The sequence below is a fragment of the Trichomycterus rosablanca genome (genome assembly GCF_030014385.1).
Source record: "Trichomycterus rosablanca isolate fTriRos1 chromosome 5 unlocalized genomic scaffold, fTriRos1.hap1 SUPER_5_unloc_2, whole genome shotgun sequence".
NCBI classification, from domain to species: Eukaryota; Metazoa; Chordata; class Actinopteri; order Siluriformes; family Trichomycteridae; genus Trichomycterus; species Trichomycterus rosablanca.
Window position 1 is genome coordinate 136,458 of NW_026946944.1, and position 141,623 is coordinate 278,080.

The 141,623-nt window shown below is 46.4% G+C and overlaps 1 pseudogene; it reads left to right on the forward strand.

The window, feature by feature from the left end:
• Positions 1–6,863: 6,863 nt before the first annotated feature.
• LOC134304404 (uncharacterized) lies at positions 6,864–8,907 on the forward strand (annotated as a pseudogene).
• Positions 8,908–141,623: the final 132,716 nt, after the last annotated feature.

A 141,623-nucleotide genomic window follows, 5' to 3' on the forward strand; every position in this document is an offset into this window, starting at 1 on the left:
GAGACTCATCTCTGTTCTTACTTCCCACTGGAGCACAATTTATTTTTATTTTCTCCTAATTTGATAAGAGAAAGGTTTGATAAGGTGGGGCGGTCCGGGTTCTCCCCGTGTCTGCATGGGTTTACTTCGGTGCTCCGGTTTCCTCCCACAGTCCAAAGACATGCAAGTGAGGTGAATTGGAGACACTGAATTGTCCATGACTGTGTTGGATATAAACTTGTGAACTGATGAGTCTTGTGTAATGAATAACTACCGTTCCTGTCATGAATGTAACCAAAGTGTAAAACATGACGTTATAATCCTAATAAACAAACAGACATTTGATTTGACAGTCAGTTATTGATTACATGCAGATGTTGATACAAACATACTAGGCTACTTATATATAATATATATCAATATATATATTATATGTTATGCAGTGAAAGCTCAGTGGTTAAGGTACTGGACTAATAAACAGAAGGTTGCTGGTTCAAGCCCCACCACCACCAAGTTGCCACTGTTGGGTCCCTGAGTAAGGCCCTTAACCCTCAGTTGCTCATTGTGTAAGTCGCTTTGGATAAAAGTGTCCTAAATATATATATATATATATGTATATACAGTATATATACACTGTATATATAGTTAAACATTCCGGACCTTTGCTTCAAGAAATTTTCTCTAACTGGACTGCTTCAAATTTTAGTTGAATACCCCTGGTATAGACGGTTTATACCCGAATTCTCTAGTAGGGCGGCAGCTCTTACAGAGTTGACAAGGAAGGACCATCCACAGAAGGTGAAATGGACTGCAGAATGTGAACAGGCGTTCCAAGATTTGAAGGCTTGTTTATGCTCAGCTCCGTTGTTGAAAAGTCCAGAGTGGGACAAGCCATTCGTAGTACAGACAGACGCGTCTGGCACAGGACTCGGAGCCACACTTTTACAGGGGGAAGGGATGGAACAACGTCCGATATTGTACATTAGTAGGAAATTATTCCCACGGGAGAAAAACTATTCTACAGTTGAAAAGGAAGCATTGGCTATTAAATGGGCCCTTGACTCCCTAAAATATTATCTGCTGGGACATGAGTTCACCTTAGAAACCGACCATCGTGCTCTTCAGTGGATGAGGAGGATGAAGAATACCAACGCGAGAATCACGAGGTGGTACTTATCTCTGCAGCCCTTTAGATTTGAGGTACGGTACCGAAAAGGGGCTCAGAATATCACAGCGGACTTTCTTTCAAGGGATTCAGAGGAACTCTGAACTTGAGGTGGGGGGTGTGTGATGATGCTAGCTGGACTAGCATATCACTAGCACTAAGGTAGACTGTAACTTTTATACCATAATATATAAAAATACATACACTTACCTGTTCTTGGGGGGAATGGCGGCGCGGGTCATTCTGTCCTCTTCGGGGGGAACACAGGAGCAGAGGGTACAGATCGACCTGGAAAAACAAAAACTGTTAAAAGCTTAACTTTGTTATAACATATTTAACATGCATGTGAATTAATTAATCTAAGTAAAGATTGTACTACAGTTAATTATTTATTGCTTTATTTATGATGAGGAGATGATGGTTTGCCTTGAATACAGTACACTGGGGTGTAATATTGGTTGAGCCCAGTGGGAGGGGCTATAACTATTTAAGGTAATTGAATTACTGTTTAAAGGGGGGATTGTCATGAACTGGTGTTTTCTTTTTTGCCTATACAATGAATAAAAAGAAGAAAGAGAAGTAAAACTTGCGACTTCCAGCTTCAATCCTTTGAGTTTGAATACGGTAACCTCCAGGCCATTTTGCCAGGTTACCACAGTCCTCCATTTTATCATTCATTTCACAATACATATATATTCCTTCTACCACTTGTTCCATTTCATATTTAAAAATTTTCCATATATCAAGTTTTCTTTTTTCATACCTTGCAGTATTTCTTCGTATCCAAGTGACATATTTAGCTACTATCACACATAAGTTAACCATGTAGTTATTAGATTTTTTTCCCTTTAAAACCAAATATAATTAACATCTCCAACTCTTCTGGTTTCATTTTTTCATTATATTCTTTCATTAAAATCCCTTTCATCATACTTTTAAGTTTATCCATAAAATATTTTAGATCTTTATAATAAAATAATAAGTGTTTTAATCCCTCCTCCTCTTGCATGCACACTTTGCACAATGCGTTCTGTTCTATTCCTATTTTATGTAGTCTCATTTCTGTTAAAATACAATTGTGCCTCAATAAGAAATGAAAATTCTCCACCACTGGTTCAATGTTCATAGATTATTTTCTTCAATCTTTTCATATTTTTCTTTCCAATATCTATTTGCAGCTGGTTTAGTAAAAGCCTTGTCTCTGAACTTTTTTGTTGTTCCTGTCTCAAATTTGTTTAAACTCTTTTTTCCTTTTACATAAACTTCAGGGATCATGTTTTCATGGACCTCTTTTTTATTTATTGCTTGTATCCATTCCTTTGGTACAGCTTGTTTAAGGTTTTCATATTGTTTCTGTATTGTTTCTGTTGGGTTAATTGGATAAAATAATTATCGATTAATTAATTAATTATATAATTAATTAATTATCAAATTAATAGCCTTTAAAACGGAGCACCACCAGCGATTTTGGGTTAAAAGGTTGATCACTGGGACTGGGATCAACCTCAGTTTAAACAAATCAGTCTTGTCTCTGATTGTGAGTTCGTAAAATGGAATATTTTTCTCATCTAAGTAATTAAAAACACCATGCCAAGTTGCATACCATTATAAGGTTTATTAAACCAACAATAACATAACAAATACAATGCTTATTAATTAAATGGCCTAAGATTTATGCATACATTGTTAGATGGACTATTACGTGAAATTAGGTTGAGATTAATGATTGAATGATGGAAGGAAACCCTTCTAAGATCTAATTAATTCTAATTAAAGAATATACGAAAATAGTGAAACAAATAAAATATTTGTGGTGAAACCAACCTTTTAACAAGAGCACATAAACAGTGTTACCTGGAGACATCGGCAGTAGGAGGTAGAAGAGAGAGGCCCAGGTTTGGATCACCTCACGGTTGTCTTTGTTGATTCTATTTCGGGCTTTGGTCCGTAGAACAATTGCTGTTCTCACCGTCTCTTCACCGAAGAATCTCGAACACACACGCATATAAAAGGTGTCCTTTAGGGCCAAATGATGCTCCTTTCTGAGTCTCTGCACAGGTACGAATTTTCCGATCACCACGAGTTGTGCTATTCGCTCAAAAAGGTTGGATTCCTACACGCGGTCGAATAAGGACTTTGTTTGTCCAAACGCGAACTTTTGTTTAACCCGAACTTGCTAACGCTAACAGTTAACATGTTTTTGTTTTAAGGCCTAGTTGACCTCTAGAACTTATTCCAACTTACTCCATCTTACTGGACTGCCTTCTTCTTCTTCTTTCGTATTATGGCGGTTGGCAGACCAACTTCAGGTGCATTACCGCCAACTACTGCACTGGGGTGTGAAGCGAGACTTCAGGATAGTGATCTGTTTAATAACCCTAAATGAATTGGTACATCTCTATGTTCTTTAGAAACAGAATATTTTTTTTATGTATCAGACTCATCCCTGTCCCTTGAGTCAGTAATCCCTTTAAAGAAAATTTCCTGAGACCTTTTATCTTAAGTAAATCAAACAGGTGTTGTCTTTGTATAGCATGTTCCTCACAATGTAGAAGTACACGTTCTGAAGTCTCCCTATTCATGCAATACCTACAAAGCCCTGTGTCGTGTTTCTGAATGAGATGTAGTGATGCATTTAATAAGGTGTGATCTATTCGTAGCCTAGTCAGAACCACTTCTTGTCTCCGCCCGTATCCCTCTATTGTACCTGAACTTATCCTAGGCTGGATATTGTACAGATGTCTGCCCTTTTTTTCTTGTTCCCACTCACTCTGCCATATGTTTTGAACATGCCTCTTAATGAGTACTTTCACCTCTGCCTTACTGAGAGGAATTGCCATTTCACATCTGGATCTTTTTAAACATTGTTTCGCTATCCTATCAGCTGTTTCATTTCCATCTACTCCCACATGTACTGGAACCCAAAGGAATTTCACACTTATGCATTGCATTTGAAGCTTAAACAATGTGTGATATATTTCTAATATTAGATCCAGCCTGCAAGACGACTGCCCAGTTCAGAGACAAACGAGAGCAGCTAACGAGTCTGAACAGATTACTAAGTGCATAGGGCACACATCCTCAGCCCATTGCAATGCCAACAGAATTGCCACAAGTTCAGTGGCAAACACTAAAATATTATTTGATAACCGCCTCCCTATATTGACCTGGAATTCAGGAATAAAAACTGCTGCTGCTGTAGTTCCTGGACTGCCTTCTGAACTGAACTGAGTAACAAAGCCCGCCTTGGTTTTTTAAACTACACGACAAAGGGCGGGGTTATCTAAGTCAAAGCCAATCAGTTTAAACTTCTCTTTGAGATCACGTGACGACAGGTCTCCTCCCACCATGTACTTTTAACTACTGACAACCAGCAGGTGGTGCAAAGATACAACTATACATGAGTTGGTTAAGTTGGTTCACAAATTAAGTTTTGTAGGAGTTAGATCTTTGTGGAAGTTATTCCAAATCAACTCTTAGTATTACCTAAAATTATAACAGAAAATCTAAACAGTCATTAATGGATTACACAAGTACAACATACAGAAATCAATACATATTGAAATTAAAGCATACATTGGTGCTTGAAACCAATCCACAGTCAGACAGATTGTGTACAAATGGGGGAAATTCAAGACCATTGTTACCCTCCCCAGGAGTGGTCGACCAACAAAGATCACTCCAAGAGCAAGGCGTGTAATAGTCGGCGAGGTCACAAAGGACCCCAGGGTAACTTCTAAGCAACTCAAGGCCTCTCTCACATTGGCTAATGTTAATGTTCATGAGTCCACCATCAGGAGAACACTGAACAACAATGGTGTGCATGGCAGGGTTGCAAGGAGAAAGCCACTGCTCTCCAAAAAGAACATTGCTGCTCGTCTGCAGTTTGCTACAGATCACGTGGACAAGCCAGAAGGCTATTGGAAGAATGTTTTGTGGACGGATGAGACCAAAATAGAACTTTTTGGTTTAAATGAAAAGCGTTATGTTTGGAGAAAGGAAAACACTGCATTCCAGCATAAGAACCTTATCCCATCTGTGAAACATGGTGGTGGTAGTATCATGGTTTGGGCCTGTTTTGCTGCATCTGGGCCAGGACGGCTTGCCATCATTGATGGAACAATGAATTCTGAATTATATCAGAGAATTCTTAAGGAAAATGTCAGGACATCTGTCCATGAACTGAATATCAAGAGAAGGTGGGTCATGCAGCAAGACAACGACCCTAAGCACACAAGTCGTTCTACAAAGAATGGTTAAAGAAGAATAAAGTTAATGTTTTGGAATGGCCAAGTCAAAGTCCTGACCTTAATCCAATCGAAATGTTGTGGAAGGACCTGAAGCGAGCAGTTAATGTGAGGAAACCCACCAACATCCCAGAGTTGAAGCTGTTCTGTACGGAGGAATGGGCTAAAATTTCTCCAAGCCGGTGTGCAGGACTGATCAACAGTTATCGGAAACGTTTAGTTGCAGTTATTGCTGCAAAGGGAGTCACACCAGATACTGAAAGCAAAGGTTCACATACTTTTGCCACTCACAAATATGTAATATTTTATCATTTTCCTCAATAAATAAATGACCAAGTACAATATTTTTGTCTCATTTGTTTAACTGGGTTCTCTTTATCTACTTTTAGGTGTGAAAATCTGATGATGTTTTAGGTCATATTTATGCAGAAATATAGAAAATTCTAAAGGGTTCACAAACTTTCAAGCACCACTGTACAGTACAGATGTTCACATATTTGTATACGATAGTAGTTCTTGGCACTTGTATGGGGTCCATGAAGAGTAAATAAAACATAAACGAAATAACCACAGGTCACTTGTATTATAAAACATACAAGTTTGTAAAGGTAATTGTTAAAGGTCCCTTGGTTAGAATCAATTTGGTTTAGTTCATTTTCCATATTGTCCCAGTCCCCGAATTCCAGAGTATGTGTGTGGGTGTGTGTTAGGACACATTGTCTCTGGCCTCTGGAGTCGTAAAAGTGGCTTAGGGGGTTAGCCAGTGTGTTCTGGTCAAGGCAGGCTTCTATTTGGCTGGAGGAATTTTTACGATGCCTGTCCCTAAATGGAATCCACATTTTCCATGTCTTTAGCATCCTTAAGTGTAAACAATTGGAGTTTAAAGGTGACATCTGGCTGGCCTTGCTGGCACCAAAAGCTGAACTTAATGTCCAGATCTGGTTAAACCCACAAATTACCTTGACAACTTTAGAGCTCTGACCAGTCATAAAAGTCCCCTGGGGAGTAGCATGTCTATGCCAAAAGACCTTCTAATGAAGGGTAGGTGTGAGTGTAGGTGTGTCCAGATGAACTGATTCAACTTTGTGGAATTGTGTACCTGGATTATTGAGCATGCATCAACTTCGGTAAGGATTGCCTCAAACTTGTACGAGAGTATGAGAAAACGGCACGTAAGATGGCTGACTTCAGGAACCACCTGTGATTTAACATCAGATGCAGACAGAGCAGGATCACACCTAAGAGCCTGAAACTTAGATCTTCGGTAAAGGGTCACCGAGCTAGCAAGATCATTCAGAAGGCACAGAACCAGCTACTGAATGAACGGGTGAGACAAACTAACTTCACAATTGATGTCTTAAAAACTAGAGAGGAGCAGATCGTACAAAGACTTACATCACGTCTAGATGAACCCACTCTCCAACAGGTGATTAACTTCACGCAGAGGGCTCGTCTAGGACAACTAACAGACCATGGATGGCCGAAAAAGGAATGAAGGGCAAACACACAATGGTGATGTGGACAAGTGGGTGAAGAACTTGTCGGACAGACAACTCACACAACCAGAGAAAGACATCTTGGCTAAGGGGTTGAATTTCGCTGTTACACCAAAGCAAGTCCCACTAGTGGAACTGATCACTGCCACAGAATCAGCAATCCGCAACAACAATATCTCCTATCTGGAAGCGGAACAGTTGCGGATGAAAGTGTCAGCTTGCCTGAGTAATGCAAAGCCAACGCCATCCAACATCAGCAGAGACGAGAGGTATGCACTTACTACACTTAGTAAGGACAATAACATCATCACTTCCTGTTGACAAGGGTAGATGTACTGTTCTGTTAAAGCAGATAGACTATCATTAGAAAGTGATGTTGTTACTTAGTGACACTAACACTTATGAGCTGCTGAAACGAGATCCAGGTAGTAGCTACAAGAAAAAGGTAATAGATTGTCTGAAAGTTTTAGAACAGAACAATGCTATTGACAGGGCTTTGTACTAGAAATTATATCCGGGGGAGACTACACTTAGTCTGTATGGGTTACCTAAGATACACAAACAGGATGAAGTTTCTAGCATCGATTATCAACCCGTTGGTAGGTAGCACGGAACACCACATTCAGAACACCAAGTATTTTGTGGACAAGGTGAAGGGCGTCATCATGGAGACTGAGGAAACTATGGTCTCGTATGATGTTACATCCCTCTTCACGTGCATTCCGGTTGCTGAGGCAGTGGAGGTGGTCCATAGGAAACTACAAGGCGACCTCACCCTGAGCATGAGGACCACCCTAACCACAGATCAGGTGTGCACACTCCTAGAACTGTGTCTTCAGTCCACCCACTTCTCATACAGAGGACAGTTCTACAAACAGAAACATGGGTGTGCTATGGGGTCTCACCTATTGTTGCAAACCTGTACATGGAGGAAGTGGAAAAGAAGGCACTAAGGTCCTACTCAGGGACACCACGAGTCATTGGTTCAGATATGTGGACGACACCTGGGTTAAAATAAAATCCGAGGAAGTACCACATTTCACGGACCACATCAACTCGGTGGACAAACACATCAAGTTCACAAGGGAGGTTGCAAGCAACAACAGTTTAGCCTTCTTAGACTGTGAAATTGCTAGTAAAGATGGGGGACGTTTGAAAGTAAATGTGTACCGTAAACCAACACACACAGTACTTAAGGTTTGACTCCCATCATGCATTGGAGCACAAACTAGGAGTCATCAGGATGCTGCACCACCAGGCGAACAGCATCCTCACAGACACTACGGCCAAGGATAGAGAGAAATCTCATGTCAAGAAGGCCCTGGGTGAATGTGGTTATCCCAACTGGGCATTCGTAAAAACGGGAAAAATGCCCAAACACAGCTCCAGTGGATCGAAGGGAGGAGAAGAACAACCGCGGTCTAAGCGCAAACCAGTGGTGATTCCGTATGTGGCAGGAGTATCGCAACAATTAAGACGGATATTCTCCAAACACCGTGTTTCAGTTGCTTTCAAATCCCAGAACACGCTACGCCAGAAATCAGTTCACCCTAAGGACCGGGTTCCTCGACACAAACAGAGTAACATAGTGTATGCTGTTAGGTGCCGGGAGGATTGTCGGGAACTGTACATCGGGGAAACTAAACAGCCACTGGCGAAACGGATGGCCCAACATCAACCTCTTCTGGCCAGGACTCTGCGGTTTACACCCACCTGCAAGCCAGCGGCCACTCATTTAATGATGAAGATGTGCAGGTCCTTGACAAGGAGGAACGCTGGTTTGAACGGGGAGTCAAAGAGGCCATCTCAGTGAGGAGGGAACGACCATCGCTGAACCGGGGAGGGGGCCTGAGAGTACATCTCTCACCATCTTACAATGCCGTAATAGGAGCTTTACCCAAATCATACAGTGGGGTCAAAAAGTATTTAGTCAGCCACTGATTGTGCAGGTTCTCCTACTTAGAAAGATGAGAGAGGTCTGTAATTTTTATCATAGGTACACTTCAACTATGAGAGACAAAATAAGAAAAATAAATCCAGGAAATCACATTGTAGAATTTTTAAAGAATTTATTTGTAAATTATGGTGGAAAATAAGTATTTGGTCACCCACAAACAAGCAAGATTTCTGGCTCTCACAGACCTGTAACTTCTTCTTTAAGAAGCTCTTCTGTCCTCCACTCGTTACCTGTATTAATGGCACCTGTTTGACCTCGTTATCTGTATAAAAGACACCTGTCCACAGCCTCAAACAGTCAGACTCCAAACTCAACCATGGCCAAGACCAAAGAGCTGTCGAAGGACACCAGGAAGAAAATTGTAGACCTGCACCAGGCTGGGAAGAGTGAATCTACAATAGGCAAGCAGGTTGGTGTGAATAAATCAACTGTGGGAGCAATTGTAAGAAAATGGAAGACATACAAGACCATTGATAATCTCCCTTGTGGTCAAGATCTCATCCCGTGGGGTCAAAATGATCATGAGAACGGTGAGCAAAAATCCCAGAACTACACGGAGGGACCTGATGAATGACCTGCAGAGAGCTGGACCAAAGTAACAAAGGCTACCATCAGTAACACACTACGCCAAGAGGGACTCAAATCCTGCAGTGCCAGGCGTGTCCCCCTGCTTAAGCCAGTACATGTCCAGGCCCATCTGAAGTTTGCCAGAGAGCATATGGATGATCCAGTAGAGGATTGGGAGAATATCATGTGGTCAGATGAAACCAAAATGGAACTTTTTGGTAAAAACTCAACTCGTCGTGTTTGGAGGAAGAAGAAGAACCCAAGAACACCATACCTACTGTGAAGCATGGGGGTGGAAACATCATGCTTTGGGGCTGTTTTTCTGCAAAGGGGACAGGACGACTTATCCGTGTTAAGGGAAGAATGAACGGGGCCATGTATCGTGAGATTTTAAGCCAAAACCTCCTTCCATCAGTGAGAGCATTGAAGATGGAACGTGGCTGGGTCTTCCAGCATGACAATGATCCCAAACACACCGCTCGGGCAACGAAGGAGTGGCTCTGTAAAAAGCATTTCAAGGTCCTGGAGTGGCCTAGCCAGTCTCCAGACCTCAACCCCATAGAAAATTTGTGGAGTCCGTGTTGCCCAGCGACAGCCCCAAAACATCACTGCTCTAGAGGAGATCTGCATGGAGGAATGGGCCAAAATACCAGCTACAGTGTGTGCAAACCTGGAGAAGACTTACAGGAAACCTTTGACCTCTGTCATTGCCAACAAAGGTTATGTTACATAGTATTGAGTTGAACTTTTGTTATTGACCAAATACTTATTTTTCACCATAATTTACAAATAAATTCTTTAAAAATCCTACAATGTGATTTCCTGGATTTTTTTTTTCTCATTTTGTCTCTCATAGTTGAAGTGTACCTATGATGAAAATTACAGACCTCTCTCATCTTTCTAAGTAGGAGAACCTGCACAATCAGTGGCTGACTAAATACTTTTTGGCCCCACTGTATGTGAAATACACACATGACCATTGTAATTAATGGTCATTGTGGATTGCATATGGACCTGATCACCGGTTCCATTGTTATGCAATGGTCGGTGATCGGTCGTTATGCAAATCAACTGCATATAAGGTTGGGGTATTCACCACCAGCTCAGACTGAAGAAGTCATTCGGATTGAGTGACGAAACGTATCTCAACAAACAAACTTGTGTCCAGATGAACTGATTTAACTTTGTGGAATTGTGTACCTGGATTATTGAGCATGCAACAGTGTGAGAAAGACGTTTTAGGGTTCCCTCTGGGGGGTCGTAAACGTCTTTGAAGGTAAACAGACATGGAGATCTCCGGACGCAGAGAAAACTGAAAAGAAGTATCAATGTTTAATCCAGCAATAAGTCTTTCTATCATTTTTCTGCTACATTTCCTTTTTATATTCCTCTCCTATAGATTCTAGGGCATCTATTATTGCTTGTGTTGGTAAAAATCCTTCTTTAACCCTGTACAAAATATCCTTTATTTGTTTAATCCCTCCTTCCCACCATTTTCTGTAAAATTTCTGTTTTGCTCAAAAAGTCTCCCCAAGATTCCAGTACTTCTCTGTAAAAGCATGGGATTAAATCCCTCATGTAGTTTTTAGTTTTCATCCACAAAATATTCAAGCCTAAATTACTGTCTCCACATTTGTTTAGAAAATATTCCATTACCCTTTTCCAAGTAGATTTAATTCCTCCATCCAAAAACTTCTTTACTATTTTAACTCTTCATTTAAGTTATTATTTAAAACTTTTAATTATTATTACAGTATCCTGCAATCCCAGTCCCCCTTCTTCCACTGCTCCAATTAGTGTCTCATATGCTATTTTACATCTTCCTTTTCCCCAAATAAAGCCTATCACAATTTCTTTTATTTTTTTCAATAGCTGATACTGGTATTGAATTGACACTTAATAAATACCATATTTTGGATAACATTAACCAGTACTTTTGCTTTCAATGTCAAGTTCCTTGTTTTCCAAAATTCTAATCTTTGTTCCATTCCTTTTATGGCACTTTCCCACATAATCTACCGCTCCTGTTGCTTTATTTCTTTTTCATCGGCTAATCTCAGCGCCTGTTGGATACTAAAAGACTGTGGTGTGTGTGTTGGATCATTTTAAAAGACGCGGACGCTGGTACGTTTTCTTCACATCCTGAAACGATCTGGATTACAATTTACAGCTACGTGGTGAACGGTGGGTGAGTTTTCCTGCGATCGGCACAATGTTGAACTATTCTGCTGACCAGCTGATGGAGTTCAACAATTACACTACTCCATCGTGTATTCTAGTCATCAAACAGCTTGGACTCCTTCGCCGGCCTCGTTATATTCACAGGGGCTCCCGGAGAAAGCTTGTCCCAGTGAGAGTAAGGAACTGCTCGGATGGTAAAGTGGGGTTTTCTAGGCATGCGCCATATACTCCCAATGGCCAGAACTCCCGAGCAGTATCTCCGTGTAGTCTCGAACCGCGTTACACCTGGCTGGTACCTGTGGTTCCTGATCAGCCCGCTACACACCTCCAGCCACGGCAGAGACTCCGAGTCAGAAACAGAGGAGTTAATACTGTCAATCTCAGAGCACTGGAACACACACCGTTACTGCAGTCTCACTCTGTGTCAGTCCATATGGCACTGATAAATGCGCGCTCTGTCCATAATAAGACGTTTATTTTAAATGACTTTTTCACTTCTCATGGTTTGGACCTGTTGTTTTTAACTGAGACATGGGCTACAGGTGGTGAATCGGCTAGCGACTCCGCCCCCTTCTTGAAACTTTGCCCAGTAGACTGCGGTTTCTTCAGTTTACCTCGGAATACGGGTAGAGGCGGAGGAGTTGCGGTGGTTTTTAAACAGTGTCTGAGATGCCAAATGTTGAATATTGATACTTTTAAAAGTTTTGAAGCACTGGTCTTTAAATCTCACTCTGTTCTTCCATTACTCTGTGCAGTAGTATACAGACCTCCAAAACCAAACAGCGACTTCATCACTGAGTTTGCTGAATTCCTTGCTATGATTGTACCTATGTCTGACAGCATTCTGCTTCTTGGTGATTTTAATATTCATGTCTGCTGCCCTGATAAATATCAGGTGAATGATTTTTATCAGCTACTGGACTCTTTTGGTTTTATTCAACATATTCATAAGCCCACCCATATGCAAGGTCACACACTTGATTTAGTGTTTTCATCTGGTTTTGATATTGACAAACTAGATATTGAGGAGGCTAGTTTCTCTGATCATATGCCAGTAGTCTTTAGCTCAACTTTAACTGCGCATTTCCCTGCTCCTGTTTTAGGGCACTGGTCAAGGATTATCACTTCGTCTACATCTAACGATTTTTCCAGAGCCTTTTCTGACATGTTGAAATTGCCCAACTATGGTCAGACTCATGCTAATGTGGATGAGTTAGTTACTTTTTTTAATTATAACTGTTCAACTGTTCTGGATTCTCTTGCCCCTATGAAATGTAAACGCTTAAAACCAAAAGTTCAGCCCTGGTTAAATGCATCCACACAGGAAATTAGACAGGCTTGTAGAAGAGCGGAACGGAAATGGAGAAAGGACAGATTGCAAGTAAGTTTGGATATTTTTAAAGGTTGTCTGGAAGACTATCAGCTAGCTGTTAAGTCTGCTAGAGAGGCATACTTTTCAAGCATAATTGCCAAAAATTACAACAGACCTAAAGTACTGTTCAGTACAATAAATTATTTACTTAAATCATCACCCGAAGTTGGAAATGTTCCTTCTCCTAGAGTATGTGAAGAGTTTTTAAACTTTTTTGTGGAAAAAACTGAAACAATTAGGTCTGGCATTACTTACTTGGGTATAGATTCTCCACTTCCACCGCCGTGCCCAGGTGTGTTTGAAAAGTTTGAGGCTGTTTCAATCTCCGAATTAACAGATTTGGTGCTGAAAACAAAGCCAACAACCTCCCCACTTGATGTGATGCCCCCAAAGATAGTTAGGGAGACATTTGATATATTAGGACCTTTTGTCCTGGATATCATTAATACTTCCCTTGCCACTGGTACTGTTCCAGCATGCTTTAAACATGCTGTAGTTACACCTCTGCTCAAAAAGCATAATCTTGATGCTACAGTGGTTAGTAACTATAGGCCGATTTCTAAATGACCATTCTTGGCTAAATTGCTGGAAAAGGTTGTATATTCTCAGCTTTTACCATTTTTGAGTAGAGATGGTATTTTTGAGATTTTTCAATCTGGCTTTAAGTCTATGCACAGCACTGAATCTGCTCTTCTGAAGGTGACAAATGACTTGCTACTTACTGTTGATGAGGGAAATTGTGCCATCCTCATTTTATTGGACCTTAGTTCTGCTTTTGATACTGTTGACCATGACATACTTGTTGGTCGCCTGGAAAAGTTGGTGTGGTTACAGGGAGAGGCCCTGAATTGGTTCATATCTTATTTTAAAAATAGAACCTTTTCAGTGAATATTAGCAGCTATTTCTCTTCTTCTGCTGATGTCTCTTGTGGTGTTCCACAAGGGTCCATACTAGGGCCCCTCCTTTTTTCTCTCTATATGCTGCCATTGGGTCAAATAATTAGGAAGCACAATGTCAGCTTTCACCTGTATGCTGATGACATACAGCTTTATCTTTCCATTAGACCGAATGACAATGGCTCGTTAACATCTCTTAGCAGTTGTCTTGAGGACATAAAGAGGTGGATGGCTGACAATTTTCTTCAGCTGAATGAAAGCAAGTCAGAGGTTATCGTTTTTGGGGGTCCTCATCACATCAATAGTGTCTCCAATAACCTTGGTCACTTGTCTACATGTGTCAAAACATCTGTGAGAAATCTTGGTGTTATCTTTGACTCTGACCTCCGATTTGATAAACAAATCAACTCTGTGGTAAGGAATAGCTTCTTCCAGCTCAGAAATATTGCGAAGATTAAGCCTTTTCTCTGCTATTCTGACCTGGAAAAAGTTATTCATGCATTCATTTCTGCAAGAATTGACTACTGTAATTCTCTGTATATTGGGATTGGTCAGTCTCTGTTGCGGCGCTTGCAGGTAGTCCAGAATGCAGCAGCAAGGTTACTGACTAATACCAAGAAAAGAAACCATATTACACCAGTCCTTGCCTCACTACATTGGCTGCCTGTTCAGCACAGGATTCAGTTTAAAGTTCTTTTATTTGTTTTTAAAGCGCTTAATGGTCAAGCCCCGGCTTATCTCAGTGGTATGCTTTCTCCCGCAACCGCACAGCGATCTTTAAGATCAGCCACTCAGAACTTGTTGACTGTTCCTAGGGCTCGTTTGAAGCTAAAAGGTGATCGTGCATTTGCAGTTTATGCTCCGAGGCTATGGAACACTCTACCTCCTAATATTCGACAAGCACCTTCGGCCGCTGTTTTTAAATCACTCCTAAAAACATACCTTTATAAGCTGGCATTTGAACAGTGAGGAGCTGTGTTAATTTTAATTGTTTAGTCTATTTGTATCTGTTTTATTTTGTCTCTTACTCTATATTAAAAAAGTAAGAACCAAATAAAAATACAATGTTGTGTTATGTATGCTTATTCGATGTACAGCACTTTGGTCAACGTAAGTTGTTTTAAGAGTGCTTTATAAATAAAATTTACTTATATACTTACTTACTATAATTTCATTGGTTTTCTTGTGTTTTGACTTATTAAAACTCCTAGCACCTTAACATTTTCTTTTTCTTCTTTGAAGGGTATGTTCTCGGGTATTGTATCTATTTGACCTATTCTCATATACTGACTCTTTCCCATATTTACCTTCGCGCCTGTTCCTCGACAGTACATCTCTAGTATTTCAATTGCCTTTTCTACTCTAGAGATGTCTTGGAGTACCAGTGTAGTATCATCTGCGTATTGGTATATTGGTTCACTATTTTCATTTCCTTCAATTTTAATACCTCTAATTTCTCCATTTTCTTTAATTGCTAGTCCTAATGGTTCAGCTACCATTGTGTATAAGAGTGCAGACAGTGGACATCCTTGTCTTATTGATCTTGTAACTTTAAAATAGTCTGTTGTAAAACCATTGCACTTAACACATGTTAAAACTTCATAATAAATTTTTTTTATCCATTTTATAAGTTTATCCCCAAAACCAAATTTTCTTCATAACATCAAACAAAAACTGGTGCTCCACCCTATCAAAGGCTTTTCAGTATCTATATTTATCAAGTATCCCTTTATGTTTTTCTCCTTCATGTATAATATTATGTCCCTTATGCTACCTACCGTATCAGCAATATCTCTTCCTTCCACCCCATATGCTTGTGTTGTTTTTATAATGGTTGGTATGACCCTTTTCAATCTGTTTGCAATTATTGCAATTATTATTGGTCTATAATTCTTAATTTCAGTAACCTTCCCTCTTTTCTTAAATATTAGTTTTATCATTCCCATTTTCATGCTTTCACTTAATTCTGCTCTGTTAAAAATTTCATTATAAATTTCTTTTAGAATCGGTACTAAAATATCTTTAAAGTTTTTATAAAATTCATTTGTCAACCCATCTATTCCTGGACTTTTCCCTGTCTTCAGTTGTTCAATTGCAGTTAAAATTTCATCTTCTGATATCTCATTATCACACTCCTCGTTGTCTTCCTTGGAGACTTTAGTTTTAATTTGATCCAGTAGTTTCTGTTCTGCTGTTCTATCAATACCTCTTCCTCTAAACAGGTCCTCATAAAAATGTTTAATAGCATTTAAAACTTCTTTTGTTCCTTTTTTAGTTTCCCCTGTAATATTTTGCACTTCCTTGATTGTAGCTGCAGCTTGTCTACTTTTTTCTAATGCATAAAATAATTTAGTACTTCTTTCACCTTCTACTGCATATCTGACTTTACTCCTTATCATTAAACCTCTGCATTTTTCTTCTTTAATGGTTTTCATTTTATCTTGCAATGCTTTTACCTTTTCTACTGTATACTTCCTGTACTTCTATTGTTCTCAAGGTTTCTAAGCTCCTTTTCTAGTTCTCTTCTCACTTCATTTTCCGTATTTTTCTTTATTTTCTGCACTAATTGACAATGTTTAATTGACAACTTTTTAATATCAAACTTTAAATTGTCCCACCAAATTGTTTTATCTACATTATATAAATTGTCATATTATCATGTCTTTTACTAGTCCGTTGTATAATTTATCTTTTAAAAATGCTGAGTTTAAATCCCACACTCCTGGGCCCTTTTCCACCTCTGTAAAGTCTATTTTCCAGATTAAATAGTTGTGATCACTAAAAGTTGTTCTTTTATAGTAGATCTCTCTTATTTTCCCCTCCATCTCTTTAGTACACAAAAGCAAGTCTATTCTACTTTGTTTTATTGTCGCTTGAACATTTTGTTCTCTTGAGTACTCCCTTTTCTGTTCATTTCTTAATCTCCATACTTCTATCAAACCATACTTTTCCATTAGAGTTTTTAATTGTTCCCTTCCTTTATCTGTTCTAAATACCATTTCATTAACATCTAGCTTGCTTAATACTGTGTTGAAATCTCCCAATAAAAACACATTTTCCCATGTAGACAAATTTACCATAATCCTTTTAAAGAAATCAGCTTTTTCTTTTTCCTCATTCGGTGCATGTATATTATACAGTATTAATTTCCTTCCATCTTTTTCCATATGCACAGCTATGCTTTTTCCTTCCCCATCACTGAAAATAACCTTTTCTTTTTCACATGTATTTCTCCGGTTTAGAATTGCACCCCTCTTTGTTTCTTATGTCCATTATTAAAATAAATATTTCCATCCCACTGTGGCTTATATTTTTTAGCACATTCTTCATCCCAACATGTCTCTTGAAAACACATTATTTCAGCATTACTGTTATTGTCTTGAGCCCCTGTGCTCTGAGGAACTGTGTGTGCCACGCCCACCTCCACAAGAGCACGCTCAGTCCTGAGCCAACGCCCCTTTTTTCATTGGTCCTCTGCCACTAATCAGCTCCAGCTCCCCTATTTAAGGGAAGAGCTGGAGAACAGTGTTGGAGATTATTTTCCCAGTAACTCGGTCTGTTTGTCTTAGTTCTGATCTGTTACTAGCTCCCTGATTAGTAGCTCTTCTGTCTGTCTGTCTGTCTGTTTGTTTGTCAGTTTACCTTGTTTTGGTTTGTTTGTTTTGTTAGCCTGTTTAGTAGTGATAGGCGAATGAAGCCCAATTGAAGCTTTAGCTGCTTCTTCCTGATTGTGCTGAAAAAGATTCGACGCATTGGAGCGTTGAAATCCTACATCAAAGAAAAGTGACATCTGGTGGCTAGAAGAAATGATTGCAGCCTGCAGCTGAACACTGTGAAGCGTGTTAACCCTGTGTGTGATTTTACAGTTCAACTACTGTCTGTTCCGATCCGCTGAAAATCATGTTTAATTATTAAAGTGCTGCAACAAATTCTTGAATGTTGTCATTATTGATTATAGAATGTATAAGGCCAACGGAAAATAAATATAAGTCATACATTAGCAACAAAGTAACCACTCATATGTGAATCATGTAACCATGATTATATATGGAATATGAGGGGTATATAAGGAATATGAACATAGTCTACAAAGTTTGAAAATATGATCTGATGAAACATTGTGCTTTGGTATAGTGACTGTGAAATTTAAGGGATTGTGCTTGTGGTTAACTGGGAACAGAACATAAAACAGAAGAGGAGCAAGTAAGCCCAAATGAACAGTTATGCTGACACATTTTTATTTAGGAATAAAAGTTTCTCCACAGTGTTAGGTTTTAGCCTGTTTCTTCTTTGGTTCACTATTTCACCAGCCTTTGAGAAAACTCTCTCACATGGCACAGACGAGGCTGGGGTGCAGAGGTATTGTACAACAACCTGAAAAAGATGTGGATAAACTGGCTTGTGTGCAGCCCAGTATCTCAGAGGGTCTTCTGACCTTGGCAGGTGTGCATCTCTTAAATACCTACATTAAGAGTAGGAAAATACAGTAAATACAGTATTGTATTTCAGCAGCAGATAATCAGCAATACATATACTTTACCTCTGCACCTCTACAATAGCACTTGCAGTTGCACTGGGAGCTCGCTGCTCTGCATCTATATGACTATCAAGCAGGCCCCAAAGATTCCTATCCTGCAGCACGTCTGGGGCGTTTGGTGGTGGCGGCACTGTTGGGACAGATTCCTGTAACATTGCAGGCACAATGTAGCTGGCACATTCTCTGGTTAGCCTTTCCACTGCTGCATGAGCATTGCTTACATGACAGAAACCTAGTTCCTTGTATCTAGGGTCCAGCAATGTGGCTAAAGACAGGGCAGTCATCTTCTCTATGACAGAAAATTTGTCATTTACATTATTTTTAATGTTGTGGGCCAGTTTTGCACCAATGTGATGTTTGATTGCCACACATTGTGTGACACTATGGTGTTTTAGCATCTTCACTAGAGGAATGACTTTTCTCTTCAGATAATTCCACTGTAGCTTGATGCACTGGCCAGAGTACTTGGATACACTGATTGATTGTTTCATACTCCTCTGATGAAAAAGTCACAAGATCAGTATTTAGACTGGTGAGAGCTGCTGCCAGTGGTTCCCGTTGATCATAAAGTCTTTGAAGCATGTTATAAGTACTGTTCCATCGAGTGTCTACCTCCTGAATGAGCTTGAGTTTTGGCCTGCCCATCTGATCCTAAATCTCACACAATTTTTCTTTAGCTGTAGTGCTTGATATAAACTGCCCTACAATTCTCCTTGCTCTATTGCGAATGTCTTCAAGTTCTGGAGTTTGTGCAAGAGACTTCTTTGTGTGGGTTTTGGGAAATTTTGTTACCCCTAAAAGAATAGTTGACAGCTTGGCCTCATCTGTAATGAAGTGACATGTCACAGCAAGGTAAGCATCCATGTTTATGGATGTCCACATGTCAGCTGTTAGACTGACAGCAGACACTGTCCCTATCTCAGCTATTGCATTTTCTTTGGTAATCTTGTATTTTTGATCCAGTTTTTCTTTCAAAGCTTTCCTGCTTGGAATGGTGTATGTGGGGTCCAAAAGCTTGATAAAAGAATTAAAACCATCATTGTCCACATCTAAGCGATGTGCCAAAGCGGTGAATCTAAGCGATGTGCCTAAGCGGTGAATCTAAGCGATGTGCCTAAGCGGTGAATCTAAGCGATGTGCCTAAGCGGTGAATCTGAACAGAAAATCTAAGCGATGTGCCTAAGCGGTGAATCTAAGCGATGTGCCTAAGCGGTGAATCTAAGCGATGTGCCTAAGCGATGAATCTAAGCGATGTGCCTGAGCGGTGAATCTAAGCGATGTGCCTGAGCGGTGAATCTAAGCGATGTGCCTAAGCGGTGAATCTAAGCGATGTGCCAAAGCGGTGAATCTAAGCGGTGTGCCTAAGCGGTGAATCTAAGCGATGTGCCTAAGCGGTGAATCTAAGCGATGTGCCTGAGCGGTGAATCTAAGCGATGTGCCTAAGCGGTGAATCTAAGTGATGTGCCCGAGCGGTGAATCTAAGCGATGTGCCTAAGCGGTGAATCTAAGTGATGTGCCTAAGCAGTGAATCTAAGCGATGAGTCTAGGCAGTGAATCTAAGCGATGTGCCTAAGCGGTGAATCTAAGCGATGTGCCTAAGCGGTGAATCTAAGCGATGAATCTAGGCAAAGAATCTAAGCGATGTGCCTAAGCGGTGAATCTAAGCGAAGAATCTAGGCAGTAAATCTAAGCGGTGTGCCTAAGCAGTGAATCTAAGCGATGAGCCTAAGCGGTGAATCTATGCGGTGTGCCTAAACGGTGGATCTAAGTGATGTGCCTGAGCAGTGAATCTAAGCGATGTGCCGAAGCGGTGAATCTAAGCGATGTGCCGAAGCGGTGAATCTAAGCGGTGTGCCTAAGCGGTGAATCTAAGCGATGTGCCTAAGCGGTGAATCTAAGTGATGTGCCTAAGCAGTGAATCTAAGCGATGAGTCTAGGCAGTGAATCTAAGCGATTAATCTAAGCGGTGAATCTAATCGATGTGCCTAAGCGGTGAATCTAAGCGATGTGCCTAAGCGGTGAATCTAAGCGATGTGCCTAAGCGGTGAATCTAAGCGATTAATCTAAGCGGTGAATCTAAGCGATGTTCCTAAGCGGTGAATCTAAGCGATGTGTCTAAGCAGTGAATCTAAGCGATGTGCCTAAGCGGTGAATCTAAGCGGTGAATCTAAGTGATGTGCCTAAGCGGTGAATCTAAGCGGTGTGCCTAAGCGGTGAATCCAAGCGGTGAATCTAAGCGGTGTGCCTAAGCGGTGAATCTAAGCGGTGAATCTAAGCGATGTGTCTAAGCGGTGAATGTAAGCGATGTGCCTGAGCGGTGAATCTAAGCGATGTGCCTGAGCGGTGAATCTAAGCGATGTGCCTGAGCGGTGAATCTAAGCGATGTGCCTAAGCGGTGAATCTAAGCGGTGTGCCTGAGCGGTGAATGTAAGCGATGTGCCTGAGCGGTGAATCTAAGCGATGTGCCTAAGCGGTGAATCTAAGCGGTGTGCCTGAGCGGTCAATCTAAGCGATGTGCCTGAGCGGTGAATCTAAGCGATGTGCCTGAGCGGTGAATCTAAGCGATGTGTCGCTTGCTCTCTTCGCGATACTGAAAGTGATTTGAATTTTGACAATAAACAGCTCTTATTATGAATGATTAATTCCCTCTACTTATGAAAGCGGAATGGTTGAATTACAGCCGATAAGAACTGCATAGAAATATAAATATTTATTTTAACGGCTCACAGAGACACGACTCTGTTCATTTTGTTCATTTTAAAGAGCCGTTCAATAGAATCGGATCGTTCGCGAACGACTCATCACTATAGGCAACGCATGCAACACGCGTTGACATTGTAGCATGGGGAAAGGGGCATGTGAGACAAATTTTGATGTTTGAGGCGGCTAATGGTCTACATTTTCATGGATAAGTTGACTTTTTTTTGTATTTTAAATGTATTTTACTTTCAATATCAGTAACATCAGAATATTTTTGACGGCACCCTGGTTGAGAAAGGCTGATCTAAGCAATGTGCCTAAGCAGTGAATCTAAGCGATGTGCCTACGCAGTGAATCTAAGCGGTGAATCTAAGTGATGTGCCTAAGCAGTGAATCTAAGCGGTGTGCCTAAGCGGTGAATCTAAGCGGTGAATCTAAGCGATGTGCCTAAGCAGTGAATCTAAGCAATGTGCCTAAGTGGTAAATCTAAGCGGTGAATCTAAGCGATGTGCCTAAGCGGTAAATCTAAGCGGTGAATCTAAGCGATGTGCCTAAGCGGTAAATCTAAGCGGTGAATCTAAGCGATGTGCCTAAGCGGTGAATCTAAGCGGTGAATCTAAGCGATGTGACTAAGCGGTGAATCTAAGCGATGTGCCTAAGCAGTGAATCTAAGCGGTGTGCCTAAGCGATGAATCTAGGCGGTGAATCTAAGCGATGTGCCTAAGCAGTGAATCTAAGCGATGTGCCTAAGCGGTGAATCTAAGCGATGTGCCTAAGCGGTGAATCTAAGCGATGTGCCTAAGCGGTGAATCTAAGCGATGTGCCTAAGCAGTGAATCTAAGCGGTGAATCTAAGCGATGTGCCTAAGCGGTGAATCTAATCGATGTGCCTAAGCGGTGAATCTAAGCGATGTGCCTAAGCGGTGAATCTAAGCGATGTGCCTAAGCGGTGAATCTAAGCGATTAATCTAAGCGGTGAATCTAAGCGATGTTCCTAAGCGGTGAATCTAAGCGATGTGTCTAAGCAGTGAATCTAAGCGATGTGCCTAAGCGGTGAATCTAAGCGGTGAATCTAAGTGATGTGCCTAAGCGGTGAATCTAAGCGGTGTGCCTAAGCGGTGAATCTAAGCGGTGTGCCTAAGCGGTGAATCTAAGCGGTGAATCTAAGCGATGTGCCTAAGCGGTGAATCCAAGCGATGTGCCTAAGCGGTGAATCTAAGCGATGAATCTAGGCGGTGAATCTAAGCGATGTGCCTAAGCGGTGAATCTAAGCGATGTGCCTAAGCGGTGAATCTAAGCGATGTGCCTAAACGGTGAATCTAGGCGATGTGCCTAAACGGTGAATCTAAGCGATGTGCCTAAGCGGTGAATCTAAGCGATGAATCTAGGCGGTGAATCTAAGCGATGAATCTAGGCAGTAAATCTAAGCGGTGTGCCTAAGCAGTGAATCTAAGCGATTAATCTAGGCAGTAAATCTAAGCGGTGAATCTAAGCGATGTGCCTAAGCGGTGAATCTAAGCGGTGAATCTAAGTGATGTGCCTAAGCGGTGAATCTAAGCGGTGAATCTAAGCGGTGTGCCTAAGCGGTGAATCTAAGCGGTGAATCTAAGCGATGTGCCTAAGCGGTGAATCCAAGCGATGTGCCTAAGCGGTGAATCTAAGCGATGAATCTAGGCGGTGAATCTAAGCGATGTGCCTAAGCGGTGAATCTAAGCGATGTGCCTAAGCGGTGAATCTAAGCGATGTGCCTAAACGGTGAATCTAGGCGATGTGCCTAAACGGTAAATCTAAGCGATGTGCCTAAGCGGTGAATCTAAGCGATGAATCTAGGCGGTGAATCTAAGCGATGAATCTAGGCAGTAAATCTAAGCGGTGTGCCTAAGCAGTGAATCTAAGCGATTAATCTAGGCAGTAAATCTAAGCGGTGAATCTAAGCGATGTGCCGAAGCGGTGAATCTAAGCGATGTGCCTGAGCGGTGAATCTAAGCGATGTGCCTGAGCGGTGAATCTAAGCGGTGTGCCTGAGCGGTCAATCTAAGCGATGTGCCTGAGCGGTGAATCTAAGCGATGATTCTAGGCGGTGAATCTAAGCGATGTGCCTAAGCAGTGAATCTAAGCGGTGTGCCTAAGCGATGAATCTAGGCGGTGAATCTAAGCGATGTGCCTAAGCAGTGAATCTAAGCGATGTGCCTAAGCGGTGAATCTAAGCGATGTGCCTAAGCGGTGAATCTAAGCGATGTGCCTAAGCGGTGAATCTAAGCGATGTGCCTAAGCGGTGAATCTAAGCGATGTGCCTAAGCGGTGAATCTAAGCGATGTGCCTAAGCGGTGAATCTAAGCGATGTGCCTAAGCGGTGAATCTAAGCGATGTGCCTAAGCGGTGAATCTAAGCGATGTGCCTAAGCAGTGAATCTAAGCGGTGAATCTAAGCGATGTGCCTAAGCGGTGAATCTAATCGATGTGCCTAAGCGGTGAATCTAAGCGATGTGCCTAAGCGGTGAATCTAAGCGATGTGCCTAAGCGGTGAATCTAAGCGATTAATCTAAGCGGTGAATCTAAGCGATGTTCCTAAGCGGTGAATCTAAGCGATGTGTCTAAGCAGTGAATCTAAGCGATGTGCCTAAGCGGTGAATCTAAGCGGTGAATCTAAGTGATGTGCCTAAGCGGTGAATCTAAGCGGTGTGCCTAAGCGGTGAATCTAAGCGGTGATTCTAGGCGGTGAATCTAAGCGATGAATCTAGGCAGTAAATCTAAGCGGTGCGCCTAAGCTGTGAATCTAAGCGATGAATCTAGGCAGTAAATCTAAGCGGTGAATCTAAGCGATGTGCCTAAGCAGTGAATCTCAGCGATGAGCCTAAGCGGTGAATCTAAGCGATGAGCCTAAGCGGTAAATCTAAGCGATGAGCCTAAGCGGTGAGCCTAAGCGGTGAATCTAAGCGATGTGCCTGAGCGGTCAATCTAAGCGATGTGCCTGAGCGGTGAATGTAAGCTATGTGTCTAAGCGGTGTGTCTAAGCGGTGAATCTAAGCGATGTGCCTAAGCGGTGAATCTAAGCGATGTGACTAAGCGGTGAATCTAAGCGATGTGACTAAGCGGTGAATCTAAGCGCTGTTCCTAAGCGGTGAATCTAAGCGGTGTGCCTAAGCGGTGAATCTAAATGATGTGCCTAAGCGGTGTGCCTAAGCAATGTGTCTAAGCGGCGAATCTCAGCGGTGTGCCTGAGCGGTGAATCTAAGCGGTGTGCATAAGCTGTGAATCTAAGCAATGTGCCTATGCGGCAAATCTAAGCGATGTGCCTAAGCGGTGAATCTAAGCGATGTGTCTACGCGGTGAATCTAAGCGATGTGCCTAAGCAGTGAATCTAAGCGGTGAATCTAAGCGGTGAATCTAAGCGATGTGTCTAAGCGGTGAATCTAAGCGATGTTCCTAAGCGGTGAATCTAAGCGATGTGTCTAAGCAGTGAATCTAAGCGATGTGTCTAAGCGGTGAATCTAAGCGGTGTGCCTAAGCGGTGAATCTAAGCGATGTGCCTAAGCGGTGAATCTAAGCGGTGAATCTAAGCGATGAGCCTAAGCGGTGAATCTAAGCGATGAGCCTAAGCGGTGAATCTAAGCGATGAGCCTGAGCGGTGAATCTAAGCGATGAGCCTGAGCGGTCAATCTAAGCGATGTGCCTGAGCGGTGAATCTAAGCGATGATTCTAGGCGGTGAATCTAAGCGATGAATCTAGGCAGTAAATCTAAGCGGTGCACCTAAGCTGTGAATCTAAGCGATGAATCCAGGCAGTAAATCTAAGCGGTGAATCTAAGCGATGTGCCTAAGCAGTGAATCTCAGCGATGAGCCTAAGCGGTAAATCTAAGCGATGAGCCTAAGCGGTGAATCTAAGCGATGTGCCTAAGCGGTGAATCTAAGCGATGTGCCTGAGCGGTGAATGTAAGCTATGTGTCTAAGCGGTGAATCTAAGCGGTGTGTCTAAGCGGTGAATCTAAGCGATGTGCCTAAGCGGTGAATCTAAGCGATGTGACTAAGCGGTGAATCTAAGCGATGTGACTAAGTGGTGAATCTAAGCGATGTGCCTAAGCGGTGAATCTAAGCGGTGTGCCTAAGCAATGTGCCTAAGCGGTGAATCTAAGCGCTGTTCCTAAGCGGTGAATCTAAGCGGTGTGCCTAAGCGGTGAATCTAAGCGATGATTCTAGGCGGTGAATCTAAGCGATGAATCTAGGCAGTAAATCTAAGCTGTGCGCCTAAGCTGTGAATCTAAGCGATGAATCTAGGCAGTAAATCTAAGCGGTGAATCTAAGCGATGTGCCTAAGCAGTGAATCTCAGCGATGAGCCTAAGCGGTGAATCTAAGCGATGAGCCTAAGCGGTAAATCTAAGCGATGAGCCTAAGCGGTGAATTTAAGCGATGTGCCTGAGCGGTGAATGTAAGCTATGTGTCTAAGCGGTGAATCTAAGCGGTGTGTCTAAGCGGTGAATCTAAGCGATGTGCCTAAGCGGTGAATCTAAGCGATGTGACTAAGCGGTGAATCTAAGCGATGTGCCTAAGCGGTGAATCTAAGCGATGTGCCTAAGCGGTGAATCTAAGCGGTGTGCCTAAGCAATGTGCCTAAGCGGTGAATCTAAGCGCTGTTCCTAAGCGGTGAATCTAAGCGGTGTGCCTAAGCGGTGAATCTAAATGATGTGCCTAAGCGGTGTGCCTAAGCAATGTGTCTAAGCGGCGAATCTCAGCGGTGTGCCTGAGCGGTGAATCTAAGCGGTGTGCCTTAGCGGTGAATCTAAGCGATGTGCCTAAGCGGTGAATCTAAGCGGTGTGCCTAAGCAATGTGCCTAAGCGGTGAATCTGAGCGCTGTTCCTAAGCGGTGAATCTAAGCGGTGTGCCTAAGCGGTGAATCTAAGCGGTGTGCCTAAGCGGTGAATCTAAGCGATGTGCCTAAGCGGTGAATGTAAGCGGTGTGCCTGAGCGGTGAATCTAAGCGATGTGCCTAAGCTGTGAATCTAAGCAATGTGCCTATGCGGCAAATCTAAGCGATGTGCCTAAGCGGTGAATCTAAGCGATGTGTCCACGCGGTGAATCTAAGCGATGTGCCTAAGCAGTGAATCTAAGCGGTGAATCTAAGCGGTGAATCTAAGCGATGTGTCTAAGCGGTGAATCTAAGCGATGTTCCTAAGCGGTGAATCTAAGCGATGTGTCTAAGCAGTGAATCTAAGCGATGTGTCTAAGCGGTGAATCTAAGCGGTGTGCCTAAGCGGTGAATCTAAGCGATGTGTCTAAGCGGTGAATCTAAGTGATGTGTCTAAGCGGTGAATCTAAGCGATGTGTCTAAGCGGTGAATCTAAGCGATGTGTCTAAGCGGTGAATCTAAGCAATGTGCCTAAGCGGTGAATGTAAGCGCTGTTCCTAAGCGGTGAATCTAAGCGGTGTGCCTAAGCGGTGAATCTAAATGATGTGCCTAAGCGGTGTGCCTAAGCAATGTGTCTAAGCGGCGAATCTCAGCGGTGTGCCTGAGCGGTGAATCTAAGCGGTGTGCCTAAGCAATGTGCCTAAGCGGTGAATCTGAGCGCTGTTCCTAAGCGGTGAATCTAAGCGGTGTGCCTAAGCGGTGAATCTAAGCGGTGTGCCTAAGCGGTGAATCTAAGCGATGTGCCTAAGCGGTGAATGTAAGCGGTGTGCCTGAGCGGTGAATGTAAGCGATGTGCCTAAGCTGTGAATCTAAGCAATGTGCCTATGCGGCAAATCTAAGCGATGTGCCTAAGCGGTGAATCTAAGCGATGTGTCTACGCGGTGAATCTAAGCGATGTGCCTAAGCAGTGAATCTAAGCGGTGAATCTAAGCGGTGAATCTAAGCGATGTTCCTAAGCGGTGAATCTAAGCGATGTGTCTAAGCGGTGAATCTAAGCGATGTGTCTAAGCGGTGAATCTAAGCGATGTTCCTAAGCGGTGAATCTAAGCGATGTGTCTAAGCGGTGAATCTAAGCGATGTGTCTAAGCGGTGAATCTAAGCGGTGAATCTAAGCGATGTGTCTAAGCGGTGAATCTAAGCGATGTGTCTAAGCGGTGAATCTAAGCGATGTGTCTACGCGGTGAATCTAAGCGATGTGCCTAAGCAGTGAATCTAAGCGGTGAATCTAAGCGGTGAATCTAAGCGATGTGTCTAAGCGGTGAATCTAAGCGATGTTCGTAAGCGGTGAATCTAAGCGATGTGTCTAAGCAGTGAATCTAAGCGATGTGTCTAAGCGGTGAATCTAAGCGGTGTGCCTAAGCGGTGAATCTAAGCGATGTGTCTAAGCGGTGAATCTAAGCGATGTGTCTAAGCGGTGAATCTAAGCGATGTGTCTAAGCGGTGAATCTAAGCTATGTGTCTAAGCGGTGAATCTAAGCGATGTGTCTAAGCGGTGAATCTAAGCGATGTGTCTGAGCGGTGAATCTAAGCGATGTGCCTGAGCGGTGAATCTAAGCGATGTGCCTAAGCGGTGAATCTAAGCGATGTGCCTAAGCAGTGAATCTAAGCGATGTGCCTAAGCGGTGAATCTAAGCGATGTGCCTAAGCGGTGTGCCTAAGCATTGAATCTAAGCGATGTGTCTAAGCAGTGAATCTAAGCGGTAAATCTAAGCGATGTGCCTAAGCGGTGAATCTAAGCGATGAATCTAGGCGGAGAATCTAAGCAATTAATCTAGGCAGTAAATCTAAGCGGTGAATCTAAGCGATGCGCCTAAGCAGTGAATCTAAGCGATGAATCTAGGCAGTAAATCTAAGCGGTGAATCTAAGCGATGTGCCTAAGCAGTGAATCTAAGCGATGAGCCTAAGCGGTGAATCTAAGCGTTGTGCCTAAACGGTGAATCTAAGTGGTGTGCCTAAGCGGTAAATCTAAGCGATGTGCCTAAGCGGTGAATCTAAGCGATGAATCTAGGCGGTGAATCTAAGCGATGAATCTAGGCAGTAAATCTAAGCGGTGTGCCTAAGCAGTGAATCTAAGCGATGAATCTAGGCAGTAAATATATGCGGTGAATCTAAGCGATGTGCCTAAGCAGTGAATCTAAGCGATGAGCCTAAGCGGTAAATCTTAGTGATGTGACTAAGCGGTGAATCTAAGCGATGAATCTAGGCGGTGAATCTAAGCGATGAATCTAGAGAGTAAATCTAAGTGGTGTGCCTAAGCAGTGAATCTAAGCGATGAATCTAGGCAGTAAATCTAAGCGGTCATTCTAAGCGATGTGCCTAAGCAGTAAATCTAAGCGATGTGCCTAAGCGGTGAATCTAAGCGGTGAATCTAAGCGATGAGCCTAAGCGGTGAATCTAAGCGATGAGCCTGAGCGGTGAATCTAAGCGATGAGCCTGAGCGGTCAATCTAAGCGATGTGCCTGAGTGGTGAATCTAAGCGATGATTCTAGGCGGTGAATCTAAGCGATGAATCTAGGCAGTAAATCTAAGCGGTGCGCCTAAGCTGTGAATCTAAGCGATGAATCTAGGCAGTAAATCTAAGCGGTGAATCTAAGCGATGTGCCTAAGCAGTGAATCTCAGCAATGAGCCTAAGCGGTGAATCTAAGCGATGAGCCTAAGCGGTAAATCTAAGCGATGAGCCTAAGCGGTGAATCTAAGCGATGTGCCTGAGCGGTCAATCTAAGCGATGTGCCTGAGCGGTGAATGTAAGCTATGTGTCTAAGCGGTGAATCTAAGCGGTGTGTCTAAGCGGTGAATCTAAGCGATGTGCCTAAGCGGTGAATCTAAGCGATGTGACTAAGCGGTGAATCTAAGCGATGTGACTAAGTGGTGAATCTAAGCGATGTGCCTAAGCGGTGAATCTAAGCGATGTGCCTAAGCGGTGAATCTAAGCGATGTGTCTAAGCGGTGAATCTAAGCGGTAAATCTAAGCGATGTGCCTAAGCGGTGAATCTAAGCGATGTGTCTAAGCGGTGAATCTAAGCGGTAAATCTAAGCGATGTGACTAAGCGGTGAATCTAAGCGATGTGCCTAAGCGGTGAATCTAAGCGGTGTGCCTAAGCAATGTGCCTAAGCAATGTGTCTAAGCGGCGAATCTCAGCGGTGTGCCTTAGCGGTGAATCTAAGCGATGTGCCTAAGCGGTGAATCTGAGCGCTGTTCCTAAGCGGTGAATCTAAGCGGTGTGCCTAAGCGGTGAATCTAAGCGGTGTGCCTAAGCGGTGAATCTAAGCGATGTGCCTAAGCGGTGAATGTAAGCGGTGTGCCTGAGCGGTCAATCTAAGCGATGTGCCTGAGCGGTGAATCTAAGCGATGTGCCTAAGCTGTGAATCTAAGCAATGTGCCTAAGCAGTGAATCTAAGCGGTTAATCTAAGCGGTGAATCTAAGCGATGTGTCTAAGCGGTGAATCTAAGCGATGTTCCTAAGCGGTGAATCTAAGCGGTGTGCCTAAGCGGTGAATCTAAGCGATGTGCCTAAGCGGTGAATCTAAGCGATGTGTCTACGCGGTGAATCTAAGCGATGTGCCTAAGCAGTGAATCTAAGCGGTGAATCTAAGCGGTGAATCTAAGCAATGTGTCTAAGCGGTGAATCTAAGCGATGTTCCTAAGCGGTGAATCTAAGCGGTGTGCCTAAGCGGTGAATCTAAGCGGTGTGCCTGAGCGGTGAATCTAAGCGATGTGCCTAAGCGGTGAATCTAAGCGGTGTGCCTGAGCGGTCAATCTAAGCGATGTGCCTGAGCGGTGAATCTAAGCGATGTGCCTGAGAGGTGAATCTAAGCGATGTGCCTGAGTGGTGAATCTAAGCGATGTGTCGCTTGCTCTCTTCGCGATACTGAAAGTGATTTGAATTTTGACAATAAACAGCTCTTATTATGAATGATTAATTCCCTCTACTTATGAAAGCGGAATGGTTGAATTACAGCCGATAAGAACTGCATAGAAATATAAATATTTATTTTAACGGCTCACAGAGACACGACTCTGTTCATTTTGTTCATTTTAAAGAGCCGTTCAATAGAATCGGATCGTTCGCGAACGACTCATCACTATAGGCAACGCATGCAACACGCGTTGACATTGTAGCATGGGGAAAGGGGCATGTGAGACAAATTTTGATGTTTGAGGCGGCTAATGGTCTATATTTTCATAGATACGTTGACTTTTTTTTGTATTTTAAATTTATTTTATTTTCAATATCAGTAACATCAGAATATTTTTGACGGCACCCCTGACGAAGCCAGATGGCACCCCAGGGTGTCGCAGCACCCCGGTTGAGAAAGGCTGATCTAAGCAATGTGCCTAAGCAGTGAATCTAAGCGGTGTGCCTAAGCGGTGTGCCTAAGCGGTAAATCTAAGTGATGTGCCTAAGCAGTGAATCTAAGCGATGTGCCTAAACAGTGAATCTAAGCGGTGAATCTAAGCGATGTGCCTAAGCAGTGAATCTAAGCAATGTGCCTAAGCGGTGAATCTAAACCATGTGCCTAAGTGGTGAATCTAAGCGATGTGCCTAAGCGGTGAATCTAAGCAATGTGCCTAAGCAGTGAATCTAAGCGATGTGCCTAAGCGTTGAATCTAAGCGATGTGCCTAAGCGGTGAATCTAAGCGATGTGCCTAAGCAGTGAATCTAAGCGATGTGCCTAAGCGGTGAATCTAAGCGATGTGCCTAAGCGGTGTGCCTAAGCGTTGAATCTAAGCAATGTGTCTAAGCAGTGAATCTAAGCGGTGAATCTAAGCAGTGTGCCTAAGCGGTGAATCTAAGCAATGTGTCTAAGCAGTGAATCTAAGCGGTAAATCTAAGCGATGAATCTAGGTGGTGAATCTAAGCGATGTGCCTAAGCAGTGAATCTAAGCAATGTGCCTAAGCAGTGAATCTAAGCGATAAATCTAGGTGGTGAATCTAAGCGATGTGCCTAAGCAGTGAATCTAAGCGATGTGCCTAAGCAGTGAATCTAAGCGATGAATCTAGGCGGTGAATCTAAGCGATGTGCCTAAGCAGTGAATCTAAGCGATGAGCCTAAGCGGTGAATCTAAGCGATGTGCCTGAGCGGTCAATCTAAGCGATGTGCCTGAGCAGTGAATCTAAGCAATGTGCCTAAGCGGTGAATCTAAGCGATGATTCTAGGCGGTGAATCTAAGCGATGTGCCAAAGCAGTGAATCTAAGCAATGTGCCTAAGCAGTGAATCTAAGCGATGTGCCTAAGCGGTGAATCTAAGCAATGTGCCTAAGCGGTGAATCTAAGCGATGATTCTAGGCGGTGAATCTAAGCGATGTGCCTAAGCGGTGAATCTAAGCAATGTGCCTAAGCGGTGAATCTAAGCGATGATTCTAGGCGGTGAATCTAAGCGATGTGCCTAAGCGGTGAATCTAAGCGATGATTCTAGGCGGTGAATCTAAGCGATGTGCCTAAGCGGTGAATCTAAGCGATGTGCCAAAGCAGTGAATCTAAGCAATGTGCCTAAGCAGTGAATCTAAGCGATGTGCCTAAGCGGTGAATCTAAGCAATGTGCCTAAGCGGTGAATCTAAGCAATGTGCCTAAGCGTTAAATCTAAGCGATGTGCCTAAGCGGTGAATCTAAGAGGTGTGCCTAAGCAGTGAATCTAAGCGATGTGCCTAAGCGGTGAATCTAAGCAATGTGCCTAAGCAGTGAATCTAAGAGGTGTGCCTAAGCAGTGAATCTAAGCGATGTGCCTAAGCGGTGAATCTAAGCAATGTGCCTAAGCAGTGAATCTAAGCGATGTGCCTAAGCGGTGAATCTAAGCGATGTGCCTAAGCAGTGAATCTAAGCGATGTGCCTAAGCGGTGAATCTAAGCGATGTGCCTAAGCGGTGTGCCTAAGCATTGAATCTAAGCGATGTGTCTAAGCAGTGAATCTAAGCGGTGAATCTAAGCGGTGTGCCTAAGCGGTGAATCTAAGCAATGTGTCTAAGCAGTGAATCTAAGCGGTAAATCTAAGCGATGTGCCTAAGCGGTGAATCTAAGCGATGAATCTAGGCGGAGAATCTAAGCAATTAATCTAGGCAGTAAATCTAAGCGGTGAATCTAAGCGATGTGCCTAAGCAGTGAATCTAAGCGATGAATCTAGGCAGTAAATCTAAGCGGTGAATCTAAGCGATGTGTCTAAGCAGTGAATCTAAGCGATGAGCCTAAGCGGTGAATCTAAGCGTTGTGCCTAAACGGTGAATCTAAGTGGTGTGCCTAAGCGGTAAATCTAAGCGATGTGCCTAAGCGGTGAATCTAAGCGATGAATCTAGGCGGTGAATCTAAGCGATGAATCTAGGCAGTAAATCTAAGCGGTGTGCCTAAGCAGTGAATCTAAGCGATGAATCTAGGCAGTAAATCTAAGCGGTGAATCTAAGCGATGTGCCTTAGCGGTGAATCTAAGCGATGTGCCTAAGCAGTGAATCTAAGCGATGAGCCTAAGCGGTGAATCTAAGCGATGAGCCTAAGCGGTGAATCTAAGCGATGTGCCTGAGCGGTCAATCTAAGCGATGTGCCTGAGCGGTGAATCTAAGCGATGTGCCTGAGCGGTGAATCTAAGCGATGATTCTAGGCGGTGAATCTAAGCGGTGTGCCTAAGCAATGAATCTAAGCGATGAATTTAGGCAGTAAATCTATGCGGTGAATCTAAGCGATGTGCCTAAGCAGTGAATCTAAGCGATGAGCCTAAGCGGTAAATCTTAGTGATGTGACTAAGCGGTGAATCTAAGCGATGAATCTAGGCGGTGAATCTAAGCGATGAATCTAGGCAGTAAATCTAAGCGGTGCGCCTAAGCTGTGAATCTAAGCGATGAATCTAGGCAGTAAATCTAAGCGGTGAATCTAAGCGATGTGCCTAAGCAGTGAATCTCAGCAATGAGCCTAAGCGGTGAATCTAAGCGATGAGCCTAAGCGGTAAATCTAAGCGATGAGCCTAAGCGGTGAATCTAAGCGATGTGCCTGAGCGGTCAATCTAAGCGATGTGCCTGAGCGGTGAATGTAAGCTATGTGTCTAAGCGGTGAATCTAAGTGGTGTGTCTAAGCGGTGAATCTAAGCGATGTGCCTAAGCGGTGAATCTAAGCGATGTGACTAAGCGGTGAATCTAAGCGATGTGACTAAGTGGTGAATCTAAGCGATGTGCCTAAGCGGTGAATCTAAGCGATGTGCCTAAGCGGTGAATCTAAGCGATGTGTCTAAGCGGTGAATCTAAGCGGTAAATCTAAGCGATGTGCCTAAGCGGTGAATCTAAGCGATGTGTCTAAGCGGTGAATCTAAGCGGTAAATCTAAGCGATGTGACTAAGCGGTGAATCTAAGCGATGTGCCTAAGCGGTGAATCTAAGCGGTGTGCCTAAGCAATGTGCCTAAGCAATGTGTCTAAGCGGCGAATCTCAGCGGTGTGCCTTAGCGGTGAATCTAAGCGCTGTTCCTAAGCGGTGAATCTAAGCGGTGTGCCTAAGCGGTGAATCTAAGCGGTGTGCCTAAGCGGTGAATCTAAGCGGTGTGCCTAAGCGGTGAATCTAAGCGATGTGCCTAAGCGGTGAATGTAAGCGGTGTGCCTGAGCGGTCAATCTAAGCGATGTGCCTGAGCGGTGAATCTAAGCGATGTGCCTAAGCTGTGAATCTAAGCAATGTGCCTAAGCAGTGAATCTAAGCGGTTAATCTAAGCGGTGAATCTAAGCGATGTGTCTAAGCGGTGAATCTAAGCGATGTTCCTAAGCGGTGAATCTAAGCGGTGTGCCTAAGCGGTGAATCTAAGCGATGTGCCTAAGCGGTGAATCTAAGCGATGTGTCTACGCGGTGAATCTAAGCGATGTGCCTAAGCAGTGAATCTAAGCGGTGAATCTAAGCGGTGAATCTAAGCGATGTGTCTAAGCGGTGAATCTAAGCGATGTTCCTAAGCGGTGAATCTAAGCGGTGTGCCTAAGCGGTGAATCTAAGCGGTGTGCCTGAGCGGTGAATCTAAGCGATGTGCCTAAGCGGTGAATCTAAGCGGTGTGCCTGAGCGGTCAATCTAAGCGATGTGCCTGAGCGGTGAATCTAAGCGATGTGCCTGAGAGGTGAATCTAAGCGATGTGCCTGAGTGGTGAATCTAAGCGATGTGTCGCTTGCTCTCTTCGCGATACTGAAAGTGATTTGAATTTTGACAATAAACAGCTCTTATTATGAATGATTAATTCCCTCTACTTATGAAAGCGGAATGGTTGAATTACAGCCGATAAGAACTGCATAGAAATATAAATATTTATTTTAACGGCTCACAGAGACACGACTCTGTTCATTTTGTTCATTTTAAAGAGCCGTTCAATAGAATCGGATCGTTCGCGAACGACTCATCACTATAGGCAACGCATGCAACACGCGTTGACATTGTAGCATGGGGAAAGGGGCATGTGAGACAAATTTTGATGTTTGAGGCGGCTAATGGTCTATATTTTCATAGATACGTTGACTTTTTTTTGTATTTTAAATTTATTTTATTTTCAATATCAGTAACATCAGAATATTTTTGACGGCACCCCTGACGAAGCCAGATGGCACCCCAGGGTGTCGCAGCACCCCGGTTGAGAAAGGCTGATCTAAGCAATGTGCCTAAGCAGTGAATCTAAGCGGTGTGCCTAAGCGGTGTGCCTAAGCGGTAAATCTAAGTGATGTGCCTAAGCAGTGAATCTAAGCGATGTGCCTAAACAGTGAATCTAAGCGGTGAATCTAAGCGATGTGCCTAAGCAGTGAATCTAAGCGGTGTGCCTAAGCGGTGTGCCTAAGCGGTAAATCTAAGTGATGTGCCTAAGCAGTGAATCTAAGCGATGTGCCTAAACAGTGAATCTAAGCGGTGAATCTAAGCGATGTGCCTAAGCAGTGAATCTAAGCAATGTGCCTAAGCGGTGAATCTAAACCATGTGCCTAAGTGGTGAATCTAAGCGATGTGCCTAAGCGGTGAATCTAAGCAATGTGCCTAAGCAGTGAATCTAAGCGATGTGCCTAAGCGTTGAATCTAAGCGATGTGCCTAAGCGGTGAATCTAAGCGATGTGCCTAAGCAGTGAATCTAAGCGATGTGCCTAAGCGGTGAATCTAAGCGATGTGCCTAAGCGGTGTGCCTAAGCGTTGAATCTAAGCAATGTGTCTAAGCAGTGAATCTAAGCGGTGAATCTAAGCAGTGTGCCTAAGCGGTGAATCTAAGCAATGTGTCTAAGCAGTGAATCTAAGCGGTAAATCTAAGCGATGAATCTAGGTGGTGAATCTAAGCGATGTGCCTAAGCAGTGAATCTAAGCAATGTGCCTAAGCAGTGAATCTAAGCGATAAATCTAGGTGGTGAATCTAAGCGATGTGCCTAAGCAGTGAATCTAAGCGATGTGCCTAAGCAGTGAATCTAAGCGATGAATCTAGGCGGTGAATCTAAGCGATGTGCCTAAGCAGTGAATCTAAGCGATGAGCCTAAGCGGTGAATCTAAGCGATGTGCCTGAGCGGTCAATCTAAGCGATGTGCCTGAGCAGTGAATCTAAGCAATGTGCCTAAGCGGTGAATCTAAGCGATGATTCTAGGCGGTGAATCTAAGCGATGTGCCAAAGCAGTGAATCTAAGCAATGTGCCTAAGCAGTGAATCTAAGCGATGTGCCTAAGCGGTGAATCTAAGCAATGTGCCTAAGCGGTGAATCTAAGCGATGATTCTAGGCGGTGAATCTAAGCGATGTGCCTAAGCGGTGAATCTAAGCAATGTGCCTAAGCGGTGAATCTAAGCGATGATTCTAGGCGGTGAATCTAAGCGATGTGCCTAAGCGGTGAATCTAAGCGATGATTCTAGGCGGTGAATCTAAGCGATGTGCCTAAGCGGTGAATCTAAGCGATGTGCCAAAGCAGTGAATCTAAGCAATGTGCCTAAGCAGTGAATCTAAGCGATGTGCCTAAGCGGTGAATCTAAGCAATGTGCCTAAGCGGTGAATCTAAGCAATGTGCCTAAGCGTTAAATCTAAGCGATGTGCCTAAGCGGTGAATCTAAGAGGTGTGCCTAAGCAGTGAATCTAAGCGATGTGCCTAAGCGGTGAATCTAAGCAATGTGCCTAAGCAGTGAATCTAAGAGGTGTGCCTAAGCAGTGAATCTAAGCGATGTGCCTAAGCGGTGAATCTAAGCAATGTGCCTAAGCAGTGAATCTAAGCGATGTGCCTAAGCGGTGAATCTAAGCGATGTGCCTAAGCAGTGAATCTAAGCGATGTGCCTAAGCGGTGAATCTAAGCGATGTGCCTAAGCGGTGTGCCTAAGCATTGAATCTAAGCGATGTGTCTAAGCAGTGAATCTAAGCGGTGAATCTAAGCGGTGTGCCTAAGCGGTGAATCTAAGCAATGTGTCTAAGCAGTGAATCTAAGCGGTAAATCTAAGCGATGTGCCTAAGCGGTGAATCTAAGCGATGAATCTAGGCGGAGAATCTAAGCAATTAATCTAGGCAGTAAATCTAAGCGGTGAATCTAAGCGATGTGCCTAAGCAGTGAATCTAAGCGATGAATCTAGGCAGTAAATCTAAGCGGTGAATCTAAGCGATGTGTCTAAGCAGTGAATCTAAGCGATGAGCCTAAGCGGTGAATCTAAGCGTTGTGCCTAAACGGTGAATCTAAGTGGTGTGCCTAAGCGGTAAATCTAAGCGATGTGCCTAAGCGGTGAATCTAAGCGATGAATCTAGGCGGTGAATCTAAGCGATGAATCTAGGCAGTAAATCTAAGCGGTGTGCCTAAGCAGTGAATCTAAGCGATGAATCTAGGCAGTAAATCTAAGCGGTGAATCTAAGCGATGTGCCTTAGCGGTGAATCTAAGCGATGTGCCTAAGCAGTGAATCTAAGCGATGAGCCTAAGCGGTGAATCTAAGCGATGAGCCTAAGCGGTGAATCTAAGCGATGTGCCTGAGCGGTCAATCTAAGCGATGTGCCTGAGCGGTGAATCTAAGCGATGTGCCTGAGCGGTGAATCTAAGCGATGATTCTAGGCGGTGAATCTAAGCGGTGTGCCTAAGCAATGAATCTAAGCGATGAATTTAGGCAGTAAATCTATGCGGTGAATCTAAGCGATGTGCCTAAGCAGTGAATCTAAGCGATGAGCCTAAGCGGTAAATCTTAGTGATGTGACTAAGCGGTGAATCTAAGCGATGAATCTAGGCGGTGAATCTAAGCGATGAATCTAGGCAGTAAATCTAAGCGGTGCGCCTAAGCTGTGAATCTAAGCGATGAATCTAGGCAGTAAATCTAAGCGGTGAATCTAAGCGATGTGCCTAAGCAGTGAATCTCAGCAATGAGCCTAAGCGGTGAATCTAAGCGATGAGCCTAAGCGGTAAATCTAAGCGATGAGCCTAAGCGGTGAATCTAAGCGATGTGCCTGAGCGGTCAATCTAAGCGATGTGCCTGAGCGGTGAATGTAAGCTATGTGTCTAAGCGGTGAATCTAAGTGGTGTGTCTAAGCGGTGAATCTAAGCGATGTGCCTAAGCGGTGAATCTAAGCGATGTGACTAAGCGGTGAATCTAAGCGATGTGACTAAGTGGTGAATCTAAGCGATGTGCCTAAGCGGTGAATCTAAGCGATGTGCCTAAGCGGTGAATCTAAGCGATGTGTCTAAGCGGTGAATCTAAGCGGTAAATCTAAGCGATGTGCCTAAGCGGTGAATCTAAGCGATGTGTCTAAGCGGTGAATCTAAGCGGTAAATCTAAGCGATGTGACTAAGCGGTGAATCTAAGCGATGTGCCTAAGCGGTGAATCTAAGCGGTGTGCCTAAGCAATGTGCCTAAGCAATGTGTCTAAGCGGCGAATCTCAGCGGTGTGCCTTAGCGGTGAATCTAAGCGCTGTTCCTAAGCGGTGAATCTAAGCGGTGTGCCTAAGCGGTGAATCTAAGCGGTGTGCCTAAGCGGTGAATCTAAGCGGTGTGCCTAAGCGGTGAATCTAAGCGATGTGCCTAAGCGGTGAATGTAAGCGGTGTGCCTGAGCGGTCAATCTAAGCGATGTGCCTGAGCGGTGAATCTAAGCGATGTGCCTAAGCTGTGAATCTAAGCAATGTGCCTAAGCAGTGAATCTAAGCGGTTAATCTAAGCGGTGAATCTAAGCGATGTGTCTAAGCGGTGAATCTAAGCGATGTTCCTAAGCGGTGAATCTAAGCGGTGTGCCTAAGCGGTGAATCTAAGCGATGTGCCTAAGCGGTGAATCTAAGCGATGTGTCTACGCGGTGAATCTAAGCGATGTGCCTAAGCAGTGAATCTAAGCGGTGAATCTAAGCGGTGAATCTAAGCGATGTGTCTAAGCGGTGAATCTAAGCGATGTTCCTAAGCGGTGAATCTAAGCGGTGTGCCTAAGCGGTGAATCTAAGCGGTGTGCCTGAGCGGTGAATCTAAGCGATGTGCCTAAGCGGTGAATCTAAGCGGTGTGCCTGAGCGGTCAATCTAAGCGATGTGCCTGAGCGGTGAATCTAAGCGATGTGCCTAAGCTGTGAATCTAAGCAATGTGCCTAAGCAGTGAATCTAAGCGGTTAATCTAAGCGGTGAATCTAAGCGATGTGTCTAAGCGGTGAATCTAAGCGATGTTCCTAAGCGGTGAATCTAAGCGGTGTGCCTAAGCGGTGAATCTAAGCGATGTGCCTAAGCGGTGAATCTAAGCGATGTGTCTACGCGGTGAATCTAAGCGATGTGCCTAAGCAGTGAATCTAAGCGGTGAATCTAAGCGGTGAATCTAAGCAATGTGTCTAAGCGGTGAATCTAAGCGATGTTCCTAAGCGGTGAATCTAAGCGGTGTGCCTAAGCGGTGAATCTAAGCGGTGTGCCTGAGCGGTGAATCTAAGCGATGTGCCTAAGCGGTGAATCTAAGCGGTGTGCCTGAGCGGTCAATCTAAGCGATGTGCCTGAGCGGTGAATCTAAGCGATGTGCCTGAGAGGTGAATCTAAGCGATGTGCCTGAGTGGTGAATCTAAGCGATGTGTCGCTTGCTCTCTTCGCGATACTGAAAGTGATTTGAATTTTGACAATAAACAGCTCTTATTATGAATGATTAATTCCCTCTACTTATGAAAGCGGAATGGTTGAATTACAGCCGATAAGAACTGCATAGAAATATAAATATTTATTTTAACGGCTCACAGAGACACGACTCTGTTCATTTTGTTCATTTTAAAGAGCCGTTCAATAGAATCGGATCGTTCGCGAACGACTCATCACTATAGGCAACGCATGCAACACGCGTTGACATTGTAGCATGGGGAAAGGGGCATGTGAGACAAATTTTGATGTTTGAGGCGGCTAATGGTCTATATTTTCATAGATACGTTGACTTTTTTTTGTATTTTAAATTTATTTTATTTTCAATATCAGTAACATCAGAATATTTTTGACGGCACCCCTGACGAAGCCAGATGGCACCCCAGGGTGTCGCAGCACCCCGGTTGAGAAAGGCTGATCTAAGCAATGTGCCTAAGCAGTGAATCTAAGCGGTGTGCCTAAGCGGTGTGCCTAAGCGGTAAATCTAAGTGATGTGCCTAAGCAGTGAATCTAAGCGATGTGCCTAAACAGTGAATCTAAGCGGTGAATCTAAGCGATGTGCCTAAGCAGTGAATCTAAGCAATGTGCCTAAGCGGTGAATCTAAACCATGTGCCTAAGTGGTGAATCTAAGCGATGTGCCTAAGCGGTGAATCTAAGCAATGTGCCTAAGCAGTGAATCTAAGCGATGTGCCTAAGCGGTGAATCTAAGCGATGTGCCTAAGCGGTGAATCTAAGCGATGTGCCTAAGCAGTGAATCTAAGCGATGTGCCTAAGCGGTGAATCTAAGCGATGTGCCTAAGCGGTGTGCCTAAGCGTTGAATCTAAGCAATGTGTCTAAGCAGTGAATCTAAGCGGTGAATCTAAGCAGTGTGCCTAAGCGGTGAATCTAAGCAATGTGTCTAAGCAGTGAATCTAAGCGGTAAATCTAAGCGATGAATCTAGGTGGTGAATCTAAGCGATGTGCCTAAGCAGTGAATCTAAGCAATGTGCCTAAGCAGTGAATCTAAGCGATAAATCTAGGTGGTGAATCTAAGCGATGTGCCTAAGCAGTGAATCTAAGCGATGTGCCTAAGCAGTGAATCTAAGCGATGAATCTAGGCGGTGAATCTAAGCGATGTGCCTAAGCAGTGAATCTAAGCGATGAGCCTAAGCGGTGAATCTAAGCGATGTGCCTGAGCGGTCAATCTAAGCGATGTGCCTGAGCAGTGAATCTAAGCAATGTGCCTAAGCGGTGAATCTAAGCGATGATTCTAGGCGGTGAATCTAAGCGATGTGCCTAAGCGGTGAATCTAAGCGATGTGCCAAAGCAGTGAATCTAAGCAATGTGCCTAAGCAGTGAATCTAAGCGATGTGCCTAAGCGGTGAATCTAAGCAATGTGCCTAAGCGGTGAATCTAAGCAATGTGCCTAAGCGTTAAATCTAAGCGATGTGCCTAAGCGGTGAATCTAAGAGGTGTGCCTAAGCAGTGAATCTAAGCGATGTGCCTAAGCGGTGAATCTAAGCAATGTGCCTAAGCAGTGAATCTAAGAGGTGTGCCTAAGCAGTGAATCTAAGCGATGTGCCTAAGCGGTGAATCTAAGCAATGTGCCTAAGCAGTGAATCTAAGCGATGTGCCTAAGCGGTGAATCTAAGCGATGTGCCTAAGCAGTGAATCTAAGCGATGTGCCTAAGCGGTGAATCTAAGCGATGTGCCTAAGCGGTGTGCCTAAGCATTGAATCTAAGCGATGTGTCTAAGCAGTGAATCTAAGCGGTGAATCTAAGCGGTGTGCCTAAGCGGTGAATCTAAGCAATGTGTCTAAGCAGTGAATCTAAGCGGTAAATCTAAGCGATGTGCCTAAGCGGTGAATCTAAGCGATGAATCTAGGCGGAGAATCTAAGCAATTAATCTAGGCAGTAAATCTAAGCGGTGAATCTAAGCGATGTGCCTAAGCAGTGAATCTAAGCGATGAATCTAGGCAGTAAATCTAAGCGGTGAATCTAAGCGATGTGCCTAAGCAGTGAATCTAAGCGATGAGCCTAAGCGGTGAATCTAAGCGTTGTGCCTAAACGGTGAATCTAAGTGGTGTGCCTAAGCGGTAAATCTAAGCGATGTGCCTAAGCGGTGAATCTAAGCGATGAATCTAGGCGGTGAATCTAAGCGATGAATCTAGGCAGTAAATCTAAGCGGTGTGCCTAAGCAGTGAATCTAAGCGATGAATCTAGGCAGTAAATCTAAGCGGTGAATCTAAGCGATGTGCCTTAGCGGTGAATCTAAGCGATGTGCCTAAGCAGTGAATCTAAGCGATGAGCCTAAGCGGTGAATCTAAGCGATGAGCCTAAGCGGTGAATCTAAGCGATGTGCCTGAGCGGTCAATCTAAGCGATGTGCCTGAGCGGTGAATCTAAGCGATGATTCTAGGCGGTGAATCTAAGCGGTGTGCCTAAGCAATGAATCTAAGCGATGAATTTAGGCAGTAAATCTATGCGGTGAATCTAAGCGATGTGCCTAAGCAGTGAATCTAAGCGATGAGCCTAAGCGGTAAATCTTAGTGATGTGACTAAGCGGTGAATCTAAGCGATGAATCTAGGCGGTGAATCTAAGCGATGAATCTAGGCAGTAAATCTAAGCGGTGTGCCTAAGCAGTGAATCTAAGCGATGAATCTAGGCAGTAAATCTAAGCGGTCATTCTAAGCGATGTGCCTAAGCAGTAAATCTAAGCGATGTGCCTAAGCGGTGAATCTAAGCGATGAGCCTAAGCGGTGAATCTAAGCGATGAGCCTAAGCGGTGAATCTAAGCGATGAGCCTGAGCGGTGAATCTAAGCGATGAGCCTGAGCGGTGAATCTAAGCGATGAGCCTGAGCGGTGAATCTAAGCGATGAGCCTGAGCGGTCAATCTAAGCGATGTGCCTGAGCGGTGAATCTAAGCGATGATTCTAGGCGGTGAATCTAAGCGATAAATCTAGGCAGTAAATCTAAGCGGTGCGCCTAAGCTGTGAATCTAAGCGATGAATCTAGGCAGTAAATCTAAGCGGTGAATCTAAGCGATGTGCCTAAGCAGTGAATCTCAGCGATGAGCCTAAGCGGTGAATCTAAGCGATGAGCCTAAGCGGTAAATCTAAGCGGTGAATCTAAGCGATGTGACTAAGCGGTGAATCTAAGCGATGTGCCTAAGCGGTGAATCTAAGCGGTGTGCCTAAGCGGTGAATCTAAGCGGTGAATCTAAGCGATGTGACTAAGCGGTGAATCTAAGCGGTGAATCTAAGCGATGTGACTAAGCGGTGAATCTAAGCGGTGAATCTAAGCGGTGTGCCTAAGCGGTGAATCTAAGCGATGTGACTAAGTGGTGAATATAAGCGGTGAATCTAAGCGGTGTGCCTAAGCGGTGAATCTAACCGGTGAATCTAAGCGATGTGACTAAGCGGTGAATCTAAGCGATGTGCCTAAGCGGTGATTCTAAGCGGTGTGCCTAAGCAATGTGCCTAAGCGGTGAATCTAAGCGGTGTGCCTTAGCGGTGAATCTAAGCGATATGCCTAAGCGGTGAATCTAAGCGGTGTGCCTAAGCAATGTGCCTAAGCGGTGAATCTGAGCGCTGTTCCTAAGCGGTGAATCTAAGCGGTGTGCCTAAGCGGTGAATCTAAGCGGTGTGTCTAAGCGGTGAATCTAAGCGATGTGCCTAAGCGGTGAATGTAAGCGGTGTGCCTGAGCGGTGAATCTAAGCGATGAGCCTGAGCGGTCAATCTAAGCGATGTGCCTGAGCGGTGAATCTAAGCGATGATTCTAGGCGGTGAATCTAAGCGATGAATCTAGGCAGTAAATCTAAGCGGTGCGCCTAAGCTGTGAATCTAAGCGATGAATCTAGGCAGTAAATCTAAGCGGTGAATCTAAGCGATGTGCCTAAGCAGTGAATCTCAGCGATGAGCCTAAGCGGTGAATCTAAGCGATGAGCCTAAGCGGTAAATCTAAGCGGTGAATCTAAGCGATGTGCCTAAGCGGTGAATCTAAGCGGTGTGCCTAAGCGGTGAATCTAAGCGGTGAATCTAAGCGATGTGACTAAGCGGTGAATCTAAGCGGTGAATCTAAGCGATGTGACTAAGCGGTGAATCTAAGCGGTGAATCTAAGCGGTGTGCCTAAGCGGTGAATCTAAGCGATGTGACTAAGTGGTGAATCTAAGCGGTGAATCTAAGCGGTGTGCCTAAGCGGTGAATCTAAGCGGTGAATCTAAGCGATGTGACTAAGCGGTGAATCTAAGCGATGTGCCTAAGCGGTGAATCTAAGCGGTGTGCCTAAGCAATGTGCCTAAGCGGTGAATCTAAGCGCTGTTCCTAAGCGGTTAATCTAAGCGGTGTGCCTAAGCGGTAAATCTAAATGATGTGCCTAAGCGGTGTGCCTAAGCAATGTGTCTAAGCGGCGAATCTCAGCGGTGTGCCTTAGCGGTGAATCTAAGCGATGTGCCTATGCGGTGAATCTAAGCGGTGTGCCTAAGCAATGTGCCTAAGCGGTGAATCTGAGCGCTGTTCCTAAGCGGTGAATCTAAGCGGTGTGCCTAAGCGGTGAATCTAAGCGGTGTGCCTAAGCGGTGAATCTAAGCGATGTGCCTAAGCGGTGAATGTAAGCGGTGTGCCTGAGCGGTCAATCTAAGCGATGTGCCTGAGCGGTGAATCTAAGCGATGTGCCTAAGCTGTGAATCTAAGCAATGTGCCTATGCGGCAAATCTAAGCGATGTGCCTAAGCGGTGAATCTAAGCGAGGTGTCTACGCGGTGAATCTAAGCGATGTGCCTAAGCAGTGAATCTAAGCGGTGAATCTAAGCGGTGAATCTAAGCGATGTGTCTAAGCGGTGAATCTAAGCGATGTTCCTAAGCGGTGAATCTAAGCGGTGTGCCTAAGCGGTGAATGTAAGCAGTGTGCCTAAGCGGTGAATCTAAGCGATGTGCCTGAGCGGTGAATCTAAGCGATGTGCCTGAGCGGTGAATCTAAGCGATGTGCCTGAGAGGTGAATCTAAGCGATGTGCCTGAGTGGTGAATCTAAGCGATGTGTCGCTTGCTCTCTTCGCGATACTGAAAGTGATTTGAATTTTGACAATAAACAGCTCTTATTATGAATGATTAATTCCCTCTACTTATGAAAGCGGAATGGTTGAATTACAGCCGATAAGAACTGCATAGAAATATAAATATTTATTTTAACGGCTCACAGAGACACGACTCTGTTCATTTTGTTCATTTTAAAGAGCCGTTCAATAGAATCGGATCGTTCGCGAACGACTCATCACTATAGGCAACGCATGCAACACGCGTTGACATTGTAGCATGGGGAAAGGGGCATGTGAGACAAATTTTGATGTTTGAGGCGGCTAATGGTCTACATTTTCATGGATAAGTTGACTTTTTTTTGTATTTTAAATGTATTTTATTTTCAATATCAGTAACATCAGAATATTTTTGACGGCACCCCTGACGAAGCCAGACGGCACCCTGGTTGAGAAAGGCTGATCTAAGCAATGTGCCTAAGCAGTGAATCTAAGCGATGTGCATACGCAGTGAATCTAAGCGGTGAATCTAAGTGATGTGCCTAAGCAGTGAATCTAAGCGGTGTGCCTAAGCGGTGAATCTAAGCGATGTGCCAAAGCGGTGAATCTAAGAGGTGTGCCTAAGCGGTGAATCTAAGCGATGTGCCTAAGCAGTGAATCTAAGCAATGTGCCTAAGTGGTAAATCTAAGCGGTGAATCTAAGCGATGTGCCTAAGCGGTAAATCTAAGCGGTGAATCTAAGCGATGTGCCTAAGCGGTAAATCTAAGCGGTGAATCTAAGCGATGTGCCTAAGCGGTGAATCTAAGCGGTGAATCTAAGCGATGTGACTAAGCGGTGAATCTAAGCGATGTGCCTAAGCAGTGAATCTAAGCGGTGTGCCTAAGCGATGAATCTAGGCGGTGAATCTAAGCGATGTGCCTAAGCAGTGAATCTAAGCGATGTGCCTAAGCGGTGAATCTAAGCGATGTGCCTAAGCGGTGAATCTAAGCGATGTGCCTAAGCAGTGAATCTAAGCGATGTGCCTAAGCGGTGAATCTAAGCGATGTGCCTAAGCGGTGAATCTAAGCGATGTGCCTAAGCAGTGAATCTAAGCGGTGAATCTAAGCGATGTGCCTAAGCGGTGAATCTAATCGATGTGCCTAAGCGGTGAATCTAAGCGATGTGCCTAAGCGGTGAATCTAAGCGATGTGCCTGAGCGGTGAATCTAAGCGATTAATCTAAGCGGTGAATCTAAGCGATGTTCCTAAGCGGTAAATCTAAGCGATGTGTCTAAGCAGTGAATCTAAGCTATGTGCCTAAGCGGTGAATCTAAGCGGTGAATCTAAGTGATGTGCCTAAGCGGTGAATCTAAGCGGTGTGCCTAAGCGGTGAATCTAAGCGGTGAATCTAAGCGGTGTGCCTAAGCGGTGAATCCAAGCGATGTGCCTAAGCGGTGAATCTAAGCGATGAATCTAGGCGGTGAATCTAAGCGATGTGCCTAAGCGGTGAATCTAAGCGATGTGCCTAAGCGGTGAATCTAAGCGATGTGCCTAAACGGTGAATCTAGGCGATGTGCCTAAACGGTGAATCTAAGCGATGTGCCTAAGCGGTAAATCTAAGCGATGTGCCTAAGCGGTGAATCTAAGCGATGAATCTAGGCGGTGAATCTAAGCGGTGTGCCTAAGCAGTGAATCTAAGCGATGAATCTAGGCAGTAAATCTAAGCGGTGAATCTAAGCGATGTGCCTAAGCAGTGAATCTAAGCGATGAGCCTTAGCGGTGAATCTAAGCGATGAGCCTAAGCGGTGAATCTAAGCGATGAGCCTAAGCGGTGAATCTAAGCGATTTGCCTGAGCGGTCAATCTAAGCGATGTGCCTGAGCGGTGAATCTAAGCGATGATTCTAGGCGGTGAATCTAAGCGGTGTGCCTAAGCAATGAATCTAAGCGATGAATTTAGGCAGTAAATCTATGCGGTGAATCTAAGCGATGTGCCTAAGCAGTGAATCTAAGCGATGAGCCTAAGCGGTAAATCTTAGTGATGTGACTAAGCGGTGAATCTAAGCGATGAATCTAGGCGGTGAATCTAAGCGATGAATCTAGGCAGTAAATCTAAGCGGTGTGCCTAAGCAGTGAATCTAAGCGATGAATCTAGGCAGTAAATCTAAGCGGTCATTCTAAGCGATGTGCCTAAGCAGTAAATCTAAGCGATGTGCCTAAGCGGTGAATCTAAGCGGTGAATCTAAGCGATGAGCCTAAGCGGTGAATCTAAGCGATGAGCCTGAGCGGTGAATCTAAGCGATGAGCCTGAGCGGTCAATATAAGCGATGTGCCTGAGCGGTGAATCTAAGCGATGATTCTAGGCGGTGAATCTAAGCGATTAATCTAGGCAGTAAATCTAAGCGGTGCGCCTAAGCTGTGAATCTAAGCGATGAATCTATGCGATGTGCCTAAGCAGTGAATCTCAGCGATGAGCCTAAGCGGTGAATCTAAGCGATGAGCCTAAGCGGTGAATCTAAGCGATGTGCCTAAGTGGTGAATCTAAGCGATGTGTCTAAGCGGTGAATCTAAGCGGTGAATCTAAGCGATGTGACTAAGCGGTGAATCTAAGCGATGTGCCTAAGCGATTAATCTAGGCGGTGAATCTAAGCGATGAATCTAGGCGGTGAATCTAAGCGATGAATCTAGGCAGTAAATCTAAGCGGTGAATCTAAGCGATGAATCTAGGCAGTAAATCTAAGCGGTGAATCTAAGCGATGTGCCTAAGCAGTGAATCTAAGCGATGAGCCTTAGCGGTGAATCTAAGCGATGAGCCTAAGCGGTGAATCTAAGCGATGAGCCTAAGCGGTGAATCTAAGCGATGAGCCTAAGCGGTGAATCTAAGCGATGTGCCTGAGCGGTCAATCTAAGCGATGTGCCTGAGCGGTGAATGTAAGCTATGTGTCTAAGCGGTGAATCTAAGCGGTGTGTCTAAGCGGTGAATCTAAGCGATGTGCCTAAGCGGTGAATCTAAGCGATGTGACTAAGCGGTGAATCTAAGCGATGTGACTAAGCGGTGAATCTAAGCGATGTGACTAAGTGGTGAATCTAAGCGATGTGCCTAAGCGGTGAATCTAAGCGATGTGCCTAAGTGGTGAATCTAAGCGATGTGTCTAAGCGGTGAATCTAAGCGGTGAATCTAAGCGATGTGACTAAGCGGTGAATCTAAGCGATGTGCCTAAGCGATTAATCTAGGCGGTGAATCTAAGCGATGAATCTAGGCGGTGAATCTAAGCGATGAATCTAGGCAGTAAATCTAAGCAGTGAATCTAAGCGATGAATCTAGGCAGTAAATCTAAGCGGTGAATCTAAGCAATGTGCCTAAGCAGTGAATCTAAGCGATGAGCCTTAGCGGTGAATCTAAGCGATGAGCCTAAGCGGTGAATCTAAGCGATGAGCCTAAGCGGTGAATCTAAGCGATGTGCCTGAGCGGTCAATCTAAGCGATGTGCCTGAGCGGTGAATCTAAGCGATGATTCTAGGCGGTGAATCTAAGCGGTGTGCCTAAGCAATGAATCTAAGCGATGAATTTAGGCAGTAAATCTATGCGGTGAATCTAAGCGATGTGCCTAAGCAGTAAATCTAAGCGATGAGCCTAAGCGGTAAATCTTAGTGATGTGACTAAGCGGTGAATCTAAGCGATGAATCTAGGCGGTGAATCTAAGCGATGAATCTAGGCAGTAAATCTAAGCGGTGTGCCTAAGCAGTGAATCTAAGCGATGAATCTAGGCAGTAAATCTAAGCGGTCATTCTAAGCGATGTGCCTAAGCAGTAAATCTAAGCGATGTGCCTAAGCGGTGAATCTAAGCGGTGAATCTAAGCGATGAGCCTAAGCGGTGAATCTAAGCGATGAGCCTAAGCGGTGAATCTAAGCGATGAGCCTGAGCGGTCAATCTAAGCGATGTGCCTGAGCGGTGAATCTAAGCGATGATTCTAGGCGGTGAATCTAAGCGATGAATCTAGGCAGTAAATCTAAGCGGTGCGCCTAAGCTGTGAATCTAAGCGATGAATCTAGGCAGTAAATCTAAGCGGTGAATCTAAGCGATGTGCCTAAGCAGTGAATCTCAGCGATGAGCCTAAGCGGTGAATCTAAGCGATGAGCCTAAGCGGTGAATCTAAGCGATGAGCCTAAGCGGTGAATCTAAGCGATGTGCCTGAGCGGTCAATCTAAGCGATGTGCCTGAGCGGTGAATGTAAGCTATGTGTCTAAGCGGTGAATCTAAGCGGTGTGTCTAAGCGGTGAATCTAAGCGATGTGCCTAAGCGGTGAATCTAAGCGATGTGACTAAGCGGTGAATCTAAGCGATGTGACTAAGCGGTGAATCTAAGCGATGTGACTAAGTGGTGAATCTAAGCGATGTGCCTAAGCGGTGAATCTAAGCGATGTGCCTAAGTGGTGAATCTAAGCGATGTGTCTAAGCGGTGAATCTAAGCGGTGAATCTAAGCGATGTGACTAAGCGGTGAATCTAAGTGATGTGCCTAAGCGGTGATTCTAAGCGGTGTGCCTAAGCAATGTGCCTAAGCGGTGAATCTAAGCGCTGATCCTAAGCGGTGAATCTAAGCGGTGTGCCTAAGCGGTGAATCTAAATGATGTGCCTAAGTGGTGTGCCTAAGCAATGTGTCTAAGCGGCGAATCTCAGCGGTGTGCCTTAGCGGTGAATCTAAGCGATGTGCCTAAGCGGTGAATCTAAGCGGTGTGCCTAAGCAATGTGCCTAAGCGGTGAATCTGAGCGCTGTTCCTAAGCGGTGAATCTAAGCGGTGTGCCTAAGCGGTGAATCTAAGCGGTGTGCCTAAGCGGTGAATCTAAGCGATGTGCCTAAGCGGTGAATGTAAGCGGTGTGCCTGAGCGGTCAATCTAAGCGATGTGCCTGAGCGGTGAATCTAAGCGATGTGCCTATGCGGCAAATCTAAGCGATGTGCCTAAGCGGCAAATCTAAGCAATGAATCTAAGCGGTGAATCTAAGCGATGTGTCTAAGCGGTGAATCTAAGCGATGTTCCTAAGCGGTGAATCTAAGCGGTGTGCCTAAGCGGTGAATCTAAGCGGTGTGCCTAAGCGGTGAATCTAAGCGATGTGCCTAAGCGGTGAATCTAAGCGATGTGCCTAAGCAGTGAATCTAAGCGGTGTGCCTAAGCGGTGAATCTAAGCGATGTTCCTAAGCGGTGAATCTAAGCGGTGTGCCTAAGCGGTGAATCTAAGCGGTGTGCCTAAGCGGTGAATCTAAGCGGTGTGCCTGAGCGGTCAATCTAAGCGATGTGCCTGAGTGGTAAATCTAAGCGATGTGCCTGAGCGGTGAATCTAAGCGATGTGCCTGAGAGGTGAATCTAAGCGATGTGCCTGAGTGGTGAATCTAAGCGATGTGTCGCTTGCTCTCTTCGCGATACTGAAAGTGATTTGAATTTTGACAATAAACAGCTCTTATTATGAATGATTAATTCCCTCTACTTATGAAAGCGGAATGGTTGAATTACAGCCGATAAGAACTGCATAGAAATATAAATATTTATTTTAACGGCTCACAGAGACACGACTCTGTTCATTTTGTTCATTTTAAAGAGCCGTTCAATAGAATCGGATCGTTCGCGAACGACTCATCACTATAGGCAACGCATGCAACACGCGTTGACATTGTAGCATGGGGAAAGGGGCATGTGAGACAAATTTTGATGTTTGAGGCGGCTAATGGTCTACATTTTCATGAATAAGTTGACTTTTTTTTGTATTTAAAATGTATTTTATTTTCAATATCAGTAACATCAGAATATTTTTGACGGCACCCCTGACGAAGCCAGACGGCACCCTGGTTGAGAAAGGCTGACCTAAGCAGTGAATCTAAGCGGTGTGCCTAAGCGGTGAATCTAAGCGATGTGCCAAAGCGGTGAATCTAAGAGGTGTGCCTAAGCGGTGAATCTAAGCGGTGAATATAAGCGATGTGCCTAAGCAGTGAATCTAAGCAATGTGCCTAAGTGGTAAATCTAAGCGGTGAATCTAAGCGATGTGCCTAAGCGGTGAATCTAAGCGGTGAATCTAAGCGATGTGACTAAGCGGTGAATCTAAGCGATGTGCCTAAGCGGTGAATCTAAGCGATGTGCCTAAGCGGTGAATCTAAGCGGTGAATCTAAGCGATGTGACTAAGCGGTGAATCTAAGCGATGTGACTAAGCGGTGAATCTAAGCAATGTGCCTAAGCGGTAAATCTAAGCGGTGAATCTAAGCGATGTGCCTAAGCGGTGAATCTAAGCGGTGAATCTAAGCGATGTGCCTAAGCGGTGAATCTAAGCGATGTGACTAAGCGGTGAATCTAAGCGATGTGCCTAAGCGGTGAATCTAAGCGATGTGCCTAAGCGGTGAATCTAAGCGGTGAATCTAAGCGATGTGACTAAGCGGTGAATCTAAGCGATGTGCCTAAGCAGTGAATCTAAGCAATGTGCCTAAGCGGTAAATCTAAGCGGTGAATCTAAGCGATGTGCCTAAGCGGTGAATCTAAGCGGTGAATCTAAGCGATGTGACTAAGCGGTGAATCTAAGCGATGTGCCTAAGCGGTGAATCTAAGCGATGTGCCTAAGCGGTGAATCTAAGCGGTGAATCTAAGCGATGTGACTAAGCGGTGAATCTAAGCGATGTGACTAAGCGGTGAATCTAAGCGATGTGCCTAAGCGGTGAATCTAAGCGATGTGCCTAAGCAGTGAATCTAAGCGATGTGCCTAAGCGGTGAATCTAAGCGATGTGCCTAAGCGGTGAATCTAAGCGATGTGCCTAAGCGGTGAATCTAAGCGATGTGCCTAAGCGGTGAATCTAAGCGATGTGCCTAAGCGGTGAATCTAAGCGATGTGCCTAAGCAGTGAATCTAAGCGGTGAATCTAAGCGATGTGCCTAAGCGGTGAATCTAATCGATGTGCCTAAGCGGTGAATCTAATCGATGTGCCTAAGCGGTGAATCTAAGCGATGTGCCTAAGCGGTGAATCTAAGCGATTAATCTAAGCGGTGAATCTAAGCGATGTTCCTAAGCGGTGAATCTAAGCGATGTGTCTAAGCAGTGAATCTAAGCGATGTGCCTAAGCGGTGAATCTAAGCGGTGAATCTAAGTGATGTGCCTAAGCGGTGAATCTAAGCGGTGTGCCTAAGCGGTGAATCTAAGCGGTGAATCTAAGCGGTGTGCCTAAGCGGTGAATCCAAGCGATGTGCCTAAGCGGTGAATCTAAGCGATGAATCTAGGTGGTGAATCTAAGCGATGTGCCTAAGCGGTGAATCTAAGCGATGTGCCTAAGCGGTGAATCTAAGCGATGTGCCTAAACGGTGAATCTAGGCGATGTGCCTAAACAGTGAATCTAAGCGATGTGCCTAAGCGGTAAATCTAAGCGATGTGCCTAAGCGGTGAATCTAAGCGATGAATCTAAGCGATGTGCCGAAGCTGTGAATCTAAGCGATGTGCCTGAGCAGTGAATCTAAGCGATGTGCCTGAGCGGTGAATCTAAGCGGTGTGCCTGAGCGGTGAATCTAAGCGATGATTCTAGGCGGTGAATCTAAGCGGTGTGCCTAAGCAATGAATCTAAGCGATAAATTTAGGCAGTAAATCTATGCGGTGAATCTAAGCGATGTGCCTAAGCAGTGAATCTAAGCGATGAGCCTAAGCGGTAAATCTTAGTGATGTGACTAAGCGGTGAATCTAAGCGATGAATCTAGGCGGTGAATCTAAGCGATGAATCTAGGCAGTAAATCTAAGCGGTGTGCGTAAGCAGTGAATCTAAGCGATGAATCTAGGCAGTTAATCTAAGCGGTCATTCTAAGCGATGTGCCTAAGCAGTAAATCTAAGCGATGTGCCTAAGCGGTGAATCTAAGCGGTGAATCTAAGCGATGAGCCTAAGCGGTGAATCTAAGCGATGAGCCTAAGCGGTGAATCTAAGCGATGAGCCTGAGCGGTGAATCTAAGCGGTGTGCCTAAGCGGTGAATCTAAGCGATGTGCCTGAGCGGTGAATCTAAGCGATGATTCTAGGCGGTGAATCTAAGCGATGAATCTAGGCAGTAAATCTAAGCGGTGCGCCTAAGCTGTGAATCTAAGCGATGAATCTAGGCAGTAAATCTAAGCGGTGAATCTAAGCGATGTGCCTAAGCAGTGAATCTAAGCGATGAGCCTAAGCGGTAAATCTAAGCGATGAGCCTAAGCGGTGAATCTAAGCGATGTGCCTGAGCGGTCAATCTAAGCGATGTGCCTGAGCGGTGAATGTAAGCTATGTGTCTAAGCGGTGAATCTAAGCGGTGTGTCTAAGCGGTGAATCTAAGCGATGTGCCTAAGCGGTGAATCTAAGCGATGTGACTAAGCGATGAATCTAAGCGATGTGACTAAGTGGGGAATCTAAGCGATGTGCCTAAGCGGTGAATCTAAGCGGTGTGCCTAAGCAATGTGCCTAAGCGGTGAATCTAAGCGCTGTTCCTAAGCGGTGAATCTAAGCGGTGTGCCTAAGCGGTGAATCTAAATGATGTGCCTAAGCGGTGTGCCTAAGCAATGTGTCTAAGCGGCGAATCTCAGCGGTGTGCCTGAGCGGTGAATCTAAGCGGTGTGCCTTAGCGGTGAATCTAAGCGATGTGCCTAAGCGGTGAATGTAAGCGGTGTGCCTAAGCAATGTGCCTAAGCGGTGAATCTGAGCGCTGTTCCTAAGCGGTGAATCTAAGCGGTGTGCCTAAGCGGTGAATCTAAGCGGTGTGCCTAAGCGGTGAATCTAAGCGATGTGCCTAAGCTGTGAATCTAAGCGATGTGCCTAAGCGGTGAATCTAAGCGATGTGCCTAAGCAGTGAATCTAAGCGGTGAATCTAAGCGATGTGCCTAAGCGGTGAATCTAATCGATGTGCCTAAGCGGTGAATCTAAGCGATGTGCCTAAGCGGTGAATCTAAGCGATGTGCCTAAGCGGTGAATCTAAGCGGTGAATCTAAGCGATGTTCCTAAGCGGTGAATCTAAGCGATGTGTCTAAGCAGTGAATCTAAGCGATGTGCCTAAGCGGTGAATCTAAGCGGTGAATCTAAGTGATGTGCCTAAGCGGTGAATCTAAGCGGTGTGCCTAAGCGGTGAATCTAAGCGGTGAATCTAAGCGGTGTGCCTAAGCGGTGAATCCAAGCGATGTGCCTAAGCGGTGAATCTAAGCGATGAATCTAGGCGGTGAATCTAAGCGATGTGCCTAAGCGGTGAATCTAAGCGATGTGCCTAAGCGGTGAATCTAAGCGATGTGCCTAAACGGTGAATCTAGGCGATGTGCCTAAACAGTGAATCTAAGCGATGTGCCTAAGCGGTAAATCTAAGCGATGTGCCTAAGCGGTGAATCTAAGCGATGAATCTAGGCGGTGAATCTAGGCAGTAAATCTAAGCGGTGTGCCTAAGCAGTGAATCTAAGCGATTAATCTAGGCAGTAAATCTAAGCGGTGAATCTAAGCGATGTGCCGAAGCGGTGAATCTAAGCGATGTGCCTGAGCGGTGAATCTAAGCGATGTGCCTGAGCGGTGAATCTAAGCGGTGTGCCTGAGCGGTGAATCTAAGCGATGATTCTAGGCGGTGAATCTAAGCGATGTGCCTGAGCGGTGAATCTAAGCGATGATTCTAGGCGGTGAATCTAAGCGATGTGCCTAAGCGGTGAATCTAAGCGATGTGCCTGAGCGGTGAATCTAAGCGATGTGCCTGAGCAGTGAATCTAAGCGATGTGTCTAAGCGGTGGATCTAAGCGATGTGCCTGAGCGGTGAATCTAAGCGGTGTGCCTGAGCGGTCAATCTAAGCGATGTGCCTGAGTGGTAAATCTAAGCGATGTGCCTGAGCGGTGAATCTAAGCGATGTGCCTAAGCGGTGAATCTAAGCGATGTGCCTAAGCAGTGAATCTAAGCGATGTGCCTAAGCGGTGAATCTAAGCGATGTGCCTAAGCGGTGTGCCTAAGCGTTGAATCTAAGCAATGTGTCTAAGCAGTGAATCTAAGCGGTGAATCTAAGCAGTGTGCCTAAGCGGTGAATCTAAGCAATGTGTCTAAGCAGTGAATCTAAGCGGTAAATCTAAGCGATGTGCCTAAGCGGTGAATCTAAGCGATGAATCTAGGCGGTGAATCTAAGCGATGTGCCTAAGCAGTGAATCTAAGCAATGTGCCTAAGCAGTGAATCTAAGCAATGTGCCTAAGCAGTGAATCTAAGCGATGAATCTAGGTGGTGAATCTAAGCGATGTGCCTAAGCAGTGAATCTAAGCAATGTGCCTAAGCAGTGAATCTAAGCGATGAATCTAGGTGGTGAATCTAAGCGATGTGCCTAAGCAGTGAATCTAAGCGATGTGCCTAAGCAGTGAATCTAAGCAATGTGCCTAAGCAGTGAATCTAAGCGATGAATCTAGGCGGTGAATCTAAGCGATGTGCCAAAGCAGTGAATCTAAGCAATGTGCCTAAGCAGTGAATCTAAGCGATGTGCCTAAGCGGTGAATCTAAGCAATGTGCCTAAGCGGTGAATCTAAGCGATGTGCCTAAGCGTTAAATCTAAGCGATGTGCCTAAGCGGTAAATCTAAGAGGTGTGCCTAAGCAGTGAATCTAAGCGATGTGCCTAAGCGGTGAATCTAAGCAATGTGCCTAAGCAGTGAATCTAAGCGATGTGCCTAAGCGGTGAATCTAAGCGATGTGCCTAAGCAGTGAATCTAAGCGATGTGCCTAAGCGGTGAATCTAAGCGATGTGCCTAAGCGGTGTGCCTAAGCATTGAATCTAAGCGATGTGTCTAAGCAGTGAATCTAAGCGGTGAATCTAAGCGGTGTGCCTAAGCGGTGAATCTAAGCAATGTGTCTAAGCAGTGAATCTAAGCGGTAAATCTAAGTGATGTGCCTAAGCGGGGAATCTAAGCGATGAATCTAGGCGGAGAATCTAAGCAATTAATCTAGGCAGTAAATCTAAGCGGTGAATCTAAGCAGTGAATCTAAGCGATGAATCTAGGCAGTAAATCTAAGCGTTGAATCTAAGCGATGAGCCTTAGCGGTGAATCTAAGCGATGAGCCTAAGCGGTGAATCTAAGCGATGAGCCTAAGCGGTGAATCTAAGCGATGTGCCTGAGCGGTCAATCTAAGCGATGTGCCTGAGCGGTGAATCTAAGCGATGATTCTAGGCGGTGAATCTAAGCGGTGTGCCTAAGCAATGAATCTAAGCGATAAATTTAGGCAGTAAATCTATGCGGTGAATCTAAGCGATGTGCCTAAGCAGTGAATCTAAGCGATGAGCCTAAGCGGTAAATCTTAGTGATGTGACTAAGCGGTGAATCTAAGCGATGAATCTAGGCGGTGAATCTAAGCGATGAATCTAGGCAGTAAATCTAAGCGGTGTGCCTAAGCAGTGAATCTAAGCGATGAATCTAGGCAGTAAATCTAAGCGGTCATTCTAAGCGATGTGCCTAAGCAGTAAATCTAAGCGATGTGCCTAAGCGGTGAATCTAAGCGGTGAATCTAAGCGATGAGCCTAAGCGGTGAATCTAAGCGATGAGCCTAAGCGGTGAATCTAAGCGATGTGCCTGAGCGGTGAATCTAAGCGATGATTCTAGGCGGTGAATCTAAGCGATGAATCTAGGCAGTAAATCTAAGCGGTGCGCCTAAGCTGTGAATCTAAGCGATGAATCTAGGCAGTAAATCTAAGCGGTGAATCTAAGCGATGTGCCTAAGCAGTGAATCTAAGCGATGTGTCTACGCGGTGAATCTAAGCGATGTGCCTAAGCAGTGAATCTAAGAGGTGAATCTAAGCGGTGAATCTAAGCGATGTGTCTAAGCGGTGAATCTAAGCGATGTTCCTAAGCGGTGAATCTAAGCGATGTGTCTAAGCAGTGAATCTAAGCGATGTGTCTAAGCGGTGAATCTAAACGGTGTGCCTAAGCGGTGAATCTAAGCGATGTGCCTAAGCGGTGAATCTAAGCGGTGAATCTAAGCGATGAGCCTAAGCGGTGAATCTAAGCGATGAGCCTAAGCGGTGAATCTAAGCGATGAGCCTGAGCGGTGAATCTAAGCGATGAGCCTGAGCGGTCAATCTAAGCGATGTGCCTGAGCGGTGAATCTAAGCGATGATTCTAGGCGGTGAATCTAAGCGATGAATCTAGGCAGTAAATCTAAGCGGTGAATCTAAGCGATGTGCCTAAGCAGTGAATCTCAGCGATGAGCCTAAGCGGTGAATCTAAGCGATGAGCCTAAGCGGTAAATCTAAGCGATGAGCCTAAGCGGTGAATCTAAGCGATGTGCCTGAGCGGTCAATCTAAGCGATGTGCCTGAGCGGTGAATGTAAGCTATGTGTCTAAGCGGTGAATCTAAGCGATGTGACTAAGCGGTGAATTTAAGCGATGTGCCTAAGCGGTGAATCTAAGCGGTGTGCCTAAGCGGTGAATCTAAGCAATGTGTCTAAGCAGTGAATCTAAGCGGTAAATCTAAGCGATGTGCCTAAGCGGGGAATCTAAGCGATGAATCTAGGCGGAGAATCTAAGCAATTAATCTAGGCAGTAAATCTAAGCGGTGAATCTAAGCAGTGAATCTAAGCGATGAATCTAGGCAGTAAATCTAAGCGTTGAATCTAAGCGATGAGCCTTAGCGGTGAATCTAAGCGATGAGCCTAAGCGGTGAATCTAAGCGATGAGCCTAAGCGGTGAATCTAAGCGATGTGCCTGAGCGGTCAATCTAAGCGATGTGCCTGAGCGGTGAATCTAAGCGATGATTCTAGGCGGTGAATCTAAGCGGTGTGCCTAAGCAATGAATCTAAGCGATAAATTTAGGCAGTAAATCTATGCGGTGAATCTAAGCGATGTGCCTAAGCAGTGAATCTAAGCGATGAGCCTAAGCGGTAAATCTTAGTGATGTGACTAAGCGGTGAATCTAAGCGATGAATCTAGGCGGTGAATCTAAGCGATGAATCTAGGCAGTAAATCTAAGCGGTGTGCCTAAGCAGTGAATCTAAGCGATGAATCTAGGCAGTAAATCTAAGCGGTCATTCTAAGCGATGTGCCTAAGCAGTAAATCTAAGCGATGTGCCTAAGCGGTGAATCTAAGCGGTGAATCTAAGCGATGAGCCTAAGCGGTGAATCTAAGCGATGAGCCTAAGCGGTGAATCTAAGCGATGTGCCTGAGCGGTGAATCTAAGCGATGATTCTAGGCGGTGAATCTAAGCGATGAATCTAGGCAGTAAATCTAAGCGGTGCGCCTAAGCTGTGAATCTAAGCGATGAATCTAGGCAGTAAATCTAAGCGGTGAATCTAAGCGATGTGCCTAAGCAGTGAATCTAAGCGATGTGTCTACGCGGTGAATCTAAGCGATGTGCCTAAGCAGTGAATCTAAGAGGTGAATCTAAGCGGTGAATCTAAGCGATGTGTCTAAGCGGTGAATCTAAGCGATGTTCCTAAGCGGTGAATCTAAGCGATGTGTCTAAGCAGTGAATCTAAGCGATGTGTCTAAGCGGTGAATCTAAACGGTGTGCCTAAGCGGTGAATCTAAGCGATGTGCCTAAGCGGTGAATCTAAGCGGTGAATCTAAGCGATGAGCCTAAGCGGTGAATCTAAGCGATGAGCCTAAGCGGTGAATCTAAGCGATGAGCCTGAGCGGTGAATCTAAGCGATGAGCCTGAGCGGTCAATCTAAGCGATGTGCCTGAGCGGTGAATCTAAGCGATGATTCTAGGCGGTGAATCTAAGCGATGAATCTAGGCAGTAAATCTAAGCGGTGAATCTAAGCGATGTGCCTAAGCAGTGAATCTCAGCGATGAGCCTAAGCGGTGAATCTAAGCGATGAGCCTAAGCGGTAAATCTAAGCGATGAGCCTAAGCGGTGAATCTAAGCGATGTGCCTGAGCGGTCAATCTAAGCGATGTGCCTGAGCGGTGAATGTAAGCTATGTGTCTAAGCGGTGAATCTAAGCGATGTGACTAAGCGGTGAATTTAAGCGATGTGCCTAAGCGGTGAATCTAAGCGATGTGACTAAGCGGTGAATCTAAGCGATGTGACTAAGTGGTGAATCTAAGCGATGTGCCTAAGCGGTGAATCTAAGCGGTGTGCCTAAGCAATGTGCCTAAGCGGTGAATCTAAGCGCTGTTCCTAAGCGGTGAATCTAAGCGGTGTGCCTAAGCGGTGAATCTAAATGATGTGCCTAAGCGGTGTGCCTAAGCAATGTGTCTAAGCGGCGAATCTCAGCGGTGTGCCTGAGCGGTGAATCTAAGCGGTGTGCCTTAGCGGTGAATCTAAGCGATGTGCCTAAGCGGTGAATCTAAGCGGTGTGCCTAAGCAATGTGTCTAAGCGGCGAATCTCAGCGGTGTGCCTGAGCGGTGAATCTAAGCGGTGTGCCTTAGCGGTGAATCTGAGCGCTCTTCCTAAGCGGTGAATCTAAGCGGTGTGCCTAAGCGGTGAATCTAAGCGGTGTGCCTAAGCGGTGAATCTAAGCGATGTGCCTAAGCGGTGAATGTAAGCGGTGTGCCTAAGCGGTGAATCTAAGCGGTGTGCCTAAGCTGTGAATCTAAGCAATGTGCCTATGCGGCAAATCTAAGCGATGTGCCTAAGCGGTGAATCTAAGCGATGTGTCTACGCGGTGAATCTAAGCGATGTGTCTAAGCGGTGAATCTAAGCGATGTGTCTAAGCGGTGAATCTAAGCGATGTGTCTAAGCGGTAAATCTAAGCGATGTGTCTAAGCGGTAAATCTAAGCGATGTGTCTAAGCGGTGAATCTAAGCGATGTGTCTAAGCGGTGAATCTAAGCGATGTGTCTAAGCGGTGAATCTAAGCGATGTGCCTGAGCGGTGAATCTAAGCGATGTGCCTAAGCGGTGAATCTAAGCGATGTGCCTGAGCGGTGAATCTAAGCGATGTGCCTGAGCGGTGAATCTAAGCGATGTGCCTGAGCGGTCAATCTAAGCGATGTGCCTGAGTGGTAAATCTAAGCGATGTGCCTGAGCGGTGAATCTAAGCGATGTGCCTGAGCGGTGAATCTAAGCGATGTGCCTGAGAGGTGAATCTAAGCGATGTGCCTGAGTGGTGAATCTAAGCGATGTGTCGCTTGCTCTCTTCGCGATACTGAAAGTGATTTGAATTTTGACAATAAACAGCTCTTATTATGAATGATTAATTCCCTCTACTTATGAAAGCGGAATGGTTGAATTACAGCCGATAAGAACTGCATAGAAATATAAATATTTATTTTAACGGCTCACAGAGACACGACTCTGTTCATTTTGTTCATTTTAAAGAGCCGTTCAATAGAATCGGATCGTTCGCGAACGACTCATCACTATAGGCAACGCATGCAACACGCGTTGACATTGTAGCATGGGGAAAGGGGCATGTGAGACAAATTTTGATGTTTGAGGCGGCTAATGGTCTATATTTTCATGGATAAGTTGACTTTTTTTTGTATTTTAAATGTATTTTATTTTCAATATCAGTAACATCAGAATATTTTTGACGGCACCCCTGACGAAGCCAGATGGCACCCCAGGGTGCCGCAGCACCCCGGTTGAGAAAGGCTGATCTAAGCAATGTGCCTCAGCAGTGAATCTAAGCGGTGAATCTAAGTGATGTGCCTAAGCAGTGAATCTAAGCGGTGTGCCTAAGCGGTAAATCTAAGTGATGTGCCTAAGCGGTGAATCTAAGCGGTGAATCTAAGCGATGTGCCTAAGCAGTGAATCTAAGCAATGTGCCTAAGTGGTAAATCTAAGCGGTGAATCTAAGCGATGTGCCTAAGCGGTAAATCTAAGCGGTGAATCTAAGCGATGTGCCTAAGCGGTGAATCTAAGCGGTGAATCTAAGCGATGTGACTAAGCGGTGAATCTAAGCGATGTGCCTAAGCAGTGAATCTAAGCGGTGTGCCTAAGCGATGAATCTAAGCGATGTGCCTAAGCGGTGAATCTAAGCGATGTGCCTAAGCAGTGAATCTAAGCGATGTGCCTAAGCGGTGAATCTAAGCGATGTGCCTAAGCGGTGAATCTAAGCGATGTGCCTAAGCAGTGAATCTAAGCGATGTGCCTAAGCGGTGAATCTAAGCGATGTGCCTAAGCGGTGAATCTAAGCGATGTGCCTAAGCAGTGAATCTAAGCGGTGAATCTAAGCGATGTGCCTAAGCGGTGAATCTAATCGATGTGCCTAAGCGGTGAATCTAAGCGATGTGCCTAAGCGGTGAATCTAAGCGATGTGCCTAAGCGGTGAATCTAAGCGGTGAATCTAAGCGATGTTCCTAAGCGGTGAATCTAAGCGATGTGTCTAAGCAGGGAATCTAAGCGATGTGCCTAAGCGGTGAATCTAAGCGGTGAATCTAAGTGATGTGCCTAAGCGGTGAATCTAAGCGGTGTGCCTAAGCGGTGAATCTAAGCGGTGAATCTAAGCGGTGTGCCTAAGCGGTGAATCTAAGCGATGAATCTAGGCGGTGAATCTAAGCGATGTGCCTAAGCGGTGAATCTAAGCGATGTGCCTAAGCGGTGAATCTAAGCGATGTGCCTAAACGGTGAATCTAGGCGATGTGCCTAAACAGTGAATCTAAGCGATGTGCCTAAGCGGTAAATCTAAGCGATGTGCCTAAGCGGTGAATCTAAGCGATGAATCTAGGCGGTGAATCTAGGCAGTAAATCTAAGCGGTGTGCCTAAGCAGTGAATCTAAGCGATTAATCTAGGCAGTAAATCTAAGCGGTGAATCTAAGCGATGTGCCGAAGCGGTGAATCTAAGCGATGTGCCTGAGCGGTGAATCTAAGCGATGTGCCTGAGCGGTGAATCTAAGCGGTGTGCCTGAGCGGTGAATCTAAGCGATGATTCTAGGCGGTGAATCTAAGCGATGTGCCTGAGCGGTGAATCTAAGCGATGATTCTAGGCGGTGAATCTAAGCGATGTGCCTAAGCGGTGAATCTAAGCGATGTGCCTGAGCGGTGAATCTAAGCGATGTGCCTGAGCAGTGAATCTAAGCGATGTGTCTAAGCGGTGGATCTAAGCGATGTGCCTGAGCGGTGAATCTAAGCGGTGTGCCTGAGCGGTCAATCTAAGCGATGTGCCTGAGTGGTAAATCTAAGCGATGTGCAAGAGCGGTGAATCTAAGCGATGTGCCTAAGCGGTGAATCTAAGCGATGTGCCTAAGCAGTGAATCTAAGCGATGTGCCTAAGCGGTGAATCTAAGCGATGTGCCTAAGCGGTGTGCCTAAGCGTTGAATCTAAGCAATGTGTCTAAGCAGTGAATCTAAGCGGTGAATCTAAGCAGTGTGCCTAAGCGGTGAATCTAAGCGATGAATCTAGGCGGTGAATCTAAGCGATGAATCTAGGTGGTGAATCTAAGCGATGTGCCTAAGCAGTGAATCTAAGCGATGAATCTAAGCAATGTGTCTAAGCAGTGAATCTAAGCGGTAAATCTAAGCGATGTGCCTAAGCGGTGAATCTAAGCGATGAATCTAGGCGGTGAATCTAAGCGATGAATCTAGGTGGTGAATCTAAGCGATGTGCCTAAGCAGTGAATCTAAGCGATGAATCTAGGCGGTGAATCTAAGCGATGTGCCTAAGCAGTGAATCTAAGCGATGAGCCTAAGCGGTGAATCTAAGCGATGTGCCTGAGCGGTCAATCTAAGCGATGTGCCTGAGCGGTGAATCTAAGCGATGTGCCAAAGCAGTGAATCTAAGCAATGTGCCTAAGCAGTGAATCTAAGCGATGTGCCTAAGCGGTGAATCTAAGCAATGTGCCTAAGCGGTGAATCTATGCGATGTGCCTAAGCGTTAAATCTAAGCGATGTGCCTAAGCGGTGAATCTAAGAGGTGTGCCTAAGCAGTGAATCTAAGCGATGTGCCTAAGCGGTGAATCTAAGCAATGTGCCTAAGCAGTGAATCTAAGCGATGTGCCTAAGCGGTGAATCTAAGCGATGTGCCTAAGCAGTGAATCTAAGCGATGTGCCTAAGCGGTGAATCTAAGCGATGTGCCTAAGCGGTGTGCCTAAGCATTGAATCTAAGCGATGTGTCTAAGCAGTGAATCTAAGCGGTGAATCTAAGCGGTGTGCCTAAGCGGTGAATCTAAGCAATGTGTCTAAGCAGTGAATCTAAGCGGTAAATCTAAGCGATGTGCCTAAGCGGGGAATCTAAGCGATGAATCTAGGCGGAGAATCTAAGCAATTAATCTAGGCAGTAAATCTAAGCGGTGAATCTAAGCAGTGAATCTAAGCGATGAATCTAGTCAGTAAATCTAAGCGGTGAATCTAAGCGATGTGCCTAAGCAGTGAATCTAAGCGATGAGCCTAAACGGTGAATCTAAGTGGTGTGCCTAAGCGGTAAATCTAAGCGATGTGCCTAAGCGGTGAATCTAAGCGATGAATCTAGGCGGTGAATCTAAGCGATGAATCTAGGCAGTAAATCTAAGCGGTGTGCCTAAGCAGTGAATCTAAGCGATGAGCCTAAGCGGTGAATCTAAGCGATGAGCCTAAGCGGTGAATCTAAGCGATGTGCCTGAGCGGTGAATCTAAGCGATGAGCCTAAGCGGTGAATCTAAGCGATGTGCCTGAGCGGTCAATCTAAGCGATGTGCCTGAGCGGTGAATCTAAGCGATGATTCTAGGCGGTGAATCTAAGCGGTGTGCCTAAGCAATGAATCTAAGCGATAAATTTAGGCAGTAAATCTATGCGGTGAATCTAAGCGATGTGCCTAAGCAGTGAATCTAAGCGATGAGCCTAAGCGGTAAATCTTAGTGATGTGACTAAGCGGTGAATCTAAGCGATGAATCTAGGCGGTGAATCTAAGCGATGAATCTAGGCAGTAAATCTAAGCGGTGTGCCTAAGCAGTGAATCTAAGCGATGAATCTAGGCAGTTAATCTAAGCGGTCATTCTAAGCGATGTGCCTAAGCAGTAAATCTAAGCGATGTGCCTAAGCGGTGAATCTAAGCGGTGAATCTAAGCGATGAGCCTAAGCGGTGAATCTAAGCGATGAGCCTAAGCGGTGAATCTAAGCGATGAGCCTGAGCGGTGAATCTAAGCGGTGTGCCTAAGCGGTGAATCTAAGCGATGTGCCTGAGCGGTGAATCTAAGCGATGATTCTAGGCGGTGAATCTAAGCGATGAATCTAGGCAGTAAATCTAAGCGGTGCGCCTAAGCTGTGAATCTAAGCGATGAATCTAGGCAGTAAATCTAAGCGGTGAATCTAAGCGATGTGCCTAAGCAGTGAATCTAAGCGATGAGCCTAAGCGGTAAATCTAAGCGATGAGCCTAAGCGGTGAATCTAAGCGATGTGCCTGAGCGGTCAATCTAAGCGATGTGCCTGAGCGGTGAATGTAAGCTATGTGTCTAAGCGGTGAATCTAAGCGGTGTGTCTAAGCGGTGAATCTAAGCGATGTGCCTAAGCGGTGAATCTAAGCGATGTGACTAAGCGATGAATCTAAGCGATGTGACTAAGTGGGGAATCTAAGCGATGTGCCTAAGCGGTGAATCTAAGCGGTGTGCCTAAGCAATGTGCCTAAGCGGTGAATCTAAGCGCTGTTCCTAAGCGGTGAATCTAAGCGGTGTGCCTAAGCGGTGAATCTAAATGATGTGCCTAAGCGGTGTGCCTAAGCAATGTGTCTAAGCGGCGAATCTCAGCGGTGTGCCTGAGCGGTGAATCTAAGCGGTGTGCCTTAGCGGTGAATCTAAGCGATGTGCCTAAGCGGTGAATGTAAGCGGTGTGCCTAAGCAATGTGCCTAAGCGGTGAATCTGAGCGCTGTTCCTAAGCGGTGAATCTAAGCGGTGTGCCTAAGCGGTGAATCTAAGCGGTGTGCCTAAGCGGTGAATCTAAGCGATGTGCCTAAGCTGTGAATCTAAGCGATGTGCCTAAGCGGTGAATCTAAGCGATGTGCCTAAGCAGTGAATCTAAGCGGTGAATCTAAGCGATGTGCCTAAGCGGTGAATCTAATCGATGTGCCTAAGCGGTGAATCTAAGCGATGTGCCTAAGCGGTGAATCTAAGCGATGTGCCTAAGCGGTGAATCTAAGCGGTGAATCTAAGCGATGTTCCTAAGCGGTGAATCTAAGCGATGTGTCTAAGCAGTGAATCTAAGCGATGTGCCTAAGCGGTGAATCTAAGCGGTGAATCTAAGTGATGTGCCTAAGCGGTGAATCTAAGCGGTGTGCCTAAGCGGTGAATCTAAGCGGTGAATCTAAGCGGTGTGCCTAAGCGGTGAATCCAAGCGATGTGCCTAAGCGGTGAATCTAAGCGATGAATCTAGGCGGTGAATCTAAGCGATGTGCCTAAGCGGTGAATCTAAGCGATGTGCCTAAGCGGTGAATCTAAGCGATGTGCCTAAACGGTGAATCTAGGCGATGTGCCTAAACAGTGAATCTAAGCGATGTGCCTAAGCGGTAAATCTAAGCGATGTGCCTAAGCGGTGAATCTAAGCGATGAATCTAGGCGGTGAATCTAGGCAGTAAATCTAAGCGGTGTGCCTAAGCAGTGAATCTAAGCGATTAATCTAGGCAGTAAATCTAAGCGGTGAATCTAAGCGATGTGCCGAAGCGGTGAATCTAAGCGATGTGCCTGAGCGGTGAATCTAAGCGATGTGCCTGAGCGGTGAATCTAAGCGGTGTGCCTGAGCGGTGAATCTAAGCGATGATTCTAGGCGGTGAATCTAAGCGATGTGCCTGAGCGGTGAATCTAAGCGATGATTCTAGGCGGTGAATCTAAGCGATGTGCCTAAGCGGTGAATCTAAGCGATGTGCCTGAGCGGTGAATCTAAGCGATGTGCCTGAGCAGTGAATCTAAGCGATGTGTCTAAGCGGTGGATCTAAGCGATGTGCCTGAGCGGTGAATCTAAGCGGTGTGCCTGAGCGGTCAATCTAAGCGATGTGCCTGAGTGGTAAATCTAAGCGATGTGCAAGAGCGGTGAATCTAAGCGATGTGCCTAAGCGGTGAATCTAAGCGATGTGCCTAAGCAGTGAATCTAAGCGATGTGCCTAAGCGGTGAATCTAAGCGATGTGCCTAAGCGGTGTGCCTAAGCGTTGAATCTAAGCAATGTGTCTAAGCAGTGAATCTAAGCGGTGAATCTAAGCAGTGTGCCTAAGCGGTGAATCTAAGCAATGTGTCTAAGCAGTGAATCTAAGCGGTAAATCTAAGCGATGTGCCTAAGCGGTGAATCTAAGCGATGAATCTAGGCTGTGAATCTAAGCGATGTGCCTAAGCAGTGAATCTAAGCGATGAATCTAGGTGGTGAATCTAAGCGATGTGCCTAAGCAGTGAATCTAAGCGATGAATCTAGGCGGTGAATCTAAGCGATGTGCCTAAGCAGTGAATCTAAGCGATGAGCCTAAGCGGTGAATCTAAGCGATGTGCCTGAGCGGTCAATCTAAGCGATGTGCCTGAGCGGTGAATCTAAGCGATGTGCCAAAGCAGTGAATCTAAGCAATGTGCCTAAGCAGTGAATCTAAGCGATGTGCCTAAGCGGTGAATCTAAGCAATGTGCCTAAGCGGTGAATCTAAGCGATGTGCCTAAGCGTTAAATCTAAGCGATGTGCCTAAGCGGTGAATCTAAGAGGTGTGCCTAAGCAGTGAATCTAAGCGATGTGCCTAAGCGGTGAATCTAAGCAATGTGCCTAAGCAGTGAATCTAAGCGATGTGCCTAAGCGGTGAATCTAAGCGATGTGCCTAAGCAGTGAATCTAAGCGATGTGCCTAAGCGGTGAATCTAAGCGATGTGCCTAAGCGGTGTGCCTAAGCATTGAATCTAAGCGATGTGTCTAAGCAGTGAATCTAAGCGGTGAATCTAAGCGGTGTGCCTAAGCGGTGAATCTAAGCAATGTGTCTAAGCAGTGAATCTAAGCGGTAAATCTAAGCGATGTGCCTAAGCGGGGAATCTAAGCGATGAATCTAGGCGGAGAATCTAAGCAATTAATCTAGGCAGTAAATTTAAGCGGTGAATCTAAGCAGTGAATCTAAGCGATGAATCTAGTCAGTAAATCTAAGCGGTGAATCTAAGCGATGTGCCTAAGCAGTGAATCTAAGCGATGAGCCTGAGCGGTGAATCTAAGCGATGAGCCTAAGCGGTAAATCTAAGCGATGTGCCTAAGCGGTGAATCTAAGCGATGAATCTAGGCGGTGAATCTAAGCGATGAATCTAGGCAGTAAATCTAAGCGGTGTGCCTAAGCAGTGAATCTAAGCGATGAATCTAGGCAGTAAATCTAAGCGGTGAATCTAAGCGATGAGCCTTAGCGGTGAATCTAAGCGATGAGCCTAAGCGGTGAATCTAAGCGATGAGCCTAAGCGGTGAATCTAAGCGATGTGCCTGAGCGGTCAATCTAAGCGATGTGCCTGAGCGGTGAATCTAAGCGATGATTCTAGGCGGTGAATCTAAGCGGTGTGCCTAAGCAATGAATCTAAGCGATAAATTTAGGCAGTAAATCTATGCGGTGAATCTAAGCGATGTGCCTAAGCAGTGAATCTAAGCGATAAGCCTAAGCGGTAAATCTTAGTGATGTGACTAAGCGGTGAATCTAAGCGATGAATCTAGGCGGTGAATCTAAGCGATGAATCTAGGCAGTAAATCTAAGCGGTGTGCCTAAGCAGTGAATCTAAGCGATGAATCTAGGCAGTTAATCTAAGCGGTCATTCTAAGCGATGTGCCTAAGCAGTAAATCTAAGCGATGTGCCTAAGCGGTGAATCTAAGCGGTGAATCTAAGCGATGAGCCTAAGCGGTGAATCTAAGCGATGAGCCTAAGCGGTGAATCTAAGCGATGAGCCTGAGCGGTGAATCTAAGCGGTGTGCCTAAGCGGTGAATCTAAGCGATGTGCCTGAGCGGTGAATCTAAGCGATGATTCTAGGCGGTGAATCTAAGCGATGAATCTAGGCAGTAAATCTAAGCGGTGCGCCTAAGCTGTGAATCTAAGCGATGAATCTAGGCAGTAAATCTAAGCGGTGAATCTAAGCGATGTGCCTAAGCAGTGAATCTAAGCGATGAGCCTAAGCGGTAAATCTAAGCGATGAGCCTAAGCGGTGAATCTAAGCGATGTGCCTGAGCGGTCAATCTAAGCGATGTGCCTGAGCGGTGAATGTAAGCTATGTGTCTAAGCGGTGAATCTAAGCGGTGTGTCTAAGCGGTGAATCTAAGCGATGTGCCTAAGCGGTGAATCTAAGCGGTGTGCCTAAGCGGTGAATCTAAGCGGTGTGCCTAAGCGGTGAATCTAAGCAATGTGCCTAAGCGGTGAATCTAAGCGATGTGCCTAAGCGTTAAATCTAAGCGATGTGCCTAAGCGGTGAATCTAAGAGGTGTGCCTAAGCAGTGAATCTAAGCGATGTGCCTAAGCGGTGAATCTAAGCAATGTGCCTAAGCAGTGAATCTAAGCGATGTGCCTAAGCGGTGAATCTAAGCGATGTGCCTAAGCAGTGAATCTAAGCGATGTGCCTAAGCGGTGTGCCTAAGCATTGAATCTAAGCGATGTGTCTAAGCAGTGAATCTAAGCGGTGAATATAAGCGGTGTGCCTAAGCGGTGAATCTAAGCAATGTGTCTAAGCAGTGAATCTAAGCGGTAAATCTAAGCGATGTGCCTAAGCGGTGAATCTAAGCGATGAATCTAGGCGGAGAATCTAAGCAATTAATCTAGGCAGTAAATCTAAGCGGTGAATCTAAGCGATGTGCCTAAGCAGTGAATCTAAGCGATGAATCTAGGCAGTAAATCTAAGCGGTGAATCTAAGCGATGTGCCTAAGCAGTGAATCTAAGCGATGAGCCTAAGCGGTGAATCTAAGCGTTGTGCCTAAACGGTGAATCTAAGTGGTGTGCCTAAGCGGTAAATCTAAGCGATGAATCTAGGCGGTGAATCTAAGCGATGAATCTAGGCAGTAAATCTAAGCGGTGTGCCTAAGCAGTGAATCTAAGCGATGAATCTAGACAGTAAATCTAAGCGGTGAATCTAAGCGATGTGCCTAAGCAGTGAATCTAAGCGATGAGCCTTAGCGGTGAATCTAAGCGATGAGCCTAAGCGGTGAATCTAAGCGATGAGCCTAAGCGGTGAATCTAAGCGATGTGCCTGAGCGGTCAATGTAAGCGATGTGCCTGAGCGGTGAATCTAAGCGATGATTCTAGGCGGTGAATCTAAGCGGTGTGCCTAAGCAATGAATCTAAGCGATGAATTTAGGCAGTAAATCTATGCGGTGAATCTAAGCGATGTGCCTAAGCAGTGAATCTAAGCGATGAGCCTAAGCGGTAAATCTTAGTGATGTGACTAAGCGGTGAATCTAAGCGATGAATCTAGGCGGTGAATCTAAGCGATGAATCTAGAGAGTAAATCTAAGCGGTCATTCTAAGCGATGTGCCTAAGCAGTAAATCTAAGCGATGTGCCTAAGCGGTGAATCTAAGCGGTGAATCTAAGCGATGAGCCTGAGCGGTGAATCTAAGCGATGAGCCTGAGCGGTGAATCTAAGCGATGAGCCTGAGCGGTCAATCTAAGCGATGTGCCTGAGCGGTGAATCTAAGCGATGATTCTAGGCGGTGAATCTAAGCGATGAATCTAGGCAGTAAATCTAAGCGGTGTGCCTAAGCAGTGAATCTAAGCGATGAATCTAGGCAGTAAATCTAAGCGGTGAATCTAAGCGATGAGCCTTAGCGGTGAATCTAAGCGATGAGACTTAGCGGTGAATCTAAGCGATGAGCCTAAGCGGTGAATCTAAGCGATGAGCCTAAGCGGTGAATCTAAGCGATGTGCCTGAGCGGTCAATCTAAGCGATGTGCCTGAGCGGTGAATCTAAGCGATGATTCTAGGCGGTGAATCTAAGCGGTGTGCCTAAGCAATGAATCTAAGCGATAAATTTAGGCAGTAAATCTATGCGGTGAATCTAAGCGATGTGCCTAAGCAGTGAATCTAAGCGATGAGCCTAAGCGGTAAATCTTAGTGATGTGACTAAGCGGTGAATCTAAGTGATGAATCTAGGCGGTGAATCTAAGCGATGAATCTAGGCAGTAAATCTAAGCGGTGTGCCTAAGCAGTGAATCTAAGCGATGAATCTAGGCAGTAAATCTAAGCGGTCATTCTAAGCGATGTGCCTAAGCAGTAAATCTAAGCGATGTGCCTAAGCGGTGAATCTAAGCGGTGAATCTAAGCGATGAGCCTAAGCGGTGAATCTAAGCGATGAGCCTAAGCGGTGAATCTAAGCGATGAGCCTGAGCGGTGAATCTAAGCGATGAGCCTGAGCGGTCAATCTAAGCGATGTGCCTGAGCGGTGAATCTAAGCGATGATTCTAGGCGGTGAATCTAAGCGATGAATCTAGGCAGTAAATCTAAGCGGTGCGCCTAAGCTGTGAATCTAAGCGATGAATCTAGGCAGTAAATCTAAGCGGTGAATCTAAGCGATGTGCCTAAGCAGTGAATCTCAGCGATGAGCCTAAGCGGTGAATCTAAGCGATGAGCCTAAGCGGTAAATCTAAGCGATGAGCCTAAGCGGTAAATCTAAGCGACTAGCCTAAGCGGTGAATCTAAGCGATGTGCCTGAGCGGTCAATCTAAGCGATGTGCCTGAGCGGTGAATGTAAGCTATGTGTCTAAGCGGTGAATCTAAGCGGTGTGTCTAAGCGGTGAATCTAAGCGATGTGCCTAAGCGGTGAATCTAAGCGATGTGACTAAGCGGTGAATCTAAGCGATGTGACTAAGTGGTGAATCTAAGCGATGTGCCTAAGCGGTGAATCTAAGCGGTGTGCCTAAGCAATGTGCCTAAGCGGTGAATCTAAGCGCTGTTCCTAAGCGGTGAATCTAAGCGGTGTGCCTAAGCGGTGAATCTAAATGATGTGCCTAAGCGGTGTGCCTAAGCAATGTGTCTAAGCGGCGAATCTCAGCGGTGTGCCTGAGCGGTGAATCTAAGCGGTGTGCCTTAGCGGTGAATCTAAGCGATGTGCCTGAGCGGTCAATCTAAGCGATGTGCCTGAGTGGTAAATCTAAGCGATGTGCCTGAGCGGTGAATCTAAGCGATGTGCCTGAGCGGTGAATCTAAGCGATGTGCCTGAGAGGTGAATCTAAGCGATGTGCCTGAGTGGTGAATCTAAGCGATGTGTCGCTTGCTCTCTTCGCGATACTGAAAGTGATTTGAATTTTGACAATAAACAGCTCTTATTATGAATGATTAATTCCCTCTACTTATGAAAGCGGAATGGTTGAATTACAGCCGATAAGAACTGCATAGAAATATAAATATTTATTTTAACGGCTCACAGAGACACGACTCTGTTCATTTTGTTCATTTTAAAGAGCCGTTCAATAGAATCGGATCGTTCGCGAACGACTCATCACTATAGGCAACGCATGCAACACGCGTTGACATTGTAGCATGGGGAAAGGGGCATGTGAGACAAATTTTGATGTTTGAGGCGGCTAATGGTCTACATTTTCATGGATAAGTTGACTTTTTTTTGTATTTTACTGCATGTGCCTAAGCGGTGAATCTAAGCGATGTGACTAAGCGGTGAATCTAAGCAATGTGCCTAAGCGGTGAATCTAAGCGCTGTTCCTAAGCGGTGAATCTAAGCGGTGTGCCTAAGCGGTGAATCTAAATGATGTGCCTAAGCGGTGTGCCTAAGCAATGTGTCTAAGCGGCGAATCTCAGCGGTGTGCCTGAGCGGTGAATCTAAGCGGTGTGCCTTAGCGGTGAATCTAAGCGATGTGCCTAAGCGGTGAATCTAAGCGGTGTGCCTAAGCAATGTGCCTAAGCGGTGAATCTGAGCGCTGTTCCTAAGCGGTGAATCTAAGCGGTGTGCCTAAGCGGTGAATCTAAGCGGTGTGCCTAAGCGGTGAATCTAAGCAATGTGCCTATGCGGCAAATCTAAGCGATGTGCCTAAGCGGTGAATCTAAGCGATGTGTCTACGCGGTGAATCTAAGCGATGTGCCTAAGCAGTAAATCTAAGCGGTGAATCTAAGCGTTGAATCTAAGCAATGTGTCTAAGCAGTGAATCTAAGCGGTGAATCTAAGCAGTGTGCCTAAGCGGTGAATCTAAGCGGTGAATCTAAGCAGTGTGCCTAAGCGGTGAATCTAAGCAATGTGTCTAAGCAGTGAATCTAAGCGGTAAATCTAAGCGATGTGCCTAAGCGGTGAATCTAAGCGATGAATCTAGGCGGTGAATCTAAGCGATGTGCCTAAGCAGTGAATCTAAGCAATGTGCCTAAGCAGTGAATCTAAGCGATGTGCCTAAGCAGTGAATCTAAGCGATGAATCTAGGCGGTGAATCTAAGCGATGTGCCTAAGCAGTGAATCTAAGCGATGAGCCTAAGCGGTGAATCTAAGCGATGTGCCTGAGCGGTCAATTTAAGCGATGTGCCTGAGCGGTGAACCTAAGCGATGATTCTAGGCGGTGAATCTAAGCGATGTGCCTAAGCGGTGAATCTAAGCGATGTGCCAAAGCAGTGAATCTAAGCAATGTGCCTAAGCAGTGAATCTAAGCGATGTGCCTAAGCGGTGAATCTAAGCAATGTGCCTAAGCGGTGAATCTAAGCGATGTGCCTAAGCGTTAAATCTAAGCGATGTGCCTAAGCGTTGAATCTAAGAGGTGTGCCTAAGCAGTGAATCTAAGCGATGTGCCTAAGCGGTGAATCTAAGCAATGTGCCTAAGCAGTGAATCTAAGCGATGTGCCTAAGCGGTGAATCTAAGCGATGTGCCTAAGCGGTGAATCTAAGCGATGTGCCTAAGCGGTGTGCCTAAGCATTGAATCTAAGCGATGTGTCTAAGCAGTGAATCTAAGCGGTAAATATAAGCGGTGTGCCTAAGCGGTGAATCTAAGCAATGTGTCTAAGCAGTGAATCTAAGCGGTAAATCTAAGCGATGTGCCTAAGCGGTGAATCTAAGCGATGAATCTAGGCGGAGAATCTAAGCAATTAATCTAGGCAGTAAATCTAAGCGGTGAATCTAAGCGATGTGCCTAAGCAGTGAATCTAAGCGATGAATCTAGGCAGTAAATCTAAGCGGTGAATATAAGCGGTGTGCCTAAGCGGTGAATCTAAGCAATGTGTCTAAGCAGTGAATCTAAGCGGTAAATCTAAGCGATGTGCCTAAGCGGTGAATCTAAGCGATGAATCTACGCGGAGAATCTAAGCAATTAATCTAGGCAGTAAATCTAAGCGGTGAATCTAAGCGATGTGCCTAAGCAGTGAATCTAAGCGATGAATCTAGGCAGTAAATCTAAGCGGTGAATCTAAACGATGTGCCTAAGCAGTGAATCTAAGCGGTGAATCTAAGCGTTGTGCCTAAACGGTGAATCTAAGTGGTGTGCCTAAGCGGTAAATCTAAGCGATGTGCCTAAGCGGTGAATCTAAGCGATGAATCTAGGCGGTGAATCTAAGCGATGAATCTAGGCAGTAAATCTAAGCGGTGTGCCTAAGCAGTGAATCTAAGCGATGAATCTAGACAGTAAATCTAAGCGGTGAATCTAAGCGATGTGCCTAAGCAGTGAATCTAAGCGATGAGCCTTAGCGGTGAATCTAAGCGATGAGCCTAAGCGGTGAATCTAAGCGATGAGCCTAAGCGGTGAATCTAAGCGATGTGCCTGAGCGGTCAATCTAAGCGATGTGCCTGAGCAGTGAATCTTAGCGATGATTCTAGGCGGTGAATCTAAGCGGTGTGCCTAAGCAATGAATCTAAGCGATGAATTTAGGCAGTAAATCTATGCGGTGAATCTAAGCGATGTGCCTAAGCAGTGAATCTAAGCGATGAGCCTAAGCGGTAAATCTTAGTGATGTGACTAAGCGGTGAATCTAAGCGATGAATCTAGGCGGTGAATCTAAGCGATGAATCTAGAGAGTAAATCTAAGCGGTTTGCCTAAGCAGTGAATCTAAGCGATGAATCTAGGCAGTAAATCTAAGCGGTCATTCTAAGCGATGTGCCTAAGCAGTAAATCTAAGCGATGTGCCTAAGCGGTGAATCTAAGCGATGTGCCTAAGCGGTGAATCTAAGCGGTGAATCTAAGCGATGAATCTAAGCAGTGAATCTAAGCGATGAGCCTAAGCGGTGAATCTAAGCGATGAGCCTAAGCGGTGAATCTAAGCGATGAGCCTGAGCGGTGAATCTAAGCGATGAGCCTGAGCGGTCAATCTAAGCGATGTGCCTGAGCGGTGAATCTAAGCGATGATTCTAGGCGGTGAATCTAAGCGATGAATCTAGGCAGTAAATCTAAGCGGTGTGCCTAAGCAGTGAATCTAAGCGATGAATCTAGGCAGTAAATCTAAGCGGTGAATCTAAGCGATGAGCCTTAGCGGTGAATCTAAGCGATGAGCCTAAGCGGTGAATCTAAGCGATGAGCCTAAGCGGTGAATCTAAGCGATGTGCCTGAGCGGTCAATCTAAGCGATGTGCCTGAGCGGTGAATCTAAGCGATGAGCCTAAGCGGTAAATCTTAGTGATGTGACTAAGCGGTGAATCTAAGCGATAAATTTAGGCAGTAAATCTATGCGGTGAATCTAAGCGATGTGCCTAAGCAGTGAATCTAAGCGATGAGCCTAAGCGGTGAATCTAAGCGATGAATCTAGGCGGTGAATCTAAGCGATGAATCTAGGCAGTAAATCTAAGCGGTCATTCTAAGCGATGTGCCTAAGCAGTAAATCTAAGCGATGTGCCTAAGCGGTGAATCTAAGCGGTGAATCTAAGCGATGAGCCTAAGCGGTGAATCTAAGCAATGAGCCTAAGCGGTAAATCTAAGCGATGAGCCTAAGCGGTGAATCTAAGCGATGTGCCTGAGCGGTCAATCTAAGCGATGTGCCTGAGCGGTGAATGTAAGCTATGTGTCTAAGCGGTGAATCTAAGCGGTGTGTCTAAGCGGTGAATCTAAGCGATGTGCCTAAGCGGTGAATCTAAGCGATGTGACTAAGCAGTGAATCTAAGCGATGTGACTAAGTGGTGAATCTAAGCGATGTGCCTAAGCGGTGAATCTAAGCGGTGTGCCTAAGCAATGTGCCTAAGCGGTGAATCTAAGCGGTGTGCCTAAGCGGTGAATCTAAATGATGTGCCTAAGCGGTGTGCCTAAGCAATGTGTCTAAGCGGCGAATCTCAGCGGTGTGCCTGAGCGGTGAATCTAAGCGGTGTGCCTTAGCGGTGAATCTAAGCGATGTGCCTAAGCGGTGAATCTAAGCGGTGTGCCTAAGCAATGTGCCTAAGCGGTGAATCTGAGCGCTGTTCCTAAGCGGTGAATCTAAGCGGTGTGCCTAAGCGGTGAATCTAAGCGGTGTGCCTAAGCGGTGAATCTAAGCGATGTGCCTAAGCGGTGAATGTAAGCGGTGTGCCTGAGCGGTGAATCTAAGCGATGTGCCTAAGCTGTGAATCTAAGCAATGTGCCTAAGCAGTGAATCTAAGCGATGTGTCTACGCGGTGAATCTAAGCGATGTGCCTAAGCAGTAAATCTAAGCGGTGAATCTAAGCGGTGAATCTAAGCGATGTGTCTAAGCGGTGAATCTAAGCGATGTTCCTAAGCGGTGAATCTAAGCGATGTGTCTAAGCAGTGAATCTAAGCGATGTTCCTAAGCGGTGAATCTAAGCGATGTGTCTAAGCAGTGAATCTAAGCGGTGTGTCTAAGCGGTGAATCTAAGCGATGTGTCTAAGCGGTGAATCTAAGCGATGTGTCTAAGCGGTGAATCTAAGCGATGTGTCTAAGCGGTGAATCTAAGCGATGTGCCTGAGCGGTGAATCTAAGCGATGTGCCTAAGCGGTGAATCTAAGCGATGTGCCTGAGCGGTGAATCTAAGCGATGTGCCTGAGCGGTGAATCTAAGCGATGTGCCTAAGCGGTGAATGTAAGCGGTGTGCCTGAGCGGTGAATCTAAGCGATGTGCCTAAGCTGTGAATCTAAGCAATGTGCCTAAGCAGTGAATCTAAGCGATGTGTCTACGCGGTGAATCTAAGCGATGTGCCTAAGCAGTAAATCTAAGCGGTGAATCTAAGTTGTGAATCTAAGCGATGTGTCTAAGCGGTGAATCTAAGCGATGTTCCTAAGCGGTGAATCTAAGCGATGTGTCTAAGCAGTGAATCTAAGCGATGTGTCTAAGCGGTGAATCTAAGCGATGTTCCTAAGCGGTGAATCTAAGCGATGTGTCTAAGCAGTGAATCTAAGCGGTGTGTCTAAGCGGTGAATCTAAGCGATGTGTCTAAGCGGTGAATCTAAGCGATGTGTCTAAGCGGTGAATCTAAGCGGTGAATCTAAGCGGTGAATCTAAGCGATGTGTCTAAGCGGTGAATCTAAGCGATGTTCCTAAGCGGTGAATCTAAGCGATGTGTCTAAGCAGTGAATCTAAGCGATGTTCCTAAGCGGTGAATCTAAGCGATGTGTCTAAGCAGTGAATCTAAGCGGTGTGTCTAAGCGGTGAATCTAAGCGATGTGTCTAAGCGGTGAATCTAAGCGATGTGTCTAAGCGGTGAATCTAAGCGATGTGTCTAAGCGGTGAATCTAAGCGATGTGCCTGAGCGGTGAATCTAAGCGATGTGCCTAAGCGGTGAATCTAAGCGATGTGCCTGAGCGGTGAATCTAAGCGATGTGCCTGAGCGGTGAATCTAAGCGATGTGCCTAAGCGGTGAATGTAAGCGGTGTGCCTGAGCGGTGAATCTAAGCGATGTGCCTAAGCTGTGAATCTAAGCAATGTGCCTAAGCAGTGAATCTAAGCGATGTGTCTACGCGGTGAATCTAAGCGATGTGCCTAAGCAGTAAATCTAAGCGGTGAATCTAAGTTGTGAATCTAAGCGATGTGTCTAAGCGGTGAATCTAAGCGATGTTCCTAAGCGGTGAATCTAAGCGATGTGTCTAAGCAGTGAATCTAAGCGATGTGTCTAAGCGGTGAATCTAAGCGATGTTCCTAAGCGGTGAATCTAAGCGATGTGTCTAAGCAGTGAATCTAAGCGGTGTGTCTAAGCGGTGAATCTAAGCGATGTGTCTAAGCGGTGAATCTAAGCGATGTGTCTAAGCGGTGAATCTAAGCGGTGAATCTAAGTGATGTGCCTAAGCAGTGAATCTAAGCGGTGTGCCTAAGCGGTGAATCTAAGCGGTGTGCCTAAGCGGTGTGCCTAAGCGGTAAATCTAAGCGATGTGCCTAAGCAGTGAATCTAAGCAATGTGCCTAAGTGGTGAATCTAAGCGATGTGCCTAAGCGGTGAATCTAAGCGATGTGCCTGAGCGGTGAATCTAAGCGATGTGTCTAAGCGGTGAATCTAAGCGATGTGTCTAAGCGGTGAATCTAAGCGATGTCCCTGAGCGGTGAATCTAAGCGATGTGCCTAAGCGGTGAATCTAAACGGTGTGCTTAAGCAATGTGCCTAAGCGGTGAATCTGAGCGCTGTTGCTAAGCGGTGAATCTAAGCGGTGTGCCTAAGCGGTGAATCTAAGCGGTGTGCCTGAGCGGTGAATCTAAGCGGTGTGCCTTTGCGGTTAATCTAAGCGGTGTGCCTGAGCGGTGAATCTAAGCGGTGTGCCTTAGCGGTGAATCTAAATGATGTGCCTAAGCGGTGTGCCTAAGCAATGTGTCTAAGCGGTGAATCTAAGCGATGTGCCTGAGCGGTGAATCTAAGCGGTATGCCTAAGCGGTGAATCTAAGCGATGTGCCTAAGCGGTGAATCTAAGCGGTGTGCCTAAGCAATGAATCTAAGCGATGAATTTAGGCAGTAAATCTAAGCGGTGAATCTAAGCGATGTGCCTAAGCGGTGAATCTAAGCGATGTGTCTAAGCGGTGAATCTAAGCGGTGCGTCTAAGCGGTGAATCTAAGCGGTGTGCCTAAGCGGTGAATCTAAGCGATGTGCCTAAGCTGTGAATCTAAGCGATGTGCCTAAGCGGTGAATCTAAGCGATGTGTCTAAGCGGTGAATCTAAGCGGTGTGTCTAAGCGGTGAATCTAAGCGATGTGACTAAGCGGTGAATCTAAGCGATGTGACTAAGCGGTGAATCTAAGCGATGTGCCTAAGCGGTGAATCTAAGCGATGTGCCTAAGCGGTGAATCTAAGCGATGTGTCTAAGCGTTGAATCTAAGCGGTGTGTCTAAGCGGTGAATCTAAGCGATGTGACTAAGCGGTGAATCTAAGCGGTGTGCCTAAGCAATGTGCCTAAGCGGTGAATCTAAGCGCTGTTCCTAAGTGGTGAATCTAAGCGGTGTGCCTAAGCGGTGAATCTAAATGATGTGCCTAAGCAGTATGCCTAAGCAATGTGTCTAAGCGGCGAATCTCAGCGGTGAATCTAAGCGATGTGACTAAGCGGTGAATCTAAGCGATGTGTCTAAGTGGTGAATCTAAGCGCTGTTCCTAAGCGGTGAATCTAAGCGGTGTGCCTAAGCGGTGAATCTAAATGATGTGCCTAAGCAGTTTGCCTAAGCAATGTGTCTAAGCGGCGAATCTCAGCGGTGAATCTAAGCGATGTGACTAAGCGGTGAATCTAAGCGATGTGTCTAAGCGGTGAATCTATGCGATGTGTGTAAGCGGTGAATCTAAACGATGTGTCTAAGCAGTGAATCTATGCGATGTGTCTAAGCGGTGAATCTAAGCGATGTGTCTAAGCGGTGAATCTATGCGATGTGTCTAAGCGGTGAATCTAAGCGATGTGCCTAAGCGGTGAATCTAAGCGATGTGCTTAAGCGGTGAATCTATACGATGTGCCTAAGCGGTGAATCTAAGCGATGTGTCTAAGCGGTGAATCTAAGCGGTGTGCCTAAGCGGTGAATCTAAGCGGTGTGCCTAAGCGATGAATCTAAGCGATGTGCCTAAGCGGTGAATCTAAGCGATGTGTCTAAGCGGTGAATCTAAGCGGTGTGTCTAAGCGGTGAATCTAAGCGGTGTGTCTAAGCAGTGAATCTAAGCGGTGTGCCTAAGAGGTGAATCTAAGCGGTGTGCCTAAGCGGTGAATCTAAGCGATGTGCCTAAGCGGTGAATCTAAGCGATGTGTCTAAGCGGTGAATCTAAGCGGTGTGTCTAAGCGGTGAATCTAAGCGGTGTGTCTAAGCGGTGAATCTAAGCGGTGTGCCTAAGCGGTGAATCTAAGCGATGTGTCTATGCGGTGAATCTAAGTGGTGTGTCTAAGCGGTGAATCTAAGCGATGAGTCTAAGCGATGTGCCTAAGCAGTGAATCTAAGCGATGTGTCTAAGCGGTGAATCTAAGCGATGAGTCTAAGCGGTGAATCTAAGCGATGTGTCTAAGCGGTGAATCTAAGCGCTGTTCCTAAGCGGTGAATCTAAGCGGTGTGCCTAAGCGGTGAATCTAAATGATGTGCCTAAGCAGTATGCCTAAGCAATGTGTCTAAGCGGCGAATCTCAGCGGTGAATCTAAGCGATGTGACTAAGCGGTGAATCTAAGCGATGTGTCTAAGCGGTGAATCTATGCGATGTGTGTAAGCGGTGAATCTAAACGATGTGTCTAAGCAGTGAATCTATGCGATGTGTCTAAGCGGTGAATCTAAGCGATGTGTCTAAGCGGTGAATCTAAGCGATGTGCCTAAGCGGTGAATCTAAGCGATGTGCTTAAGCGGTGAATCTATACGATGTGCCTAAGCGGTGAATCTAAGCGGTGTGCCTAAGCGGTGAATCTAAGCGGTGTGCCTAAGCGATGAATCTAAGCGATGTGCCTAAGCGGTGAATCTAAGCGATGTGACTAAGCGGTGAATCTAAGCGATGTGTCTAAGCGGTGAATCTATGCGATGTGTGTAAGCGGTGAATCTAAACGATGTGTCTAAGCAGTGAATCTATGCGATGTGTCTAAGCGGTGAATCTAAGCGATGTGTCTAAGCGGTGAATCTATGCGATGTGTCTAAGCGGTGAATCTAAGCGATGTGCCTAAGCGGTGAATCTAAGCGATGTGCTTAAGCGGTGAATCTATACGATGTGCCTAAGCGGTGAATCTAAGCGGTGTGCCTAAGCGGTGAATCTAAGCGGTGTGTCTAAGCGGTGAATCTAAGCGGTGTGCCTAAGCGGTGAATCTAAGCGGTGTGCCTAAGCGGTGAATCTAAGCGATGTGCCTAAGCGGTGAATCTAAGCGATGTGTCTAAGCGGTGAATCTAAGCGGTGTGTCTAAGCGGTGAATCTAAGCGGTGAATCTAAGCGGTGTGCCTAAGCGGTGAATCTAAGCGATGTGTCTATGCGGTGAATCTAAGTGGTGTGTCTAAGCGGTGAATCTAAGCGATGAGTCTAAGCGATGTGCCTAAGCAGTGAATCTAAGCGATGTGTCTAAGCGGTGAATCTAAGCGGTGTGTCTAAGCGGTGAATCTAAGCGATGAGTCTAAGCGGTGAATCTAAGCGATGTGTCTAAGCGGTGAATCTAAGCGATGTGTCTAAGCGGTGAATCTAAGCGATGTGCCTAAGCGGTGAATCTAAGCGATGTGCTTAAGCGGTGAATCTATACGATGTGCCTAAGCGGTGAATCTAAGCGATGTGTCTAAGCGGTGAATCTAAGCGGTGTGCCTAAGCGGTGAATCTAAGCGGTGTGCCTAAGCGATGAATCTAAGCGATGTGCCTAAGCGGTGAATCTAAGCGATGTGTCTAAGCGGTGAATCTAAGCGGTGTGTCTAAGTGGTGAATCTAAGCGGTGTGTCTAAGCAGTGAATCTAAGCGGTGTGCCTAAGTGGTGAATCTAAGCGGTGTGCCTAAGCGGTGAATCTAAGCGATGTGCCTAAGCGGTGAATCTAAGCGATGTGTCTAAGCGGTGAATCTAAGCGGTGTGTCTAAGCGGTGAGTCTAAGCGGTGTGTCTAAGCGGTGAATCTAAGCGGTGTGCCTAAGCGGTGAATCTAAGCGATGTGTCTATGCGGTGAATCTAAGTGGTGTGTCTAAGCGGTGAATCTAAGCGATGAGTCTAAGCGATGTGCCTAAGCAGTGAATCTAAGCGATGTGTCTAAGCGGTGAATCTAAGCGATGAGTCTAAGCGGTGAATCTAAGCGATGTGTCTAAGCGGTGAATCTAAGCGCTGTTCCTAAGCGGTGAATCTAAGCGGTGTGCCTAAGCGGTGAATCTAAATGATGTGCCTAAGCAGTATGCCTAAGCAATGTGTCTAAGCGGCGAATCTCAGCGGTGAATCTAAGCGATGTGACTAAGCGGTGAATCTAAGCGATGTGTCTAAGCGGTGAATCTATGCGATGTGTGTAAGCGGTGAATCTAAACGATGTGTCTAAGCGGTGAATCTATGCGATGTGTCTAAGCGGTGAATCTAAGCGATGTGTCTAAGCGGTGAATCTATGCGATGTGTCTAAGCGGTGAATCTAAGCGATGTGCCTAAGCGGTGAATCTAAGCGATGTGCTTAAGCGGTGAATCTATACGATGTGCCTAAGCGGTGAATCTAAGCGGTGTGCCTAAGCGGTGAATCTAAGCGGTGTGCCTAAGCGATGAATCTAAGCGATGTGCCTAAGCGGTGAATCTAAGCGATGTGACTAAGCGGTGAATCTAAGCGATGTGCCTAAGCGGTGAATCTAAGCGATGTGCCTAAGCGGTGAATCTAAGCGATGTGACTAAGCGGTGAATCTAAGCGATGTGTCTAAGCGGTGAATCTATGCGATGTGTGTAAGCGGTGAATCTAAACGATGTGTCTAAGCAGTGAATCTATGCGATGTGTCTAAGCGGTGAATCTAAGCGATGTGTCTAAGCGGTGAATCTATGCGATGTGTCTAAGCGGTGAATCTAAGCGATGTGCCTAAGCGGTGAATCTAAGCGATGTGCTTAAGCGGTGAATCTATACGATGTGCCTAAGCGGTGAATCTAAGCGGTGTGCCTAAGCGGTGAATCTAAGCGGTGTGTCTAAGCGGTGAATCTAAGCGGTGTGCCTAAGCGGTGAATCTAAGCGGTGTGCCTAAGCGGTGAATCTAAGCGATGTGCCTAAGCGGTGAATCTAAGCGATGTGTCTAAGCGGTGAATCTAAGCGGTGTGTCTAAGCGGTGAATCTAAGCGGTGAATCTAAGCGGTGTGCCTAAGCGGTGAATCTAAGCGATGTGTCTATGCGGTGAATCTAAGTGGTGTGTCTAAGCGGTGAATCTAAGCGATGAGTCTAAGCGATGTGCCTAAGCAGTGAATCTAAGCGATGTGTCTAAGCGGTGAATCTAAGCGGTGTGTCTAAGCGGTGAATCTAAGCGATGAGTCTAAGCGGTGAATCTAAGCGATGTGTCTAAGCGGTGAATCTAAGCGATGTGTCTAAGCGGTGAATCTAAGCGATGTGTCTAAGCGGTGTATCTAAGCGATGAGTCTAAGCGGTGAATCTAAACGATGTGCCTAAGCGATCTGCCTGAGCGGTGAATCTAAGCGATGTGCCTGAGCGGTGAATCTAAGCGATGTGCCTCAGCGGTGAATCTAAGCGATGTGACTAAGCGGGGAATCTAAGCGATGTACCTAAGCGGTGAATCTAAGCGGTGTGTCTGAGCGGTGAATCTAAGCGATGTGCCTAAGCGGTGAATCTAAGCGATGTGCCTAAGCGGTGAATCTAAGCGATGTGCCTGAGCGGTGAATCTAAGCGATGTACCTAAGCGGTGAATCTAAGCGGTGTGCCTAAGCAGTGAATCTAAGCGATGTGCCTAAGCGGTGAATCTAAGCGATGTTCCTAAGCGGTGAATCTAAGCGATGTGCCTAAGCGGTGAATCTAAGCGATGTGTCTAAGCGGCGAATCTAAGCGATGTGCCTAAGCGGTGAATCTAAGCGATGTGTCTAAGCGGTGAATCTAAGCGGTGTGTCTAAGCGGTGAATCTAAGCGGTGAATCTAAGCGATGTGTCTAAGCGGTGAATCTAAGCGGTGTGCCTAAGCGGTGAATCTAAGCGATGTGCCTAAGCGGTCTGTCTAAGCGGTGAATCTAAGCGGTGTGCCTAAGCGGTGAATCTAAGCGATGTGCCTAAGCTGTGAATCTAAGCGATGTGCCTAAGCGGTGAATCTAAGCGACGTTTCTAAGCGGTGAATCTAAGCGGTGTGTCTAAGCGGTGAATCTAAGCGGTGAATCTAAGCGGTGTGTCTAAGCGGTGAATCTAAGCGGTGAATCTAAGCGATGTGTCTAAGCGGTGAATCTAAGCGGTGTGCCTAAGCGGTGAATCTAAGCGATGTGCCTAAGCTGTGAATCTAAGCGATGTGCCTAAGCGGTGAATCTAAGCGATGTGTCTAAGCGGTGAATCTAAGCGGTGTGTCTAAGCGGTGAATCTAAGCGGTGAATCTAAGCGATGTGTCTAAGCGGTGAATCTAAGCGGTGTGCCTAAGCGGTGAATCTAAGCGATGTGCCTAAGCGGTGAATCTAAGCGATGTGCCTAAGCTGTGAATCTAAGCGATGTGCCTAAGCGGTGAATCTAAGCGATGTGCCTAAGCTGTGAATCTAAGCGATGTGCCTAAGCGGTGAATCTAAGCGATGTGTCTAAGCGGTGAATCTAAGCGGTGTGGCTAAGAGGTAAATCTAAGCGATGTGCCTAAGCGGTGAATCTAAGCGATGTGACTAAGCGGTGAATCCAAGCGATGTGACTAAGCGGTGAATCTAAGCGATGTGTCTAAGCGGTGAATCTAAGCGGTGAATCTAAGCGATGTGTCTAAGCGGTGAATCTAAGCGGTGTGCCTAAGCGGTGAATCTAAGCGATGTGCCTAAGCGGTGAATCTAAGCAATGTGTCTAAGCGGTGAATCTAAGCGGTGCGTCTAAGCTGTGAATCTAAGCGGTGTGCCTAAGCGGTGAATCTAAGCGATGTGCCTAAGCTGTGAATCTAAGCGATGTGCCTAAGCGGTGAATCTAAGCGATGTGTCTAAGCGGTGAATCTAAGCGGTGTGTCTAAGCGGTGAATCTAAGCGATGTGCCCAAGCGGTGAATCTAAGCGATGTGACTAAGCGGTGAATCTAAGCGATGTGACTAAGCGGTGAATCTAAGCGATGTGCCTAAGCGGTGAATCTAAGCGATGTGCCTAAGCGGTGAATCTAAGCGATGTGTCTAAGCGTTGAATCTAAGCGGTGTGTCTAAGCGGTGAATCTAAGCGATGTGACTAAGCGGTGAATCTAAGCGGTGTGCCTAAGCAATGTGCCTAAGCGGTGAATCTAAGCGCTGTTCCTAAGTGGTGAATCTAAGCGGTGTGCCTAAGCGGTGAATCTAAATGATGTGCCTAAGCAGTATGCCTAAGCAATGTGTCTAAGCGGCGAATCTCAGCGGTGAATCTAAGCGATGTGACTAAGCGGTGAATCTAAGCGATGTGTCTAAGCGGTGAATCTAAGCGCTGTTCCTAAGCGGTGAATCTAAGCGGTGTGCCTAAGCGGTGAATCTAAATGATGTGCCTAAGCAGTATGCCTAAGCAATGTGTCTAAGCGGCGAATCTCAGCGGTGAATCTAAGCGATGTGTCTAAGCGGTGAATCTATGCGATGTGTGTAAGCGGTGAATCTAAACGATGTGTCTAAGCAGTGAATCTATGCGATGTGTCTAAGCGGTGAATCTAAGCGATGTGTCTAAGCGGTGAATCTATGCGATGTGTCTAAGCGGTGAATCTAAGCGATGTGCTTAAGCGGTGAATCTATACGATGTGCCTAAGCGGTGAATCTAAGCGATGTGTCTAAGCGGTGAATCTAAGCGGTGTGCCTAAGCGGTGAATCTAAGCGGTGTGCCTAAGCGATGAATCTAAGCGATGTGCCTAAGCGGTGAATCTAAGCGATGTGCCTAAGCGGTGAATCTAAGCGATGTGTCTAAGCGGTGAATCTAAGCGGTGTGTCTAAGCGGTGAATCTAAGCGGTGTGTCTAAGCGGTGAATCTAAGCGGTGTGCCTAAGCGGTGAATCTAAGCGATGTGCCCAAGCGGTGAATCTAAGCGATGTGACTAAGCGGTGAATCTAAGCGATGTGCCTAAGCGGTGAATCTAAGCGATGTGCCTAAGCGGTGAATCTAAGCGATGTGTCTAAGCGTTGAATCTAAGCGGTGTGTCTAAGCGGTGAATCTAAGCGATGTGACTAAGCGGTGAATCTAAGCGGTGTGCCTAAGCAATGTGCCTAAGCGGTGAATCTAAGCGCTGTTCCTAAGTGGTGAATCTAAGCGGTGTGCCTAAGCGGTGAATCTAAATGATGTGCCTAAGCAGTATGCCTAAGCAATGTGTCTAAGCGGCGAATCTCAGCGGTGAATCTAAGCGATGTGACTAAGCGGTGAATCTAAGCGATGTGTCTAAGCGGTGAATCTAAGCGCTGTTCCTAAGCGGTGAATCTAAGCGGTGTGCCTAAGCGGTGAATCTAAATGATGTGCCTAAGCAGTATGCCTAAGCAATGTGTCTAAGCGGCGAATCTCAGCGGTGAATCTAAGCGATGTGACTAAGCGGTGAATCTAAGCGATGTGTCTAAGCGGTGAATCTATGCGATGTGTGTAAGCGGTGAATCTAAACGATGTGTCTAAGCAGTGAATCTATGCGATGTGTCTAAGCGGTGAATCTAAGCGATGTGTCTAAGCGGTGAATCTATGCGATGTGTCTAAGCGGTGAATCTAAGCGATGTGCCTAAGCGGTGAATCTAAGCGATGTGCTTAAGCGGTGAATCTATACGATGTGCCTAAGCGGTGAATCTAAGCGATGTGTCTAAGCGGTGAATCTAAGCGGTGTGCCTAAGCGGTGAATCTAAGCGGTGTGCCTAAGCGATGAATCTAAGCGATGTGCCTAAGCGGTGAATCTAAGCGATGTGCCTAAGCGGTGAATCTAAGCGATGTGTCTAAGCGGTGAATCTAAGCGGTGTGTCTAAGCGGTGAATCTAAGCGGTGTGTCTAAGCGGTGAATCTAAGCGGTGTGCCTAAGCGGTGAATCTAAGCGATGTGTCTATGCGGTGAATCTAAGTGGTGTGTCTAAGCGGTGAATCTAAGCGATGAGTCTAAGCGATGTGCCTAAGCAGTGAATCTAAGCGATGTGTCTAAGCGGTGAATCTAAGCGGTGTGTCTAAGCGGTGAATCTAAGCGATGAGTCTAAGCGGTGAATCTAAGCGATGTGACTAAGCGGTGAATCTAAGCGATGTGCCTAAGCGGTGAATCTAAGCGATGTGCCTAAGCGGTGAATCTAAGCGATGTGTCTAAGCGTTGAATCTAAGCGGTGTGTCTAAGCGGTGAATCTAAGCGATGTGACTAAGCGGTGAATCTAAGCGGTGTGCCTAAGCAATGTGCCTAAGCGGTGAATCTAAGCGCTGTTCCTAAGTGGTGAATCTAAGCGGTGTGCCTAAGCGGTGAATCTAAATGATGTGCCTAAGCAGTATGCCTAAGCAATGTGTCTAAGCGGCGAATCTCAGCGGTGAATCTAAGCGATGTGACTAAGCGGTGAATCTAAGCGATGTGTCTAAGCGGTGAATCTAAGCGCTGTTCCTAAGCGGTGAATCTAAGCGGTGTGCCTAAGCGGTGAATCTAAATGATGTGCCTAAGCAGTATGCCTAAGCAATGTGTCTAAGCGGCGAATCTCAGCGGTGAATCTAAGCGATGTGACTAAGCGGTGAATCTAAGCGATGTGTCTAAGCGGTGAATCTATGCGATGTGTGTAAGCGGTGAATCTAAACGATGTGTCTAAGCAGTGAATCTATGCGATGTGTCTAAGCGGTGAATCTAAGCGATGTGTCTAAGCGGTGAATCTATGCGATGTGTCTAAGCGGTGAATCTAAGCGATGTGCCTAAGCGGTGAATCTAAGCGATGTGCTTAAGCGGTGAATCTATACGATGTGCCTAAGCGGTGAATCTAAGCGATGTGTCTAAGCGGTGAATCTAAGCGGTGTGCCTAAGCGGTGAATCTAAGCGGTGTGCCTAAGCGATGAATCTAAGCGATGTGCCTAAGCGGTGAATCTAAGCGATGTGCCTAAGCGGTGAATCTAAGCGATGTGTCTAAGCGGTGAATCTAAGCGGTGTGTCTAAGCGGTGAATCTAAGCGGTGTGTCTAAGCGGTGAATCTAAGCGGTGTGCCTAAGCGGTGAATCTAAGCGATGTGTCTATGCGGTGAATCTAAGTGGTGTGTCTAAGCGGTGAATCTAAGCGATGAGTCTAAGCGATGTGCCTAAGCAGTGAATCTAAGCGATGTGTCTAAGCGGTGAATCTAAGCGGTGTGTCTAAGCGGTGAATCTAAGCGATGAGTCTAAGCGGTGAATCTAAGCGATGTGTCTAAGCGGTGAATCTAAGCGCTGTTCCTAAGCGGTGAATCTAAGCGGTGTGCCTAAGCGGTGAATCTAAATGATGTGCCTAAGCAGTATGCCTAAGCAATGTGTCTAAGCGGCGAATCTCAGCGGTGAATCTAAGCGATGTGACTAAGCGGTGAATCTAAGCGATGTGTCTAAGCGGTGAATCTATGCGATGTGTGTAAGCGGTGAATCTAAACGATGTGTCTAAGCAGTGAATCTATGCGATGTGTCTAAGCGGTGAATCTAAGCGATGTGTCTAAGCGGTGAATCTATGCGATGTGTCTAAGCGGTGAATCTAAGCGATGTGCCTAAGCGGTGAATCTAAGCGAGGTGCTTAAGCGGTGAATCTATACGATGTGCCTAAGCGGTGAATCTAAGCGATGTGTCTAAGCGGTGAATCTAAGCGGTGTGCCTAAGCGGTGAATCTAAGCGGTGTGCCTAAGCGATGAATCTAAGCGATGTGCCTAAGCGGTGAATCTAAGCGATGTGTCTAAGCGGTGAATCTAAGCGGTGTGTCTAAGCGGTGAATCTAAGCGGTGTGTCTAAGCGGTGAATCTAAGCGGTGTGCCTAAGCGGTGAATCTAAGCGATGTGTCTATGCGGTGAATCTAAGTGGTGTGTCTAAGCGGTGAATCTAAGCGGTGTGCCTAAGCGGTGAATCTAAGCGATGTGCCTAAGCGGTGAATCTAAGCGATGTGTCTATGCGGTGAATCTAAGCGGTGTGTCTAAGCGGTGAATCTAAGCGGTGTGCCTAAGCGGTGAATCTAAGCGATGTGCCTAAGCGGTGAATCTAAGCGATGTGTCTAAGCGGTGAATCTAAGCGGTGTGTCTAAGCGGTGAATCTAAGCGGTGTGTCTAAGCGGTGAATCTAAGCGGTGTGCCTAAGCGGTGAATCTAAGCGATGTGTCTATGCGGTGAATCTAAGTGGTGTGTCTAAGCGGTGAATCTAAGCGATGAGTCTAAGCGATGTGCCTAAGCAGTGAATCTAAGCGATGTCTCTAAGCGGTGAATCTAAGCGGTGTGTCTAAGCGGTGAATCTAAGCGATGAGTCTAAGCGGTGAATCTAAGCGATGTGTCTAAGCGGTGAATCTAAGCGATGTGTCTAAGCGGTGAATCTAAGCGATGTGTCTAAGCGGTGTATCTAAGCGATGAGTCTAAGCGGTGAATCTAAACGATATGCCTAAGCGATCTGCCTGAGCGGTGAATCTAAGCGATGTGCCTGAGCGGTGAATCTAAGCGATGTGCCTCAGCGGTGAATCTAAGCGATGTGACTAAGCGGGGAATCTAAGCGATGTACCTAAGCGGTGAATCTAAGCGGTGTGTCTGAGCGGTGAATCTAAGCGATGTGCCTAAGCGGTGAATCTAAGCGATGTGCCTAAGCGGTGAATCTAAGCGATGTGCCTGAGCGGTGAATCTAAGCGATGTACCTCAGCGGTGAATCTAAGCGGTGTGCCTAAGCGGTGAATCTAAGCGATGTGCCTAAGCGGTGAATCTAAGCGATGTTCCTAAGCGGTGAATCTAAGCGATGTGCCTAAGAGGTGAATCTAAGCGATGTGTCTAAGCGGCGAATCTAAGCGATGTGCCTAAGCGGTGAATCTAAGCGATGTGTCTAAGCGGTGAATCTAAGCGATGTGTCTAAGCGGTGAATCTAAGCGGTGTGCCTAAGCGGTGAATCTAAGCGATGTGCCTAAGCGGTGAATCTAAGCGATGTGCCTAAGCAATGTTCCTAAGCGGTGAATCTAAGCGGTGAATCTAAGCGATGTGCCTAAGCGATTAATCTAAGCGTTGTGCCTAAGCGGTGAATCTAAGCAATGTGCCTAAGCGATGAATCTAAGCGGTGTGCCTAAGCGGTGAATCTAAGCGATTTGTCTAAGCGGTGAATCTAAGCGATGTGCCTGAGCGGTGAATCTAAGCGGTGTGCCTAAGCGGTGAATCTAAGCGATGTGCCTAAGCGGTGAATCTAAGCGATGTGCCTAAGCAATGTTCCTAAGCGGGGAATCTAAGCGGTGAATCTAAGCGATGTGCCTAAGCGATGAATCTAAGCGTTGTGCCTAAGCGGTGAATCTAAGCAATGTGCCTAAGCGATGAATCTAAGCGGTGTGCCTAAGCGGTGAATCTAAGCGATGTGTCTAAGCGGTGAATCTAAGCGATGTGCCTGAGCGGTGAATCTAAGCGGTGTGCCTAAGCGGTGAATCTAAGCGATGTGCCTAAGCGGTGAATCTAAGCAATGTGCCTACGCGGTGAATATAAGCGGTGAATCTAAGCGATGTGCCTAAGAGGTGAATCTAAGCGATGTGTCTAAGCGGTGAATTTTGTAAGCGGTGTGCCTAAGCGGTGAATCTAAGCGGTGTGCCTAAGCGGTGAATCTAAGCGATGTGCCTAAGCGGTGAATCTAAGCGATGTGACTAAGCGGTGAATCTAAGCGATGTGACTAAGCGGTGAATCTAAGCGATGTGCCTAAGCGGTGAATCTAAGCGATGTGTCTAAGCGTTGAATCTAAGCGGTGTGTCTAAGCGGTGAATCTAAGCGATGTGCCTAAGCAATGTGCCTAAGCGGTGAATCTAAACGGTGTGCCTAAGCAATGTGCCTAAGCGGTGAATCTAAGCGCTGTTCCTAAGCGGTGAATCTAAGCGGTGTGCCTAAGCGGTGAATCTCAGCGGTGTGCCTGAGCGGTGAATCTAAGCGGTGTGCCTGAGCGGTGAATCTAAGCGGTGTGCCTGAGCGGTGAATCTAAGAGATGTGCCTAAGCGGTGAATCTAAGCGCTGTTCCTAAGCGGTGAATCTAAGCGGTATGCCTAAGCGGTGAATCTAAGCGATGAATTTAGGCAGTAAATCTAAGCGGTGAATCTAAGCGATGTGCCTAAGCAGTGAATCTAAGCGAAGAGCCTAAGCGGTAAATCTTAGCGATGTGCCTAAGCGGTGAATCTAAGCGATGAATCTAGGCGGTGAATCTAAGCGATGAATCTAGGCAGTAAATCTAAGCGGTGAATCTAAGCGATGTGCCTAAGCGGTGAATCTAAGCGATGTGTCTAAGCGGTGAATCTAAGCGGTGTGTCTAAGCGGTGAATCTAAGCGATGTGCCTAAGCGGTGAATCTAAGCGATGTGACTAAGCGGTGAATCTAAGCGATGTGACTAAGCGGTGAATCTAAGCGATGTGCCTAAGCGGTGAATCTAAGCGATGAGCCTAAGCGGTGAATCTAAGCGATGTGCCTAAGCGGTGAATCTAAGCGATGTGACTAAGCGGTGAATCTAAGCGGTGTGCCTAAGCAATGTGCCTAAGCGGTGAATCTAAGCGCTGTTCCTAAGTGGTGAATCTAAGCGGTGTGCCTAAGCGGTGAATCTAAATGATGTGCCTAAGCAGTATGCCTAAGCAATGTGTCTAAGCGGCGAATCTCAGCGGTGAATCTAAGCGATGTGACTAAGCGGTGAATCTAAGCGATGTGTCTAAGCGGTGAATCTAAGCGCTGTTCCTAAGCGGTGAATCTAAGCTGTGTGCCTAAGCGGTGAATCTAAATGATGTGCCTAAGCAGTATGCCTAAGCAATGTGTCTAAGCGGCGAATCTCAGCGGTGAATCTAAGCGATGTGACTAAGCGGTGAATCTAAGCGATGTGTCTAAGCGGTGAATCTATGCGATGTGTCTAAGCGGTGAATCTAAGCGATGTGTCTAAGCGGTGAATCTAAGCGATGTGCCTAAGCGGTGAATCTAAGCGATGTGCTTAAGCGGTGAATCTATACGATGTGCCTAAGCGGTGAATCTAAGCGATGTGTCTAAGCGGTGAATCTAAGCGGTGTGCCTAAGCGGTGAATCTAAGCGGTGTGCCTAAGCGGTGAATCTAAGCGATGTGCCTAAGCGGTGAATCTAAGCGATGTGTCTAAGCGGTGAATCTAAGCGGTGTGTCTAAGCGGTGAATCTAAGCGATGTGCCTAAGCGGTGAATCTAAGCGATGTGACTAAGCGGTGAATCTAAGCGATGTGACTAAGCGGTGAATCTAAGCGATGTGCCTAAGCGGTGAATCTAAGCGATGTGTCTAAGCGTTGAATCTAAGCGGTGTGTCTAAGCGGTGAATCTAAGCGATGTGACTAAGCAGTGAATCTAAACGTTGTGCCTAAGCAGTGAATCTAAACGGTGTGCCTAAGCAATGTGCCTAAGCGGTGAATCTAAGCGCTGTTCCTAAGCGGTGAATCTAAGCGGTGTGCCTAAGCGGTGAATCTCAGCGGTGTGCCTGAGCGGTGAATCTAAGCGGTGTGCCTGAGCGGTGAATCTAAGCGGTATGCCTGAGCGGTGAATCTAAGCGATGTGCCTAAGCGGTGAATCTAAGCCCTGTTCCTAAGCGGTGAATCTAAGCGGTATGCCTAAGCGGTGAATCTAAGCGATGAATTTAGGCAGTAAATCTAAGCGGTGAATCTAAGCGATGTTCCTAAGCAGTGAATCTAAGCGAAGAGCCTAAGCGGTAAATCTTAGCGATGTGCCTAAGCGGTGAATCTAAGCGATGAATCTAGGCGGTGAATCTAAGCGATGAATCTAGGCAGTAAATCTAAGCGGTGTGCCTAAGCAGTGATTCTAAGCGATGAATCTAGGCAGTAAATCTAAGCGGTGAATCTAAGCGATTTGCCTAAGCGGTGAATCTAAGCGATGTGTCTAAGCGGTGAATCTAAGCGGTGTGTCTAAGCGGTGAATCTAAGCGATGTGCCTAAGCGGTGAATCTAAGCGATGTGACTAAGCGGTGAATCTAAGCGATGTGACTAAGCGGTGAATCTAAGCGATGTGCCTAAGCGGTGAATCTAAGCGATGTGCCTAAGCGGTGAATCTAAGCGATGTGTCTAAGCGTTGAATCTAAGCGGTGTGTCTAAGCGGTGAATCTAAGCGATGTAACTAAGCGGTGAATCTAAGCGGTGTGCCTAAGCAATGTGCCTAAGCGGTGAATCTAAGCGCTGTTCCTAAGTGGTGAATCTAAGCGGTGTGCCTAAGCGGTAAATCTAAATGATGTGCATAAGCAGTATGCCTAAGCAATGTGTCTAAGCGGCGAATCTCAGCGGTGAATCTAAGCGATGTGACTAAGCGGTGAATCTAAGCGATGTGTCTAAGCGGTGAATCTAAGCGCTGTTCCTAAGCGGTGAATCTAAGCGATGTGCCTGAGCGGTGAATCTAAGCGATGTGCCTGAGCGGTGAATCTAAGCGATGTGCCTGAGCGGTCAATCTAAGCGATGTGCCTGAGTGGTAAATCTAAGCGATGTGCCTGAGCGGTGAATCTAAGCGATGTGCCTGAGCGGTGAATCTAAGCGATGTGCCTGAGAGGTGAATCTAAGCGATGTGCCTGAGTGGTGAATCTAAGCGATGTGTCGCTTGCTCTCTTCGCGATACTGAAAGTGATTTGAATTTTGACAATAAACAAGCGGTGAATCTAAGCGGTGTGCCTAAGCGGTGAATGTAAGCGGTGTTCCTGAGCGGTGAATCTAAGCAATGTGCCTATGCGGCAAATCTAAGCGATGTGCCTAAGCGGTGAATCTAAGCGATGTGTCTACGCGGTGAATCTAAGCGATGTGCCTAAGCAGTGAATCTAAGCGGTGAATCTAAGCGGTGAATCTAAGCGATGTGTCTAAGCGGTGAATCTAAGCGATGTTCCTAAGCGGTGAATCTGAGCGATGTGCCTAAGCGGTGAATCTAAGCGATGTGCCTAAGCGGTGAATCTAAGCGGTGTGCCTGAGCGGTCAATCTAAGCGATGTGCCTGAGTGGTAAATCTAAGCGATGTGCCTGAGCGGTGAATCTAAGCGATGTGCCTGAGTGGTGAATCTAAGCGATGTGTCGCTTGCTCTCTTCGCGATACTGAAAGTGATTTGAATTTTGACAATAAACAGCTCTTATTATGAATGATTAATTCCCTCTACTTATGAAAGCGGAATGGTTGAATTACAGCCGATAAGAACTGCATAGAAATATAAATATTTATTTTAACGGCTCACAGAGACACGACTCTGTTCATTTTGTTCATTTTAAAGAGCCGTTCAATAGAATCGGATCGTTCGCGAACGACTCATCACTATAGGCAACGCATGCAACACGCGTTGACATTGTAGCATGGGGAAAGGGGCATGTGAGACAAATTTTGATGTTTGAGGCGGCTAATGGTCTATATTTTCATGGATACGTTGACTTTTTTTTGTATTTTAAATTTATTTTATTTTCAATATCAGTAACATCAGAATATTTTTGACGGCACCCCTGACGAAGCCAGATGGCACCCCAGGGTGCCGCAGCACCCCGGTTGAGAAAGGCTGATCTAAGCAATGTGCCTAAGCAGTGAATCTAAGCGGTGAATCTAAGCGATGTGCCTAAGCAGTGAATCTAAGCGGTGTGCCTAAGCGGTGAATCTAAGCGGTGTGCCTAAGCGGTGTGCCTAAGCGGTAAATCTAAGCGATGTGCCTAAGCAGTGAATCTAAGCAATGTGCCTAAGTGGTGAATCTAAGCGATGTGCCTAAGCGGTGAATCTAAGCAATGTGTCTAAGCGGTGAATCTAAGCGATGTGTCTAAGCGGTGAATCTAAGCGATGTCCCTGAGCGGTGAATCTAAGCGATGTGCCTAAGCGGTGAATCTAAACGGTGTGCTTAAGCAATGTGCCTAAGCGGTGAATCTGAGCGCTGTTGCTAAGCGGTGAATCTAAGCGGTGTGCCTAAGCGGTGAATCTAAGCGGTGTGCCTGAGCGGTGAATCTAAGCGGTGTGCCTTTGCGGTTAATCTAAGCGGTGTGCCTGAGCGGTGAATCTAAGCGGTGTGCCTTAGCGGTGAATCTAAATGATGTGCCTAAGCGGTGTGCCTAAGCAATGTGTCTAAGCGGTGAATCTAAGCGATGTGCCTGAGCGGTGAATCTAAGCGGTGTGCCTGAGCGGTGAATCTAAGCGGTATGCCTAAGCGGTGAATCTAAGCGATGTGCCTAAGCGGTGAATCTAAGCGGTGTGCCTAAGCAATGAATCTAAGCGATGAATTTAGGCAGTAAATCTAAGCGGTGAATCTAAGCGATGTGCCTAAGCGGTGAATCTAAGCGATGTGTCTAAGCGGTGAATCTAAGCGGTGCGTCTAAGCGGTGAATCTAAGCGGTGTGCCTAAGCGGTGAATCTAAGCGATGTGCCGGTTGAGAAAGGCTGATCTAAGCAATGTGCCTAAGCAGTGAATCTAAGCGGTGAATCTAAGCGATGTGCCTAAGCAGTGAATCTAAGCGGTGTGCCTAAGCGGTGAATCTAAGCGGTGTGCCTAAGCGGTGTGCCTAAGCGGTAAATCTAAGCGATGTGCCTAAGCAGTGAATCTAAGCAATGTGCCTAAGTGGTGAATCTAAGCGATGTGCCTAAGCGGTGAATCTAAGCAATGTGTCTAAGCGGTGAATCTAAGCGATGTGTCTAAGCGGTGAATCTAAGCGATGTCCCTGAGCGGTGAATCTAAGCGATGTGCCTAAGCGGTGAATCTAAACGGTGTGCTTAAGCAATGTGCCTAAGCGGTGAATCTGAGCGCTGTTGCTAAGCGGTGAATCTAAGCGGTGTGCCTAAGCGGTGAATCTAAGCGGTGTGCCTGAGCGGTGAATCTAAGCGGTGTGCCTTTGCGGTTAATCTAAGCGGTGTGCCTGAGCGGTGAATCTAAGCGGTGTGCCTTAGCGGTGAATCTAAATGATGTGCCTAAGCGGTGTGCCTAAGCAATGTGTCTAAGCGGTGAATCTAAGCGATGTGCCTGAGCGGTGAATCTAAGCGGTGTGCCTGAGCGGTGAATCTAAGCGGTATGCCTAAGCGGTGAATCTAAGCGATGTGCCTAAGCGGTGAATCTAAGCGGTGTGCCTAAGCAATGAATCTAAGCGATGAATTTAGGCAGTAAATCTAAGCGGTGAATCTAAGCGATGTGCCTAAGCGGTGAATCTAAGCGATGTGTCTAAGCGGTGAATCTAAGCGGTGCGTCTAAGCGGTGAATCTAAGCGGTGTGCCTAAGCGGTGAATCTAAGCGATGTGCCTAAGCTGTGAATCTAAGCGATGTGCCTAAGCGGTGAATCTAAGCGATGTGTCTAAGCGGTGAATCTAAGCGGTGTGTCTAAGCGGTGAATCTAAGCGATGTGACTAAGCGGTGAATCTAAGCGATGTGACTAAGCGGTGAATCTAAGCGATGTGACTAAGCGGTGAATCTAAGCGATGTGCCTAAGCGGTGAATCTAAGCGATGTGCCTAAGCGGTGAATCTAAGCGATGTGTCTAAGCGTTGAATCTAAGCGGTGTGTCTAAGCGGTGAATCTAAGCGATGTGACTAAGCGGTGAATCTAAGCGGTGTGCCTAAGCAATGTGCCTAAGCGGTGAATCTAAGCGCTGTTCCTAAGTGGTGAATCTAAGCGGTGTGCCTAAGCGGTGAATCAAAATGATGTGCCTAAGCAGTATGCCTAAGCAATGTGTCTAAGCGGCGAATCTCAGCGGTGAATCTAAGCGATGTGACTAAGCGGTGAATCTAAGCGATGTGTCTAAGTGGTGAATCTAAGCGCTGTTCCTAAGCGGTGAATCTAAGCGGTGTGCCTAAGCGGTGAATCTAAATGATGTGCCTAAGCAGTTTGCCTAAGCAATGTGTCTAAGCGGCGAATCTCAGCGGTGAATCTAAGCGATGTGACTAAGCGGTGAATCTAAGCGATGTGTCTAAGCGGTGAATCTATGCGATGTGTGTAAGCGGTGAATCTAAACGATGTGTCTAAGCAGTGAATCTATGCGATGTGTCTAAGCGGTGAATCTAAGCGATGTGTCTAAGCGGTGAATCTATGCGATGTGTCTAAGCGGTGAATCTAAGCGATGTGCCTAAGCGGTGAATCTAAGCGATGTGCTTAAGCGGTGAATCTATACGATGTGCCTAAGCGGTGAATCTAAGCGATGTGTCTAAGCGGTGAATCTAAGCGGTGTGCCTAAGCGGTGAATCTAAGCGGTGTGCCTAAGCGATGAATCTAAGCGATGTGCCTAAGCGGTGAATCTAAGCGATGTGTCTAAGCGGTGAATCTAAGCGGTGTGTCTAAGCGGTGAATCTAAGCGGTGTGTCTAAGCAGTGAATCTAAGCGGTGTGCCTAAGTGGTGAATCTAAGCGGTGTGCCTAAACGGTGAATCTAAGCGATGTGCCTAAGCGGTGAATCTAAGCGATGTGTCTAAGCGGTGAATCTAAGCGGTGTGTCTAAGCGGTGAATCTAAGCGGTGTGTCTAAGCGGTGAATCTAAGCGGTGTGCCTAAGCGGTGAATCTAAGCGATGTGTCTATGCGGTGAATCTAAGTGGTGTGTCTAAGCGGTGAATCTAAGCGATGAGTCTAAGCGATGTGCCTAAGCAGTGAATCTAAGCGATGTGTCTAAGCGGTGAATCTAAGCGATGAGTCTAAGCGGTGAATCTAAGCGATGTGTCTAAGCGGTGAATCTAAGCGCTGTTCCTAAGCGGTGAATCTAAGCGGTGTGCCTAAGCGGTGAATCTAAATGATGTGCCTAAGCAGTATGCCTAAGCAATGTGTCTAAGCGGCGAATCTCAGCGGTGAATCTAAGCGATGTGACTAAGCGGTGAATCTAAGCGATGTGTCTAAGCGGTGAATCTATGCGATGTGTGTAAGCGGTGAATCTAAACGATGTGTCTAAGCAGTGAATCTATGCGATGTGTCTAAGCGGTGAATCTAAGCGATGTGTCTAAGCGGTGAATCTAAGCGATGTGCCTAAGCGGTGAATCTAAGCGATGTGCCTAAGCGGTGAATCTATACGATGTGCCTAAGCGGTGAATCTAAGCGGTGTGCCTAAGCGGTGAATCTAAGCGGTGTGCCTAAGCGATGAATCTAAGCGATGTGCCTAAGCGGTGAATCTAAGCGATGTGACTAAGCGGTGAATCTAAGCGATGTGTCTAAGCGGTGAATCTATGCGATGTGTGTAAGCGGTGAATCTAAACGATGTGTCTAAGCAGTGAATCTATGCGATGTGTCTAAGCGGTGTGTCTAAGCGGTGAATCTAAGCGGTGTGCCTAAGCGGTGAATCTAAGCGATGTGTCTATGCGGTGAATCTAAGTGGTGTGTCTAAGCGGTGAATCTAAGCGATGAGTCTAAGCGATGTGCCTAAGCAGTGAATCTAAGCGATGTGTCTAAGCGGTGAATCTAAGCGATGAGTCTAAGCGGTGAATCTAAGCGATGTGTCTAAGCGGTGAATCTAAGCGCTGTTCCTAAGCGGTGAATCTAAGCGGTGTGCCTAAGCGGTGAATCTAAATGATGTGCCTAAGCAGTATGCCTAAGCAATGTGTCTAAGCGGCGAATCTCAGCGGTGAATCTAAGCGATGTGACTAAGCGGTGAATCTAAGCGATGTGTCTAAGCGGTGAATCTATGCGATGTGTGTAAGCGGTGAATCTAAACGATGTGTCTAAGCAGTGAATCTATGCGATGTGTCTAAGCGGTGAATCTAAGCGATGTGTCTAAGCGGTGAATCTATGCGATGTGTCTAAGCGGTGAATCTAAGCGATGTGCCTAAGCGGTGAATCTAAGCGATGTGCTTAAGCGGTGAATCTATACGATGTGCCTAAGCGGTGAATCTAAGCGGTGTGCCTAAGCGGTGAATCTAAGCGGTGTGCCTAAGCGATGAATCTAAGCGATGTGCCTAAGCGGTGAATCTAAGCGATGTGACTAAGCGGTGAATCTAAGCGATGTGCCTAAGCGGTGAATCTAAGCGATGTGCCTAAGCGGTGAATCTAAGCGATGTGACTAAGCGGTGAATCTAAGCGATGTGTCTAAGCGGTGAATCTATGCGATGTGTGTAAGCGGTGAATCTAAACGATGTGTCTAAGCAGTGAATCTATGCGATGTGTCTAAGCGGTGAATCTAAGCGATGTGTCTAAGCGGTGAATCTATGCGATGTGTCTAAGCGGTGAATCTAAGCGATGTGCCTAAGCGGTGAATCTAAGCGATGTGCCTAAGCGGTGAATCTAAGCGGTGTGCCTAAGCGGTGAATCTAAGCGGTGTGTCTAAGCGGTGAATCTAAGCGGTGTGCCTAAGCGGTGAATCTAAGCGGTGTGCCTAAGCGGTGAATCTAAGCGGTGTGCCTAAGCGGTGAATCTAAGCGATGTGCCTAAGCGCTGAATCTAAGCGATGTGTCTAAGCGGTGAATCTAAGCGGTGTGTCTAAGCGGTGAATCTAAGCGGTGAATCTAAGCGGTGTGCCTAAGCGGTGAATCTAAGCGATGTGTCTATGCGGTGAATCTAAGTGGTGTGTCTAAGCGGTGAATCTAAGCGATGAGTCTAAGCGATGTGCCTAAGCAGTGAATCTAAGCGATGTGTCTAAGCGGTGAATCTAAGCGGTGTGTCTAAGCGGTGAATCTAAGCGATGAGTCTAAGCGGTGAATCTAAGCGATGTGTCTAAGCGGTGAATCTAAGCGATGTGTCTAAGCGGTGAATCTAAGCGATGTGTCTAAGCGGTGTATCTAAGCGATGAGTCTAAGCGGTGAATCTAAACGATGTGCCTAAGCGATCTGCCTGAGCGGTGAATCTAAGCGATGTGCCTGAGCGGTGAATCTAAGCGATGTGCCTCAGCGGTGAATCTAAGCGATGTGACTAAGCGGGGAATCTAAGCGATGTACCTAAGCGGTGAATCTAAGCGGTGTGTCTGAGCGGTGAATCTAAGCGATGTGCCTAAGCGGTGAATCTAAGCGATGTGCCTAAGCGGTGAATCTAAGCGATGTGCCTGAGCGGTGAATCTAAGCGATGTACCTAAGCGGTGAATCTAAGCGGTGTGCCTAAGCAGTGAATCTAAGCGATGTGCCTAAGCGGTGAATCTAAGCGATGTTCCTAAGCGGTGAATCTAAGCGATGTGCCTAAGCGGTGAATCTAAGCGATGTGTCTAAGCGGCGAATCTAAGCGATGTGCCTAAGCGGTGAATCTAAGCGATGTGTCTAAGCGGTGAATCTAAGCGGTGTGTCTAAGCGGTGAATCTAAGCGGTGAATCTAAGCGATGTGTCTAAGCGGTGAATCTAAGCGGTGTGCCTAAGCGGTGAATCTAAGCGATGTGCCTAAGCGGTCTGTCTAAGCGGTGAATCTAAGCGGTGTGCCTAAGCGGTGAATCTAAGCGATGTGCCTAAGCTGTGAATCTAAGCGATGTGCCTAAGCGGTGAATCTAAGCGACGTGTCTAAGCGGTGAATCTAAGCGGTGTGTCTAAGCGGTGAATCTAAGCGGTGAATCTAAGCGGTGTGTCTAAGCGGTGAATCTAAGCGGTGAATCTAAGCGATGTGTCTAAGCGGTGAATCTAAGCGGTGTGCCTAAGCGGTGAATCTAAGCGATGTGCCTAAGCTGTGAATCTAAGCGATGTGCCTAAGCGGTGAATCTAAGCGATGTGTCTAAGCGGTGAATCTAAGCGGTGTGTCTAAGCGGTGAATCTAAGCGGTGAATCTAAGCGATGTGTCTAAGCGGTGAATCTAAGCGGTGTGCCTAAGCGGTGAATCTAAGCGATGTGCCTAAGCGGTGAATCTAAGCGATGTGCCTAAGCTGTGAATCTAAGCGATGTGCCTAAGCGGTGAATCTAAGCGATGTGCCTAAGCTGTGAATCTAAGCGATGTGCCTAAGCGGTGAATCTAAGCGATGTGTCTAAGCGGTGAATCTAAGCGGTGTGGCTAAGAGGTAAATCTAAGCGATGTGCCTAAGCGGTGAATCTAAGCGATGTGACTAAGCGGTGAATCCAAGCGATGTGACTAAGCGGTGAATCTAAGCGATGTGTCTAAGCGGTGAATCTAAGCGGTGAATCTAAGCGATGTGTCTAAGCGGTGAATCTAAGCGGTGTGCCTAAGCGGTGAATCTAAGCGATGTGCCTAAGCGGTGAATCTAAGCGATGTGTCTAAGCGGTGAATCTAAGCGGTGCGTCTAAGCGGTGAATCTAAGCGGTGTGCCTAAGCGGTGAATCTAAGCGATGTGCCTAAGCTGTGAATCTAAGCGATGTGCCTAAGCGGTGAATCTAAGCGATGTGTCTAAGCGGTGAATCTAAGCGGTGTGTCTAAGCGGTGAATCTAAGCGATGTGCCCAAGCGGTGAATCTAAGCGATGTGACTAAGCGGTGAATCTAAGCGATGTGCCTAAGCGGTGAATCTAAGCGATGTGTCTAAGCGGTGAATCTAAGCGGTGTGTCTAAGCGGTGAATCTAAGCGGTGTGTCTAAGCGGTGAATCTAAGCGGTGTGCCTAAGCGGTGAATCTAAGCGATGTGTCTATGCGGTGAATCTAAGTGGTGTGTCTAAGCGGTGAATCTAAGCGATGAGTCTAAGCGATGTGCCTAAGCAGTGAATCTAAGCGATGTGTCTAAGCGGTGAATCTAAGCGATGAGTCTAAGCGGTGAATCTAAGCGATGTGTCTAAGCGGTGAATCTAAGCGCTGTTCCTAAGCGGTGAATCTAAGCGGTGTGCCTAAGCGGTGAATCTAAATGATGTGCCTAAGCAGTATGCCTAAGCAATGTGTCTAAGCGGCGAATCTCAGCGGTGAATCTAAGCGATGTGACTAAGCGGTGAATCTAAGCGATGTGTCTAAGCGGTGAATCTATGCGATGTGTGTAAGCGGTGAATCTAAACGATGTGTCTAAGCAGTGAATCTATGCGATGTGTCTAAGCGGTGAATCTAAGCGATGTGTCTAAGCGGTGAATCTAAGCGATGTGCCTAAGCGGTGAATCTAAGCGATGTGCCTAAGCGGTGAATCTATACGATGTGCCTAAGCGGTGAATCTAAGCGGTGTGCCTAAGCGGTGAATCTAAGCGGTGTGCCTAAGCGATGAATCTAAGCGATGTGCCTAAGCGGTGAATCTAAGCGATGTGACTAAGCGGTGAATCTAAGCGATGTGTCTAAGCGGTGAATCTATGCGATGTGTGTAAGCGGTGAATCTAAACGATGTGTCTAAGCAGTGAATCTATGCGATGTGTCTAAGCGGTGTGTCTAAGCGGTGAATCTAAGCGGTGTGCCTAAGCGGTGAATCTAAGCGATGTGTCTATGCGGTGAATCTAAGTGGTGTGTCTAAGCGGTGAATCTAAGCGATGAGTCTAAGCGATGTGCCTAAGCAGTGAATCTAAGCGATGTGTCTAAGCGGTGAATCTAAGCGATGAGTCTAAGCGGTGAATCTAAGCGATGTGTCTAAGCGGTGAATCTAAGCGCTGTTCCTAAGCGGTGAATCTAAGCGGTGTGCCTAAGCGGTGAATCTAAATGATGTGCCTAAGCAGTATGCCTAAGCAATGTGTCTAAGCGGCGAATCTCAGCGGTGAATCTAAGCGATGTGACTAAGCGGTGAATCTAAGCGATGTGTCTAAGCGGTGAATCTATGCGATGTGTGTAAGCGGTGAATCTAAACGATGTGTCTAAGCAGTGAATCTATGCGATGTGTCTAAGCGGTGAATCTAAGCGATGTGTCTAAGCGGTGAATCTATGCGATGTGTCTAAGCGGTGAATCTAAGCGATGTGCCTAAGCGGTGAATCTAAGCGATGTGCTTAAGCGGTGAATCTATACGATGTGCCTAAGCGGTGAATCTAAGCGGTGTGCCTAAGCGGTGAATCTAAGCGGTGTGCCTAAGCGATGAATCTAAGCGATGTGCCTAAGCGGTGAATCTAAGCGATGTGACTAAGCGGTGAATCTAAGCGATGTGCCTAAGCGGTGAATCTAAGCGATGTGCCTAAGCGGTGAATCTAAGCGATGTGACTAAGCGGTGAATCTAAGCGATGTGTCTAAGCGGTGAATCTATGCGATGTGTGTAAGCGGTGAATCTAAACGATGTGTCTAAGCAGTGAATCTATGCGATGTGTCTAAGCGGTGAATCTAAGCGATGTGTCTAAGCGGTGAATCTATGCGATGTGTCTAAGCGGTGAATCTAAGCGATGTGCCTAAGCGGTGAATCTAAGCGATGTGCTTAAGCGGTGAATCTATACGATGTGCCTAAGCGGTGAATCTAAGCGGTGTGCCTAAGCGGTGAATCTAAGCGGTGTGTCTAAGCGGTGAATCTAAGCGGTGTGCCTAAGCGGTGAATCTAAGCGGTGTGCCTAAGCGGTGAATCTAAGCGATGTGCCTAAGCGCTGAATCTAAGCGATGTGTCTAAGCGGTGAATCTAAGCGGTGTGTCTAAGCGGTGAATCTAAGCGGTGAATCTAAGCGGTGTGCCTAAGCGGTGAATCTAAGCGATGTGTCTATGCGGTGAATCTAAGTGGTGTGTCTAAGCGGTGAATCTAAGCGATGAGTCTAAGCGATGTGCCTAAGCAGTGAATCTAAGCGATGTGTCTAAGCGGTGAATCTAAGCGGTGTGTCTAAGCGGTGAATCTAAGCGATGAGTCTAAGCGGTGAATCTAAGCGATGTGTCTAAGCGGTGAATCTAAGCGATGTGTCTAAGCGGTGAATCTAAGCGATGTGTCTAAGCGGTGTATCTAAGCGATGAGTCTAAGCGGTGAATCTAAACGATGTGCCTAAGCGATCTGCCTGAGCGGTGAATCTAAGCGATGTGCCTGAGCGGTGAATCTAAGCGATGTGCCTCAGCGGTGAATCTAAGCGATGTGACTAAGCGGGGAATCTAAGCGATGTACCTAAGCGGTGAATCTAAGCGGTGTGTCTGAGCGGTGAATCTAAGCGATGTGCCTAAGCGGTGAATCTAAGCGATGTGCCTAAGCGGTGAATCTAAGCGATGTGCCTGAGCGGTGAATCTAAGCGATGTACCTAAGCGGTGAATCTAAGCGGTGTGCCTAAGCAGTGAATCTAAGCGATGTGCCTAAGCGGTGAATCTAAGCGATGTTCCTAAGCGGTGAATCTAAGCGATGTGCCTAAGCGGTGAATCTAAGCGATGTGTCTAAGCGGCGAATCTAAGCGATGTGCCTAAGCGGTGAATCTAAGCGATGTGTCTAAGCGGTGAATCTAAGCGGTGTGTCTAAGCGGTGAATCTAAGCGGTGAATCTAAGCGATGTGTCTAAGCGGTGAATCTAAGCGGTGTGCCTAAGCGGTGAATCTAAGCGATGTGCCTAAGCGGTCTGTCTAAGCGGTGAATCTAAGCGGTGTGCCTAAGCGGTGAATCTAAGCGATGTGCCTAAGCTGTGAATCTAAGCGATGTGCCTAAGCGGTGAATCTAAGCGACGTGTCTAAGCGGTGAATCTAAGCGGTGTGTCTAAGCGGTGAATCTAAGCGGTGAATCTAAGCGGTGTGTCTAAGCGGTGAATCTAAGCGGTGAATCTAAGCGATGTGTCTAAGCGGTGAATCTAAGCGGTGTGCCTAAGCGGTGAATCTAAGCGATGTGCCTAAGCTGTGAATCTAAGCGATGTGCCTAAGCGGTGAATCTAAGCGATGTGTCTAAGCGGTGAATCTAAGCGGTGTGTCTAAGCGGTGAATCTAAGCGGTGAATCTAAGCGATGTGTCTAAGCGGTGAATCTAAGCGGTGTGCCTAAGCGGTGAATCTAAGCGATGTGCCTAAGCGGTGAATCTAAGCGATGTGCCTAAGCTGTGAATCTAAGCGATGTGCCTAAGCGGTGAATCTAAGCGATGTGCCTAAGCTGTGAATCTAAGCGATGTGCCTAAGCGGTGAATCTAAGCGATGTGTCTAAGCGGTGAATCTAAGCGGTGTGGCTAAGAGGTAAATCTAAGCGATGTGCCTAAGCGGTGAATCTAAGCGATGTGACTAAGCGGTGAATCCAAGCGATGTGACTAAGCGGTGAATCTAAGCGATGTGTCTAAGCGGTGAATCTAAGCGGTGAATCTAAGCGATGTGTCTAAGCGGTGAATCTAAGCGGTGTGCCTAAGCGGTGAATCTAAGCGATGTGCCTAAGCGGTGAATCTAAGCGATGTGTCTAAGCGGTGAATCTAAGCGGTGCGTCTAAGCGGTGAATCTAAGCGGTGTGCCTAAGCGGTGAATCTAAGCGATGTGCCTAAGCTGTGAATCTAAGCGATGTGCCTAAGCGGTGAATCTAAGCGATGTGTCTAAGCGGTGAATCTAAGCGGTGTGTCTAAGCGGTGAATCTAAGCGATGTGCCCAAGCGGTGAATCTAAGCGATGTGACTAAGCGGTGAATCTAAGCGATGTGACTAAGCGGTGAATCTAAGCGATGTGCCTAAGCGGTGAATCTAAGCGATGTGCCTAAGCGGTGAATCTAAGCGATGTGTCTAAGCGTTGAATCTAAGCGGTGTGTCTAAGCGGTGAATCTAAGCGATGTGACTAAGCGGTGAATCTAAGCGGTGTGCCTAAGCAATGTGCCTAAGCGGTGAATCTAAGCGCTGTTCCTAAGTGGTGAATCTAAGCGGTGTGCCTAAGCGGTGAATCTAAATGATGTGCCTAAGCAGTATGCCTAAGCAATGTGTCTAAGCGGCGAATCTCAGCGGTGAATCTAAGCGATGTGACTAAGCGGTGAATCTAAGCGATGTGTCTAAGCGGTGAATCTAAGCGCTGTTCCTAAGCGGTGAATCTAAGCGGTGTGCCTAAGCGGTGAATCTAAATGATGTGCCTAAGCAGTATGCCTAAGCAATGTGTCTAAGCGGCGAATCTCAGCGGTGAATCTAAGCGATGTGACTAAGCGGTGAATCTAAGCGATGTGTCTAAGCGGTGAATCTATGCGATGTGTGTAAGCGGTGAATCTAAACGATGTGTCTAAGCAGTGAATCTATGCGATGTGTCTAAGCGGTGAATCTAAGCGATGTGTCTAAGCGGTGAATCTATGCGATGTGTCTAAGCGGTGAATCTAAGCGATGTGCCTAAGCGGTGAATCTAAGCGATGTGCTTAAGCGGTGAATCTATACGATGTGCCTAAGCGGTGAATCTAAGCGATGTGTCTAAGCGGTGAATCTAAGCGGTGTGCCTAAGCGGTGAATCTAAGCGGTGTGCCTAAGCGATGAATCTAAGCGATGTGCCTAAGCGGTGAATCTAAGCGATGTGCCTAAGCGGTGAATCTAAGCGATGTGTCTAAGCGGTGAATCTAAGCGGTGTGTCTAAGCGGTGAATCTAAGCGGTGTGTCTAAGCGGTGAATCTAAGCGGTGTGCCTAAGCGGTGAATCTAAGCGATGTGTCTATGCGGTGAATCTAAGTGGTGTGTCTAAGCGGTGAATCTAAGCGATGAGTCTAAGCGATGTGCCTAAGCAGTGAATCTAAGCGATGTGTCTAAGCGGTGAATCTAAGCGGTGTGTCTAAGCGGTGAATCTAAGCGATGAGTCTAAGCGGTGAATCTAAGCGATGTGTCTAAGCGGTGAATCTAAGCGCTGTTCCTAAGCGGTGAATCTAAGCGGTGTGCCTAAGCGGTGAATCTAAATGATGTGCCTAAGCAGTATGCCTAAGCAATGTGTCTAAGCGGCGAATCTCAGCGGTGAATCTAAGCGATGTGACTAAGTGGTGAATCTAAGCGATGTGTCTAAGCGGTGAATCTATGCGATGTGTGTAAGCGGTGAATCTAAACGATGTGTCTAAGCAGTGAATCTATGCGATGTGTCTAAGCGGTGAATCTAAGCGATGTGTCTAAGCGGTGAATCTATGCGATGTGTCTAAGCGGTGAATCTAAGCGATGTGCCTAAGCGGTGAATCTAAGCGATGTGCTTAAGCGGTGAATCTATACGATGTGCCTAAGCGGTGAATCTAAGCGATGTGTCTAAGCGGTGAATCTAAGCGGTGTGCCTAAGCGGTGAATCTAAGCGGTGTGCCTAAGCGATGAATCTAAGCGATGTGCCTAAGCGGTGAATCTAAGCGATGTGTCTAAGCGGTGAATCTATGCGGTGTGTCTAAGCTGTGAATCTAAGCGGTGTGCCTAAGCGGTGAATCTAAGCGGTGTGCCTAAGCGGTGAATCTAAGCGATGTGCCTAAGCGGTGAATCTAAGCGATGTGTCTAAGCGGTGAATCTAAGCGGTGAGTCTAAGCGGTGAATCTAAGCGGTGTGTCTAAGCGGTGAATCTAAGCGGTGTGCCTAAGCGGTGAATCTAAGCGATGTGCCTAAGCGGTGAATCTAAGCGATGTGTCTAAGCGGTGAATCTAAGCGGTGTGTCTAAGCGGTGAATCTAAGCGGTGTGTCTAAGCGGTGAATCTAAGCGGTGTGCCTAAGCGGTGAATCTAAGCGATGTGTCTATGCGGTGAATCTAAGTGGTGTGTCTAAGCGGTGAATCTAAGCGATGAGTCTAAGCGATGTGCCTAAGCAGTGAATCTAAGCGATGTCTCTAAGCGGTGAATCTAAGCGGTGTGTCTAAGCGGTGAATCTAAGCGATGAGTCTAAGCGGTGAATCTAAGCGATGTGTCTAAGCGGTGAATCTAAGCGATGTGTCTAAGCGGTGAATCTAAGCGATGTGTCTAAGCGGTGTATCTAAGCGATGAGTCTAAGCGGTGAATCTAAACGATATGCCTAAGCGATCTGCCTGAGCGGTTAATCTAAGCGATGTGCCTGAGCGGTGAATCTAAGCGATGTGCCTCAGCGGTGAATCTAAGCGATGTGACTAAGCGGGGAATCTAAGCGATGTACCTAAGCGGTGAATCTAAGCGGTGTGTCTGAGCGGTGAATCTAAGCGATGTGCCTAAGCGGTGAATCTAAGCGATGTGCCTAAGCGGTGAATCTAAGCGATGTGCCTGAGCGGTGAATCTAAGCGATGTACCTCAGCGGTGAATCTAAGCGGTGTGCCTAAGCGGTGAATCTAAGCGATGTGCCTAAGCGGTGAATCTAAGCGATGTTCCTAAGCGGTGAATCTAAGCGATGTGCCTAAGCGGTGAATCTAAGCGATGTGTCTAAGCGGCGAATCTAAGCGATGTGCCTAAGCGGTGAATCTAAGCGATGTGTCTAAGCGGTGAATCTAAGCGATGTGTCTAAGCGGTGAATCTAAGCGGTGTGCCTAAGCGGTGAATCTAAGCGATGTGCCTAAGCGGTGAATCTAAGCGATGTGCCTAAGCAATGTTCCTAAGCGGTGAATCTAAGCGGTGAATCTAAGCGATGTGCCTAAGCGATTAATCTAAGCGTTGTGCCTAAGCGGTGAATCTAAGCAATGTGCCTAAGCGATGAATCTAAGCGGTGTGCCTAAGCGGTGAATCTAAGCGATTTGTCTAAGCGGTGAATCTAAGCGATGTGCCTGAGCGGTGAATCTAAGCGGTGTGCCTAAGCGGTGAATCTAAGCGATGTGCCTAAGCGGTGAATCTAAGCGATGTGCCTAAGCAATGTTCCTAAGCGGGGAATCTAAGCGGTGAATCTAAGCGATGTGCCTAAGCGATGAATCTAAGCGTTGTGCCTAAGCGGTGAATCTAAGCAATGTGCCTAAGCGATGAATCTAAGCGGTGTGCCTAAGCGGTGAATCTAAGCGATGTGTCTAAGCGGTGAATCTAAGCGATGTGCCTGAGCGGTGAATCTAAGCGGTGTGCCTAAGCGGTGAATCTAAGCGATGTGCCTAAGCGGTGAATCTAAGCAATGTGCCTACGCGGTGAATATAAGCGGTGAATCTAAGCGATGTGCCTAAGAGGTGAATCTAAGCGATGTGTCTAAGCGGTGAATTTTGTAAGCGGTGTGCCTAAGCGGTGAATCTAAGCGGTGTGCCTAAGCGGTGAATCTAAGCGATGTGCCTAAGCGGTGAATCTAAGCGATGTGACTAAGCGGTGAATCTAAGCGATGTGACTAAGCGGTGAATCTAAGCGATGTGCCTAAGCGGTGAATCTAAGCGATGTGTCTAAGCGTTGAATCTAAGCGGTGTGTCTAAGCGGTGAATCTAAGCGATGTGCCTAAGCAATGTGCCTAAGCGGTGAATCTAAACGGTGTGCCTAAGCAATGTGCCTAAGCGGTGAATCTAAGCGCTGTTCCTAAGCGGTGAATCTAAGCGGTGTGCCTAAGCGGTGAATCTCAGCGGTGTGCCTGAGCGGTGAATCTAAGCGGTGTGCCTGAGCGGTGAATCTAAGCGGTGTGCCTGAGCGGTGAATCTAAGAGATGTGCCTAAGCGGTGAATCTAAGCGCTGTTCCTAAGCGGTGAATCTAAGCGGTATGCCTAAGCGGTGAATCTAAGCGATGAATTTAGGCAGTAAATCTAAGCGGTGAATCTAAGCGATGTGCCTAAGCAGTGAATCTAAGCGAAGAGCCTAAGCGGTAAATCTTAGCGATGTGCCTAAGCGGTGAATCTAAGCGATGAATCTAGGCGGTGAATCTAAGCGATGAATCTAGGCAGTAAATCTAAGCGGTGAATCTAAGCGATGTGCCTAAGCGGTGAATCTAAGCGATGTGTCTAAGCGGTGAATCTAAGCGGTGTGTCTAAGCGGTGAATCTAAGCGATGTGCCTAAGCGGTGAATCTAAGCGATGTGACTAAGCGGTGAATCTAAGCGATGTGACTAAGCGGTGAATCTAAGCGATGTGCCTAAGCGGTGAATCTAAGCGATGAGCCTAAGCGGTGAATCTAAGCGATGTGCCTAAGCGGTGAATCTAAGCGATGTGACTAAGCGGTGAATCTAAGCGGTGTGCCTAAGCAATGTGCCTAAGCGGTGAATCTAAGCGCTGTTCCTAAGTGGTGAATCTAAGCGGTGTGCCTAAGCGGTGAATCTAAATGATGTGCCTAAGCAGTATGCCTAAGCAATGTGTCTAAGCGGCGAATCTCAGCGGTGAATCTAAGCGATGTGACTAAGCGGTGAATCTAAGCGATGTGTCTAAGCGGTGAATCTAAGCGCTGTTCCTAAGCGGTGAATCTAAGCTGTGTGCCTAAGCGGTGAATCTAAATGATGTGCCTAAGCAGTATGCCTAAGCAATGTGTCTAAGCGGCGAATCTCAGCGGTGAATCTAAGCGATGTGACTAAGCGGTGAATCTAAGCGATGTGTCTAAGCGGTGAATCTATGCGATGTGTCTAAGCGGTGAATCTAAGCGATGTGTCTAAGCGGTGAATCTAAGCGATGTGCCTAAGCGGTGAATCTAAGCGATGTGCTTAAGCGGTGAATCTATACGATGTGCCTAAGCGGTGAATCTAAGCGATGTGTCTAAGCGGTGAATCTAAGCGGTGTGCCTAAGCGGTGAATCTAAGCGGTGTGCCTAAGCGGTGAATCTAAGCGATGTGCCTAAGCGGTGAATCTAAGCGATGTGTCTAAGCGGTGAATCTAAGCGGTGTGTCTAAGCGGTGAATCTAAGCGATGTGCCTAAGCGGTGAATCTAAGCGATGTGACTAAGCGGTGAATCTAAGCGATGTGACTAAGCGGTGAATCTAAGCGATGTGCCTAAGCGGTGAATCTAAGCGATGTGTCTAAGCGTTGAATCTAAGCGGTGTGTCTAAGCGGTGAATCTAAGCGATGTGACTAAGCAGTGAATCTAAACGTTGTGCCTAAGCAGTGAATCTAAACGGTGTGCCTAAGCAATGTGCCTAAGCGGTGAATCTAAGCGCTGTTCCTAAGCGGTGAATCTAAGCGGTGTGCCTAAGCGGTGAATCTCAGCGGTGTGCCTGAGCGGTGAATCTAAGCGGTGTGCCTGAGCGGTGAATCTAAGCGGTATGCCTGAGCGGTGAATCTAAGCGATGAATTTAGGCAGTAAATCTAAGCGGTGAATCTAAGCGATGTTCCTAAGCAGTGAATCTAAGCGAAGAGCCTAAGCGGTAAATCTTAGCGATGTGCCTAAGCGGTGAATCTAAGCGATGAATCTAGGCGGTGAATCTAAGCGATGAATCTAGGCAGTAAATCTAAGCGGTGTGCCTAAGCAGTGATTCTAAGCGATGAATCTAGGCAGTAAATCTAAGCGGTGAATCTAAGCGATTTGCCTAAGCGGTGAATCTAAGCGATGTGTCTAAGCGGTGAATCTAAGCGGTGTGTCTAAGCGGTGAATCTAAGCGATGTGCCTAAGCGGTGAATCTAAGCGATGTGACTAAGCGGTGAATCTAAGCGATGTGACTAAGCGGTGAATCTAAGCGATGTGCCTAAGCGGTGAATCTAAGCGATGTGCCTAAGCGGTGAATCTAAGCGATGTGTCTAAGCGTTGAATCTAAGCGGTGTAACTAAGCGGTGAATCTAAGCGGTGTGCCTAAGCAATGTGCCTAAGCGGTGAATCTAAGCGCTGTTCCTAAGTGGTGAATCTAAGCGGTGTGCCTAAGCGGTAAATCTAAATGATGTGCATAAGCAGTATGCCTAAGCAATGTGTCTAAGCGGCGAATCTCAGCGGTGAATCTAAGCGATGTGACTAAGCGGTGAATCTAAGCGATGTGTCTAAGCGGTGAATCTAAGCGCTGTTCCTAAGCGGTGAATCTAAGCTGTGTGCCTAAGCGGTGAATCTAAGCAATGTGTCTAAGCGGCGAATCTCAGCGGTGAATCTAAGCGATGTGACTAAGCGGTGAATCTAAGCGATGTGTCTAAGCGGTGAATCTAAGCGCTGTTCCTAAGCGGTGAATCTAAGCTGTGTGCCTAAGCGGTGAATCTAAATGATGTGCCTAAGCAGTATGCCTAAGCAATGTGTCTAAGCGGCGAATCTCAGCGGTGAATCTAAGCGATGTGACTAAGCGGTGAATCTAAGCGATGTGTCTAAGCGGTGAATCTATGCGATGTGTCTAAGCGGTGAATCTAAGCGATGTGTCTAAGCGGTGAATCTAAGCGATGTGCCTAAGCGGTGAATCTAAGCGATGTGCTTAAGCGGTGAATCTATACGATGTGCCTAAGCGGTGAATCTAAGCGATGTGTCTAAGCGGTGAATCTAAGCGGTGTGCCTAAGCGGTGAATCTAAGCGGTGTGCCTAAGCGGTGAATCTAAGCGATGTGCCTAAGCGGTGAATCTAAGCGATGTGTCTAAGCGGTGAATCTAAGCGGTGTGTCTAAGCGGTGAATCTAAGCGATGTGCCTAAGCGGTGAATCTAAGCGATGTGACTAAGCGGTGAATCTAAGCGATGTGACTAAGCGGTGAATCTAAGCGATGTGCCTAAGCGGTGAATCTAAGCGATGTGTCTAAGCGTTGAATCTAAGCGGTGTGTCTAAGCGGTGAATCTAAGCGATGTGACTAAGCAGTGAATCTAAACGTTGTGCCTAAGCAGTGAATCTAAACGGTGTGCCTAAGCAATGTGCCTAAGCGGTGAATCTAAGCGCTGTTCCTAAGCGGTGAATCTAAGCGGTGTGCCTAAGCGGTGAATCTCAGCGGTGTGCCTGAGCGGTGAATCTAAGCGGTGTGCCTGAGCGGTGAATCTAAGCGGTATGCCTGAGCGGTGAATCTAAGCGATGTGCCTAAGCGGTGAATCTAAGCCCTGTTCCTAAGCGGTGAATCTAAGCGGTATGCCTAAGCGGTGAATCTAAGCGATGAATTTAGGCAGTAAATCTAAGCGGTGAATCTAAGCGATGTTCCTAAGCAGTGAATCTAAGCGAAGAGCCTAAGCGGTAAATCTTAGCGATGTGCCTAAGCGGTGAATCTAAGCGATGAATCTAGGCGGTGAATCTAAGCGATGAATCTAGGCAGTAAATCTAAGCGGTGTGCCTAAGCAGTGATTCTAAGTGATGAATCTAGGCAGTAAATCTAAGCGGTGAATCTAAGCGATTTGCCTAAGCGGTGAATCTAAGCGATGTGTCTAAGCGGTGAATCTAAGCGGTGTGTCTAAGCGGTGAATCTAAGCGATGTGCCTAAGCGGTGAATCTAAGCGATGTGACTAAGCGGTGAATCTAAGCGATGTGACTAAGCGGTGAATCTAAGCGATGTGCCTAAGCGGTGAATCTAAGCGATGTGCCTAAGCGGTGAATCTAAGCGATGTGTCTAAGCGTTGAATCTAAGCGGTGTGTCTAAGCGGTGAATCTAAGCGATGTAACTAAGCGGTGAATCTAAGCGGTGTGCCTAAGCAATGTGCCTAAGCGGTGAATCTAAGCGCTGTTCCTAAGTGGTGAATCTAAGCGGTGTGCCTAAGCGGTAAATCTAAATGATGTGCATAAGCAGTATGCCTAAGCAATGTGTCTAAGCGGCGAATCTCAGCGGTGAATCTAAGCGATGTGACTAAGCGGTGAATCTAAGCGATGTGTCTAAGCGGTGAATCTAAGCGCTGTTCCTAAGCGGTGAATCTAAGCTGTGTGCCTAAGCGGTGAATCTAAATGATGTGCCTAAGCGGCGAATCTCAGCGGTGAATCTAAGCGATGTGACTAAGCGGTGAATCTAAGCGATGTGTCTAAGCGGTGAATCTAAGCGGTGTGCCTAAGCGGTGAATCTAAGCGATGTGCCTAAGCGGTCTGTCTAAGCGGTGAATCTAAGCGGTGTGCCTAAGCGGTGAATCTAAGCGATGTGCCTAAGCTGTGAATCTAAGCGATGTGCCTAAGCGGTGAATCTAAGCGACGTGTCTAAGCGGTGAATCTAAGCGGTGTGTCTAAGCGGTGAATCTAAGCGGTGAATCTAAGCGGTGTGTCTAAGCGGTGAATCTAAGCGGTGAATCTAAGCGATGTGTCTAAGCGGTGAATCTAAGCGGTGTGCCTAAGCGGTGAATCTAAGCGATGTGCCTAAGCTGTGAATCTAAGCGATGTGCCTAAGCGGTGAATCTAAGCGATGTGTCTAAGCGGTGAATCTAAGCGGTGTGTCTAAGCGGTGAATCTAAGCGGTGAATCTAAGCGATGTGTCTAAGCGGTGAATCTAAGCGGTGTGCCTAAGCGGTGAATCTAAGCGATGTGCCTAATAATAATAATAATAATACATTTTATTTATATAGCGCTTTTCAAGATACTCAAAGACGCTTTACATAAGACAAATAATCAAAACAAATACGTACATACACCATACAAATCATAGTACAAAATCAAAATAGTACATCAACATCAAGAATAATTAAGATAAAAACAAAGAGAGCAGCATAAGACAGTTCATTAAAAATTAGCTAAATTATGAGAGAGAACAACAAATATAGAACAATTTCTTAAAATTAGACAGAAGCAGGACAGATTTACATGCAATCAGGAAACTGAAAACTTTACAAGTTTTAGGATCTAGGACTTCACATTTCTGTCGTGATCTAAGTATAAAAACTATTAAAAAGAATAGCAAAAATAAAAGCATTTATTTTGTGTTGTTACAAGTTAAATGCCACTCTGAATAGATGAGTTTTGAGAAGTGACTTGAATTTGGACAGGTCAGGACAATCTCGTAGGTGTTTGGGGAGAGCATTCCATAAAGATGGAGCAGCTATGGAAAAGGCCCTGTCACCCCAGGTCCGGTGCTTGGTCCTAGAGGGTATGGACAGTAGGTTAGCCTCAGAAGAGCGAAGGCTACGGGAGGGAATGTGCTGATGGAGCAGGTCGGTGAGGTAGGATGGGGCCTGATTATGGAGAGCTTTGTGAGTGAATAGAAGAATTTTGAATTGAATGCGTTGAGCAACGGGAAGCCAATGAAGTTTTTGTAGAACAGGTGTAATATGATCACGGGAGCGAGTATGAGTAAGGAGGCGAGCAGCTGAATTCTGGATATACTGAAGTTTTTTTAGGATTTTGTTAGATGTACCATAAAGGATGCTATTGCAATAATCAATTCTGGATGTAATAAAAGCATGAATCAAGGTTTCGGCGGCAGAAAAGGAGAGTGATGGACGTAGACGTGCTATGTTTTTTAGATGAAAGAAAGCAGTTTTGGTGATGTGATTTACATGGCGGTCAAAAGAGAGGTTGCTATCAAAAATTACACCAAGATTTCGGATGTTAGAAGACGGAGACAAAGTGTCATTATCAATGGTAATTTGAAAATTTTTTGTGGTTTTTGCCAGGGTTGTAGGACCTACGATGATCATATCTGATTTTTCACAGTTTAATTTGAGGAAATTAGCTTTCATCCACAATTTCATTTCAGTGATGCAATTTGTCAGAGTGGAGTGAAGTTCAGTATTAATGGATTTGGAGGAGATGTAAAGCTGAATATCATCAGCATAGCAGTGGAAATGTAAACCATGCCGACGTATGATGTCACCAAGGGGGAGCATATAAAGAATAAACAAAAGGGGACCTAACACTGAGCCTTGGGGAACGCCTTGGGACAGTGGAGCAATGGCAGAACTACAATTGTTGATATTAACAAACTGTTGTCTGTTTATGAGATATGACCTTAACCACAAAAGGGCAGTACCAGTGATGTTGACAGAGGATTCAAGGCGGGACAGAAGAATGGAGTGATTAATGGTGTCAAAAGCTGCAGTAAGATCAAGGAGGACGAGAATATTAATTTGTCCAGAGTCTGAGGAAAGAAGAAGGTCATTTGTGACTTTGAGGAGGGCTGACTCAGTGCTGTGCTGGGGGCGGAAACCAGACTGAAATGATTCAAATAGATTATTGGAATTTAGGTGATCTTTGAGCTGTGAGGCAACAACACGTTCCAGTATTTTCGACAGAAATGGAAGATTGGAAATGGGCCGAAAGTTACTCATAATGTTAGAGTCAAGTCCAGGTTTTTTAAGTATGGGAGTAACAGCAGCCAATTTGAGTGATTGAGGGACTGAGCCAGAACTAAGAGAGGAATTGATTATCTCTGTGATAAGTGATGAGATAACTGGAAAACAACCCTTAACAAGTTTTGATGGAGCAGGATCCAAAACACAAGTGGAGCTTCGCATCCCTGTTAAGATCTCAGATAGGTCCAAAAGAGACACAGGTGAGAACTGAGACAGAGGCTGGGTAATAAATTGAGATGAGATAGGCGGAGAAACAGAGATGACAGGGGAAACTGTCAGAAAATTGTGGATATTCTCAACTTTTGTTTGAAAAAATGAGAGGTAAGAGTTACACTTGTCAACTGTAAAGGAATTGGTAGTATTGTCAACTGGTTTGAGAAGTTTATTTATTGTGGAAAAGAGAGTCTTAGGATTTGTTGATCCAGCATGTATGAGTTCGGAATAGTAAGTGGATCGGGCTGCCGTAAGAGCGTCTTTGTAATGTTGAAGATAATCAGAATAAATCTGATAATGTACTGTTAGACCGGTTTTCTTATAAAGTCTTTCAAGCTGGCGTTTACGGGATTTCATTTGGTGAAGCTCAATTGTGTACCATGGTGCGGAATGACTAAATGAAACAAATTTGGTTCTCAAAGGAGCCAGCTCATCAAGAACATGAGGCGAGTATGTCATTATAGTAATCGACAAGGTCAGATGAATTACTAGACAGTACAGGACAGACAGACATCTTTTTAACAAGAGAATCTGAGAAAGCAGAGGGAGAGATATATTGAAGATTCCTGAAGGATATTTTACGTTTAGCTCTAGTGATGGGCCTAGTGACCTCAATGTCCATGATGATTGTCAAATGATCAGAGACAGTAAGGTCATGGCTGGACGGCTGATGAACTAGGACACCAGTAGAGCAGACAAGGTCAAGAGTATGACCTTTTTTATGAGTTGGAAAATGTATATGTTGTGTGAAATTAAAACACTGTAACAATTCCAAAAATTCCCTGGCAAATTTACAGTTGTTGTCATCAATATGGATGTTAAAATCACCCATAAGCAGTACAGAGGATGAGAGGGCACTAAGCTGGGTTAAAAAATCTGAAAAATCAGAGAGAAAGGAAGCGTTTGGCTTTGGCGGACGATAAACTACAGCAGTGACCAGAGGAGTAGGCCCTGACAACTTGAAAGCCAGGTGTTCAAAAGAAAGAGCAGCAGGAAAAGACAAAGCGGTGAATCTAAGCGGTGTGTCTAAGCGGTGAATCTAAGCGGTGTGCCTAAGCGGTGAATCTAAGCGATGTGCCTAAGCTGTGAATCTAAGCGATGTGTCTAAGCGGTGAATCTAAGCGGTGTGGCTAAGCGGTAAATCTAAGCGATGTGCCTAAGCGGTGAATCTAAGCGATGTGACTAAGCGGTGAATCCAAGCGATGTGACTAAGCGGTGAATCTAAGCGATGTGTCTAAGCGGTGAATCTAAGCGGTGAATCTAAGCGATGTGTCTAAGCGGTGAATCTAAGCGGTGTGCCTAAGCTGTGAATCTAAGCGATGTGCCTAAGCGGTGAATCTAAGCGATGTGTCTAAGCGGTGAATCTAAGCGGTGCGTCTAAGCGGTGAATCTAAGCGGTGTGCCTAAGCGGTGAATCTAAGCGATGTGCCTAAGCTGTGAATCTAAGCGATGTGCCTAAGCGGTGAATCTAAGCGATGTGTCTAAGCGGTGAATCTAAGCGGTGTGTCTAAGCGGTGAATCTAAGCGATGTGCCCAAGCGGTGAATCTAAGCGATGTGACTAAGCGGTGAATCTAAGCGATGTGACTAAGCGGTGAATCTAAGCGATGTGCCTAAGCGGTCAATCTAAGCGATGTGCCTAAGCGGTGAATCTAAGCGATGTGTCTAAGCGTTGAATCTAAGCGGTGTGTCTAAGCGGTGAATCTAAGCGATGTGACTAAGCGGTGAATCTAAGCGGTGTGCCTAAGCAATGTGCCTAAGCGGTGAATCTAAGCGCTGTTCCTAAGTGGTGAATCTAAGCGGTGTGCCTAAGCGGTGAATCTAAATGATGTGCCTAAGCAGTATGCCTAAGCAATGTGTCTAAGCGGCGAATCTCAGCGGTGAATCTAAGCGATGTGACTAAGCAGTGAATCTAAGCGATGTGTCTAAGCGGTGAATCTAAGCGCTGTTCCTAAGCGGTGAATCTAAGCGGTTTGCCTAAGCGGTGAATCTAAATGATGTGCCTAAGCAGTATGCCTAAGCAATGTGTCTAAGCGGCGAATCTCAGCGGTGAATCTAAGCGATGTGACTAAGCGGTGAATCTAAGCGATGTGTCTAAGCGGTGAATCTATGCGATGTGTGTAAGCGGTGAATCTAAACGATGTGTCTAAGCAGTGAATCTATGCGATGTGTCTAAGCGGTGAATCTAAGCGATGTGTCTAAGCGGTGAATCTATGCGATGTGTCTAAGCGGTGAATCTAAGCGATGTGCCTAAGCGGTGAATCTAAGCGATGTGCTTAAGCGGTGAATCTATACGATGTGCCTAAGCGGTGAATCTAAGCGATGTGTCTAAGCGGTGAATCTAAGCGGTGTGCCTAAGCGGTGAATCTAAGCGGTGTGCCTAAGCGATGAATCTAAGCGATGTGCCTAAGCGGTGAATCTAAGCGATGTGCCTAAGCGGTGAATCTAAGCGATGTGTCTAAGCGGTGAATCTAAGCGGTGTGTCTAAGCGGTGAATCTAAGCGGTGTGTCTAAGCGGTGAATCTAAGCGGTGTGCCTAAGCGGTGAATCTAAGTGATGTGTCTATGCGGTGAATCTAAGTGGTGTGTCTAAGCGGTGAATCTAAGCGATGAGTCTAAGCGATGTGACTAAGCAGTGAATCTAAGCGATGTGTCGAAGCGGTGAATCTAAGCGGTGTGTCTAAGCGGTGAATCTAAGCGATGAGTCTAAGCGGTGAATCTAAGCGATGTGTCTAAGCGGTGAATCTAAGCGCTGTTCCTAAGCGGTGAATCTAAGCGGTGTGCCTAAGCGGTGAATCTAAATGATGTGCCTAAGCAGTATGCCTAAGCAATGTGTCTAAGCGGCGAATCTCAGCGGTGAATCTAAGCGATGTGACTAAGCGGTGAATCTAAGCGATGTGTCTAAGCGGTGAATCTATGCGATGTGTGTAAGCGGTGAATCTAAACGATGTGTCTAAGCAGTGAATCTATGCGATGTGTCTAAGCGGTGAATCTAAGCGATGTGTCTAAGCGGTGAATCTATGCGATGTGTCTAAGCGGTGAATCTAAGCGATGTGCCTAAGCGGTGAATCTAAGCGATGTGCTTAAGCGGTGAATCTATACGATGTGCCTAAGCGGTGAATCTAAGCGATGTGTCTAAGCGGTGAATCTAAGCGGTGGGCCTAAGCGGTGAATCTAAGCGGTGTGCCTAAGCGATGAATCTAAGCGATGTGCCTAAGCGGTGAATCTAAGCGATGTGTCTAAGCGGTGAATCTATGCGGTGTGTCTAAGCGGTGAATCTAAGCGGTGTGCCTAAGCGGTGAATCTAAGCGGTGTGCCTAAGCGGTGAATCTAAGCGATGTGCCTAAGCGGTGAATCTAAGCGATGTGTCTAAGCGGTGAATCTAAGCGGTGTGTCTAAGCGGTGAATCTAAGCGGTGTGTCTAAGCGGTGAATCTAAGCGGTGTGCCTAAGCGGTGAATCTAAGCGATGTGCCTAAGCGGTGAATCTAAGCGATGTGTCTAAGCGGTGAATCTAAGCGGTGTGTCTAAGCGGTGAATCTAAGCGGTGTGTCTAAGCGGTGAATCTAAGCGGTGTGCCTAAGCGGTGAATCTAAGCGATGTGTCTATGCGGTGAATCTAAGTGGTGTGTCTAAGCGGTGAATCTAAGCGATGAGTCTAAGCGATGTGCCTAAGCAGTGAATCTAAGCGATGTGTCTAAGCGGTGAATCTAAGCGGTGTGTCTAAGCGGTGAATCTAAGCGATGAGTCTAAGCGGTGAATCTAAGCGATGTGTCTAAGCGGTGAATCTAAGCGATGTGTCTAAGCGGTGAATCTAAGCGATGTGTCTAAGCGGTGTATCTAAGCGATGAGTCTAAGCGGTGAATCTAAACGATATGCCTAAGCGATCTGCCTGAGCGGTGAATCTAAGCGATGTGCCTGAGCGGTGAATCTAAGCGATGTGCCTCAGCGGTGAATCTAAGCGATGTGACTAAGCGGGGAATCTAAGCGATGTACCTAAGCGGTGAATCTAAGCGGTGTGTCTGAGCGGTGAATCTAAGCGATGTGCCTAAGCGGTGAATCTAAGCGGTGTGTCTGAGCGGTGAATCTAAGCGATGTACCTCAGCGGTGAATCTAAGCGGTGTGCCTAAGCGGTGAATCTAAGCGATGTGCCTAAGCGGTGAATCTAAGCGATGTTCCTAAGCGGTGAATCTAAGCGATGTGCCTAAGCGGTGAATCTAAGCGATGTGTCTAAGCGGCGAATCTAAGCGATGTGCCTAAGCGGTGAATCTAAGCGATGTGTCTAAGCGGTGAATCTAAGCGATGTGTCTAAGCGGTGAATCTAAGCGGTGTGCCTAAGCGGTGAATCTAAGCGATGTGCCTAAGCGGTGAATCTAAGCGATGTGCCTAAGCAATGTTCCTAAGCAGTGAATCTAAGCGGTGAATCTAAGCGATGTGCCTAAGCGATTAATCTAAGCGTTGTGCCTAAGCGGTGAATCTAAGCAATGTGCCTAAGCGATGAATCTAAGCGGTGTGCCTAAGCGGTGAATCTAAGCGATTTGTCTAAGCGGTGAATCTAAGCGATGTGCCTGAGCGGTGAATCTAAGCGGTGTGCCTAAGCGGTGAATCTAAGCGATGTGCCTAAGCGGTGAATCTAAGCGATGTGCCTAAGCAATGTTCCTAAGCGGGGAATCTAAGCGGTGAATCTAAGCGATGTGCCTAAGCGATGAATCTAAGCGTTGTGCCTAAGCGGTGAATCTAAGCAATGTGCCTAAGCGATGAATCTAAGCGGTGTGCCTAAGCGGTGAATCTAAGCGATGTGTCTAAGCGGTGAATCTAAGCGATGTGCCTGAGCGGTGAATCTAAGCGGTGTGCCTAAGCGGTGAATCTAAGCGATGTGCCTAAGCGGTGAATCTAAGCAATGTGCCTACGCGGTGAATATAAGCGGTGAATCTAAGCGATGTGCCTAAGAGGTGAATCTAAGCGATGTGTCTAAGCGGTGAATTTTGTAAGCGGTGTGCCTAAGCGGTGAATCTAAGCGGTGTGCCTAAGCGGTGAATCTAAGCGATGTGCCTAAGCGGTGAATCTAAGCGATGTGACTAAGCGGTGAATCTAAGCGATGTGACTAAGCGGTGAATCTAAGCGATGTGCCTAAGCGGTGAATCTAAGCGATGTGTCTAAGCGTTGAATCTAAGCGGTGTGTCTAAGCGGTGAATCTAAGCGATGTGCCTAAGCAATGTGCCTAAGCGGTGAATCTAAACGGTGTGCCTAAGCAATGTGCCTAAGCGGTGAATCTAAGCGCTGTTCCTAAGCGGTGAATCTAAGCGGTGTGCCTAAGCGGTGAATCTCAGCGGTGTGCCTGAGCGGTGAATCTAAGCGGTGTGCCTGAGCGGTGAATCTAAGTGGTGTGCCTGAGCGGTGAATCTAAGCGATGTGCCTAAGCGGTGAATCTAAGCGCTGTTCCTAAGCGGTGAATCTAAGCGGTATGCCTAAGCGGTGAATCTAAGCGATGAATTTAGGCAGTAAATCTAAGCGGTGAATCTAAGCGATGTGCCTAAGCAGTGAATCTAAGCGAAGAGCCTAAGCGGTAAATCTTAGCGATGTGCCTAAGCGGTGAATCTAAGCGATGAATCTAGGCGGTGAATCTAAGCGATGAATCTAGGCAGTAAATCTAAGCGGTGAATCTAAGCGATGTGCCTAAGCGGTGAATCTAAGCGATGTGTCTAAGCGGTGAATCTAAGCGGTGTGTCTAAGCGGTGAATCTAAGCGATGTGCCTAAGCGGTGAATCTAAGCGATGTGACTAAGCGGTGAATCTAAGCGATGTGACTAAGCGGTGAATCTAAGCGATGTGCCTAAGCGGTGAATCTAAGCGATGAGCCTAAGCGGTGAATCTAAGCGATGTGCCTAAGCGGTGAATCTAAGCGATGTGACTAAGCGGTGAATCTAAGCGGTGTGCCTAAGCAATGTGCCTAAGCGGTGAATCTAAGCGCTGTTCCTAAGTGGTGAATCTAAGCGGTGTGCCTAAGCGGTGAATCTAAATGATGTGCCTAAGCAGTATGCCTAAGCAATGTGTCTAAGCGGCGAATCTCAGCGGTGAATCTAAGCGATGTGACTAAGCGGTGAATCTAAGCGATGTGTCTAAGCGGTGAATCTAAGCGCTGTTCCTAAGCGGTGAATCTAAGCTGTGTGCCTAAGCGGTGAATCTAAATGATGTGCCTAAGCAGTATGCCTAAGCAATGTGTCTAAGCGGCGAATCTCAGCGGTGAATCTAAGCGATGTGACTAAGCGGTGAATCTAAGCGATGTGTCTAAGCGGTGAATCTAAGCGGTGTGTCTAAGCGGTGAATCTAAGCGGTGTGTCTAAGCGGTGAATCTAAGCGGTGTGCCTAAGCGGTGAATCTAAGCGATGTGCCTAAGCGGTGAATCTAAGCGATGTGTCTAAGCGGTGAATCTAAGCGGTGTGTCTAAGCGGTGAATCTAAGCGGTGTGTCTAAGCGGTGAATCTAAGCGGTGTGCCTAAGCGGTGAATCTAAGCGATGTGTCTATGCGGTGAATCTAAGTGGTGTGTCTAAGCGGTGAATCTAAGCGATGAGTCTAAGCGATGTGCCTAAGCAGTGAATCTAAGCGATGTGTCTAAGCGGTGAATCTAAGCGGTGTGTCTAAGCGGTGAATCTAAGCGATGAGTCTAAGCGGTGAATCTAAGCGATGTGTCTAAGCGGTGAATCTAAGCGATGTGTCTAAGCGGTGAATCTAAGCGATGTGTCTAAGCGGTGTATCTAAGCGATGAGTCTAAGCGGTGAATCTAAACGATATGCCTAAGCGATCTGCCTGAGCGGTGAATCTAAGCGATGTGCCTGAGCGGTGAATCTAAGCGATGTGCCTCAGCGGTGAATCTAAGCGATGTGACTAAGCGGGGAATCTAAGCGATGTACCTAAGCGGTGAATCTAAGCGGTGTGTCTGAGCGGTGAATCTAAGCGATGTGCCTAAGCGGTGAATCTAAGCGGTGTGTCTGAGCGGTGAATCTAAGCGATGTACCTCAGCGGTGAATCTAAGCGGTGTGCCTAAGCGGTGAATCTAAGCGATGTGCCTAAGCGGTGAATCTAAGCGATGTTCCTAAGCGGTGAATCTAAGCGATGTGCCTAAGCGGTGAATCTAAGCGATGTGTCTAAGCGGCGAATCTAAGCGATGTGCCTAAGCGGTGAATCTAAGCGATGTGTCTAAGCGGTGAATCTAAGCGATGTGTCTAAGCGGTGAATCTAAGCGGTGTGCCTAAGCGGTGAATCTAAGCGATGTGCCTAAGCGGTGAATCTAAGCGATGTGCCTAAGCAATGTTCCTAAGCAGTGAATCTAAGCGGTGAATCTAAGCGATGTGCCTAAGCGATTAATCTAAGCGTTGTGCCTAAGCGGTGAATCTAAGCAATGTGCCTAAGCGATGAATCTAAGCGGTGTGCCTAAGCGGTGAATCTAAGCGATTTGTCTAAGCGGTGAATCTAAGCGATGTGCCTGAGCGGTGAATCTAAGCGGTGTGCCTAAGCGGTGAATCTAAGCGATGTGCCTAAGCGGTGAATCTAAGCGATGTGCCTAAGCAATGTTCCTAAGCGGGGAATCTAAGCGGTGAATCTAAGCGATGTGCCTAAGCGATGAATCTAAGCGTTGTGCCTAAGCGGTGAATCTAAGCAATGTGCCTAAGCGATGAATCTAAGCGGTGTGCCTAAGCGGTGAATCTAAGCGATGTGTCTAAGCGGTGAATCTAAGCGATGTGCCTGAGCGGTGAATCTAAGCGGTGTGCCTAAGCGGTGAATCTAAGCGATGTGCCTAAGCGGTGAATCTAAGCAATGTGCCTACGCGGTGAATATAAGCGGTGAATCTAAGCGATGTGCCTAAGAGGTGAATCTAAGCGATGTGTCTAAGCGGTGAATTTTGTAAGCGGTGTGCCTAAGCGGTGAATCTAAGCGGTGTGCCTAAGCGGTGAATCTAAGCGATGTGCCTAAGCGGTGAATCTAAGCGATGTGACTAAGCGGTGAATCTAAGCGATGTGACTAAGCGGTGAATCTAAGCGATGTGCCTAAGCGGTGAATCTAAGCGATGTGTCTAAGCGTTGAATCTAAGCGGTGTGTCTAAGCGGTGAATCTAAGCGATGTGCCTAAGCAATGTGCCTAAGCGGTGAATCTAAACGGTGTGCCTAAGCAATGTGCCTAAGCGGTGAATCTAAGCGCTGTTCCTAAGCGGTGAATCTAAGCGGTGTGCCTAAGCGGTGAATCTCAGCGGTGTGCCTGAGCGGTGAATCTAAGCGGTGTGCCTGAGCGGTGAATCTAAGTGGTGTGCCTGAGCGGTGAATCTAAGCGATGTGCCTAAGCGGTGAATCTAAGCGCTGTTCCTAAGCGGTGAATCTAAGCGGTATGCCTAAGCGGTGAATCTAAGCGATGAATTTAGGCAGTAAATCTAAGCGGTGAATCTAAGCGATGTGCCTAAGCAGTGAATCTAAGCGAAGAGCCTAAGCGGTAAATCTTAGCGATGTGCCTAAGCGGTGAATCTAAGCGATGAATCTAGGCGGTGAATCTAAGCGATGAATCTAGGCAGTAAATCTAAGCGGTGAATCTAAGCGATGTGCCTAAGCGGTGAATCTAAGCGATGTGTCTAAGCGGTGAATCTAAGCGGTGTGTCTAAGCGGTGAATCTAAGCGATGTGCCTAAGCGGTGAATCTAAGCGATGTGACTAAGCGGTGAATCTAAGCGATGTGACTAAGCGGTGAATCTAAGCGATGTGCCTAAGCGGTGAATCTAAGCGATGAGCCTAAGCGGTGAATCTAAGCGATGTGCCTAAGCGGTGAATCTAAGCGATGTGACTAAGCGGTGAATCTAAGCGGTGTGCCTAAGCAATGTGCCTAAGCGGTGAATCTAAGCGCTGTTCCTAAGTGGTGAATCTAAGCGGTGTGCCTAAGCGGTGAATCTAAATGATGTGCCTAAGCAGTATGCCTAAGCAATGTGTCTAAGCGGCGAATCTCAGCGGTGAATCTAAGCGATGTGACTAAGCGGTGAATCTAAGCGATGTGTCTAAGCGGTGAATCTAAGCGCTGTTCCTAAGCGGTGAATCTAAGCTGTGTGCCTAAGCGGTGAATCTAAATGATGTGCCTAAGCAGTATGCCTAAGCAATGTGTCTAAGCGGCGAATCTCAGCGGTGAATCTAAGCGATGTGACTAAGCGGTGAATCTAAGCGATGTGTCTAAGCGGTGAATCTATGCGATGTGTCTAAGCGGTGAATCTAAGCGATGTGTCTAAGCGGTGAATCTAAGCGATGTGCCTAAGCGGTGAATCTAAGCGATGTGCTTAAGCGGTGAATCTATACGATGTGCCTAAGCGGTGAATCTAAGCGATGTGTCTAAGCGGTGAATCTAAGCGGTGTGCCTAAGCGGTGAATCTAAGCGGTGTGCCTAAGCGGTGAATCTAAGCGATGTGCCTAAGCGGTGAATCTAAGCGATGTGTCTAAGCGGTGAATCTAAGCGGTGTGTCTAAGCGGTGAATCTAAGCGATGTGCCTAAGCGGTGAATCTAAGCGATGTGACTAAGCGGTGAATCTAAGCGATGTGACTAAGCGGTGAATCTAAGCGATGTGCCTAAGCGGTGAATCTAAGCGATGTGTCTAAGCGTTGAATCTAAGCGGTGTGTCTAAGCGGTGAATCTAAGCGATGTGACTAAGCGGTGAATCTAAGCGTTGTGCCTAAGCGGTGAATCTAAACGGTGTGCCTAAGCAATGTGCCTAAGCGGTGAATCTAAGCGCTGTTCCTAAGCGGTGAATCTAAGCGGTGTGCCTAAGCGGTGAATCTCAGCGGTGTGCCTGAGCGGTGAATCTAAGCGGTGTGCCTGAGCGGTGAATCTAAGCGGTATGCCTGAGCGGTGAATCTAAGCGATGTGCCTAAGCGGTGAATCTAAGCCCTGTTCCTAAGCGGTGAATCTAAGCGGTATGCCTAAGCGGTGAATCTAAGCGATGAATTTAGGCAGTAAATCTAAGCGGTGAATCTAAGCGATGTGCCTAAGCAGTGAATCTAAGCGAAGAGCCTAAGCGGTAAATCTTAGCGATGTGCCTAAGCGGTGAATCTAAGCGATGAATCTAGGCGGTGAATCTAAGCGATGAATCTAGGCAGTAAATCTAAGCGGTGTGCCTAAGCAGTGATTCTAAGCGATGAATCTAGGCAGTAAATCTAAGCGGTGAATCTAAGCGATTTGCCTAAGCGGTGAATCTAAGCGATGTGTCTAAGCGGTGAATCTAAGCGGTGTGTCTAAGCGGTGAATCTAAGCGATGTGCCTAAGCGGTGAATCTAAGCGATGTGACTAAGCGGTGAATCTAAGCGATGTGACTAAGCGGTGAATCTAAGCGATGTGCCTAAGCGGTGAATCTAAGCGATGTGCCTAAGCGGTGAATCTAAGCGATGTGTCTAAGCGTTGAATCTAAGCGGTGTGTCTAAGCGGTGAATCTAAGCGATGTAACTAAGCGGTGAATCTAAGCGGTGTGCCTAAGCAATGTGCCTAAGCGGTGAATCTAAGCGCTGTTCCTAAGTGGTGAATCTAAGCGGTGTGCCTAAGCGGTGAATCTAAATGATGTGCATAAGCAGTATGCCTAAGCAATGTGTCTAAGCGGCGAATCTCAGCGGTGAATCTAAGCGATGTGACTAAGCGGTGAATCTAAGCGATGTGTCTAAGCGGTGAATCTAAGCGCTGTTCCTAAGCGGTGAATCTAAGCTGTGTGCCTAAGCGGTGAATCTAAATGATGTGCCTAAGCAGTATGCCTAAGCAATGTGTCTAAGCGGCGAATCTCAGCGGTGAATCTAAGCGGTGAATCTATGCGATGTGTGTAAGCGGTGAATCTAAACGATGTGCCTAAGCGGTGAATCTAAGCGATGTGCCTAAGCGGTGAATATAAGCGATGTGCTTAAGCGGTGAATCTATACGATGTGCCTAAGCGGTGAATCTAAGCGGTGTGCCTAAGCGGTGAATCTAAGCGGTGTGCCTAAGCGGTGAATCTAAGCGATGTGCCTAAGCGGTGAATCTTAGCGATGTGTCTAAGCGGTGAATCTAAGCGGTGTGTCTAAGTGGTGAATCTAAGCGGTGTGTCTAAGCGGTGAATCTAAGCGGTGTGCCTAAGCGGTGAATCTAAGCGGTGTGCCTAAGCGGTGAATCTAAGCGATGTGCCTAAGCGGTGAATCTAAGCGATGTGTCTAAGCGGTGAATCTAAGCGGTGTGTCTAAGCGGTGAATCTAAGCGGTGTGTCTAAGCGGTGAATCTAAGCGGTGTGCCTAAGCGGTGAATCTAAGCGATGTGTCTATGCGGTGAATCTAAGCGGTGTGTCTAAGCGGTGAATCTAAGCGATGAGTCTAAGCGGTGAATCTAAGCGATGTGTCTAAGCGGTGTATCTAAGCGATGAGTCTAAGCGGTGAATCTAAACGATGTGCCTAAGCGATCTGCCTGAGCGGTGAATCTAAGCGGTGTGTCTGAGCGGTGAATCTAAGCGATGTGCCTAAGCGGTGAATCTAAGCGATGTGCCTAAGCGGTGAATCTAAGCGATGTGCCTGAGCGTTGAATCTAAGCGATGTACCTAAGCGGTGAATCTAAGCGGTGTGCCTAAGCGGTGAATCTAAGCGATGTGCCTAAGCGGTGAATCTAAGCGATGTTCCTAAGCGGTGAATCTAAGTGATGTGCCTAAGCGGTGAATCTAAGCGATGTGTCTAAGCGGCGAATCTAAGCGATGTGCCTAAGCGGTGAATCTAAGCGATGTGTCTAAGCGGTGAATCTAAGCGATGTGTCTAAGCGGTGAATCTAAGCGGTGTGCCTAAGCGGTGAATCTAAGCGATGTGCCTAAGCGGTGAATCTAAGCGGTGTGCCTAAGCAATGTGCCTAAGCGGTGAATCTAAGCGGTGTGCCTGAGCGGTTAATCTAAGCGGTGTGCCTGAGCGGTGAATCTAAGCGGTGTGCCTGAGCGGTGAATCTAAGCGATGTGCCTAAGCGGTGAATCTAAGCGCTGTTCCTAAGCGGTGAATCTAAGCGATGAATTTAGGCAGTAAATCTAAGCAGTGAATCTAAGCGAAGAGCCTAAGCGAAAAATCTTAGCGATGTGCCTAAGCGGTGAATCTAAGCGATGAATCTAGGCGGTGAATCTAAGCGATGTGCCTAAGCAGTGAATCTAAGCGATGAATCTAGGCGGTGAATCTAAGCGATGAATCTAGGCAGTAAATCTAAGCGGTGAATCTAAGCGATGTGCCTAAGCAGTAAATCTAAGCGATGTGCCTAAGCAATGAATCTAAGCGATGAGCCTAAGCGGTGAATCTAAGCGATGAGCCTAAGCGGTGAATCTAAGCGATGAGCCTGAGCGGTGAATCTAAGCGATGTGCCTGAGCGGTCAATCTAAGCGATGTGCCTGAGCGGTGAATCTAAGCGATGTGCCTAAGCGGTGAATCTAAGCGGTGTGCCTGAGCGGTGAATCTAAGCGGTGTGCCTGAGCGGTGAATCTAAATAATGTGCCTAAGCGGTGTGCCTAAGCAATGTGTTTAAGCGGCGAATCTCAGCGATGAGCCTAAGCGGTGAATCTAAGCGATGAGCCTAAGCGGTGAATCTAAGCGATGAGCCCAAGCGGTGAATCTAAGCGATGTGCCTGAGCGGTCAATCTAAGCGATGTGCGTGAGCGGTGAATCTAAGCGGTGAATCTAAGCGGTGTGTCTAAGCGTTGAATCTAAGCGATGTGACTAAGCGGTGAATCTAAGCGATGTGCCTGAGCGGTGAATCTAAGCGGTGAATCTAAGCGATGTGACTAAGCGATGAATCTAAGCGATGTGACTAAGCGGTGAATCTAAGCGGTGTGCCTGAGCGGTGAATCTAAGCGGTGTGCCTTAGCGGTGAATCTAAGCGGTGAATCTAAGCGATGTGACTAAGCGGTGAATCTAAGCGGTGTGCCTGAGCGGTGAATCTAAGCGGTGAATCTAAGCGATGTGACTAAGCGGTGAATCTAAGCGGTGTGCCTGAGCGGTGAATCTAAGCGGTGTGCCTTAGCGGTGAATCTAAGCGATGTGCCTAAGCGGTGAATCTAAGCGATGTGACTAAGCGGTGAATTTAAGCGATGTGACTAAGCGGTGAATCTAAGCGATGTGCCTAAGCGGTGAATCTAAGCGATGTGTCTAAGCGTTGAATCTAAGCGGTGTGTCTAAGCGGTGAATCTAAGCGATGTGACTAAGCAGTGAATCTAAGCGTTGTGCCTAAGCGGTGAATCTAAACGGTGTGCCTAAGCAATGTGCCTAAGCGGTGAATCTAAGCGCTGTTCCTAAGCGGTGAATCTAAGCGGTGTGCCTAAGCGGTGAATCTCAGCGGTGTGCCTGAGCGGTGAATCTAAGCGGTGTGCCTGAGCGGTGAATCTGAGCGGTGTGCCTGAGCGGTGAATCTAAGCGATGTGCCTAAGCGGTGAATCTAAGCGCTGTTCCTAAGCGGTGAATCTAAGCGATGAATTTAGGCAGTAAATCTAAGCGGTGAATCTAAGCGATGTGCCTAAGCAGTGAATCTAAGCGAAGAGCCTAAGCGAAAAATCTTAGCGATGTGCCTAAGCGGTGAATCTAAGCGGTGAATCTAAGCGATGAATCTAGGCGGTGAATCTAAGCGATGAATCTAGGCAGTAAATCTAAGCGGTGTGCCTAAGCAGTGATTCTAAGCGATGAATCTAGGCAGTAAATCTAAGCGGTGAATCTAAGCGATGTGCCTAAGCAGTAAATCTAAGCGATGTGCCTAAGCGGTGAATCTAAGCGATGAGCCTAAGCGGTGAATCTAAGCGATGAGCCTAAGCGGTGAATCTAAGCGATGAGCCTGAGCGGTGAATCTAAGCGATGTGCCTGAGCGGTCAATCTAAGCGATGTGCCTGAGCGGTGAATCTAAGCGATGTGCCTAAGCGGTGAATCTAAGCGGTGTGCCTAAGTAATGTGCCTAAGCGGTGAATCTAAGCGGTGTGCCTGAGCGGTTAATTTAAGCGGTGTGCCTTAGCGGTGAATCTAAGCGGTGTGCCTGAGCGGTGAATCTAAATAATGTGCCTAAGCGGTGAATCTAAGCGATGTGCCTGAGCGGTCAATCTAAGCGGTGAATCTCAGCGATGAGCCTAAGCGGTGAATCTAAGCGATGAGCCTAAGCGGTGAATCTAAGCTATGAGCCTAAGCGGTGAATCTAAGCGATGTGCCTGAGCGGTCAATCTAAGCGGTGAATCTAAGCGGTGAATCTAAGCGGTGTGTCTAAGCGTTGAATCTAAGCGATGTGACTAAGCGGTGAATCTAAGCGATGTGCCTGAGCGGTGAATCTAAGCGGTGAATCTAAGCGATGTGACTAAGCGGTGAATCTAAGCGATGTGCCTAAGCGGTGAATCTAAGCGGTGTGCCTGAGCGGTGAATCTAAGCGGTGTGCCTTAGCGGTGAATCTAAGCGATGTGCCTAAGCGGTGAATCTAAGCGGTGTGCCTGAGCGGTGAATCTAAGCGGTGTGCCTAAGCGGTGAATCTAAGCAATGTGTCTAAGCGGTGTGCCTAAGCGGTGAATCTAAGCGATGTGCCTAAGCGGTGAATCTAAGCGGTGGATCTAAGCGATGTGTCTAAGCGGCAAATCTAAGCGATGTGCCTAAGCGGTGAATCTAAGCGATGTGCCTTAGCGGTGAATCTAAGCGGTGTGCCTAAGCAGTGAATCTAAGCGATGAGTCTAGGCGGTGAATCTAAGCGATGAATCTAGGCAGTAAATCTAAGCAGTGAATCTAAGCGATGTGCCTAAGCAGTGAATCTCAGCGATGAGCCGAAGCGGTGAATCTAAGCGATGAGCCTAAGCGGTGAATCTAAGCGATGAGCCTAAGCGGTGAATCTAAGCGATGTGCCTGAGCGGTCAATTTAAGCGATGTGCCTGAGCGGTGAATCTAAGCGGTGAATCTAAGCGGTGTGTCTAAGCGTTGAATCTAAGCGATGTGCCTAAGCGGAGAATCTAAGCGATGTGACTAAGCGGTGAATCTAAGCGATGTGCCTAAGCGGTGAATCTAAGCGATGTGCCTAAGCAGTGAATCTAAGCGATGAATCTAGGCAGTAAATCTAAGCGGTGAATCTAAGCGATGAATCTAGGCGGTGAATCTAAGCGATGATTCTAGGCAGTAAATCTAAGCGATGAGCCTAAGCGGTGAATCTAAGCGATGAGCCTAAGCGGTGAATCTAAGCGATGTGCCTAAGCGGTGAATCTAAGCGATGTGCCTAAGCAGTGAATCTAAGCGATGAATCTAGGCAGTAAATCTAAGCGGTGAATCTAAGCGATTAATCTAGGCGGTTAATCTAAGCGATCAGCCTAAGCGGAGAATCTAAGCGATGTGACTAAGCGGTGAATCTAAGCGATGTGCCTAAGCGGTGAATCTAAGCGATGTGCCTAAGCAGTGAATCTAAGCGATGAATCTAGGCAGTAAATCTAAGCGGTGAATCTAAGCGATGAATCTAGGCGGTGAATCTAAGCGATGATTCTAGGCAGTAAATCTAAGCGATGAGCCTAAGCGGTGAATCTAAGCGATGAGCCTACGCGGTGAATCTAAGCGATGAGCCTAAGCGGTGAATCTAAGCGATGTGCCTGAGCGGTCAATCTAAGCGATGTGCCTGAGCGGTGAATCTAAGCGATGATTCTAGGCGGTGAATCTAAGCGGTGTGCCTAAGCGATGAATCTAAGCAATGAATTTAGGCAGTAAATCTAAGCGGTGAATCTAAGCGATGTGCCTAAGCAGTGAATCTAAGCCATGAGCCTAAGCGATAAATCTTAGCGATGTGCCTAAGCGGTGAATCTAAGCGGTTAATCTAAGCGATGAATCTAAGCGATGTGCCTAAGCAGTAAATCTAAGCGATGTGCCTAAGCGGTGATTCTAAACGATGAGCCTAAGCGGTGAATCTAAGCGATGAGCCTAAGCGGTGAATCTAAGCGATGAGCCTGAGCGGTGAATCTAAGCGATGTGCCTGAGCGGTCAATCTAAGCGATGTGCTTGAGCGGTGAATCTAACCGATGAGTCTAGGCGGTGAATCTAAGCGGTGTGCCTAAGCAGTGAATCTAAGCGATGAACCTAGGCGGTGAATCTAAGCGATGAATCTAGGCAGTAAATCTAAGCGGTGTGCCTAAGCTGTGAATCTAAGCGATGAATCTAGGCAGTAAATCTAAGCGGTGAATCTAAGCGATGTGCCTAAGCAGTGAATCTCAGCGATGAGCCTAAGCGGTGAATCTAAGCGATGAGCCTAAGCGATGTGCTTAAGCGGTGAATCTAAGCGATGTGCTTAAGCGGTGAATCTAAACGATGTGTCTAAGCAGTGAATCTAAGCGATGTGCCTAAGCTGTGAATCTAAGCGATATGCTTAAGCGGTGATTCTAAACGATGTGCCTAAGCAGTGAATCTAAGCGATCTGCCTAAGCGGTGAATCTAAACGATGTGCCTAAGCGGTGAATCTAAACGATGTGCCTAAGCGGTGAATCTAAACGATGTGCCAAAGCGGTGAATCTGAGAGATGTGTCTAAGCGGTGAATCTAAGCGATGTGCCTAAGCGGTGAATCTAAGATATGTGTCTAAGCGGTGAATCTAAACGATGTGCCTAAGAAGTGAATCTAAGCGATGTGCCCAGGCGGTGAATCTAAACGATATGCCTAAGCGGTGAATCTAAGCGATGTGTCTAAGCGGTGAATCTAAGCGATGTGTCTAAGCAGTGAATCTAAACGATGTGCCTAAGCGGTGAATCTAAACGATGTGCCTAAGCGGTGAATCTAAGCGATGTGTCTAAGCGGTGAATCTAAGCGGTGTGCCTGAGCGGTAAATCTAAGCGGTGTGCCTGAGCGGTGAATCTAAGCGGTGTGCCTTAGCGGTGAATCTAAGCGGTGTGCCTTAGCGGTGAATCTAAGCGGTGTGCCTAAGCGTTGAATCTAAGCGATGTGCCTAAGCGGTGAATCTAAGCGATGTGCCTAAGCGTTGAATCTAAGCAATGTGCCTAAGCGGTGAATCTAAGCGATGTGCCTAAGAGGTAAATCTAAGCAATGTGCCTAAGCGGTGAATCTAATCGGTGAATCTAAGCGATGTGCCTGAGCGGTGAATCTAAGCGGTGTGCCTTAGCGGTGAATCTAAGCAATGTGTCTAAGCGGTGAATCTAAGCAATGTGCCTAAGCGGTGAATCTAAGCGGTGAATCTAAGCGATGTGCCTAAGAGGTAAATCTAAGCAATGTGCCTAAGCGGTGAATCTAATCGGTGAATCTAAGCGATGTGCCTGAGCGGTGAATCTAAGCGGTGTGCCTAAGCGGTGAATCTAAGCAATGTGTCTAAGCGGTGTGCCTAAGCGGTGAATCTAAGCAATGTGCCTAAGCGGTGAATCTAAGCGGTGAATCTAAGCGATGTGCCTAAAAGGTAAATCTAAGCAATGTGCCTAAGCGGTGAATCTAATCGGTGAATCTAAGCGATGTGCCTGAGCGGTGAATCTAAGCGGTGTGCCTAAGCGGTGAATCTAAGCAATGTGCCTAAGCGGTGAATCTAAGCGATGTGCCAAAGCGGTGAATCTGAGCGATGTGCCTAAGCGGTGTGCCTAAGCGGTGAATCTAAGCGATGTGCCTAAGCGGTGAATCTAAGCAATGTGTCTAAGCGGTGAATCTAAACGATGTGCCTAAGAAGTGAATCTAAGCGATGTGCCAAAGCGGTGAATCTAAGCGGTGAATCTAAGCGATGTGTCTAAGCGGTGAATCTAAGCGGTGTGCCTAAGCTGTGAATCTAAGCGATGTGCCTAAGCGGTGAATCTAAGCGATGTGACTAAGCGGTGAATCCAAGCGATGTGACTAAGCGGTGAATCTAAGCGATGTGTCTAAGCGGTGAATCTAAGCGGTGAATCTAAGCGATGTGTCTAAGCGGTGAATCTAAGCGGTGTGCCTAAGCTGTGAATCTAAGCGATGTGCCTAAGCGGTGAATCTAAGCGATGTGTCTAAGCGGTGAATCTAAGCGGTGCGTCTAAGCGGTGAATCTAAGCGGTGTGCCTAAGCGGTGAATCTAAGCGATGTGCCTAAGCTGTGAATCTAAGCGATGTGCCTAAGCGGTGAATCTAAGCGATGTGTCTAAGCGGTGAATCTAAGCGGTGTGTCTAAGCGGTGAATCTAAGCGATGTGCCCAAGCGGTGAATCTAAGCGATGTGACTAAGCGGTGAATCTAAGCGATGTGACTAAGCGGTGAATCTAAGCGATGTGCCTAAGCGGTCAATCTAAGCGATGTGCCTAAGCGGTGAATCTAAGCGATGTGTCTAAGCGTTGAATCTAAGCGGTGTGTCTAAGCGGTGAATCTAAGCGATGTGACTAAGCGGTGAATCTAAGCGGTGTGCCTAAGCAATGTGCCTAAGCGGTGAATCTAAGCGCTGTTCCTAAGTGGTGAATCTAAGCGGTGTGCCTAAGCGGTGAATCTAAATGATGTGCCTAAGCAGTATGCCTAAGCAATGTGTCTAAGCGGCGAATCTCAGCGGTGAATCTAAGCGATGTGACTAAGCAGTGAATCTAAGCGATGTGTCTAAGCGGTGAATCTAAGCGCTGTTCCTAAGCGGTGAATCTAAGCGGTTTGCCTAAGCGGTGAATCTAAATGATGTGCCTAAGCAGTATGCCTAAGCAATGTGTCTAAGCGGCGAATCTCAGCGGTGAATCTAAGCGATGTGACTAAGCGGTGAATCTAAGCGATGTGTCTAAGCGGTGAATCTATGCGATGTGTGTAAGCGGTGAATCTAAACGATGTGTCTAAGCAGTGAATCTATGCGATGTGTCTAAGCGGTGAATCTAAGCGATGTGTCTAAGCGGTGAATCTATGCGATGTGTCTAAGCGGTGAATCTAAGCGATGTGCCTAAGCGGTGAATCTAAGCGATGTGCTTAAGCGGTGAATCTATACGATGTGCCTAAGCGGTGAATCTAAGCGATGTGTCTAAGCGGTGAATCTAAGCGGTGTGCCTAAGCGGTGAATCTAAGCGGTGTGCCTAAGCGATGAATCTAAGCGATGTGCCTAAGCGGTGAATCTAAGCGATGTGCCTAAGCGGTGAATCTAAGCGATGTGTCTAAGCGGTGAATCTAAGCGGTGTGTCTAAGCGGTGAATCTAAGCGGTGTGTCTAAGCGGTGAATCTAAGCGGTGTGCCTAAGCGGTGAATCTAAGTGATGTGTCTATGCGGTGAATCTAAGTGGTGTGTCTAAGCGGTGAATCTAAGCGATGAGTCTAAGCGATGTGACTAAGCAGTGAATCTAAGCGATGTGTCGAAGCGGTGAATCTAAGCGGTGTGTCTAAGCGGTGAATCTAAGCGATGAGTCTAAGCGGTGAATCTAAGCGATGTGTCTAAGCGGTGAATCTAAGCGCTGTTCCTAAGCGGTGAATCTAAGCGGTGTGCCTAAGCGGTGAATCTAAATGATGTGCCTAAGCAGTATGCCTAAGCAATGTGTCTAAGCGGCGAATCTCAGCGGTGAATCTAAGCGATGTGACTAAGCGGTGAATCTAAGCGATGTGTCTAAGCGGTGAATCTATGCGATGTGTGTAAGCGGTGAATCTAAACGATGTGTCTAAGCAGTGAATCTATGCGATGTGTCTAAGCGGTGAATCTAAGCGATGTGTCTAAGCGGTGAATCTATGCGATGTGTCTAAGCGGTGAATCTAAGCGATGTGCCTAAGCGGTGAATCTAAGCGATGTGCTTAAGCGGTGAATCTATACGATGTGCCTAAGCGGTGAATCTAAGCGATGTGTCTAAGCGGTGAATCTAAGCGGTGGGCCTAAGCGGTGAATCTAAGCGGTGTGCCTAAGCGATGAATCTAAGCGATGTGCCTAAGCGGTGAATCTAAGCGATGTGTCTAAGCGGTGAATCTATGCGGTGTGTCTAAGCGGTGAATCTAAGCGGTGTGCCTAAGCGGTGAATCTAAGCGGTGTGCCTAAGCGGTGAATCTAAGCGATGTGCCTAAGCGGTGAATCTAAGCGATGTGTCTAAGCGGTGAATCTAAGCGGTGTGTCTAAGCGGTGAATCTAAGCGGTGTGTCTAAGCGGTGAATCTAAGCGGTGTGCCTAAGCGGTGAATCTAAGCGATGTGCCTAAGCGGTGAATCTAAGCGATGTGTCTAAGCGGTGAATCTAAGCGGTGTGTCTAAGCGGTGAATCTAAGCGGTGTGTCTAAGCGGTGAATCTAAGCGGTGTGCCTAAGCGGTGAATCTAAGCGATGTGTCTATGCGGTGAATCTAAGTGGTGTGTCTAAGCGGTGAATCTAAGCGATGAGTCTAAGCGATGTGCCTAAGCAGTGAATCTAAGCGATGTGTCTAAGCGGTGAATCTAAGCGGTGTGTCTAAGCGGTGAATCTAAGCGATGAGTCTAAGCGGTGAATCTAAGCGATGTGTCTAAGCGGTGAATCTAAGCGATGTGTCTAAGCGGTGAATCTAAGCGATGTGTCTAAGCGGTGTATCTAAGCGATGAGTCTAAGCGGTGAATCTAAACGATATGCCTAAGCGATCTGCCTGAGCGGTGAATCTAAGCGATGTGCCTGAGCGGTGAATCTAAGCGATGTGCCTCAGCGGTGAATCTAAGCGATGTGACTAAGCGGGGAATCTAAGCGATGTACCTAAGCGGTGAATCTAAGCGGTGTGTCTGAGCGGTGAATCTAAGCGATGTGCCTAAGCGGTGAATCTAAGCGGTGTGTCTGAGCGGTGAATCTAAGCGATGTACCTCAGCGGTGAATCTAAGCGGTGTGCCTAAGCGGTGAATCTAAGCGATGTGCCTAAGCGGTGAATCTAAGCGATGTTCCTAAGCGGTGAATCTAAGCGATGTGCCTAAGCGGTGAATCTAAGCGATGTGTCTAAGCGGCGAATCTAAGCGATGTGCCTAAGCGGTGAATCTAAGCGATGTGTCTAAGCGGTGAATCTAAGCGATGTGTCTAAGCGGTGAATCTAAGCGGTGTGCCTAAGCGGTGAATCTAAGCGATGTGCCTAAGCGGTGAATCTAAGCGATGTGCCTAAGCAATGTTCCTAAGCAGTGAATCTAAGCGGTGAATCTAAGCGATGTGCCTAAGCGATTAATCTAAGCGTTGTGCCTAAGCGGTGAATCTAAGCAATGTGCCTAAGCGATGAATCTAAGCGGTGTGCCTAAGCGGTGAATCTAAGCGATTTGTCTAAGCGGTGAATCTAAGCGATGTGCCTGAGCGGTGAATCTAAGCGGTGTGCCTAAGCGGTGAATCTAAGCGATGTGCCTAAGCGGTGAATCTAAGCGATGTGCCTAAGCAATGTTCCTAAGCGGGGAATCTAAGCGGTGAATCTAAGCGATGTGCCTAAGCGATGAATCTAAGCGTTGTGCCTAAGCGGTGAATCTAAGCAATGTGCCTAAGCGATGAATCTAAGCGGTGTGCCTAAGCGGTGAATCTAAGCGATGTGTCTAAGCGGTGAATCTAAGCGATGTGCCTGAGCGGTGAATCTAAGCGGTGTGCCTAAGCGGTGAATCTAAGCGATGTGCCTAAGCGGTGAATCTAAGCAATGTGCCTACGCGGTGAATATAAGCGGTGAATCTAAGCGATGTGCCTAAGAGGTGAATCTAAGCGATGTGTCTAAGCGGTGAATTTTGTAAGCGGTGTGCCTAAGCGGTGAATCTAAGCGGTGTGCCTAAGCGGTGAATCTAAGCGATGTGCCTAAGCGGTGAATCTAAGCGATGTGACTAAGCGGTGAATCTAAGCGATGTGACTAAGCGGTGAATCTAAGCGATGTGCCTAAGCGGTGAATCTAAGCGATGTGTCTAAGCGTTGAATCTAAGCGGTGTGTCTAAGCGGTGAATCTAAGCGATGTGCCTAAGCAATGTGCCTAAGCGGTGAATCTAAACGGTGTGCCTAAGCAATGTGCCTAAGCGGTGAATCTAAGCGCTGTTCCTAAGCGGTGAATCTAAGCGGTGTGCCTAAGCGGTGAATCTCAGCGGTGTGCCTGAGCGGTGAATCTAAGCGGTGTGCCTGAGCGGTGAATCTAAGTGGTGTGCCTGAGCGGTGAATCTAAGCGATGTGCCTAAGCGGTGAATCTAAGCGCTGTTCCTAAGCGGTGAATCTAAGCGGTATGCCTAAGCGGTGAATCTAAGCGATGAATTTAGGCAGTAAATCTAAGCGGTGAATCTAAGCGATGTGCCTAAGCAGTGAATCTAAGCGAAGAGCCTAAGCGGTAAATCTTAGCGATGTGCCTAAGCGGTGAATCTAAGCGATGAATCTAGGCGGTGAATCTAAGCGATGAATCTAGGCAGTAAATCTAAGCGGTGAATCTAAGCGATGTGCCTAAGCGGTGAATCTAAGCGATGTGTCTAAGCGGTGAATCTAAGCGGTGTGTCTAAGCGGTGAATCTAAGCGATGTGCCTAAGCGGTGAATCTAAGCGATGTGACTAAGCGGTGAATCTAAGCGATGTGACTAAGCGGTGAATCTAAGCGATGTGCCTAAGCGGTGAATCTAAGCGATGAGCCTAAGCGGTGAATCTAAGCGATGTGCCTAAGCGGTGAATCTAAGCGATGTGACTAAGCGGTGAATCTAAGCGGTGTGCCTAAGCAATGTGCCTAAGCGGTGAATCTAAGCGCTGTTCCTAAGTGGTGAATCTAAGCGGTGTGCCTAAGCGGTGAATCTAAATGATGTGCCTAAGCAGTATGCCTAAGCAATGTGTCTAAGCGGCGAATCTCAGCGGTGAATCTAAGCGATGTGACTAAGCGGTGAATCTAAGCGATGTGTCTAAGCGGTGAATCTAAGCGCTGTTCCTAAGCGGTGAATCTAAGCTGTGTGCCTAAGCGGTGAATCTAAATGATGTGCCTAAGCAGTATGCCTAAGCAATGTGTCTAAGCGGCGAATCTCAGCGGTGAATCTAAGCGATGTGACTAAGCGGTGAATCTAAGCGATGTGTCTAAGCGGTGAATCTATGCGATGTGTCTAAGCGGTGAATCTAAGCGATGTGTCTAAGCGGTGAATCTAAGCGATGTGCCTAAGCGGTGAATCTAAGCGATGTGCTTAAGCGGTGAATCTATACGATGTGCCTAAGCGGTGAATCTAAGCGATGTGTCTAAGCGGTGAATCTAAGCGGTGTGCCTAAGCGGTGAATCTAAGCGGTGTGCCTAAGCGGTGAATCTAAGCGATGTGCCTAAGCGGTGAATCTAAGCGATGTGTCTAAGCGGTGAATCTAAGCGGTGTGTCTAAGCGGTGAATCTAAGCGATGTGCCTAAGCGGTGAATCTAAGCGATGTGACTAAGCGGTGAATCTAAGCGATGTGACTAAGCGGTGAATCTAAGCGATGTGCCTAAGCGGTGAATCTAAGCGATGTGTCTAAGCGTTGAATCTAAGCGGTGTGTCTAAGCGGTGAATCTAAGCGATGTGACTAAGCGGTGAATCTAAGCGTTGTGCCTAAGCGGTGAATCTAAACGGTGTGCCTAAGCAATGTGCCTAAGCGGTGAATCTAAGCGCTGTTCCTAAGCGGTGAATCTAAGCGGTGTGCCTAAGCGGTGAATCTCAGCGGTGTGCCTGAGCGGTGAATCTAAGCGGTGTGCCTGAGCGGTGAATCTAAGCGGTATGCCTGAGCGGTGAATCTAAGCGATGTGCCTAAGCGGTGAATCTAAGCCCTGTTCCTAAGCGGTGAATCTAAGCGGTATGCCTAAGCGGTGAATCTAAGCGATGAATTTAGGCAGTAAATCTAAGCGGTGAATCTAAGCGATGTGCCTAAGCAGTGAATCTAAGCGAAGAGCCTAAGCGGTAAATCTTAGCGATGTGCCTAAGCGGTGAATCTAAGCGATGAATCTAGGCGGTGAATCTAAGCGATGAATCTAGGCAGTAAATCTAAGCGGTGTGCCTAAGCAGTGATTCTAAGCGATGAATCTAGGCAGTAAATCTAAGCGGTGAATCTAAGCGATTTGCCTAAGCGGTGAATCTAAGCGATGTGTCTAAGCGGTGAATCTAAGCGGTGTGTCTAAGCGGTGAATCTAAGCGATGTGCCTAAGCGGTGAATCTAAGCGATGTGACTAAGCGGTGAATCTAAGCGATGTGACTAAGCGGTGAATCTAAGCGATGTGCCTAAGCGGTGAATCTAAGCGATGTGCCTAAGCGGTGAATCTAAGCGATGTGTCTAAGCGTTGAATCTAAGCGGTGTGTCTAAGCGGTGAATCTAAGCGATGTAACTAAGCGGTGAATCTAAGCGGTGTGCCTAAGCAATGTGCCTAAGCGGTGAATCTAAGCGCTGTTCCTAAGTGGTGAATCTAAGCGGTGTGCCTAAGCGGTGAATCTAAATGATGTGCATAAGCAGTATGCCTAAGCAATGTGTCTAAGCGGCGAATCTCAGCGGTGAATCTAAGCGATGTGACTAAGCGGTGAATCTAAGCGATGTGTCTAAGCGGTGAATCTAAGCGCTGTTCCTAAGCGGTGAATCTAAGCTGTGTGCCTAAGCGGTGAATCTAAATGATGTGCCTAAGCAGTATGCCTAAGCAATGTGTCTAAGCGGCGAATCTCAGCGGTGAATCTAAGCGGTGAATCTATGCGATGTGTGTAAGCGGTGAATCTAAACGATGTGCCTAAGCGGTGAATCTAAGCGATGTGCCTAAGCGGTGAATATAAGCGATGTGCTTAAGCGGTGAATCTATACGATGTGCCTAAGCGGTGAATCTAAGCGGTGTGCCTAAGCGGTGAATCTAAGCGGTGTGCCTAAGCGGTGAATCTAAGCGATGTGCCTAAGCGGTGAATCTTAGCGATGTGTCTAAGCGGTGAATCTAAGCGGTGTGTCTAAGTGGTGAATCTAAGCGGTGTGTCTAAGCGGTGAATCTAAGCGGTGTGCCTAAGCGGTGAATCTAAGCGGTGTGCCTAAGCGGTGAATCTAAGCGATGTGCCTAAGCGGTGAATCTAAGCGATGTGTCTAAGCGGTGAATCTAAGCGGTGTGTCTAAGCGGTGAATCTAAGCGGTGTGTCTAAGCGGTGAATCTAAGCGGTGTGCCTAAGCGGTGAATCTAAGCGATGTGTCTATGCGGTGAATCTAAGCGGTGTGTCTAAGCGGTGAATCTAAGCGATGAGTCTAAGCGGTGAATCTAAGCGATGTGTCTAAGCGGTGTATCTAAGCGATGAGTCTAAGCGGTGAATCTAAACGATGTGCCTAAGCGATCTGCCTGAGCGGTGAATCTAAGCGGTGTGTCTGAGCGGTGAATCTAAGCGATGTGCCTAAGCGGTGAATCTAAGCGATGTGCCTAAGCGGTGAATCTAAGCGATGTGCCTGAGCGTTGAATCTAAGCGATGTACCTAAGCGGTGAATCTAAGCGGTGTGCCTAAGCGGTGAATCTAAGCGATGTGCCTAAGCGGTGAATCTAAGCGATGTTCCTAAGCGGTGAATCTAAGTGATGTGCCTAAGCGGTGAATCTAAGCGATGTGTCTAAGCGGCGAATCTAAGCGATGTGCCTAAGCGGTGAATCTAAGCGATGTGTCTAAGCGGTGAATCTAAGCGATGTGTCTAAGCGGTGAATCTAAGCGGTGTGCCTAAGCGGTGAATCTAAGCGATGTGCCTAAGCGGTGAATCTAAGCGGTGTGCCTAAGCAATGTGCCTAAGCGGTGAATCTAAGCGGTGTGCCTGAGCGGTTAATCTAAGCGGTGTGCCTGAGCGGTGAATCTAAGCGGTGTGCCTGAGCGGTGAATCTAAGCGATGTGCCTAAGCGGTGAATCTAAGCGCTGTTCCTAAGCGGTGAATCTAAGCGATGAATTTAGGCAGTAAATCTAAGCAGTGAATCTAAGCGAAGAGCCTAAGCGAAAAATCTTAGCGATGTGCCTAAGCGGTGAATCTAAGCGATGAATCTAGGCGGTGAATCTAAGCGATGTGCCTAAGCAGTGAATCTAAGCGATGAATCTAGGCGGTGAATCTAAGCGATGAATCTAGGCATTAAATCTAAGCGGTGAATCTAAGCGATGTGCCTAAGCAGTAAATCTAAGCGATGTGCCTAAGCAATGAATCTAAGCGATGAGCCTAAGCGGTGAATCTAAGCGATGAGCCTAAGCGGTGAATCTAAGCGATGAGCCTGAGCGGTGAATCTAAGCGATGTGCCTGAGCGGTCAATCTAAGCGATGTGCCTGAGCGGTGAATCTAAGCGATGTGCCTAAGCGGTGAATCTAAGCGGTGTGCCTGAGCGGTGAATCTAAGCGGTGTGCCTGAGCGGTGAATCTAAATAATGTGCCTAAGCGGTGTGCCTAAGCAATGTGTTTAAGCGGCGAATCTCAGCGATGAGCCTAAGCGGTGAATCTAAGCGATGAGCCTAAGCGGTGAATCTAAGCGATGAGCCCAAGCGGTGAATCTAAGCGATGTGCCTGAGCGGTCAATCTAAGCGATGTGCGTGAGCGGTGAATCTAAGCGGTGAATCTAAGCGGTGTGTCTAAGCGTTGAATCTAAGCGATGTGACTAAGCGGTGAATCTAAGCGATGTGCCTGAGCGGTGAATCTAAGCGGTGAATCTAAGCGATGTGACTAAGCGATGAATCTAAGCGATGTGACTAAGCGGTGAATCTAAGCGGTGTGCCTGAGCGGTGAATCTAAGCGGTGTGCCTTAGCGGTGAATCTAAGCGGTGAATCTAAGCGATGTGACTAAGCGGTGAATCTAAGCGGTGTGCCTGAGCGGTGAATCTAAGCGGTGAATCTAAGCGATGTGACTAAGCGGTGAATCTAAGCGGTGTGCCTGAGCGGTGAATCTAAGCGGTGTGCCTTAGCGGTGAATCTAAGCGATGTGCCTAAGCGGTGAATCTAAGCGATGTGACTAAGCGGTGAATTTAAGCGATGTGACTAAGCGGTGAATCTAAGCGATGTGCCTAAGCGGTGAATCTAAGCGATGTGTCTAAGCGTTGAATCTAAGCGGTGTGTCTAAGCGGTGAATCTAAGCGATGTGACTAAGCAGTGAATCTAAGCGTTGTGCCTAAGCGGTGAATCTAAACGGTGTGCCTAAGCAATGTGCCTAAGCGGTGAATCTAAGCGCTGTTCCTAAGCGGTGAATCTAAGCGGTGTGCCTAAGCGGTGAATCTCAGCGGTGTGCCTGAGCGGTGAATCTAAGCGGTGTGCCTGAGCGGTGAATCTGAGCGGTGTGCCTGAGCGGTGAATCTAAGCGATGTGCCTAAGCGGTGAATCTAAGCGCTGTTCCTAAGCGGTGAATCTAAGCGATGAATTTAGGCAGTAAATCTAAGCGGTGAATCTAAGCGATGTGCCTAAGCAGTGAATCTAAGCGAAGAGCCTAAGCGAAAAATCTTAGCGATGTGCCTAAGCGGTGAATCTAAGCGGTGAATCTAAGCGATGAATCTAGGCGGTGAATCTAAGCGATGAATCTAGGCAGTAAATCTAAGCGGTGTGCCTAAGCAGTGATTCTAAGCGATGAATCTAGGCAGTAAATCTAAGCGGTGAATCTAAGCGATGTGCCTAAGCAGTAAATCTAAGCGATGTGCCTAAGCGGTGAATCTAAGCGATGAGCCTAAGCGGTGAATCTAAGCGATGAGCCTAAGCGGTGAATCTAAGCGATGAGCCTGAGCGGTGAATCTAAGCGATGTGCCTGAGCGGTCAATCTAAGCGATGTGCCTGAGCGGTGAATCTAAGCGATGTGCCTAAGCGGTGAATCTAAGCGGTGTGCCTAAGTAATGTGCCTAAGCGGTGAATCTAAGCGGTGTGCCTGAGCGGTTAATTTAAGCGGTGTGCCTTAGCGGTGAATCTAAGCGGTGTGCCTGAGCGGTGAATCTAAATAATGTGCCTAAGCGGTGAATCTAAGCGATGTGCCTGAGCGGTCAATCTAAGCGGTGAATCTCAGCGATGAGCCTAAGCGGTGAATCTAAGCGATGAGCCTAAGCGGTGAATCTAAGCTATGAGCCTAAGCGGTGAATCTAAGCGATGTGCCTGAGCGGTCAATCTAAGCGGTGAATCTAAGCGGTGAATCTAAGCGGTGTGTCTAAGCGTTGAATCTAAGCGATGTGACTAAGCGGTGAATCTAAGCGATGTGCCTGAGCGGTGAATCTAAGCGGTGAATCTAAGCGATGTGACTAAGCGGTGAATCTAAGCGATGTGCCTAAGCGGTGAATCTAAGCGGTGTGCCTGAGCGGTGAATCTAAGCGGTGTGCCTTAGCGGTGAATCTAAGCGATGTGCCTAAGCGGT